Consider the following 136,205-nt stretch of genomic DNA (forward strand, 5'->3'; position numbering starts at 1 on the left):
GATAGTAAATAGTCAAGTTTAAGATAATTCTTTGACAATGATCATTTTATAAAGTTGCATTTTCTGTCTGTCCCTTTGAATGCTTTAGATCTTTAAAACTACGCAATGGATTTGGGTGCGATTTTTTTAATAGATAGAGTAGGTCAAGAGGAAGGTTTACACCAAGGTTTTACATTGCCACCGTGCGAAGACGGGGCGTGTGACTAGTTTTCATAAATGCTTAGAATTTTTATGAAAAACAACTACCTAAACGCTTTTGCTTTCAACGTTACGTTTCTTAATATATAGTGAATCCACTTTGGATTTGTGATAAAACGCATAAGTTTCCAAAATGGAAGAGTTCCATTCACCACAATTCATAAAATATCGATATTATTACGATGGAGAATGATTTATTTAAATGATTGATACTACTTTTATATTAGACAGTTACCTAGCTATCTACATGCCATAAGGCGGGAATCGAACCCGCGGTCTATTACCAAGAAGGCACAGACCATACTAAAAATGTCATTACCACACAAAATAATTTAACAGTTAAAGTAAGGTTTACCAATAACAATGAAAGAGGTTTTCGAGGATGTGCAATAAAAACAATATTTATATTCAATTAAAGGTTTTTAATCATCAATATTTCTCAATAATATATCTAAGAACTGAGCTTTGGTATCTCGCCCAGCTTAAATACCAGATAATAGTCATTATGTGGGCACAACAGCCCACTGTTCTACGCCCAACGATACAATTGCAACAGTATGCCTGATGGTAGGAGCTTCTTACAAAGTACACAATTGCGTCCAACAGTGCATTGCATCTTATTATGCTCGACTGCTTCAGACCAACACGTCGTACATATAAGGTCATGAGCTTCAACCTGTAATAATAAATACAAAAAATCATTAGTAAATATCAAGTAACTTGCAATTGTGGCAATTGATTTGAAAACCGAGAAATTGTGTGCTTATGAAAACATAAGTAGGTAGTAACATTCTTATCAAAATTAGAAAAACACTTTCGTAGACCACTTACCATACGGGGAACAGTCCATTGTTGTATGCAACGAAGTATATCTTCGTTTTCTAATACCAAAGAACCTCCAGCAGATCCACAATTTATACAATATACTATATTCTGCATCCATTGTTGTAATTATAATATAACTAAATTCGATCACAGACAGAGCAATATCCGAAAATGCTAGTAAAATCCAGTTCTTCACACAAAGCCGAGTCTACCAAGTACGCAATCTAATCGGAGTCCGTAATCAAGCCAAAGTTGTTAGAATAAAACCATGAAACGCATAGAAAATCACAAAAGAAACGATAGTCGCAAAGCAATCAAACCAATCAAACTGACTTCTAGCAAACTGACTGAAGTACACCAGTGTTGCCAATTACGAAAACTATAATCCTACTCGAATGCCAAGCTAGAAATTCGCGATTCGCTCAAAACCATCTTAAAACATTATACAGAATACTAGCTTTTTTCTAGCTAGTCAGTTTAGGTATTTAAATGAATAAAGTGTTACCAACTAATTTTAATAACCGACTTCGGAAAGTAGGTTCTCAATTCGATCCGTATTTACCGAAATCCCGAAAACTTCCGAAACTGGCAGCACTGGCTGACGGAAACATTTTATAAGGCATCAATAATTGTGACCCTACTTTTTATTTGGAATTTATTTATTTGAAGTGTCCGTGGAATACTAAAATATGTTTCAAACAATATAAAAATAAATAAAAATTATAGTATAATTTATATTCACATCGGTTCTTAGGCCAAAATTGAACAATGTCCTTTGACACTTGAGCCTACAATTTGCTGGTCTTGCTGTACTATAATTTTCTTCGAAGATAAACTTTTAAAATCTGCTATAAAAAAATATCCAAAATTTTTTGTTAGTGGTATATTTTTAATAGTTTACTTTTTGAAATATACGTAATGATGTTATATGGTATACCTTTGTAAATCTTATAATTTTGATAACCATTCCTCAGCCGAGTGCAAGATACCTACACACAGAAAATATAATATTCTCCACCAAGTATAACCTTGCAATCTGCAGCTATAAACGATACCATTTCATTATCCCATTACAACTTGAGACGCAAGTTTAATGCTTGAAAATTCGCAATTTCTCGGCAAATAGAAAATGCCGAGTATCGCCGAGTCGTTCCGAAGAGCCGACGACCGAACTTCGGCAATTTCACGCATTAGCACTTTGTTCTTGTACTAAATTGGATTTATTAAACGACGTAGTTCAGTTTTTGTACCGTTGCGAGGATTTTGAGATGCAGTTTGTAAGACGTGGTGTATCGTTCATGTTGGGATGGAGCATTTTTGCTTCATGCTTGAGTAATTGTTTAAGTAGCTCAGAAATATTCCTTCCTATCTACCTATCTTGGATAGCTGATTTGGCATTTATGCATCGGATAACATGATAAACTACCAGTTCTGTCATCGGTGATTTGTCACTAATCACAGTGTACAGTTCGACTTTATGCATGGGTTGTGGAAGTCAGGTAAAAAGGTTCTCATGGTCAATAATGATTATTAGGACCAGCGAAGAATGAAGTTGTGTAAGGACAGCTTTTATCATAAGCATATGGTTTACAATTTAGATGTCAAGATGATACCTTACCTTTATAATTAAACTTAACCCGCTCCGGTTTCGCCTGGGCAAACCTTATACACCAACTAAATCTTTCTCGAGAATACTCCTTTTTTATTTACCTATTGTAAAAATCTATGTTTACCACAACGACAGGACATTCTAACAGACAACCAAAAGAGACATAGAGCCATAGCTTTACGAGTGTCATTAGGATTATTTCATTAGACAAGTTGTATTTTAGTTTGAATATCTGTAGACTGGTAGAGATCGCCTGAGGCGTTAAGTCCGCCATTGTACTTTATGTGCAAGAAGTATTAAATAAATAAATAAATATCTGTCAGTAAATACAGCTTCTATTTCCAGCAGGTCACAAAGAGTCGTGCCCGGAGGACAGCAAGCCGCACGAGATCAAGCCTAGTCTGGACCGGTCGCACCATGCGCTCGGGCCGCGGCTGCACATCGCGCACAATATACGCACCGAACATTTACAAGGTAAAACATTTCTTTATCATCATCACCACCGCCATCGTTATTATCAACTTCGTTTGTGTTATTAATATTTTATAACGTACTTCCAAAAGTGGTTAAGTGAGATAGGAAAGCAGAACGCATCTTTAATGAGGAGATGGATTGGATAGCTGTAAACCTCTGTTCCAAAAACTTAAAATACTGTCTTTACCATGTCTTTATATATTTGAAACATGCATGTTTGTTAAAAACAATTATGATCTATTTGAAAAAAAACACTACAAAACAAATAGTAGAGTACGACACAAAGACTAATTGAAATTACCCCAAATAAAAGTGACCCCAATGACAGTTAAACAAAGATAATATCCGATATACAGCTTACACATTCACTATTCAATATAACTTCAACGATCAACCATACATAGTTATTTTATAAATAATACTTTAGTGGAAGACTTTTAATATACTAATGTACCTACTCCTATCCAGGTGGCATCCACCAGCAGCACAGTGGGGGTCACATGGCCACAGTGCCGGTCAGCATGTCGTCATCAGCCTCAGACAGCGACAAGCCTGCCAAGCAGAAGAGGCATCGGACGAGGTTAGTAAGATAAAATCAAATGCGGTTATAATCATCGGCAAAGATATTGAGCCCTGACCTTCACCTGCGCAGAAATGATTTATTGCTTTATTGCCATAAGTGTACAGTGCGCAAAGCGATCCCCACTCTTCCGCCAAGAGCTCATTATCCGTGCCGATAACTATATCAATATTCATGGCCAGTTTCACTGGTTACTGATAAAGTCCTATCAAGAACTTGCCTGAGAGATAAACTATAGCTTTCGGTTTCACAGGTCTTGGATAGCAATATCTGGCAGAAATTAAAAGCCGTCGGACAATTGACACTTTATCATAACCAATGAATCCGAAGGTATTTTAAACCTGTGTCGAACTTCGATTATAAAAGTTAGGGTTCCCGCGAGTAACATTTAGACTATTTTATATTTTTGTTTAGCTATTAATATTTGTTGTGCACTTTTAATCTACCCTACCACTATCGAATCTCTCTATAGCTTTAAGGTTAGCTGTAAGAGGACCCAATTCTGGGTTAAGCTCGCCGTTGTACGTAAACTGTCTTAATTCTTTATATATTTATTCTTAATAGTGCAATAAAGAATCCGTTTCCCTTAATAGGATGATGGACACTTACAATAAGATCAGTGCCAGTAATCAAGATGCTGACATCGATATCTTTTCGGATGCTCTAGCTCAATTTCGCTCTAAAATTATAAAAGCAGGATTGATTCGTAGTTCTCACTGATCTCCCATCAATGTTGTTAATTAAGTTTTTTTGTGTTTGGATTTCGTTAATTTTATTGATTTATTACTTGATTTAATTTTGTTTAATTTATCAAATTTTGTATTATTTCATTTTAATTTTAGTTACTTTTTATTTTATTTTATTGATTTAAGTTCTTTACAGCCGACCACGCTATTCTCTGTGAGCGTTGTGCACACCTGTAACTGATTTATTTACACAGAACTAACAATTCTATACTAATATCTGCTTAGCATTTGTAAATAAGTTGTTGGTGTGCCTTGAAATTAAAATGAACGATCGAACGAATTATGATCGATAAATTATAATTCTGTTGTTTTGGTAAAGGTTCACGCCGGCGCAACTGAACGAGTTAGAGAGATGTTTCTCTAAGACCCATTACCCCGACATCTTCATGCGAGAGGAGATCGCTATGAGGATCGGCCTCACCGAGAGCAGAGTTCAGGTCAGTGACAACACTAGATTAAGTTTTCTATGTTCTGGTTTAAGAATAAACCGTTCTTTAGCAGATGTTTGTGTTGAACTTGAAGACTTCCAGTTTTTAACTGCACACATTTATGACTGAGGAATATAACCGCTACATTTATATCCAGTTTTATTACTAAACGGTTTATTATATTGAAATAACTGTCAACAAATAAATTTAAGATAAAAATACCTTTACCAACATCCGCTGAAAACACACAAACATAAAAAGAATTGGTCCCAAGCGTTCACCTTGCGAGACTCCCTCTTCGCACGTCCAGTTCAAAAGTTGCACTATACTGACACATTTCACGGCACCTTCTACCTGATTCAACCTTCGCGGAGCACGAAATAAAAATTAAATTTCAAGTTATGCTGTTTTAAAAGACATGCAAATGGGTGGTCGAGGCAATCAAATGCTTTTGTAAAAACTTCATAGTCGAATAAGTCTATGTATTAAAGTTTTATAGTTGTTAAACTCCGTGTCTTGAGTTTTTATTGCCGCGATATCCTTCGGTAGCCGTGTTTTATAGACTCAGAATATATGACGGGGTAATAATGCAACTGGTTTTTTTTGTTATAGGATTAACATTTTTATTCAGTTTTCGATACCTGTTTAAGTTCAATTATTGAACAGGTTTTTGCAAACATTTTAGAAGAAGAAACAGGTGCTTTTTTACCGGACGACGGACTTGATAATAGTGTGATAGTTTTAGTAGTTTTAGTTCGCATAAACTTCTGTAAAGACTAATATTAAAGTCTAACTATCAGTAATCAGCCACTGTCACTTTGTTCAAGCACTTAGTTTCAAGTTAAACTATGCTTTACATTAGACATTAGTCTTAATTTGTGTCGTGTGTTGACTAATATTTGTATTTCGTTAACACCCGTGACATACGGTCCGTTGGGTTGGCGATCCCGAGTTTTGGTCGAAGTTTGTACCAGTTTTAACAAGTAGGTAGCATCGGTCAGTCGGCGTTTTGATTCAACTAAGTAGTTGTTCAATTATACTTCAGGTATCTAACAGTATAAGACTGTATGATGTTCTTTGTATTAAATGGATCAAACAGTAGGTACTCTATCAGTGTATTGAAATCCATGCTTACCCACAAGATATATGTATTTTGTCCACATGATATACGAGTTCGCGGATGAAAGTGTGATTGATATCTATACATAGATTGGAACTGAACTAATGGATAGAGAACAGGAAAGTTATGTTTTTGCAGTAGATTCGACCAATCAATTTCGTTTGCCAGTAGTTGTAACAGAATCACTAGTACAGACTTATCGTCTCAAGCGTTAATATCCAACGTGTTCGTCAATTTATGCATCAGTGTGTTCCACACCAGCCAGACAGTTGTAATCCGTGAAAATTGGCTGTTTATCGTCACAGTTACTAAGATTAGTGTTACGTTATTCATTGTAACTGTTATCGACTATGTGTTGGTTGCTACTGAATGAGTTGCTTCCATTGATTGGGTCTTCTCATAAATATTGATGACCATCCATAGTTTACGACGTTACGCTTTCATTCAAGTTTTAGTTTATTTCAGATGTATTGCATTAGTAAGTACAAGCGTATTCTTCTAAGTTTTTTTTATATTAATCTATCTATATGGTAGAAAACGACTTTAAATATATTAAATTAGGCTATTTATATCAACTTTTGGTTCAAATATTTGGCGTTATATAAATTTGAATATCGCTGTTAATGCGTGTAGTGAGTACTTTCAATAAAACGCCGAAGTAAATGACTCTGTTACTCAATTAAAGATATTTGCTGTTAAATCTAAGAACGTCTTCGACAACAATTTCTCAACAGAGTTTGTCAAAGTTTGATTTGTTTCGTAACATGACATTGGACGGCAATTGGAATCCACCTAAACCACACATTCGGCCCAAGCAAACGAATTTCGTCAAAGAATCGTGATGTATGAATATAGTCGACGAAAAAAACAAACAACACTAACCTTTACACCTCTGAGATTTAAAATTTTTTAAAAGTAGCGTCAAAAAAGTCGATGCTTTGCTACGCACAATAAATACATAATAAAACGCGTACGAAGAATGTCGCAGTGTGGCGTGAAGTGGTCCCGGAGAAACACACAAAACGAACACAAATGTGTTTGTTCGTCCGTCGGTCGCGGTGTGGCCGCCCGGGCCAGACAACCGGCTACTGTGCTGGCTTCGACTGCTATTGTTTCCCATTGCTTTGTCTAAGCTTCAGGCTTTTAGAGTCATCATTGTTTTGAGGTAGCTTTCCGTCTTCATCTTACCGCGTCATTGTAAGAATTACAGGGCATGGAGTATGATCGTTGTCACAATTTAATTTCATCGTCATCAGTATTGAATCTCTTAGAAGCTATGAAAAACTTACAAATGATTGTTGGAATATGACGGCAAACAAACAAACGCATCATTTAAACAATAAAAAGAAAACTAATTTGAATTGTTTCTGGAGATCGCTCACTCTCTCAACGGCTCCTCGTGTGACACATTTCTTTGTTTAATTTTCGTTGTAAGTAGGTATATCATTTTGTTAGTCGTTAAACCAGTTATTTTAAATATCTGAAAGCTTCATTTCATTACCACATTTATGTCAATACATAGACTTACTCTATAAAATCTTCTCAAATACTGACCAATAAGTAGTTTAAATAACCAACAATGTTTCTTTTACGATTGGCGCAAGTGAAATTGTGGGTGGGGTTGGCTGGTTTGCAGATGTCTTTGGCCAGCATACTTTAGCTACACAAATAATAACCAGTGTTTATATTTCCGATAACTTGTTCTTGAACCTGGTATATAGTTCCTGATCAACAACAAACTGAACAGATCAACAATCACTCTTAAATTGGTATACTTAGGTTCAGTATTTAAGTAATCATCATCATCACCCTAGGTTACATTGATTCAGTGCTGAATTATTATTTTTCTACGCGCCACATAGTGTGGAACTCTGATACAATCAACGATAGCACGATGTGCAGCAGTTTCAAAAATATCTTCGATTTAAATCGTGTCCTGTAGCATGTCAAATATTTATTTTGCGATTGATATTTTAGATTTTGTTACTGTTTTAATATTCATACATTTATTTGTTTTCCACAATATCTTGACAGATGCTACAGTGACTTACAGCTAGGAGTAATTAAGGAGATCCTTTTAGAGCACATCAAAATCAGGTATATCATGCTATGTCGCTCAGTCGGCTGCTTATAGTTTGCCTCCTATGGACACAGGCTAAGGCCGTACTCTGTAGGAACATACACTACTCTCAGACTATTTACAGTGCCGGTCAATTGCAAACAGCGGTTGAGTTCCGACTATTTGCCCGACTTCGGTCCGCACCGTATTATTTAAATATGCAGCCGGCCGAACAAACAGAACTGCTATAATGTAGGTATATGTATGGGAAAATACGAGCTTCAGTTGAAGGATGTGTAGCTAGAAAATACGTTATTTAAAATTTTGTATCTAAGTTTATTGATAGGTAGCTGTTTTCCTTCGGTTTCACCCGGGGAACTATTGCCTTTACGGGGGTAAAATATAGACTATGTTGCTCGTGGATACAGCAGCTTTTTAACAGTAAAATAATTCCTCAAATTGTTTCATACAAACAAAAATTCTTAAAGATTGTTTGTTTGCTTGAACGCGCTAATTTTAAGAACTACTATCACAGTGCTACAATCCCGGTTTGAAAAATTCTTTCAGTGTTAACGCGGGATGCGGGTGAAACCGATGGCGTACTAAATATATTAGTATAGCTAGGAAATCTTCTAAAAATCGAAAACTTCTAAAGACAATTCGTCAATTCGGTACCTAAACCTACAAAAAAATGATGTCTGACCAGTCTGACCTTTATTTGAACTGCGCGATACACTTCTTACACTATTAACATTACGATATCAGAACAAAGAGTGCTTGGAAACTACAGCCGAACATTTTAGCACTACCATAAAAATATTACACAGAATAACGTAACGGTAGGAACACCATATACACGCACATTTGGGAAACTTGTTGGTCTTTCTGATTTTGGAAACCTTTTAGGGTAATAAGTTTTTATGAAAGAACAATTAAAGTCTGTACCTATGAGAATTTCAGTTCTTTCTCTTACGTTTAATTTATCATGTTCCTACTTATTTATTTTATATAAATACATTTTTAAATATTTCTGTAAAAAATAACTAATGACTGGAGGCTAGCCAAATGAGTATCAATGAGTAGGTCTGGTTTTCTACATTACTTACCTATCTTTATTGAAATAAATTTACTTTATACTTCAACAAAATTATTGCAATATTATAAAATCACCGGTATAGAATTTTTACAATTTAATATCTTGGCCACCCTACTCGTTTGATCCGCCGTCGGCCAGTGATGCGATTGCTTTTGTTTGATTTTTCATTGTTCAAAGAATTCCTACTTATTCGCACTTTATCATTATTCATTACATCAAGGTTCGAGACTTCAGCGTTGTTTCATTACGATAAAACAGTTCACAAATAATTGTGACACATTTGTTGTATGGGCCCTCCAAAATATTTATTTTATTCTAGTTTTTAGTATTTGCTGTTATACCGGCAACAGAAATACATCATCTGTGAAATTTTCAACTCTCTAATTATCACGGTTCATGAGATACAGCCTGGTGACAGACGGACGGACGGATGGACGGACGGAAGGACAGAGGAGCGAAAACAATAGAGTCCCGTTTTACCCTTTGGGTACGGAACCCTAAAAATAGTTGAATTACTTCATAAATATTTATTATTGAAAACGTTTAGGTATCGTGTTTTTTTTTTTTGAAAAACATGTCTCTTAAGACAATAAACGATTACATTTTGACAAATTACAATATTTTTTTCAAACTGAGAAACAACTATAAACTAAATCTGTACACCCATTAAAATTTTACAACGCGCATCACTCCTCTAGCGAATCAAATAAAAATAAATAAAAAATACTCTACCCCGTCTGTGTCGCATTTTGTTTACAAAATCCCTTCATTATTAAAAAGATGCATGACCCTAGTGTTGTGACACTATACCGGGTACCGACATCGATAAAAATAAATGGCACGCGTTCCCCTCATTCGATATTCTCGACGATTAGACAGTTAAATGGTCGCCGGGTACGTTACATGGGAAATCTTTTTCTATCATCAATTATTCCGTACCTTTTTGTGTAAAAACTTTTTAGTTTTCCGATGTGATTTTCGTTAATTGTAAAATGGATGCATTCGACAGTTGCGACAATCAGTCTTTTTTGTTAAATATTTAGATGTAATGAATGCCTTTTAACGACATTTAAATTATTGAAAAAACCTTAACGCAAAGACATGTTATAAACATATCGTCGTCTAAATGAATGTTTAATTCGACACGAAAAGCCATTGTTTATTGCGAATATTTTCTTACATTAGAATCTAGCGAAAGATACACACTTATTACAGTATTTTTTTTCTAGAAATCACTAAACATTTTCTTATATTAAAAAAAGCAAAAATACAGAATCTACTGTACATCCCATAATGATCTGGTTATATGCACATTTTCACCCCTAACAAAAATATAATTATATTGAGCAAGTGTGGCCGCCCCTGCAACATTAGGAGGCATTAGCATGCCGACCGCGCCGCGGTATATTAAGATTTATTAACCCAATAACTTAGGGTCCAAGTCCCTGCGCTTAGCCCACCACGACGTGTTATTTTTGATCATAGAATCCTTTTTTCTAAAACAATTTATTTCGCACAAAACAGTGGCAAAATTACTTGGTTATTAGACCTCAGAGTTAAAGATGTTAAAAATAAACAGCTTTAGTTAATACCATAATAGCTTTCTAATATAGAATGAAATGAATCACAAATAAACGAAGGGTCGTTTGTAAACCACAATGTAATCATAATAAATATATTAACACCTGGAACACGTATCGATCGACAGGTGGTGCAGTTATCGACACATCGATAACTTGTGAATGGATTAAGTTAATCACTAAATTACATTTTATTGTTTGGTGTTCGAATTTAATGTTGTTAAACGATTCTTTATGTAAAAGACTCTATGGTTTAAAGAGTAAAGTACTTTTTGCAGTGTATATTTGAGATTTAAATTATAATAAACAAATCAGTATATTTTACACCATCACATTTTTCATAACGCATTAACAAAACCAAAAATTGCACCACATAAACACTTATCACAATAAAAGATAATGTTGCTAGCCAAAAAATAGACCCCGAAATCGAGCGTACCCCATATTATGGGGATTTGGCTGTGATTTAGCATTATTTGGGGCCATTTGCAATAAAATTGTATTGAGGATCAACGGGCGAGTTAATTTTGGTGGCAACACCGAGGTTTGTAAGGGTCAGTGTAGTCGGTTCAGTCCCAGGTGAGTTCAGAAGTAATAAGAAATGAGCGATCATTTGTTTCTTCGGCTAGTAATGGTTCGGGAAGGGACTGTCTGAAAATAATTGTCGAAACTGGGCAACAAATGATGATAAATAATAACCTTCCAATATGTTGAGGCATATTCTTCTTTTATTTGGAAAAAGGCCAAACAATAGACTAGTATCAAATCTTCATGCTATTGATGTGTTATTTCAAATACCTTTCTCATAAAAAGCCAGACACAGGTAAAAATCTTTTGAAATTACTTCCATTCCTATCATTTTTACTTTTAATTCAAGCTCTAAATTCTTCCAGAATAAATGACTATCGTCCCAATAATTTGTGAAACAAGTCTGATTATTCTCGCACTATGGGCTACCTAATTACACGTCCCCCTTTGTCCGTACCCTGGCATAATCCCGGCCCAGGATATTGACTTTTAAATCTGTAGTATCACACCAGGGGTTGCCAGCTGCTCTATTATTAATACGGATTACTGCGCTCAATTAAATACGTGTTTCTGGTTATGCAGTGCTAATATTAAGTTCTGTGTCCACATTTATATGTGGAAATTATTTATGTGTATATTTCGAGTGTTCTTTTGTTGTAGCCTTGTTGGCTGTTGATAATGTTATTAATTTGTAAATTCATTCCATATCGTTTAACATTCTCTTATTGGGTTACGGCATTGTGTGCTAAATAAAATTTCGAGCAATTCATAATTACTGCATTCTCTCATTTCTTTGTCACGCGCCCTTAGATCATTTAGATCCTTTTCTTTATCTTTTTAAGCAATTTCTAAGTAGGCAACTTTAGTTAAAGCTGACTAAAATCTAACTGGAACATTTCTTGTTTTATATCTTACACTTCTACATCAACTATTTTCTGCTTCTATCCTGCAAAGGATCCGTAAAGATACTCCGGCACAAAAATAAAAGCATTTTCTAACCAAACCAATTTTAATTTCATTCATACTGCACAGACGCCCTTTAGAACCAAAGAAAGTAGGTACATTGCAGACCATTAGTGTAGCTGTGTACCAGTTCCACGTTTTGACAGGCACACGCGAACTAAATTAAGTCTCCCGAGGGATCCTCCCTGTTATGAATCCCTGGTACTCCGCAGCTGGCTTTGTTTGGTTCGGGCAACTGCAGTTTTATTTAAGTCTATTTTGTTGTTTTGTTTAAATATTTTATTATTTTCTCGTCTATTTATTATCTACTTATTCATAGTGTCTTCTTGGTTGTGATTTTGAGTTAACTGGTAGCAGGCCGTTATTGCTTCGATAAAGTTTGCACGAAGAACAATAGCTCTGATTACCGACTCTTGCTTTTCCTGAGATTTCGTTCATGGTTTGTCTATGGGTTTCATTTTGTGTTAAGTACCTATCCTGTTTTGAAACATATTATGTTTAACGTCATCTAAGCCAGAATTGATATGCATATTTACATCATCCATTTAGCATTCCAAAAATTCACATTGCTCGTAGTCTTCTAATCTCTAATAATATAATTTAAGAATATATTGTTAACAGCGTTTTTATTTATCTGTTCCAAAATTGCTTGACTTGCACGGTAAGAGCGTGAGAAGGGCTAACATTAATATAAGCCGGGCGCGTTGTAATGAAACGCTTTGAGCGACTTCATTCAATTTACGCGCGCTCGGAAGCCGACGGATTACAGCCGTCGACTTTCATTTCCCAACGACTTATTAACTTTACATAAATATGACGGAAACGCGCAACTTTGCCTAACTCGTAATTATTTCTTAAGTTTTAAAGCGAAAGAGTTGTTTTGTCTTAATGAAACGGATGACTGAAGTGAATTAATTTTTGTAGTAATTCCTTTTCTGTGATTTTCTTTAGAACTTACTAAAGATTTTACTCGAAAACCGACTAAAATGTTATCTTATTCTATGTCTCTTAGATCTTATTTTTAATTCGCCTTACTTCTTTGTCTTTATGAGACGATCAACCCAGGTTACCCAGAAATTAAAGTTGTCTCCCTTCCACTGAGTAACGTAATTTTGTAATTTAGTAGAAAATAGCTGACGCGTTTTAGTAAGTATAAAAATAGGTGTTTGTATAATTATTCACGTAGGCACACAGACGTATATAGCCAACGGAAGCGGGTGGGGTCGTAGTGCGGGATTAGCGTTTCAAGTTCTGTTTATCGATAATTTGATTGAGACGATAAAAAGTGACCGAATATCGATATGTAATTAATTAAATTCAATAGGTTGATTGTAACACGTAAATAAATAATATGATATTAGTTAGCTGAGAAGTTTTTATTTTTGTTTGTTGTTATTTAGCCGCTAACATTAATAAAATGTAATTGTCAGTAAAACGTAACTAGATTTGTGAGACATAATTAAAAATGTTCGGTTTAGTTCTATTTGTACTAGCCATATGTACCTATGCAAACTCAAATATTTTTCAAAGTTTTGAATACCAGTAGACTTCAAAGGTTTTAGCAGGATTATAATTGACAGAGTTTTGAAGATCAGCGCATTTTTTGGACGTGACATTTGGCTATTTGGAGTACTGAAGTTAGTTTTAAACTGCATTCTTTATCTTCAACCACCATTCAATTACGAACTACAATTAGTGCTCACTTCATCAAAACTCACCATTACAAGTATCGATAACATTTTTTATCGACACTCACCCACCACTTGGCGACAGGGCGTGTACGCGCGGGCGCGTATGTATCGAGCGGTGGCTATGTACCGGCTATATACCGCTCACGTAGGACCGACGGAGCTACAATACTGTTATTAATTAAAACAAGAATTTCTGGTAATATTGCGCTGCAATTCCACTGAAATATGAACTATGTAGTTCTGTGTAGGTCGTGTTTTTCTTTGTGCCTTTGCAGAATAGATACAAAGGGATTTCAAACCTTCTTATTATAAAACGCGGTATCAAAAAAGTATGGAGTTTTAACCAGCCAGAGCTTTTAACCTTGAAAAAAACGTTATTATTAGACGAAGTTTATTGCAAGTCCTATTACTATCTATGGTACAAAAGATTGTGTTAGATAAAATCTAACAAGTTTTATGCAGGTTGTATGCATTTTCATGGAAATATTCAGTCTGTCAGTTAGAAAAGAATATATTTATATAATGTATGTCAGTGTTCGCAATAAAAACAAACCAGCAATTTCATGGAGGATTCCTCATGACATTCGGCTCGATGTTGAAAAAAATAATGTATAGGTACATTATTTTTTTCAACATCGAGCCGAATGTCAAAAAATATCATACATTGAAAATGTCTAGCCTAAGATAATTTTAATCGCTTGTATCAAAACTTATGTTCTCATCAAAACGCTATTGAATTTCTGTTTTCTTATTTGAAGCGACATCTTTAGATATTTTAAACGACTGCAATATAAAAGCGTTAACAATTTTCACAAAATTCAGGCCCACTTCAGAAGGTTATTGAATAACAAATATAAATGAAACTATGGAAGCAACTCAGTTTCATCTGTAATGATGCCCGTTTCGCGAAAATCATTTAAGGCTTAAGTAAACTGTAGGTCTCGGCTGTCATTGAACATCTTTGGTAGACGTTAGGGGAAGTCAAAACACAGTAAGTCTGACAACCAGTCTAACCAAAGGGGTATTGGGTTGCCCGGGTAGCTCCTTGTAAGGCACCGATACTCAGCTGCATCCGATGAGACTAATAGCCGACACCAACATAGTTGGGAAAAGGCTCGGAAGATGATTTTAGGCTTATGTTTTAAGACTACTTATTTAATCCGAACACATATATTTAAATAGTATACATTCATATACATATTTTAATAGTATTTTCTCATCTCAAATACAAAAAAAAATCTTCTATCAGCTACAATGTCTGGTAGCAACATCTCCGCTACCGTGACTCCATGTTTACTCGCCTCATTAGACCGACCGGCGCTGGCGCAATTGATAGGCGCCATAGCTCGTGATACACTCATTATAGCCTTGGTTGAATGACTCAGCATTTAACTGTGAAGTGTTGTTGATAAGAGTTTTAGATATCAATGTGGCTGTCAAAATTTTTGGCTTCGTAAGGACTCAGCAAGACTCTTTCGTAAGGATCAATGATTTACAAATAACAGCTGAGACGTATTTTATTTAGAAAGAACATAGAAGATGTCCAGAAAACTCCCTTTGTCTTTGTCCCTGAGACATTTGATAATTTCCAAAACCTGTAGGGAAGGGAGAATAACAACGATGTCAAAATAAAGTCAGCTATAACTGATGATAGGCTATAAGAAGTGTTGCTTAGTAATTTGGATGCTAGTGAATCACTTATAGATTTGAATTCTTTGTGACACTTTATTACTAGTCAAAACACCCATAACATACTTTGTCACATTATTATAAAGCATACCAGACTGCACATCCTTTAACATTACGTTGAAGCTACTAGTCGACCAGTTGAACTTAAAGAGTATACTCCGAACAATATTAATGCAAATGAGATGACTACTTTTACATTTGCATATTTTTTTCACACTCTCAGAGTCTATTGTGTATCTAGAACCTAAGTGCAGATGAATTGACAAACACCGCCACTGCTTTACAAACTTGAAATGTCAACATATTACAGATTTTTGGCGCCAACAGAAAATTCATTTTAACCGGAACAAACAAGAGTTTTGCCAAATTCTCTTGTATTGGTGTAGTGTAGTTTAATTAAATAGTTGAAAGCAGGGACCTGGACAGCAAAGTCATTGATATTTTTTTTTCCATCTGTATAAAGTCAACCAGTCTTGGAAGTAAAATTTTTTTTTTCCAATTGACCTATAAACAGCTCTTTCGAAACGTCAAGCTAGTTATACGGTTCCAAAGTGCAGGAAGTCTCATGCAGAAGAACCAATAAGAAACTCCAAAACACTGTTAAAAAATAACTGAGAAAGTTATTATATCCAAGTGAAGCTTATATTTATATATTAATTAATGAATGATACAAAGTTATCAAAAATAAAATTTAAGTGCAAATGTGGAAAGTATCGTTTACCTACGAAATTTTCCATACACACGGCAGATTTTCATACCCGCTACCTTCTACAACTTGTAACAAGCCTACTAGCTTCACTCACCCGCTAGCTGACCACGAAACACAAACATGAGCCTCTAACTGAGGAGTCACGAGTGCAACACCTCACGTTTTAGAAACTGTACCGTATGCCCAATTAGACGCCTCGCTTTATGAATCTCATTGTATTGCACAAACGTACAACGCACAGGGTCGAGGGAGATGTGGCCGCCATTTGCCGTTTGATTGGGCAATCGATAAACAAAAGTTTGGGACGTAAGTCCCACATTACACAATATTTTCAACATATTCTGAAATCGTGAAGGTATTTATTTCTACAAAGCCTTAGGTAGGCCTACCAAAAAATATGGTCTGATCGGATTTAGACCAAATGATTGTAATGGTATCCAAAATTCTCTGATGAAGGACGTAGGCGGGTAACTGGAAGCCTACCATCAAGACTGTCGCATTCAGAGGATTCAGTAGATAGATGCAAAGCTACAGATACATAGGCGAGAATTAAAATTACTTAAGCCTCAATAGTGTTTCTTCACAATTTTTATGCTGTTTCATTTTATTGGTTTTAAGGATCTTTTTAAACGTAGCTCAAAATTATCAACAAAAAAAAAACTGTTTTTTCAGTAGCCCCAGTACAGTGGGCTCATCGGCAAACTATACTTTAACTTTTATTATTATCCTTATCATTCATAACAGTAGTAGAACACATGCTGCGCCGACCCCAAACCAAATTGAGGTAAGGGCTAAATGATTATGATAATAATCATTCAAAAATATTTGCAAAAAATTAAATTGCAGAATTCCTATATATAATACTATTCAATTCTAAAGACCATAAGAATATAAGAAATATCGCAAGATTACTTACTGACCGATCGTCGGCCAGGGCTAGCTGTCAATATGTTCGATGACCGGGATCAGCCGTCCTATGGGAATCAGCCTGATACTCGGACTTATTGCAAGATGAATGGGTTTGGCTAAACCACAGTAATTTTGGGTGTATGAATTCTTTTTATTTGGACTAAGAGTTACAACTGACTATTTGGGCATGTAATTTATGGATACTTTAAGACATAACAAGATTGTTTGATCGTATTTGCATAATTTCAGGGTACAAAAGTAACTAAGAATATTTTATTTTTCAAGGAATGTCGGAATCTTAGGACTCACATTAGTTATGTTTCCAACTAATATTAACAGTATAGCCTATGCAATCATTAATAATCATAGCCCAATTAACAGTACAATTCTCCGCAATCACGTAGCCATTCAATACTAAACTGTTTTTAATTGCGTGTTGGTGTGAAGTCTTACCATGTTTACCTACAATTTAATTCAAACCAGAAAGGTCTTAAGCATGTGTCTTGAAAACAATATCAGTACAAACTTAACACTCTTCAGACTTTAATATATTTTCTTACAAAAGTACATTTGTTTACTGTGAAGTTAAAAAAATACAAACGAAAAGCTTGGAAAACCTGTATGTTTGCGAAGCTAGCATCCCAACCGCTGACACCATAAATAATAGAGTTCTGACGGTGACAGTTGCCAAATGAGTATATCTCTCTCGTTCACTCTATGTCCTCTCGCTTGCACACAGTGAGGGTGCACTATGGTACAAGCGGAGGCGGGAAAGTTGCTTTTTATTCTATACGGCTTGAAATTCTGCAAACATTTGTTAATAATGGGAATCTTATATATTTTGAATGGGTTATTAGAGTGTAAAAATGCTTATGAAAGGTTTATTTTAGTGGGACCACCAAATAAAAGTTGGCCCACTCATTAGACTAACTTAATAATTAAGCAAATTCTTTTATCACATTATAATTCTTCAGTAGCTTTGGGCTGTTGTTGTCTAAAGACTTAGGTGTACCACTTCAACCAAGAAAAAAAATTAAGTTACTACAGAGCTACTTCAGGGTAGGATTCAAAAAGTGCAAATTGTAAGCTCGTAAAAATTGCTTTTGAAAATCGACTTTCTTATGCGCGTTCAATGAGGACTACCGCGTATGAAATCGCCGCTAGAGGCGCTTGTGTAGCGAGAGGTCTTCGAAACGTCAAATGCCAGCGTTTGTTTACTCGCGAGGGTTTATATTTCTAATTAAATTAATATTGTGAATATTTAGCAATACTTTAGATTAATTATGGCAAATACAGATCAGGGTTCTATAAATGTCACTGCTTTGACAAACTTTAATCTTTCGGAAACTTATGTTCGCATTTCTTTTTCGAGCAAAACGGCACTGCGCAACACTGTGGCATCGCTAATACATTCACACTATAGTTCTATTGTATTACATATGATCTAATATAATCATCTAATGTAGATATAAGTTTTGGCGCTCATAATACGAACTTTGATTGTCATAGTTTTAGACCTCACGCTACAGCTGTGCCATCTGGTGAAACAAAAAACGGTAACCCCCATCGTCATCTAAATCGCTGTCGCTTATCACAAAGTGAGGAGCGTGATTTAAATTTTTAATGCATAAAGGTTTTCGCGCGGTAGGATAGTTTTGTTTCGTTTTACTGTTGTTCTGCTAGTTCTATGATGTTAATGTTACTGTTTGGTGATCATTATTTACCTACTATAGTCACTAAAATGTGCGTTGTAGCTGACATTTCTTCTTAACTCTTAAAAACTGTATTTTTTTCATTTCAGAAACTGTACCTATAATTCTATCACTTCGACGTTTTTGGTGTTTTATACCATAGTTTTTAATTTTCATATAATTAGCTATTTATTCATCGAAAAATATTTATCCCTTCGTCTGAGAAATTGTAGGTGCGTGCAGCACATAGTATCCTACCAAATTTTTATCGAAAATACGTTATAATTATGAACAGTTTAGACATAAAAATATACTTAAAAACTAAGTTATACGATGTAGGTACACAATACTGACTACACCCAACTAACCCTACAACATGCATTAACGGAGTCCTTAAAAATCAGAAAGTTGACTTATTCCAATCTTTTTCACAACTTGCGAAAACTTCACAAGCCTTAAACCGTTGGCAGAAGAATGACAAATGACGTGATCTTATCCCAGTATTATCAGAATCAATAAGACAGGATCCGTTGACAAATGACGCGCGATTTCGGATGATCCCCACGTGGTCGGTCTTAGGGCTTTTCGCTTGATCGATGATAATCGGAGAAGGGTGAACTAACTTATGGGATATCTTAGAGAGAACGATGGTCAGTTGTGCACGTTTAGCAAGGTGTGAATTTGAAAGGTACCTATATTTTTTATGGGATTTTATGATGATTGAAATTGCAAAATCTCTGAAACTACCGTTTTTTTTTTTACTTCTTTGTCATGGGTAGTATTCTTATTTAGTTAACCTAATTTTCCCAAATGCAAGACGAAACAGTACCTCTACTATAAGTTTAAAGTTTAAAGCATTTGTCGATCTTCGTAAAAATGTTGTATGGCAAATACAGTCCCTTCAGTCATCGAAATAGCGCGTTCGTACGCGCTATTTCGTACTACGATTACCTACTGTTTTAGCCCAACTGATATCAATGTCAAATGGTAACCAAATATCAAACAATGCAAATTAATCATTAATTCCGTTGTTCCCAGGTATGGTTCCAGAACCGTCGAGCCAAATGGAAGAAACGTAAGAAGAGCACCAATGTGTTCCGCTCCCCTGGCGCACTGCTGCCGTCTCACGGTCTACCACCCTTCGGCGCGGGAGACGTGTGCAGTCCCGGAGTGTTCGCTGACAGACCCTGGTCTATGCCGGCTGGTGAGTTCTGTTAAAGCAAGTTAGAAAAAGAATAGTTAGAGTCAATGTTAGTGGAGACTTTTATGTCTACAGCCCATCGGTATCAGGTTTTGCAAATTATCCTATGGAGCTGTTATGTTTGATTTCGATATGTAGGCCTAAAGTGATGATAATACATATAGGCTTAAGGTGAGCAAGTCTTTCACTTACTTCGAGGAATTTCAATTTCAATGTTGATGATACTGTCAAAATGAAAGGTTTAGGGAAACTAGTGAGCTGCAGGCTTATTTGAGTTACTGCAGACCTAGAATTTCAAAAGCAATTAAAAGGATAAATGTTGAGTTATGGAAATATAATACACTAGAAACTTTACCAAGTCAGCGGATGATTTACTGAACACCTTATAGGTGCTCTTCACACTGCCCCGCATCACGCTGCATCTTGCGTGTCGACGCACCTACGCGCGTTCCTGCGGGAGTGCAGATCTGCATCATCGTGCGGGTTTTTCACGCACTCACGCGCGTAGGTGCGTTTTGTAAATTCACGCACAGCGAGTTCCATTTTCAAATATACAAGTCATGCCCATTCAAAATCACGCGCGGCATTGCGGGATTCAGTGTGTCATACCTTGCGTCTCGCCCCGCACCTACGCATGTATGTGCGTGATCCGCATGAACGCGCGTGGATGCATTTTCAGTGTGTTGGACTATGCGTGTTTTCCATACAAATGGAGATATTTCCATACAACGAAAAAAAACGCATCCACGCACTACGCTGCATCATGCGGGGCAGTGTGATAATCGCCATATAGTCCAAAATGCTACTAAAATCCTTTTAAGTTCACATAAAGTTATGTTTTTTATGTAATAAATAATGTATCTTATGTTACAGGTCTAGGCCAGCTATCTCAAGGTGGCGTATCAATGGGAGGGTTCGGGGCGGGTGGTCTGCCGCAGCTGGCCGCAGACCTCAACCCTTCGCTGCCCATCAGTTCTGTCGCCTCAGGACAGCCCTACCAGGGACATTATCCGCTCAACTCACTCGGTAAGTCACAATACACGATAAATTCATTTATTCAAAGTCTGAAAATCAGCACTTTTTGAAGGTCAAGTTTACTAAAGAAGCCCCAAAAACGCTCGCCCTTCACCACTTTCTATGTATTTTAGCTAGAAAGAAGAAATGGTTGAAAAGACTCCCCAAGATGTGTTAGATTCAGACTAGTATTTACTCAAGTTCTATGGATAAAGTCTCTATGTATTCGTGTCCATGTTTTTTTTTCATTCTATTTGTTGGCTAAATGGCTACGGCAGCTGTTCTTATATTAAGAGATCAGCCAGCTACGTAGGACATATTATAGTGAACGAATATTTACACAGAAACAAGTGCACTTGCTATTCCTTCAACCGCATAGCCCGATGGGACGGAAAATCCGACACGACCGGAGAGAGAGCAAATCTGCCAGCATAATTGCTAATCTAGAGGTGTTGTTCCCAGGAGACACGATGATGTCGTACTGCAACAACATCAGCCAGCAGCAGCAGGGTGCACTGGAGGGCTCCCCCACGCCCCCCCACATGGCGCACTGCGGGAACAACAACGCCTCGCCCACTGCCTCCGGTAAGTTGTCTTACATTGTCGACACCACGGCCGAGACCACGACACTATGTGGCCTCTTTCTGTGGTTTGGTGGCAGCTCATTTTCCAAAACAAGCATACGACTGAAGAATGGAGACTTACTAATTTAAATGTAGATTTTGGCCGATTTTTCAATCTATCTGGCGGTTGAAAAATCGGCCGTTAAGCGAATATTTTATCTTTATTCACAGATTACTTAATAGTTACTACGTCTTTCTTGACCAGGTAACGGCGGAGAGCCTCCAGAAGAAGAGGTATGGCGCGGCCACAGCATCGCAGCGCTCCGGCGACGCGCCTCCGAGCTATCCGCCGCCATTCCCCCGTATCTGCAGCTCAACTACGACGCGCACAGCCCCGTCTACTGACCGCATAGCCCCGTCTATTGACTGCACAGCCCCGTCGACTATTGACCGCGCTTCTCTTTAGATTGACCGCGCTATCCTTTTATTGTCCGTGCTACCCCGCATGCGGACTGAGCTACCCCGTCTATTGACCGTACTACCCCGTCTATTGACCACACAGCCCCATCTACTGACCACACAGCCCCATCTACTGACCGCACAGACCCGTCTACTGACCGCATAGCCCCGTCTATTGACTGCGCTTATCTGGCTATCCTTTTATTGAAATTTCTGAAGCATCTACTGACTGAGCTACTCCGTCTATTGAATCAGAATTAGTCGCATCAGAATCAGAGTCAGTCAATATAAAATATTTTAATAAACGATGTGTGTGTAATCTATTTGAATCGAGTCAGGGGTAAGAAAAATGTAAATAATTCATGGCTTTGTCTTATTTGTTTAAACACCAAGTATACGAAAGTTCAGTGTCAAATATATTTTCGATATTTTAAGATTCTGACACCAAAAATACGTATGGAATCACCTTAAATGGGTGATCTTGTATAAAATAAAGATTTTCTTCATGAACTACATAAGTATACGTATTTACAAAATGTTCAGCGCTAGTGCGACATCAATTTATTGCGATTTTTCAGAGACATTATTACTTACGATAAAATTGTGAGCTGTATTCAAGAAAATACATGTATACGCATTCGTACAATAATAAATTATAGTTTAATATTAAGCTATTTATTGTTTAAGTGAGTATAAAGTATTAAATAGTGTTAAATAGCCGTAACATTAATGTATTTACGAAGTTTGACGTAATTGATATGAGGTTATAGATTTAGGAACAGATTCTCAACATTCCAAAATGTAAAGGTACGTTTTCAAAACTAGCTGCCGACGGCAACCGTTTTGGATCAAAGCGACTTCAGTATGTGCAGTCGCTCTCAGATATCGATCGAGTTGCAGTCACTGCAAGTGCGGTCGGCAGTTAGCATTCAAAACGCACCTTTAATGTAGAAATACCTGAACATCTTTTTGTTTATTCGGGCTTCGTCATATGTATGTAATATCTTGTGAATACAATTCAATGTAATCAGTATTAACAGCATTTGTTTCTAGAAACTAAGAGCAAGACTGAGCCCGAATGTAGCTGGATAGCCACATACCTAGTGCAGATAAATACAATATTTTATGCAATAGGGAATGTGATAGTAAGATTAATTAAGCCAAAGCTGTGACATTCTTAATGAAAACTCAGCTTAAAGCGGAAAAACACGTGTGCTCATTATTATGACAAAAATATTTTTGACATCTTGAACGTCAAAGTGACAAACGTCAAATTGAGAGATAGGACCTTGTCCTGATAATAATGAGTTCATGGTGCCCCTAAATCAAAAAGTTTATTCTATGGTAAATAAATAAATAGTTTTACGACAAAAGAGGGTAATTTAGAACAGTGTGTAACTTGAAACATTATTGTGGACATGTGACTCGCAGTGTTTTTCATAATTCAAGAGATATTATAAAATAAAACTTCAGACCTTATGCTGTATACGGAATTTTGATCCAAATTATGTTTTGTGTGTAAATGTATAGCTAGATATATTCAATATAGATAAAACAAAATTGGAAACTCACGGCCACTGTATTTTATTTTATTTCTATTAGTTGAAAGTGGTTGATAGTTCCTATTATGTTTTGGGCTCCGAAAACTCAAATCGTTTCGTTTTTTTTTATTTTTATTTTTTTAAATTGAGAGGTTATTTCCGTCCGTTGTTTTGTGTAAGTTTTTAATGCTTTTTACGTTTTTATTAACATACAATTTTCATTCGGAGCCTTCAATTTATTTAGAATCTCTTAGTTTTAAGTGTAACCTGTATCATACTATTATTTTTATGTATACCTAAACCAAAGGGACTTCTAACTCATTTTGGATTAATAAAACGCAAATTCTTCTACATCAATTTTTTTGAAAAATAAGTACGTTAAGTACATACATTTCTTTTCTATTTCGATTTTTCTATAAGTAAAGGACTGAGTGGTTTGATAATGTTTAGAACAAAAATAATATTTTAATTGATTACGATAATCGCTCGCTCCGTGTATGTATAGCCTACATTTTAGAATTACAGTACTAGCTATTAAGTATTATTATACATACATACAATAAAATAGACAATGTTCAAATTCTATGTTTCATTTTCAAAACAAAACATTTATAGCCAATTATTTCATTTAACTCATTGCTCTTTTTCATATATTTTTTTTAATTATTAGTTAGGTTTATTTAGGGAATAAATGTGGCAGTTTGATTTTCTACACAAAAGCTGTCAAAAAATCAAATAATATTTTGTTTGCGATAAAAGTTATCTGGCGATCGACGAATTATCGACCCTGACCCTGAAGTTGGTAATTAAAGCCTATCCCTAATATAAGCGTCCAAAATATACCTAAGGCCAAAAAGAGAATTGCACAAAAAATTAAAAAAGAAAATTATAGCGCAAACCTAAGCTATTCCATCAAATATTATAATGTACTTACTCATGTAGTACAGCTAGTATTACTAATCTATAGGAACTAAATACATAAATAAAACAACTGAAATTAAATAAAAAAAAACAAAAGCAAACTTCACAGAAAGCAACTAGTAGCGACATCTCTTGATTAAGTAAGGAAACAACGAGGGTTTAAATAAGGGTTAATTTACAAGCAATCTAGAAAACAACATTATACACATACATAATACCTAACTAAAATGCAGTTTACATGAAAATCAATTTTCATGTTGCCGTATTTTAGTGTTCCTTCGTCTTTACCAAATTCACAAACAGTGCAGCTAGATGGCGTGAACGCAAGTTGCGCTCATGTAACGCAAGATGGCGCTTCCATAAATCATAACGTTGCCGCCAATATATTGACCTAACAAAAGCAACTTAAACAAACAGGTGCCAAGTTACCTATTTAGTTTTCAAACAAAATGTCCATAAAATCAGAGAAATCATTGCTTGAAGAATGTTCAGAAATAATTGAAAAAAGTTATTCAGTGAGGAGCGCGTCCGATGAAAGCTTATCATGGTATGTAGTCTTTTGTTTTAATAGTAGTTTAATTGATTTTTAAATAAAAACAAAAACATGTTTTACTGAAGTCTTAAAAGGTGGTAAGAAGGGGTACCTACTTTGTTGCCCGAGTCTGGGTTGAGGAGGTCAGAAGGTCATTCGCTCCCTGTAAAACGCTGGTACTCAGCTGTATCCGGTGAGACTGGAAGTCGCTCCCAACATAGTTGGGAGGAGGCTTGGGAGATGAGATGGTAATAGCTTTAAAAAATTATAAATCTTTCCTTAGTGATGATGAAGATGAAAGTCTAGCGCGCGTGCTCATGAACAAGATGACTCCGGCGGTGCTCAGCAAATTAAGACGTTGCTTCAAAAAGAACAAAGAAAGGACCAAAGCGCAAGATATTGACAGGTAAATAATTATTTAAGAAATATTTACAGGTCAGGTAATTACAAAAATCCTCTCTTTTCTAGCTCTGTTGAGCTCTCGCTATCCGGATCCCTACAACTCTGCAGTACTTCAATAAGTTCCATAAACTACGATTTGAATTCGTATCTATCTGTTTTTCTAAAATGAGATTTGGTACACAACAGTTTTTTTTTTGTGTAAAGACCTTTTCTGTTTAGCATCAAAAGAAAATAGGTACTATACTAAAATAAAATACTATAATAAATAATAATGATATTTTTCTAAATACATAAACTAAAAATATGTTCTATTTTCAAACATACAAGGCGTGTAGAAGAAGTGATGCGGGCAGCTGCCGCGGAAGAGGGCATAGAGTTCGCGGAAGCCGCTCCACAGACTCAAGACACTCTATGGCTTGATGAGAACGGCTTTGTGACATCACTCGATAACATATTCGGTAAGTAAGTAGAAAAATACAACAAAAATTGTTCGGACGTCAGTGTCTGTAAAATATGTTTGCAATGGCCAGGCAACTTTCTGACAACGTGGCAGCCACAAAATGACTAGATTTTAGGGTGCGTCCTTTTGCTTTTGTTGCTGGAGCAAGTAAACATGCGCAAGTGACAAGCGCCAAGAGCACGAGGCTGGGCATTTTGCTTTGGTACATGCGGGAGTCGCTGGACCCGCACGTTTTTAAAATGCTTGTAACCTGCGCATTTGCCTCAACATGCGCAAGCTACATGCAAAGCGTAGATGCACCATTAAAGAAATAGGTAATTATACCTACAACGTGAAGTCTCAGGAAGGTCTTTTTTATTTAAAAGTCATTACATAATAAGTAAGAAAATCTGCTGCAGGTCACCACAAGTACACAACACATGCCCACAAGCTGTTCCAACTCCTGGACGGCTTCAGCAGCGGCAAGGTCTGGTGGAGGCAGCTCATCAACAGGCTGGTAGCCGTGGGGGCCAAGAAGACCAGCACTAGGGCTGAAGCCTGGACGCCGCTGACCGAACAAGATATACAGAGGTTGGAACATTGTAAGGTCAGAAATTATTACAAATCATCCACAGACTTTTTTCGTCCAACTGCTGGGTCCAGGCCTCCTCTCACGTAGAGAAGGATTGAGCATTAATAACTAGACATGGGAAAAACGTATCATTGAAAAGAAAAGATTGATATGAATCTTTTGATCACTGGGATATGTATCACTCTTTTGTATCTCTATATCCTTTCGTATCCGCGAGTGACATTGTACTGTTGCTCAGAGTGACTCGCTTCGTTCAATTCAATCCAATGTATCACTAAATCAGTACGAACTAAGAGTGATAGAGTCGTTTAGGATAGATAGATTCGTGTATCAGTTCATAATATGTTTAAGTGTTTTTTTTTATTTTTAAGTTTTTTTTTTAAATTTGAGTTTACGATATGTAATGTTTATGTAATTGGCTGTTAAAGCCGTGTAAATCGTATAAATAAATAAAAAGTAAAAATAAATAAAAAATAAAAATGGTCAAACACTTATACTCAGTATCGAGAAAGTGAGACAGAACATTCTAAGTAGGGAAGTGCGAAAGAGATGTCTGGACTTTCCGATGAGAAACCGTGACGCGAGCCGCTCAACGCTGTGTGTGCGAGTGCAACACAGATACAAACGGACGACGATTGAATGAGTTGTTAAAGATACACTGATACATTCGGATTTGAACTGATACAAAGAGTGAGTGATCAGAACGGAAAGATACATATCTTTTTTATCTATCACTCCTGAGTTACCCATCTCTATTAATAACCACGATTGCTGGATACGGGTCGGTGTACTGTTTTTCTTCGAGAAGTCTTCCTTTACATTTAATCAATCATTGGCGTCCGAAGTATACTTTTAAAGTACAATAATAAAAGTAAAATTAACGATGCAGACGCAATCATTTCAAATATATGTTTAATAAGTTCAAGTTGCTCAGAATGTTCATGTATTATACTATTATCCAAGTTATAGTTACCAGCACGGATATTGGGCTCTGCGCGGAAGAGTGGGGATCGCTTTGCGTACTGTATACATAAGGCAATAAACCTCATTTTCTAAATCACGGCCGATCAAACTAATAGCCGACATAAAGTTTGCCAGCTAACTTGCTAAAGTAATATTAATAAAACTACATGGTTTTAGAGGGAAACGCTGGTGAAATTGGTGTGTGTGGAACGCGAAGAGTCATTCTGCTACGTGGCGGTGTCGCGTGGCGGTCGTGTTGGCGTCTACAGTGGAGATATGAGGCTACTGCATTCTTATGAGGTAAATAAACAAAAGAAAACGTGCAATAAGCAACATTCTTTAAAAAAGTCGCTTGAAAACACAGTCAGTTACATCATTAACTTATAGCAATAACCAAGCCAGGCTTACCTATACTTGCACCCCACTGGTGATATCGGCGATATGGCAACTGATAATGGTTTGGTTATCTTTACAGTTAAATGGTGGAAGTCATCGTAAGCATTTTTCGATAAAGAAGCTAATGCTTCATCATCATCGTCATCATCATCATCTCAGCCATAGGATGTCCACTGCTGAACATAGGCCTCCCCCTTAGATCTCCACAGATACCTGTTGGAGGCGACCTGCATCCAACGTCTTCCGGCGACCTTTATAAGGTCGTCTGTCCACCTTGTTGGTGGACATAAGCTAATACTTGGATCTAATTAATTGTTTACTGGTTTACAGATGTTTTACCACAGATCAGGGTTTCACGGTCGAGTTAAGAATCGATGGATAACAGATGCAATATATCTACCGGTACGCAATCAACTTACCTACTAAATGAAAATCAAGCTTTTAAACAACAGCATAGTATTATGAAGAAAGTTTTATTTGAAAATGAGACAAAAATTCTCGAATGTGTTTAGACGAAAGGTCTCAAACCCAAACACTTTAAATATGAAAATTCAAAAACAACGTTCAAGAAGATGCTTGGGATGAAGCCTCTTGACGTCCATTGACTAAGCTTGTAACTCGCCCATTTTTGAGCTTATTACTCGACTACTTTTGGGCTTACAACTCGTCAACTTTTGAGCTTATAACTCGTCCACTTTTGAGCTTACAACTCGACCACTTTTGAGCTTACAACTCGTCAACTTTTGAGCTAACAAGTCGTCCACTTTTGGCTAATAACTCACCGCCTTTTGACCTATTAACTAAGTAATTCCAAAACATTTGTATTTCCAGGACGTGCAATTCCTGATGATGTCAGCATCAGACCGCAGTCTGACAGTGTACGACGCAGAAACTTTGACACACACGCCTCTCTATTGCATCACAGGTCTGCCCAATATACCTACGGTAAGATGCAATAATAAGTACCTAGTTCATGAGAAAATGCGACACTACAACAACTATTCTTACCTAATTGATCACATTTCTGCAAATAAGAATCTTTTACTATAAAGCTAAGAATATAAATATCGCAATTTTTTTCACGTAAACGAGAAATATAGGTACATTTTAGAAAATCTTTTATTTAATTAACCATGTAGTTAATTATAGTTACAATGCAAGTTAATATACATACATTGGTGAACATTAAAATTCTGGCGTAGTTTTAAAATTAGAGGGGAGATAGCTTGGACCCGGGAGAAGGACATAGGATAGTTTTTGGCATTATAACGTACGGTTACGGAAAGAAGTTTTTGAAGTGATTAGACAAAACCAACTTACATAACTCACGGGACTATATACCAATCACAGAATTACTACTCTTCATATACCAGGGAAGCATAAAATATATGAACAAATCCCTCGGGACGCGGGTGAGACTGCGCGGATCAGCCACTAGATAAATAAAATTAACTGTTTCTTTCCAGTGTCTAGCGTACACTCCATCATCACACAGCTGTGATACATCGGAACTGGCATTCGGTACGGAGCGTGGTGACGTCACACTGGTTCGCTTCCTACAGCCGAAGGTGCAGCTACTGCATACCAAGACCCCTGACGCTATCAACTATTACTTCTGGATGGTAAGCAAGAGTTTAGAGGAGGTCGTGGTGTGATGTGGTTAAAAGTCTTATATCTCCGCTAGCGACCCGCCCCGGCTTCGCACGGGATAACAGTATTTCCCCACTATTCAATGGATGCTATTATACATATTACCCTTCCACTCAATCTATTAAAAAAAACTGCTGTCAGTGTGCTCTATTTTTCTGCTACAAAAATCAGTTAACGGCCGCAGGCGGATAGTCTTATTGGTACAGATAACAGCACATCAACCTGCGTCAATCTGTCAAATTTCTTCAATAGATTTTTGATTGGTATGACAGATTAGGGTAGGTTGTCCTTCTAACAACTGTAGCTATACAACATATATGTAAGCGAACCACGCTTTGTATCAACTTCAAAGACAGATGCTATATCTTTGCTTACAGGAGCTACCATCACCTCCTCACTCATCCTACTGCGCCATAACGCACTGGCGTCGCGTACACTCGCGTTCAGTGAAGCGCGTGGCGTACAGTCGCGGAGGTGTCATCCTCGTCTCCTGCTCTCATGATGCCTCCGTCAGTCTCAGGATCCGACACGTGCCCGGCAAAATGGACGACTACACCTTCAAAGTTATCAGGGTAAATCAGATGACCGTTAAGTTTGAATAGATACTTCTAGCTGGATGATACTGGCAAAAGAAAGAACTCTCACAGACAAACCGGTTGATTTTTTGTAGAAGTATTTTTTTTTATATTTATTACACTTTTTGCACACATTTTACACAAAAAACAATATACAAAGGCGGACTTAACGCCTTTAGCTTTAAATAGAAGTATGTATTGAAACTTGCTCATAATCTCATAAATTATGAGCAAGTAACTACGTATACTTTATTATGCACACCTTATGTACTTCCTTATGTAGTCCCCTTATTTACTTCCTTATGTACTACCTTTAGTTACTCCCCTTGTATACTTACCTTTTCAACTTTCTTATATACTCAGCTTATGTACTTCCTTATGTACTCCCCTTCCGTGCTTCCCTTATGTACTTCGTTATGTACTCGTATATTGTAATCCCTTATCTTCTCTAATCTATAAACTTCCTTAGTCTTATTGGCGTCTTAACTTCCTTATGTATGTACTTTAACATTTCCACAGTGGTTCTAGTAATTGTTAGATGCCTCAGGCGGGTGGGAGAGCACGTAAATGTTGGTCCTGCACTTGATCTCTCTCCGGTCGTGTCGGATTGCCGTCTATCGGGCTATGAGAGTGAAGGAATAGTGAGTGCACCTGTGTCTGCGCAAACGCTTGTGCACTATAATACGTCCTGCGCAGTTGGCTAATCTCCTTACATGAGAACAGCCGCCGTAGCCTATAATCGGGAAGAAGAACGTTACAGGACATTATGTGTGTCAACAGGGTGTGAGTTGCTTCCACATAGTATCAGCTCTTCACCTGGTAGCGACGGGTGGTTGTGACGGCGCGGTACGGCTGTGGCAAGCCGGCGGCCGAGCACCCTACGCCACGCTCGCCGCGCCCACCGCGCCGCCCATGCGGGATGTCGCCGTCATCGCTGCGCATGAGTTGGTTCTCGCTTATTGTAATAACTGTGTAAGTTTCCAACTATGTAAAATGTAAATAACTGTGTAAGTCGTGGTGGCCTAGTGGGTAAAGGACCAACCTCTCAAGTATGAGGGCGCGGGTTCGATCCCAGGTCAGGCAAGTACCAATGCAACTTTTCTAAGTTTGTATGTACTTTCTAAGTATATCTTAGACACCACTGACTGTGTTTCGGATGGCACGTTAAACTGTAGGTCCCGGCTGTCATTGAACATCCTTGGCAGTCGTTACGGGTAGTCAGAAGCCAGTAAAGTCTGACACCAGTCTAATCAAGGGGTATCGGGTTGCCCGGGTAACTGGGTTGAGGAGGTCAGATAGGCAGTCGCTTCTTGTAAAGCACTGGTACTCAGCTGAATCCGGTTAGACTGGAAGCCGACCCCAACATGATTGGGAAAAAGGCTCGGAGGATGATGATGTGTAAGTTTCCAACTGTCTTCTTCTTCCTCCTGCCCTGTTCCCAATTTTATTTGGGGTCGGGGCAATATGTCTTTCCATTCTTCCCTGTCACTCGTCGTACTGGCACTCACTCCCTTCTTATTCATGTCATATGTTGAGGTCGGCTTATCTGATCTCCTCAACAAAGTTTGGGCCACATGGATCGAGTCCCTATCTGATCTGCGCAACCCAATACCCCTTTATAAAATACATGTTTATCAGACTTTCTGGCTTCTGACTACCAAAGAATCCAAGCTTCGATTTATTATCTCGAGGAATTAATACTAATATTTTTCCTAGCATTTAATATATCAAATATTACAGACGGTACATATTTGGGACTTGTACGAGGAGTGTCTCCTACAGACCATCAAAATCAAATTCCCATTTCTCGGTGTCCTGGGCAAGAAAGTCGAGTTCGGTCCCTATTGTATACATCCTGGTAAGAATCAGACTATGACTTTACTTTGTAGTATCTTATTTTATTACTTCTTCTGCCATGTGCCTTTACTATGTACATAAATGGTTAAACAAATATAAATAAGATAAAATATCAAATGTGCGAACGGCAGATTTAGCAACTAGAATTGAGAATTGTCTTCTAAATAGGTTAGTCCCTTCGGGAATACACACATCAGGATCTCAATGTCATACGTAAGAAAATATCCCATAATATTGAAGAACCGACCACAAAACAAACTAATGGTATCTGGTAGCAATTAGGTAGCAACTCTCCATATATTTCGAGGGGATCGGTGAGAAATGACAGTGATTCTGATGTTAACGACCAAGCAGAATTGAAAGCAATATGAACCTTTCCTAGGCCCAGCTCGCAAGGAGGACGATGAGGAAGAATTACCAGTAGACGAGCCAATAATACTGTCTCGTCGAGGGTCGAGCGTGTACCAGGGATCTACCGGTGGTCTCATGTTGCAACTCGACAGTCAGAACGATTGGGACAAGAAAGGACTTGAAGATGAACCGTCAGTATTGATCTTTATGTTATCTCATTACAATGTGGCACAATTCTATTTTGTATATAAAATAGTTCAATAAAAAATTTAAAAATAAAATTATGGCATCATTAGTCAATTCTAGAAAGAATGAATGGCAGTCCTCCAATCAACTCACTTTCAGAATAGGAGAAATCACTTTCAAAATAGGTTAACTCACTTTCAAAATAGGTTAACTCACTTTCAAAATTCCAGATCAATTGTTTAAGTTGGATCAATAATTATGGTTGTCAGTGAATACAAGCGGTACAACCGGAGCGAGGTGTTAGTGTCGTGCTGCGACAGCGTGTGCCGGCTGCAGCTCAGCGCGCCAGTAGGACGCGCGGTGGCGCCCCCCGCGCACGAGCTGCGCGCGCGCCGCCCCTCCGCCTGGGACCTGCCTGACGAGCCCGGCACTAGCAGTGAGTACACGCGGTACAGCCGGAGCGAGGTGTTAGGCCTTTGCCTCACTATACGAAAATTCCGTCGCCAAACTTCCCCGGCGGAACGCCAATTCACGCCGCGGAAGTTGAGCGACGGAAGTTCCGTTTAGTTTGGCAAAGGCCTTTGTGTCGTGCTGCGACAGCGTAACTAAATGTTCCATCAACCCACTTATTTGTACCAATCAGGTGCAATTTTTAGTTCTAATACATCTCTCATTACATCCATCTATCACCAACCCGCATTGGGCAAGTGTGGTGATTAATCAATCCTTCCCCGTGTGAGAGGAGGCCTGTGCCCATCAGTGGCACGAGATAAAAAGGTTGTAACTGAATGATACATGTTTAGGTGCTTTAGTGGGTAAAAACTCAAACATCTTTGCGGCCAAGTCCTTTCATAAACAAGAAAGTAATTTCTAGTTTCTACATGAACTTTCCTATTTACGACCTTCAAACTACTCTAAGTCAAAATCTTTCAACACATAGAGGGGGCAATGATTGCAACCGGGCGCTATATGAGCCAGGCAGGGAAGGCCCTGTTTTTAGTTTCACTTACATATCTGATACTGCTTGATTGCTTGCCTACCTAAGATCATCAATCTGATACATACATACCATCCAGTCATAAATAAATAATAGAACAAAATAAACGTTCCAGCACCATCAACGACGCCGCGATTGAGACCGTCGCTTGCGCCGACGCCGCAGCTGCTGTCGCCTTCTACGGCGGAATTCCCGCTCACAGACCTCGATACGTTGCTAGAAAATGCAGGTCAGTTAAACTTACTTTACTTTCAAAATTACAAAAAAGAAAAAACAAATTGCATTTTTCATACAAAGATAATTATTGGTTTTGGTTTGAAAACTTCTAGAACTCTGAAAACCTCTGAATCTGTAGACGTATCCCAATGTATCCTGTGCCTTACAAATCATACAGACAGAATTGTGTTGTTGGGGAGTGTTTAATTGGATTCGTCCTTTTCACCCTTTTCACTCTACTCTGTCAGTTAAATGACTTGATTTTTATCTTGCAAAATGATTGACGTAAATAAAATAAATAAACAAATATAAAATTGCCATCTCTCTACGCAGGACTGCAAGGTATTTTGGAAAAGGACTTCGTGCTCATGCAAGGACTAAAGAATGATCTGAATAGAAAGTTGGCAGAAATGGAAGCAAACAAACAAGTGGTAAGTGCAAAAGATATTTATTAAGATACTCTTAAAGTCTTAAACTCACTACTCAAAGTAATTGCAAGAAAATTCTCATCAGGTCGATAACTCTTCAGAAAAAATGACATTAACATAATTATTATAAAATATGGTAGGTACAAAGAAAACCTAACTTCATTTATACAAAGAAAACTTATCTGTGAAAATTAAGGAATTTGAAAAAGACCCACGCGATGGCAAATTGTGGGATGAATGCCTTTACTGTATTTTTTTCAGTTTAAGGTCAAACAAAGTTCAAGTATTTGTTTATTAAATCTAGGCTGATGATTATAGTGAGACGATGTAGCTCAAGACACTGTTCTTGAGTTATACAATTACAACGCAAAGTGGTATTTATTTTCATAAGTCGACTCTCGTTAATTCGAAACTCGAGGGACTCTTAAAATATTACGAATTATCAAGTTTTTGAAATATTAAATGGTTCGAAATTTGTGAGAGAAAATAAATAAAACTTCGAATTATTAAGTGTTGATCAATTATTATTTGTTAACTGCTATTTTATAACAATGTCAAAAGTTTAAAGACACATTTGTGTGCATACATGTATTCATAATATTAATTAATTAATCTTTCGAGACAGCTCCGTCATCCAGCTTCAAAACAGATTGCTGCTACTCAGACTGCTCTCTGACTTACAATCTTTCCGCCTCTTTCTCTCTGCAACTTTGAATTCTCGAGTGTTGGACGACTAAGAATTCGAATTAACGCGTCGTTTTGTTATATAGCAATGCTTTTTTCGTTCGAATTACCAAGTGCATAAAAATGTATTGATTTAGTTCGAAATACAAAGAGATTTTGTAGGGAACTCGTGATAACTTTGAATTAACGAGAGGTTCGAAATATCGCAGGTTTGAATTAACAAGAGTCGACTGTACTATACAGTGACTATTCGTGTACCTAACATATACAGAAATATACCAGCTTCTAATATTTTTTTCTTAATTATTAGATGAACAACGCAGTGTCAGCGGGAGCGCCATATTTAGCCCTGAGGACATTCGACCCTATGACAGTAGAACCCGTGGACGAAATGATGGATGAATACAAACGAGTCATGAGGTAACAATTACTATTCAAACTCAGAATTTAAACTTGTAGTAACACAAAGAAAGTCCATTAGAAATAAAATTAATCAAATTAGACTGTCAAAGATGGTCAAATGAAGCCCACCAATTTAATGTGGTGACCGACTGCGCTATGCGTTGCTTAGGGTGCATCTACACGCTGCAAGTAGCTTGCGCATGTTGAGGCACATGCGCAGGTTACATGCATTTTAAAAACGTGCAGGTCCAGCGATTCGCGCATGTACCAAAGCAAAGTACCCACCCGCGTGCTCTTGTCACTTGCGCATGTTAACTTGCTCCAGCCAAAAGCACCATGTAGACGCTTTGACTAGCTCTTCTATGACTATTGTACCTTATTTTTCGAACATTTAAATGTCTTCATATTTTTTCAGACTGTTCCCCGATGCCAGCATTACTGGTACACCGACTGGCAGCGAAATGACAACTCCAAGGCATAACAAAATTCACCGATTATGAAATTAAAACTTTTTTTTTCCAAGATTTAGGTAAAAACGATACAGTAAATTAAATAAAATTCAACCTTTGATGAGACTTTTGACCTTTGATAAAACTTTGACAATACTTTCGTCTTTTGACAAGACCTTTGATAAAACTCTGACCTTCGCAATCTGCGAATCAAAAATAATTTGAATTGAATAAGCCAAGTTGGGGAAGACCGATGAAAATGATATGAGATGACAACATTAAATAAGTTAGGTAAGAAGAAACTCGTGAAATAAATATTTTTAACCATATTTCTACTTCAAGTCAACCCTATAATTCTAGATCTATTTTGTAATTTGACTGTATTTATCGCTATTTTTTTATTACAATAAACGACTATTAAATATCCGGCTTTTCTTTAATTTACTCAATCCCATTCATTCTTTCATTCTGGAATTTCAAAATTTTTATTCTCAATCCTTTAGGGAAGAACTTAAGAAACTCACCAAATTGCAAGAATTCATCTCTACCTACTTCCTATCCCAAATCATACCCTGAACTGTTCATCTATTTATGTCCAACGATTTATACGTTTAGTTTGTACCTATTTTTTTTAATTAGGTACATAATTATTTACAAAACTATAAATTATTCACAATAAAACTGAAAACTAACCTACAGCCAGTTTCTTCATCAAAAGTTAAAGCCAAAGTAAAAGTCAAAGTAATGTCTAAAGTAAAAGTAACGGTCAAATTCAATTTTCTATTAGTTTTGCTGTCACTTTAACCTTGAAAAAACGTATTTGACCGTTACTTTTACTTTAGACATTACTTTAACTTTAACTTTTGATGAAGAAACTGGCCGTTAGTAAAAAGTTTAAACTAAAAAGCATCAAAGAATTCCTCCCCATCGATGTCGACCGAGTACGTGCCCTAGAGGCTGACAGCATTGCACTAGGTATAATACAGTATAATATTATTTTCTTGAACTCGTAATGATAAAAAAAAAAACATGCAAAGTCGTGGCGCAAGACTTTTCTAAAAAAAAAATGTCACATTCACGTCATAGTTTTTATCATGCCAGTATTTTTTCATGCCACCTTTTCTCTCTAAAACGAAAGGAGGCAAAAGTGTTTTTAGAAAGGGATTCATACCAATGCTACATGTTCACACATTTATCTTACTTATATTTAGTTAAAAAATATTTTAAAAGCATGATGATGATATTGGTCCTCCCACCTAGCCCATTATTGGCCAAGGCGGCTGTTCTCATATGAGGAGATTAGCTAATCCTAAAACCCACAAAGCGATGTCGGCCCGACCCGGGAATCAAAGACTTCATGCACAGTAGCCGCGCTTTGTCGCAAGCGCGGCTACTGTGCTTGATCAACGAGGCAGTTAAGAAAAGATCTAATTAAAGTTTAAAATAACGTTTTGGTTGCCTACGGTTGTTACAAGACATTCGGAATTTTTGCACCATATTTTCTATTTTAAAGAAAGCACAGTCATTGAGTTGGTAAAGCAAATAAAAAACATAAGATTATCATAACATAAGGTTCAAAGGCCATTAAGATTAACATAATATTTTCACTTATGTTATTGTTTTTTAAATACAATGCAGAGAAATCAAATGTCATGTCAATATTGTTTTGATAGCAGGTCAATGTTTGAAGGCGTTGTTTATAATATATCACATAAGGTATGCCCGTGGCTTCGTCTACATATGAGGGTCATAAAAAATGGAATCATAAAATAACCTTTTTATTTTTATTAACACGTTTATTATCTTCACTTATAAATACGTATGTAAGAAAATCTTGGCATCTTATTCTGACCCACTTCCCGGTTTTCGAATGCGATGAAATTTTCCACACGCTCTAAGGTCTGATAACAATACATGACTAGCGTGTTTTTTAGTTCTTTAAACCATATTTTTTTTTATTGTGACCCTTTATATTTTCTCACAACGGCAAGAGAAACAATGGCAAACGTTTAACGGATTTCAGAAAGCATAAAATATACTATTGCCATGCTATGCATTGCTATGTAAGAAGAAGAAGCTTACTAAAGATAGAAGTTTAACATTAGCCCATACAAGGAATACTAAGTAGCTGTCTCTAGTAGGAAAAAAAAGGACTTCATCAATTTAAAAGCAGATAAATTCTGCGAAGACAAGCAGACTTTTTTCAACAATATGTTTTATTCGACTCTCAATCTTGCATCACACTTCTCGACCCAACACACAAAACAGAATTCGGTACACTTATACCTCAAAACTCGGTAGTCGTATCGGCTTGGTAGTCCAAACAACACCGTCAAATTAAACAACCTTGCTATTCATTATCACGTTATCGCATAATCACTCTATCACTAATTTGACGTAATCTTAAGCATATTTTAATTAAGGAACTACAATTCGGTTACATTTCGTACGCAACGTCTTGACAAACGAACCTGTTGTGAAACTTAAAAAAAATAAAATAAGAGAAATAAAATTCTATGAAATGTTCGTGACATCAAAATTTGGAAAGGTGAATGGAGATTTGGCGAAACGATTATTTGAAGCACGCTCAGTGACATTGCTGCAGAAAAAACAGTTTTCACAGAAGGATGTGAACGTGGATGATTTTTTCAAGTTTTATAATGAGAGTGGGCAATTTGAAGACCGGTATAAGCCACTGAAAGACCGAGATTATGACCGGTTTTTAAGCACGAGGGCTTCCCGAAGAGAACCATCGTTGACGAGACAAATGAGTAAGTTGTAGCATTTAATATTATAATTATTTAAATAGTGATGTAGTTTAAGTACTTAAAAGTGTTGGGTTTTATCATCAAGCCCTTAGTGTGCTTTAATTGTGATCAGTGAAATTTGAGAAACCTAAACTCACAAATTTTCTGGAACTCGTTTTTGTCTCCCATCCATAGAACGACCGAAGTGCTTATTCGAACAATTATAGGATTACTTTTTACCCGAAATATGTATATTACTTATGATACTAAAAAAACTTGGTTTTTTATTGGTAAAATAATTGTCAAAATCGATATCTTTAGATCCAGTAATACACACAACAATCTCTCAAACTTTGCCTGTTCATAATACTAGTATTAGTTCCCAAAGATGACTTTATTAAAATGACACATTATGAGTGCAGTAAAATCTTGGCAGTCATTACGCGTAGTCTTAAGTCATAAAGTCTGAAAACCAGCTCCGCCAAATTGTATCGGGTTGCCCGGGTAACTGAGTTGAGGAGATCAGACAGGCAGTCGCTCCACGTAAAACACTGGTACTCAGCTGTATCAGGTTAGACTGGAAGCCGACTCCAACATAGTTGAGAAAATGATGATGATCATGAGCTCAGTAAAATAAACTAAGATCCTTTGCCAAAATTACTTTGTCATGATTGTGCAAAATTTACAATGTATGCATATGTTTATTCATTTACGTAAACGACTAGCCAGAATGTTGATTCTTTTCAACTGTCAACAATTCATAGATTATATTTTTATCAGGTGTTTGTAAAATTATAAGAATCACTTTGAAAAATGCCGGAATGCGTTTAGGTAGGTGTGTAGGGTGCAGTTTCTTATCGTCTGCACAATAACAATTTACACTGATTTGATTTGATTTAATGGTTAGTCAGGGTGATAAGAAAATACATTTTTGTGACAGACATCTGTTCATTATAGTTGTAGTAATATTGTGAGTTTTTTTCAAAATTTGATAAGGCACTGATTTCGATCGAAAAATATATTTTTACTTTTCATACATAGGTTCATACTCACGTTCATACTCTATTATTATATACTTAGAACCGACCTAGCGGAATTGCTATTTTAAGGAACATAAATGTGAAAAATTGGATGTTACAGGCATTCATAATTTAGGTACGGATTAATTCCCTAATTTTAATATAAAAATATTTCCTAAATACCTATATTTCCAATTTCTAGAAACGGCTAACGGCTATAAATGCTGAAAATCATATGACGCGAATAACCTAAGGCTAATCACACATTACCTATCAAAAGTTTAATGACCAATTAATTGCAAAATTGAATGCATTTATTTAAATTAGGGTCACCTACTTGTGTTGGTACCAAAACATGTGTTCTTTTAGAATTTCAGTATAAAAACCATTGGAAACAGAATTCTTAGTTAATTGTCTTAAAAAAAAAACTTATCAAAGAAAAATATAATTGACCCCAAAAACTGAAAAATAAAATAATGTAAATATTTTTCAGAATTTGATCGGAACCGAGAGCGATAATTGGCTCTAAAATTCAGTTTAAATTACTATTGTTTATGCAGTAGAAGATATCATTTTTATCATAACTAATAGTGTTCCTGCGGTTTCACTCGCGTCCCGTGGGAATTACTGCCCGTACTGTAATAAAATATAGCCCATGTTACTCGGAAAGAGTATAGCTTTCCAACAGTGATCGGTTCAGTAGTTTCGGAGCCTTAGGTCGATCTCGAACTAGACTTACGTCATATATTATCGCTATTGGGTGTGAACTTGCAAAGTCATTGGCAATTAATATGCACTATCTGAAACGATCATCTGTCTCAGTTATCTTTAAATATTGTAGAATTTAACAATATGAACCGACTGAATTAAAAAAAACCATAAGTACCTACATAATATCATATTTGTTTCTTCTTATCTATACTAATATTATAAAGCTGAAGAGTTTGTTTGTTTGTTTGTTTGAACGCGCTAATCTCAGGAACTACTGGTCCGATTTGAACAATTCTTTCGGTGTTAGATAGCCCATTTATCGAGGAAGGCTATAGGCTACTTTTTATCCGGGTTCGTGCAGAGGTTCCCACGGGATGCGGGTGAAACCGCTGGCAGAAGCTAGTATAGCATACAGGTGGTTTTCCCGCGGATTCATCGGCGTCCCGTGGGAACTATCGCCCATACCCGCATAAAATATACAGGCTATATTACTCGAGAATAGTCTAAATTTCCAAGTGTGACAGAATTTTTATAATAGTTCCAGGGCCTGCAGTCTCGACAAAGATAGCGATCGCTTAACGACAAAATTCGGTCGATAAGTCCTAACGATCCGATCGTAACGATTTTTGGTAGTCTCTACTGCCAAAACTATCGAGTGTCATCGCAAAGTTACCGAATATTTTCGGTAAGATAACGATTTATCGTTATGTCATAGAATTTCCTTGCGACAGTTTTTGACAGCCCGCTAAGTGATAGCTACTATCGATATCGTTCCTATATTTGTTTATTTTACGTCAGAAAATATTAAATAAATAGTAATTTAATAAATAATGGCTTCTGAATATTTAGCATGGGACTTAGTTGTGCTCGAGCACAGACGCGATGTGCTTATGGGTCGACAAATAGCACGAAACAAGCGAAACGATGAAAATCCCTTGGATTTGGAGGATGGCCAATTTCTTCAAATGTATAGAATTTCAAAGGAAATGTTTCACAGGCTACTAAGTGAACTGCGTCCATCTCTCCAAAGACGACGGCCTTACGGACTTTCTGTGGAGTCCCAAGTAAGTGTCTTTGCGACCTACCGTGCATAAATAATATTTCTATAATATATTTTTTCTTATAACTAAGGTTGAACTTTTTTTAAATTTTCTTCTTATTAGATACTGACGGCACTCCGATTTTACGCATGTGGGTGCTACCAACAACCTGTTGGCTTGCAGTGGGGTTGTAGCATGAGCCAAAAATCTGTTAGCCGAGTCATCCGGGCTGTAACTTCGGCAATAAATGAAAAACTTTTAAGAAAATATATTAAATTTCCAATGACTCAAGGAGAACGCCATGCGGCAAAACAGAAATTTAGAAATGCCCCACAGCCATTCCCAGGGGTAATTGGAGCCATTGATTGCACCCATATAAAAATTTTAGCTCCTAAGACCAATGAGGAGTCTTATGTGAGTGGTCACCATGAGGGCCATTCATTAAATGTGCAAGCTGTAAGTTGACCTTCAGTTCTATAATATCTAAAAATATTGTTTGAAAAATATGTACTTACATATTTAATATATTACAGGTGTGTGACCCTGATCTTATTATTTTAAATATTAATGCTCGATGGCCAGGAGCGAGACATGATGCTCACATATGGGCAAATTCACCGGTGCGCTCAACAATGAAGCGACATTTTGAAAATGGGGACCGCCGTGCTTGGCTGCTTGGTAAATAAATGAACATTATAAATCTGCCTCGAAGAGGTTGCCCATTCGACTTCTGAAATTACTTTGTATTTTTAATCTTTTAGGTGATGATGGATATCCTCTGGAACCGTGGTTAATGACTCCCATAAAACATCAACAGCCTGGCACACCGGAATATAAATATACCGAAGCACACTGCTCAGCTAGGAACATCATAGAAAGATGCTTCGGTGTGCTAAAATCTGTGTTTAGATGTCTATCACACCAACGCCAGTTAATGTACGAACCCTATATGGCTGGCCTAATAATTAACGCATGTGCAGTGCTCCACAATATGCGGATAACATATAAATTACCGGAACCAGAGTCCACCACATCCATGCAGCTGGTGGATAATAGTAGATTCCATGATGATATGTTAGAAGTTACAGGTAACTTATGAACTGATTTTTTATTTTACTATGTATGTATACCTAACACCAATACATTTTATTTTTGTTATGCAGGTTCTGGGCGAGCTGTTGCAGAGCGCATAAGAAGAAGGCTAATTAACACTAGTTTCACATAATTATTATACTTTTTTTCATTTATGTACTGTTTCAAATAAAAAACATTTTATATCATTTATTATTTTTATTTATGTAATTATTTATTGCGTCAGCTATTTTGTTTCCGACTTTTACCAATTGCAGCGTCGCCTCGGCTTGTACCTTGGCTGCCTCAGCCTGCATCTTGGCAGCATCTGCTTGCGCTTGAGCAGCAGTTGCCAGCATCTAAAAAACGTTGGATTTACTGAATGTGTCTTAATGTTCTCTAGCATGCTAGTGTGTATAATAATTAAGAGGAAATTTACACTATAACACACCTTCATTGTAGCAGCATTTGCTTCTGCAACTGCTAGAAATTCTCGTCGAGCTGCACTATATTGCTCAGAAACACTTTGGCGAGGATTCAGATCTGAAAATACCCAAAATTATTGGTATTGTAGGAATTATTGGCTGACCCACCTGCAGAACTAATGTTTTTATTATAAATAAAATTTAAGCTTACTCCTCTTTCTTCTGGGTCTCTGTCGCAGTGGTGGTGTTGATGATGCAACAGTTTCTGTCCTTCTGCCACGTACTGCTGGAATTATCAATTATAACACATTAAATAAAAATCAATGAAAATAAACATAGGTGAGCAAAATAACTGCAACTTACTCATTTGTAGTACTGGCGACTGAGGGGCATCTTGCACTTGTTCTTGGATGGGTGGTGGTGAAGAACCAGCCGTTGCTCTGCTGTCATTGATTGCTAAAATATTTTGTTAATTAATATTTTGGTAACATTAGTGTACAGATGTATACACATAATAAAATATATTATAGCAGTAACCAACTAGTTACTAAAAACTCCAACTTACTTGTTTCAGTCGGTAACAATTCCACAAAATCTCTAGCTGTAATAAAATAAATAGTAACATTAAAATTAAAATAATTATATTTTGAATTGAGTACCTATTAATTTAAAAACTTACCCTGAGAATGAGGTAAGGTGAGAACCTCAGAGATTACCACCCCAGCCTCCATCTCATGTTGTAATAACTGTAAATAACAATAAAAGTATTTTTAGTGTTATCAACATTCAAAGATTGAGAATATTAAATTGTATTGAATACAATAATCACAACTTACATCTTCCTCTGGCATAGCGTCCGGGCAGTCTGTCCCAAAGGAATAATCTGCCCCAACTATTGAAATTATCCGGCTCTCGGCCTCGGTCAGGGGAGCAGTGCTGACGCCTCGGTTGCCGGTACGTTTTTGTTCTTTTTTTAATTTTGCCGCCTTACTGCAAGCGCGGCTTTTTAAGTCTCTCCAAACCTACAATTAGAATAATTAACTCAAGTAAATAATAAAAAAAAACTGACGTGGCATGTACATGCTTATAATTAAAACCAATTCAATCTTTGAAAAAGACTTACCGTCATCCACTGCTCTGGTGTCTTTCTAGACCCGTTAGGGAGATTATTGAGCTCCTCGGCAACCTCCCTCCAGCCCGTTTCGAAATTTTCCCGGCCCTGCAAGCCGGTAAATTTCCGCGTGTGCAAATATGGACGCGCTTCTAATATTGATAGTAGTGCATCAATTTGAGCGGGTGTAACACGAGGGCTACGCAGACGCTTACGCCTGAAACATTAAAGTAGTCATTATGTAAACACAGAATACTTCGGATGTATACAAAGTATTCAATTTAGTAAGTACCAAGAATAGGAATAAAAAATTCTCGTTGTAGATGTACTTACCTGACGCTCAAGCTGCTGGCACCCGGCAGGCCTGCGCCTGTTTCAATGACTTCACCGTCCATGAATAGTAATGAATACACCGTTCTCCTTTATTATTATTATAAATCAAACCAATGTTCAAGTGCACAAACAAACTTGACATTGACAGTTTGTTTATGTTCTATGTCTGTATTGCAAGTACGCAAACTATTAAGATCTTTAATATGTGTTTTCTTAAAAAACGGTATGTTTTACTTACACGGTTCGATGCAAAAAGTTTTAATATGATAAGGTTCATCTATTTTCTTTATAATTGTCAAAGGAAACAAAATTGGTTGTGCAAATCTTGTCTACCATTTCTCCCTATAATACAAGGATTTTTTTTACATGCAACATTTTAATACAAATTCACCGCACTATGAATACGGTTTTCGCTATCGTACCGACACGAATATGTCATGATAATTAGCGATGTTGCCCGCTATCTCGGCTGTCGAGACTTGCGTTTATCGTTACTGTCGTTATGGCAAGCGAATATTTTCGTTAATATTTAGCGACTGTCAGTTTGCGATCGAATCGCTATCTTATGTCGAGACTGCAGGCCCAGTACCTAGTTTCAGAGCCTGGCCTAGCTTCTGATAGCGGTTTCACCCGCATCCCGTGGGAACTACTTCCCGTACCGGGATAAAAAGTAGCCTATAGCCTTCCTCGATAAATGGGCTATATAACACTGAAAGAAATTTTCAATTCGGACCAGTAGTGCCTGAGATTAGCGCGTTCAAACAAACAAACAAACTCTTCAGCTTTATAATATTAGTATAGATTAATTTTACGAACCTTCTGGAAAAAAAGAAAAAAAGTCATAAAATTTTATGAAAATGGAAATTTCGGGTCATTGTTTGAATAACCTGATTCATTTCTCACAATAATTAAAATATTTGGTTGCTGAAATAAAGTACATTACTAAACGAATCCATTGACTCTTTAAACATAAAATATAAACATGTTAACAATGTAAATTAATTCTCAGAGCTTATCGAAATAAAACATTTAAATAATTAAATACGGGGCCATACGATACAATAATTGTATTCAGTAAAAATAATACGGTCAATTGCCAGACGGAATGGACTAGAATTGAAAAAAAAAACTACGTAAAAAGACTCTAGAAAAAAAGACTATTGTTGTTTATTATAATTACTAGCTTCCGCCCGCGGCTTCGCCCGCGTTAAGTTCGGTTATTACGCGTTTCCAAGAGAACTCTTCCAAAGTCTGGGATAAAAATTATCCTATATTCTTTATCAAGGTCAACTTTATCTCTGTACCAAATTTTATTAAAATCATTTCAGTGGTTTAGACGTGAAAGCGTAACAGACAGACAGAGTTACTATCGCATTTATAATATTAGTAGGGATTGCTCGCCTCGCTCATACTTAGGTAACTCAGAGACTGGAAGTAGCTCTAGAAGGATTTTTTCAAATAGGTCCAATAGTTTCTGAAATTCACGCCACAAAATTAGCACTTTCAGGCAACTTTACAATATTTTTACCAACTTACAGATTAATATCGGTGCAATATTTTAACCTGAAAAGATTAAAACCAGACAACACAACTTCTACATTATAAGTATGGAAAATCAAAAACACAAAATACATATTTAATATCAAAATCACGGAATCTATAAAAAACCTTGTCTCGTAGATAAGAACTTAGATTAAAACTAAAATTGTTTGTTTCCTATTTCCTAGGGTATATTTTCAATGTCAGCGCGTATTTTCCCTTTTCGATTAGAGTACATAAAGTATGCACCATTTATCAGATCTGCGTTAATTAATTGATTTAATGATATAAAAGGCGCTGACAGATAAGAAGTTCAGTTTGTATGTCTGTGATTTGAAAATTATCTGCTCGGCTATCGAAAATGCATACTTTTTGAGCACGGGAAATGATAACGATTGCCGTGTCTCGTCGGAATAATATTTTTTAATTGATTTACTAAGAAAATAGATTAAAGCAAAAAAAAAAACATTTAACAAATTAATACAAGTTTTCCGATAAAGTAAATCGAAATTAGATTAACTTAGTCATACATACCCTAAGGTCAAAGGCTCTTAGGGCCAAAGCCTGCTGGGTTTGTTACCGCGGCTCTGGTACACAATGGTTTCCCGAAGGAACATACTTAGTCGATTTGAGTCAGTAACACACTGACACCGAATCAGCAAGCTGAAGTGGCAGTGGGCTGGCCATATTAGCCGAAGAACCGATAACCGTTGGGGTAAACGAGTTCTAGAGTGGAGACCACGCCTCGGCAAACGTAGTGTAGGACGTCCTCAGGCACGGTGGAGTGATGACTTGCGCAAGACGGCTGGCAGGAGCTGGATGCGAGCAGCCGAAAATCGATCTCAGTGGCGTGCACTTAGGGCACGCCACCATCGTGGCGGTAAGTCCCCTCTTTGAGGAGTGGCTCGGGAGGAGTCACGGCGCCCTCACGTACCGCATGACGCAGGTCCTCACCGGACACGGTTGTTTCGGGAGGTACCTGCACCGCATCGGTCGTGAGGAGGCGCCCGGGTGTCACCATTGTGCGGACAGCCCCGAGGACACGGTGGACCACACAGTCCAGGTGTGCCCCGCATGGGAGGGGCACCGCCGGGTCCTCGTCGAGGCTTTGGGCGGCGGCGACCTCTCGCGTCCGGCCCTGGTTCAGGCCATGGTCCGGGGCGAGAGGGAATGGGATGCCGTCGCCTCCTTCTGCGAAGCGGTCATGCTCGAGAAGGAGGAGGCGGAACGCCAGAGAGTTCGCACCTCTCATCCCGGCCGCCGCGCTGGACCAGGTAGACACCATGGGCGCCGGGTGTCGCGAGATGACTCCCGGCCACCGTAGGCGTGGGTCTGTGGGCGGTGAGTTCGGGTGGCTCATCGTCCCTCTGTCTTTCTAGACGACAGACCCGTGTCGACGGCGCGCGTTGTTCCACGCGCTCCTCAAAGAGATGTCAGCAACCCCAGCGGGGCCCAGCAGGGCCAAGGCCTGCCGGGGCTGCGGGTTGTTCGAAAGAGATACCGCGGCCCTGGTACATAAAAGGCTTATGACGGAACACGACGATTTTAGTCAGTAAGAGTCTGACACTCCCTCACCGCTGCTAACCCACAGCGGGAGGGGTCATTTGATGATTTTACGTCGATTAAAAAAAAAAAAAAAGTGGCGTGCACTTGGAGAGGCCTATGTCCAGCAGTGGACTGCCATAGGCTGATGATGATGATGACACTGACACTCCCTCATGCTGCACCCATCTGATATTTTCCCACCTTATGGTTACCTATATTTCCGCCAAAAATAGGGTCACAATTACCTTTTATCTTGTATTAAGGAACCAAATACTTACTTCCAATGCCGCGTTACAGATAACCCGGTACCCAGTAAATGACACTTACAATTAAATCAGTAAGCCACGTAATTACTACCTAAACAAATAGCAATAACAATAAATATTCATGACTAGATAAGACAATAGGGGGCGTGGAAAACACAAATATTTCGTACAAACATTTAGCACTGTTTTCTAATTTCTAAATTCTGTGGAAAGTGTCGATGGCCAAATAATAAAAGGAGGTTTATGATTTATGTCCTTACTAGCTTCCGCCCGTAGCTTCGCCCGCGTAGAGTTCGGTTATATCGCGTTTCCAAGAGAATTCTTCAAAAGTCCTTGATAAAAACTATCCTATGTTCTTTCTCAAGGTTAACCCTGTCTCTGTACCAAATTTTATTAATATCAGTTCATTGGTTTAGACGTGAAAGCGTAACAGACAGACAGACAGATAGATTTACTTTCGCATTTATAACATTAGTAGGGATTTAATTTACTTTTACTTCAGTTTCTTTATGAGTCTACCTTATAGAAGACGTATTTTTCGGGATGATAATCAACTACCTTTAAGATCATATATAACTACAGGCGTTAGGATATTTAAAAAGTCTCAAAATTGCTGTATTGGTATTTTTTCCGAAAACAGAATAAAAAAAAGGATCCAAAACGAAAACACTGATGAATTTCCTTGTTATTTTTTTAATGCGCAGTTTGTGACGTATGTTAGATAATGTTGATAAAGTAGCATCTCAGTTTGCTTTGAGATTTGTTTGTTTGTTTGCGTGAAGCACACACATCCGTCAACGAAAAGATGATAAGAGTATTAATTACTTGGTCAACATTTCAGAGAGAGGGTGTGTCTTGTTTACTATACTGCTGGTATAAACAATTTTCGTTTTTTATTATTGAGCTGAGGTTTTCACTTTACATAATAATGGTGGGTAGCACCAAGTAAATAGGTAACAATGATAGTACCAAAATCTTACCAGCCTAATTGGTCAAATCGCCAATTTGATTTTTCTGAGTATCATTATAGTTTCACGGTGCTTGCTAACCACTCTAATTCCAAGCATGTAAGTAGCCAGTATCTGGCAGCTGTATCCGGTTAGACTGGTAGCCGACAGAAAAGGCTGGGAAGATGTATTAGGTTACACAACCGTACACCACAACATCCCAGCACTTATTAAAAGCAAATAGGCAAAACACATGAACGAATGAATATCGCTAACATCTAAATATTTATTCCAGCATCACTAGCCTACAAAGTGGGCAAGGACATGATCTCGTTGGCGGAAGGTATGCCGAATGAGCAGGTGTTCCCTTACAAGAGGCTGGCTCTAGACACGCGGTTCTCAAGCCTGGTGCTGGAAGGGAAGGAACTTGCTGCCGCATTGCAGTATTTGCCGTCACAGGGGTTAGTAAAAGCTGGTATTCTTTAGCCTATGAGTACTCTGCAAACTAAACAGTCGGTAGACCGTTGGCCTGGTGGCTGAAAAAAAAGAAACTCCAAAGAAACCTCTGCTCAGTTTGATTCCTAAAAGCAAGAGTTCGAGTATCACGAAATAGTTTGTCACGATGTTCGTGAGAAGTGGATGATGGAGGATGATTATTTTTTAAAGATCTCTTCACTTCTTCCTACATACGTACATATACGTAGGTGTATAACGTCGACGACGTCATAATGCCGAGCTGCAGTGCTGACGGTCCCGGGTTCGGTTCCCGGCACGGTCAACATTTGTGTGATGAACATACTTGTTGGCTTTGGTCTATGTGTTATACTATGTATTTATATGTAAAAGTGTAAAGTATATGTTTCTATTTATCAGTTGTGTTAGCATCCAAAACACAAGCTAATAAATACCATGGGGCTAACCGACCGTATGTGAGGGTATCGCAATATTAAAAAATAATAACTGTGTAGGTATACACTATTCTATATACTTTCAGGCTACCAGCATTACTGTCAGAACTCCGCAAGTTCCAATCAGAGGCTCATCGTCCACCAGAGTTGCCGCGAGACATCCTCGTGACGAACGGGTCGCAGCATGGCATCTACCAATGCGTGGAACTACTGCTGGAGCCGGGAGATCCTGTCCTTACCAGCGAGTTCGCTTATACTGGCTTTCATGGCGCTGTGAGTATTTTTGAGCAATTTTTACAGTGGAAAGCGGGGGTTATCGTTCCTACAGTTTTAGAATAAGTAATTATGTATAGGTTGCCGGCATAGTCTTATTACTACTTATAACTTCCTCGTTGGTCTAGCTGTTGAGCTCTATTCCCGGGTCGGATCCAAATCGTTTTGTGGATATTAGAAACTCTCTCAAGTCTCAAAGTAGCCCGTGGCTCGGAAGTTAGTGATGGATTCACCCATGCATAGGAGAGCACGTTAATGTCAGTCCCGCTTGTGATTTCTTTATGTCTAATTAATGTCATATAAAATACACAAAAACAATTAAATAAATAAATAATAAATCTTTATTAGGCAGTCCAAAGTTTACAGTGTATTTCTTATCTAACTTGACTTGTTCAACTTTCCTTCCAGCTCAGGCCGTACCAGCCCGAAATTTTGGGGATCCCAGAAGATAAAGATGGTATGCTACCAGAGACTTTAGACTCAGTCCTTGCTGACCGGCTCCGACGAGGTCTGAAGATGCCGAAGATGCTATACATCACACCTACGGGAAGTAATCCCACTGGGACAGTTCTTCCTGAGGATAGAAGGAGACGGATCTATGAGCTGGCCTGCAAATATGACTTCTTGATCGTGGAAGACGATCCTTATATATTTTTGAATTATTCTGACGTGAGTATTTTGAGCATTTATGAAGATTTAAGCAAGATATACCACTACAAGAAGGAGTTTAATGTAAACAAATAGTAAAAGTATGGTAGACAAACGATTGTTTTAAAAATATGTTTTAGTTACATATAACATATCAGAAAATCAAACACTAGGTAATTAGTTGAAGTTTTCATGCGAATATTAATAATAAGATATTACTGACTGGCTGTTTTTCCGCAGTTTTACCCGCGTTCCGTGAGAACTACTGACCGTATCCGGATAAAATATAGCCCAATATCCTCGAGCTTTACGAAAGTGAATGAATTTTTCAAATCAGTATAGTTTTAGTCTCCGATCAAATAATTCTTTGATCTGAGGTTTTAGTTAAGTAATTACTAGCGACCCGCTCCGGTTTCGCACGGGATAACCGTATTTCCCGTACGTACCAACGTTGCGTAGTTTTAAAGAGTTAAGGATACGTAGGGATATATTGATAGAGAAAGCGACTTTGTTTTATACTACTAGTATGTAGTGATGCTACTTTGGAAGAATGTAGTTATTCAACAGTGAATGAATTTTTTAAATCGGTTTTGTAGTTTAGTAGTGCGAGACCGTTAGTTAATCAAACCCTTTGCCCCATTTCAGCATAACGTTCCATCATTCCTATCCATGGACACGTGCGGTCGCGTGCTACGTCTAGACTCCGTGTCGAAGGTGGTCAGCGCTGGTCTGCGAGGAGCCTGGATAACTGCCCCCAAGCCACTGCTGGAGAGGTTGGAACTGCACTCCCAGGTTGAACTGTTGCACTCCTGTACTTTGAGTCAGGTGAGGTGAATTGTCAAGTTTCATTAGACGTTCCAAAACTACTGATTTGGTTAAACTAAAAATAGTAAATATAGCTTATATACCATGCTTAAGGCGACGAATTGGTCAACAATAATTCCATAACCGGCACGCGCATCTAAGGCGCCAAAAGGGGTCGGAGCGTCTGAGCGGGGCGAGGATTACAATAGGCGCGCTAGCTTATAACTAAAAGTCGTAAGCGACAAAATGGTTTTGTAATTTTATTATTTAGAAATGATAATTTAATAAAAATTCTTTCTACAATTTTAAAGAGTATGTATATACTCAACTACTAAAAAAGTTAAGAGGCTTAAATCGGTCCCGTTTGCCCATAATATGTGAATCTCTTTTTAAAAAGAGGTATGTTTGATATATTTTTCTCTGTTATAAAAGTTACCTAATCATGTTTCTACGTCTAACAAAATAAGGTTTATATCATGAACTTTCAGGTAACCAAGTTGTATTTTGATCCGTTTTGTATTTACTGAGAAAAATTGAGATCCTTGGCGCCAAAAATTCCAATTCGTCCTCTTAAACATATAACTTGAACTTCAGAACAACACATCGTTTAAGATTTATTTGGGAAAAGGCAAGCAGATGATGAGAACTAGCATGTTCTGAAAATGTATAGTTTGACCAGTAGTCACGTGTTCTTACTACTTAGTTGTCATTTCTCAAGTTCAAAATACGGAGATCCTTAAGCTATCGTTGTTTATACTTATATTTAGTACTAACTTAATTATCTTGGACAAAGTATAAGCATTGCCATCCAGGGTGGCAATGCTGCCAGCCTTTTGGGCACGTACTAGGTAGACAGAGAATAGGAGTATTTTGATGCTTTTTAGTTTAGTGCAAATTTCTCTTTTATTATATACTTTTTTGTAAATAACTCTGTGCTTATTGTTCTAATTTAAAAAAAAAATCTTTCCAGGCGATACTCTTAGAACTGGTAAAAAACCGCAAATCCTTCGCGTCCCACCTGACATTCGCTCGTGACTTTTACAAGCAACGCCGGGACGCGCTACATAGTGCACTGAAGCCTCTTCAACGTCTAGCGCCCTTCGAGTATCCTACCGCTGGCCTGTACTTCTGGCTGAGAGTCAATGGCGTTGATGATGTTTATAATATGGTAAGAATATTTATATCTCTACTTGTGACCCGCCGCGGCTTCGCACGGGTGCTGGACGTTATTACAATATTTAACCTACCTTCCTTTTCAATCACTTTATGGTCTATCTAATAAAAAAACCGCATCTAAATACGTTGCGTAGTTTAAAAGATTTAAGCATACGATAAGGGATAGGTATAGGGACAGACCACAGGACAGACAAAGACTTTGTTTTGTTCTATGCAGTGATATATCGGGTGTGTCGTTCATAATCACATTAAATTAAATGCGTTAATATACTGGTTAATATATGTCGATTAACACAAAGATAAAAGAAAAATACGTACAAATAAAAAAATGTTTTTTTCAAACAAAGTAAATGGAATAAATATGTGCAAAAATTAGAACACCATATAAATGTCAGTCATTACAAACAACTGAAATTGTCCCTTGAAAACTGACAGCTGTCAACTGATCAAAACATACGATACTCCTAACTTTATCTCTGCTTTACACATGATGTTGTAAATTATAAAAACGGAAAATGACTCCTGTGGTTAAACCACTGAATGGATTAGGTTATTTTTTTTACAATTCGCCATAGAATATCATAAAGTATATGCGATAGGATTTAATGTGATTGTGAACGACACACCCGATATATCAAATTAAGTCACATTTCGTTGTAATTTACAATACAAGAACAGGCTCACCTATCCAAACCAGATTTGTTCGGACTATTTAGTGGATGGTTAAATGTGAAGTTTGCATAAAATCGGTTTTTGAGCAAAACATCAAATTCTAGTTCTTTAATTTATAATTTCATTTTTCATCTAAGAATCTTGCTGCTTCAGTAATTCAGGTTTATTTAATTAAATTTTCCCTTTATTTCCAGGTATTCCACACAGCTTTCGAGCGTGGGCTCATGTTGGTACCTGGTCAAGCATTTTTATACGATACTAGCGCCCCCTGTCCATATCTGCGGTTAACGTTTAGCAAGATTCGAGTCGAAGATATGGACGCGGCCGTGAGCACGCTAGCTGACGTAATCCGCTATGAACAACAGCGAGCCGAACAGAAACCAAAAAGAGTCGCTACTGAAGGATAGATGGCGCTGTTTTAAGTTTATATTCACTCAGAATATTAGTCGTTGTTTTTAGTTATTAAATTAAGGTGATCTTCACACTGCCCCGCATCACGCTGCATCTTGCGTGTCGACGCACCTACGCGCGTCCCTGCGGGAGTGCAGATCTGCATCATCGTGCGGGTTTTTCACGCACTCACGCGAGTAGGTGCGTTTTGTAAATTCACGCACAGCGAGTTCCATTTTCAAATATACACGTCACGCCCATTCAAAATCACGCGCGGCATTGCGGGATTCAGTGTGCCATACCTTGCGTCTCGCCCCGCACCTACGCGCGGGGGTGCGTGTTTCTCCGCATGTATGTGCGTGATCCGCATGAACGCGCGTGGATGCATTTTCAGTGTGTTGGACTATGCGTGTTTTCCATACAAACGGAGATATTTCCATACAACGGAAAAAAAACGCATCCACGCACTACGCTGCATCATGCGGGGCAGTGTGATAATCGCCTAAGATTTTTAATAGTAAAAATACCAAAAAAAATCAACGTATTTTACGTCACAAATCTAGAGGAGAATAAGGTGATCTTCACACTGCCCCGCATCACGCTGCATCTTGCGTGTCGACGCACCTACGCGCGTTCCTGCGGGAGTGCAGATCTGCATCATCGTGCGGGTTTTTCACGCACTCACGCGCGTAGGTGCGTTTTGTAAATTCACGCACAGCGAGTTCCATTTTCAAATATACACGTCACGCCCATTCAAAATCACGCGCGGCATTGCGGGATTCAGTGTGCCATACCTTGCGTCTCGCCCCGCACCTACGCGCGGGGGTGCGTGTTTCTCCGCATGTATGTGCGTGATCCGCATGAACGCGCGTGGATGCATTTTCAGTGTGTTGGACTATGCGTGTTTTCCATACAAACGGAGATATTTCCATACAACGGAAAAAAACGCATCCACGCACTACGCTGCATCATGCGGGGCAGTGTGATAATCGCCTTATTTGTATTGGCATTTACTAAACTGTCATCAACTCAATTAAATGTCTTATAGTTAATTTAAAATATCAAATTAATGTAGGTAAGTAATATTAATATAAAACGATGTGAGTTTAGATAAAATAATGTATTTATTGTGATGAGCAAAGTGTAATATTTATCTCGTAACTACTACTACTTAATTAATTCTTAAGATAAAAAAAGTGTTTTATAATTTATTTTAAGTCTCTTTATAGTAAACGATTTACTAAGTACGTAATATAATTAAATAATGTAAAAATACTTAAACTATATTTTCTTAAAATGTACTTACGTAATTAATTAAACATGGTGCAGCTACTGGTCGCTAGATGTCGCAGCGTGCGACGTTTTATTTAAAATATCATGAATAGGAGCCGATGCTGTAAATAAGATAAACAGAACTTTTGTTAATAAAAGGAATTAAAATTATCATTCGTATCATTTCTTCAAAGGATTATTTTTAGAAGGATTTTATACTTTAGGATTCGATATAAACTTTACCTTAGTCTCGGACAAAGTTAATGCTCTAACTAAACCCTTTTTGATAAGATTTTTACTTCTATAAGAAGATGGTTTGATTTTAACTACTATACTAAATAGAATACTAACTAGTATACCTAAAAACGTAGATATAAATAAAAATTCAAAATCAATAACTATCTGGCTTGAGCTTTGACGGCAAAATGTTTGCATAGGTCTTAAGAGTCAGAAATTAAGGTACGTTGTGCCTAACATTACTTCTTCTAGGCAGGTACATTCTTAGTCCTAAGTACCTATTTAATTATCATGTCCTTGACAATGCTAGTGACCATACTTTAAGGAAAACCTGCAAAATACCAAGACCAATGTGCATTTATCTTCGGCACAGAGCATTCCGTGAGAATATTATTGTACTTTAACCCAACTATATTTTTTTACGTGCACGCTCACCCTGGTCTTGAAAATACTTAATACGGACTGATTTCAGGACAATAAATGCAAATGCAAAAATCGTCGTATTGTTATTATTTTACATCTATACCTACTCAAAAAACTCAAAAAACTCAATTTTTTTTATTTCAAATAGGCCTATAAAAGCTCTTTCGACACGTCAAAGTTATGTGCACGGTTTCAAAGAGTTGGTCTCATGGAGAAGAACCGGCAAGAAACTCCATGGACACTCTTTTTAAAGAAAATAAAATTAATTACATATTTCATACAGTTTTCTATCTAGTCCTGAGAATGTTGTACAATACAAATTGAGCTAAAAATGTATTAATAAATTATACAAAATAATTTTAGTGCAATTTTTACTAGAAAAATAATTTATACAATTCAAAGAAAAGATATGTATACTGGGTAATCAAGTTTTCAAACAGATACTTCAATAAGTGGTCTTCTTGGCTGGTCTGGGCGGCGGCAGTCCCGTGCCCGTGGTCGCCGGGGAAGCCACATGTGCAGAGAAAAATAAAAAACAAATTAATTTAACGCCAGGCATCACTGTCATTAATGTAATCCTGGATTAACAACTACTAATAACTCCTTCTCAACCTATAAATATCCTAGCTGTATTTTGAAGTCTTTCAGTGTTAGTTAAGTAGCTTATTTATTGAGATTGAGTGCCTCGTTGGTCTAGTGGTCGCAAGCGCGGCTGCTGTGCTCGAGGTCTCGGGTTCGATTCCCAGGACGGGCCGAAATCGCTTTGTGGGTTTTCTTAAAAACTTTCACAAAGCAGCCCGTAGTCTGGAAGTTGGTGATTGATTCAACCGTGCATCGGAGAGCACGTAAATGTCGGTCCTGCGCCTGATCTCTTTCCGGTCGTGTCGGATTGCCGTCCCATCGGTTTATGAGAGTGAAGGAATAGGGAGTGCACCTGTGTCTGCGCAGCTGATATACCCGCGTAGAAATATATAGGGGAGTACATAGAGCGTACATAAGGAAATACCTAGGGGAGTACATAGAGCGTATATAAGGAAATAATTAGTGAAGTACATAAGGAAATATATAGGGGAGTACATAGAGTGTACATAAAGAAATACATAGGGGAGTACATAGAGCGTACATAAGGAAATACATAGTGAAGTACATAAGGAAATATTTAGGGGATTACATAGAGTGTACATAAGGAAATACATAGGGGAGTACATAAGGAAATACATAGGGGAGTACATAGAGCGTCCATAAGGAAATACATAGGGGAGTACATAGAGTGTGCATAAGGAAATAAATAGGGGAGTACATAGAGTTTACATAAGGAAATACATAGTGGAGTACATAAGGAAATATATAGGGGGGTACATAAGGAAATATATAGGGGAGTACATAGAGTATACATAAGGAAATATATAGGGAGTACATAGAGTGTACATAAGTAAATACATAGTGAAGTACATAAGGAAATATTTAGGGGAGTACATAGAGTATACATAAGGAAATATATAGGGAGTACATAGAGTGTACATAAGTAAATACATAGGGGAGTACATAAGGAAATATACAGGGGAGTACATAAGGAAATATATAGGGGAGTACATAGAGTGTATATAAGGAAATAATTAGTGAAGTACATAAGGAAATATATAGGGGAGTACATAGAGTGTACATAAGGAAATATATAGGGGAGTACATAGAGCGTACTTAAGGAAATACATAGGGGAGTACATAGAGCGTACATAAGGAAATACATAGTGGAGTACATAAGGAAATATATAGTGGAGTACATAGAGCGTATATAAGGAAATACATAGGGGAGTACACAGAGTGTATACAAGGTGTTGATTTGCATTTGTGCCATACTTCAGGAGGAGGACATAAAAAACGTAAATAATCGATTGGAATTACAGTAGATGGGAAATAACTAATATGCACTGCTTTTTTTGTCATTGTAATGTCGTGGTATTTCCGAAGTAATCCAATTTTATGAATGAAATTTATGAGTGATCGTTGCGTATGCTTTGTGTTTGCGTTTGTATGAGGGTGCAGCACGGTTTTAACGCCAGTAACATACGCGCCAAGTTTAAATAAGGCTAGATGACATTAACGGAATGCCGAAAAAAAATTAGAGAAAAAAAATTACGTACCAATTTTTTTATTGATTTGGGTCGAGAATCATTAGCATAATTACCTCCTTGAATATGGCACGGATGCAAATCAACAGCTTGTATAAAGAAATACATAGGGGAGTACATAGAGGGTACATAAGGAAATAAATAGGGGAGTACATAGAGCGTACATAAGGAAATACATAGGGGAGTACATAGAGTGTACAGAAGGAAATACATAGGGGAGTACACAGAGTGTATATAAAGAAATACATAGGGGAGTACATAGAGGGTACATAAGGAAATATATAGGGGAGTACATAGAGTGTACATAAGGAAATATATAGGGGTGTACATAGAGTGTACATAAGGAAATATATAGGGGAGTACATAGAGTGTGCATAAGGAAATAAATAGGGGAGTACATAGAGTGTACATAAGGAAATACATAGAGTGTACATAAGGAAATACATAGTGGAGTACATAAGGAAATATATAGGGGAGTACATAGAGCGTATATAAGGAAATACATAGGGGAGTACACAGAGTGTATTAAAGAAATACATAGGGGAGTACATAGAGGGTACATAAGGAAATATATAGGGGAGTACATAGAGTGTACATAAGGAAATATATAGGGGAGTACATAGAGCGTACTTAAGGAAATACATAGGGGAGTACATAGAGTGTACATAAGGAAATACATAGGGGAGTACACAGAGTGTATATAAAGAAATACATAGGGGAGTACATAGAGCGTACATAAGGAAATATATAGGGGAGTACATAGAGTGTACATAAGGAAATACATAGTGGAGTACATAAGGAAATATATAGGGGAGTACATAGAGAGTACTTAAGGAAATACATAGGGGAGTACATAGAGCGTACATAAGGAAATACATAGTGGAGTACATAAGGAAATATATAGTGGAGTACATAGAGCGTATATAAGGAAATACATAGGGGAGTACACAGAGTGTATATAAAGAAATACATAGGGGAGTACATAGAGGGTACATAAGGAAATATATAGGGGAGTACATAGAGTGTACATAAGGAAATATATAGGGGTGTACATAGAGTGTACATAAGGAAATATATAGGGGAGTACATAGAGTGTGCATAAGGAAATAAATAGGGGAGTACATAGAGTGTACATAAGGAAATACATAGAGTGTACATAAGGAAATACATAGTGGAGTACATAAGGAAATATATAGGGGAGTACATAGAGCGTATATAAGGAAATACATAGGGGAGTACACAGAGTGTATATAAAGAAATACATAGGGGAGTACATAGAGGGTACATAAGGAAATATATAGGGGAGTACACAGAGTGTATATAAAGAAATACATAGGGGAGTACATAGAGGGTACATAAGGAAATATATAGGGGAGTACATAGAGTGTACATAAGGAAATATATAGGGGAGTACATAGAGCGTACTTAAGGAAATACATAGGGGAGTACATAGAGTGTACATAAGGAAATACATAGGGGAGTACACAGAGTGTATATAAAGAAATACATAGGGGAGTACATAGAGCGTACATAAGGAAATATATAGGGGAGTACATAGAGTGTACATAAGGAAATACATAGGGGAGTACATAGAGCGTATATAAGGAAATACATAGGGGAGTACACAGAGTGTATTAAAGAAATACATAGGGGAGTACATAGAGGGTACATAAGGAAATATATAGGGGAGTACACAGAGTGTATATAAAGAAATACATAGGGGAGTACATAGAGGGTACATAAGGAAATATATAGGGGAGTACATAGAGTGTACATAAGGAAATATATAGGGGAGTACATAGAGCGTACTTAAGGAAATACATAGGGGAGTACATAGAGTGTACATAAGGAAATACATAGGGGAGTACACAGAGTGTATATAAAGAAATACATAGGGGAGTACATAGAGCGTACATAAGGAAATATATAGGGGAGTACATAGAGCGTATATAAGGAAATACATAGGGGAGTACACAGAGTGTACATAAGGAAATACAAAGGGGAGTACATAGAGAGTACTTAAGGAAATACATAGGGGAGTACATAGAGCGTACATAAGGAAATACATAGAGTGTACATAAGGAAATACATAGTGGAGTACATAAGGAAATATATAGGGGAGTACATAGAGCGTATATAAGGAAATACATAGGGGAGTACATAGAGGGTACACAAGGAAATATATAGGGGAGTACACAGAGTGTATATAAAGAAATACATAGGGGAGTACATAGAGGGTACATAAGGAAATATAAAGGGGAGTACATAGAGTGTACATAAGGAAATACATAGTGGAGTACATAAGGAAATATATAGGGGAGTACATAGAGCGTACATAAGGAAATACATAGGGGAGTTCACAGAGTGTACATAAAGAAATACATAGTGGAGTACATAGAGCGTACATAAGGAAATACATAGGGGAGTACATAGAGCGTACATAAGGAAATATATAGGGGAGTACATAGAGTGTACATAAGGAAATACATAGTGGAGTACATAGAGCGTACATAAGGAAATACATAGGGGAGTACATAGAGCGTACATAAGGAAATATATAGTGGAGTACATAGAGCGTATATAAAGAAATACATAGGGGAGTACACAGAGTGTATATAAAGAAATACATAGGGGAGTACATAGAGGGTACATAAGGAAATATATAGGGGAGTACATAGAGCGTACATAAGGAAATACATAGGGGAGTACATAGAGTGTACATAAGGAAATACATAGGGGAGTACACAGAGTGTATATAAAGAAATACATAGGGGAGTACATAGAGCGTACATAAGGAAATATATAGGGGAGTACATAGAGTGTACATAAGGAAATACATAGGGGAGTACACAGAGTGTATATAAAGAAATACATAGGGGAGTACATAGAGCGTACATAAGGAAATACATAGTGGAGTACATAAGGAAATATATCGTGGAGTACATAGAGCGTATATAAGGAAATACATAGGGGAGTACACAGAGTGTATATAAAGAAATACATAGGGGAGTACATAGAGGGTACATAAGGAAATATATAGGGGAGTACATAGAGCGTACTTAAGGAAATACATAGGGGAGTACATAGAGTGTACATAAGGAAATACATAGGGGAGTACACAGAGTGTATATAAAGAAATACATAGGGGAGTACATAGAGGGTACATAAGGAAATATATAGGGGAGTACATAGAGTGTACATAAGGAAATACATAGGGGAGTACATAGAGCGTCCATAAGGAAATACATAGGGGAGTACATAGAGTGTGCATAAGGAAATAAATAGGGGAGTACATAGAGTTTACATAAGGAAATACATAGGGGAGTACATAGAGCGTACATAAGGAAATACATAGGGGAGTACATAGAGTGTACATAATAAATACATAGAGCGTACATAAGGAAATATATAGGGGAGTACATAGAGCGTACATAAGGAAATATATAGGGGTGTACATAGAGTGTACATAAGGAAATACATAGGGAAGTACATAGAGTGTACATAAGGAAATACATAGGGAGTACATAGAGTGTACCTAAGGAAATACATAAGGAAATATATAGGGGAGTACATAGAGTGTCATAAGGAAATATATAGGGAGTATATAGAGTGTACATAAGGAAATACATAGTGGAGTACATAAGGAAATACATAGGGAGTACATAGAGTGTACATAAGGAAATACAAAGGGGAGTACATAGAGAGTACTTAAGGAAATACATAGGGGAGTACATAGAGCGTACATAAGGAAATACATAGTGGAGTACATAAGGAAATATATAGTGGAGTACATAGAGAGTACTTATGGAAATACATAGGGGAGTACATAGAGCGTACATAAGGAAATACATAGTGGAGTACATAAGGAAATATATAGTGGAGTACATAGAGTGTACATAAGGAAATTTATAGGGGTGTACATAGAGTGTACATAAGGAAATATATAGGGGAGTACATAGAGTGTGCATAAGGAAATAAATAGGGGAGTACATCGAGTGTACATAAGGAAATACATAGAGTGTACATAAGGAAATACATAGTGGAGTACATAAGGAAATATATAGGGGAGTACATAGAGCGTATATAAGGAAATACATAGGGGAGTACACAGAGTGTACATAAGGAAATACAAAGGGGAGTACATAGAGAGTACTTAAGGAAATACATAGGGGAGTACATAGAGCGTACATAAGGAAATACATAGTGGAGTACATAAGGAAATATATAGTGGAGTACATAGAGCGTATATAAGGAAATACATAGGGGAGTACACAGAGTGTATATAAAGAAATACATAGGGGAGTACATAGAGGGTACATAAGGAAATATATAGGGGAGTACATAGAGTGTGCATAAGGAAATAAATAGGGGAGTACATAGAGTGTACATAAGGAAATACATAGAGTGTACATAAGGAAATACATAGTGGAGTACATAAGGAAATATATAGGGGAGTACATAGAGCGTATATAAGAAAATACATAGGGGAGTACACAGAGTGTATATAAAGAAATACATAGGGGAGTACATAGAGCGTATATAAGGAAATACATAGGGGAGTACACAGAGTGTATATAAAGAAATACATAGGGGAGTACATAGAGGGTACATAAGGAAATATATAGGGGAGTACACAGAGTGTATACAGGGTGTTTGGCGCATGGACCGACACAATTTTTTGGGGGATTCGTGAGGCCATGTACTAGTTTTCACTCATAGACCCAATGTCCTATATGTCACTGTATTCGAGATACGATTTTTTTTGTTTGTTTTTAAAAATTACCGGAACTATCACCTTTAAAACGCTATAACTTTTCAGTCTGTTGTCGAATTTACACCAAATCACTTTCATTGCGTTCTCTGATGTATTATTATTCCAAATAAAACATAAATTCATAGCACTAGATGGAAAAAAAATACTTGTTGAGCTTCCAAAGTCTTAAAAATGAAAAAAACGTATGAAAAATGTCAAATTCAAAATTAATTATAAAAAAAAGTAAAAGCTTTTATGAACTTCATTTAATAAAAAAAAAATGCCTACTTAATACCCTTTCCAACGATATGCCACATGGGTGTGAAATCATTAATAATGTCGTCACAAACCTAAAGGTACACATTAACCAGTGCCAGGGTAATGAAAACACAAAAATGTTTTAAAATGTTTTAATTAAATTTAAGTTATAAATTATGTTCAAAATGACTGCCTCTGTTGCGAATGCATGCACGGCATCTTTTTCTAATTTCTACAGTCGTCGTCCTCAGTCGCATTTCTGCTTTCATAATTTCAAAGGCGCAATTTATTCTTTCGATTAAAATTTCTCTTGTGGGTACTTCAGTCGCATACACAATTTCTTTTGCACGGCCCCAGACATAAAAATCCAAGGGCGTCAGGTCTGGTGAACGTGCAGGCCAAGGAATTGGGCCGCCTCTTCCGATCCATGAATTTGGAAAACAGTTGTCCAAATGTTCTCGCACGTCTCGCTGGTAATGTGCTGGACAGCCATCATTTTGGAAAATAATTGGTTCTCCATCTAATACTGGTAATACCAATTCAGGTAAATCTTCGAGTAAAAAATTCAAATAATTTTCTCCGGTCAGGCGCTCTGGTAAGAAATGTGGACCGATCAGGTGTCTTCCAATAACCCCCGCCCAAACGTTTACACTAAACTTAGTTTGAAAGGAACTTTGTCTTTTCTTGCGGGGATTTTGTCTTTTTTGCGCCCAATGGTGAAGGTTGTGGAGATTCACAATTCCCTCGTGATTAAAATTGGATTCATCAGTCCACAAAATTCTTTTTAAAAAATTTGTATCATCTACGTCCGTATGCATCATAAATCGGCAAAAATCGAGCCGTCTCCTGTGATCATCATCTATGAGACCTAGAACAATCCATTAAAGACTGGTAAAAATTCACTTTTTGAATGGCAAAAACTAACATAAATTTAAAAGATAAAATTAGAAAAAATAAAAGTTACTAGGTATTTATTTGAAAAACGAACCAGTAAAGCTACAAGGATATTTGTAAACGTTTAAAATAAGTGTATGGTTAAAACCATTTTAAAATACAAGTTTTTTGGGTGCAAAATTTCAGCACAATAAGGTCGAAGATAACTGGTTCAAAATTTAGTTTTACGATTTCGCCTGATAAAATAAATAAAGTACTTAACGTACCTTGAACAGAAGTGTAGTGATACGCATGCTTTCCATTTTCCCGAAGAACTGACCAAACTTTCCAAACCGACAAGTGAAGTCTTTCAGCTACAACTCGAATACTTGTCGTTGGATCCTCATCAAAAGCTTGCAAAATGCTTTCATCAATTACAACATTATGTTGCCTCACATTAACGCGAGGCTCTTGGAAATTTATGTTTCCAGTCTCCCTCAGACGTCGATAGGTTGTAGCAAACGTCTCGTGGTGTGGTATACGCCGGTTAGGATAACGCTGCTGGTAAATTCTACGCGCTTCACGAGCGTTACAATTAGCGCTGCCATATGCCAACAACATGTCAGCATACTCTTCGTTGCTGAAGTTAGGCATTGTAACAAGCACGGTGAATACACCAACAGTTTAACAGAAAAGTTCAACAAACAAAACTTAACAAAAACAAACTTTAACAAAAAACAACGAAATAGGAAAACGTGAAATACACGGACACTTCCGATAGCAGAGATAGTCAAATCTCGACTAAACAAGGATCACATAACAAACTCCAACCCAATGATAGACAAAGACAAGAGATATTTTTCATGCGTAAGAAAGAGACAGGCAGTTTACCTGCCAATTACCTGCTTACCATTGTTCTATCAAACGGGTTCGTTGTTAGAGACGTTAGAGTGCGTGTTCGTTCCTGCTCTGATTTTGACGACATTATTAATGATTTCACACCCATGTGGCATATCGTTGGAAAGGGTATTAAGTAGGCAATTTTTTTTTATTAAACGAAGTTCATAAAAGCTTTTACTTTTTTTTATAATTAATTTTGAATTTGACATTTTTCATACGTTTTTTCATTTTTAAGAGTTTGGAAGCTCAACAAGTATTTTTTTTCCATCTAGTGCTATGAATTTATGTTTTATTTGGAATAATAATACATCAGAGAACGCAATGAAAGTGATTTGGTGTAAATTCGACAACAGACTGAAAAGTTATAGCGTTTTAAAGGTGATAGTTCCGGTAATTTTTAAAAACAAACAAAAAAAATCGTATCTCGAATACAGTGACATATAGGACATTGGGTCTATGAGTGAAAACTAGTACATGGCCTCACGAATCCCCCAAAAATTTTTGTCGGTCCATGCGCCAAACACCCTGTATAAAGAAATACATAGGGGAGTACATAGAGGGTACATAAGGAAATATATAGGGGAGTACATAGAGTGTACATAAGGAAATATATAGGGGAGTACATAGAGCGTACTTAAGGAAATACATAGGGGAGTACATAGAGTGTACATAAGGAAATACATAGGGGAGTACACAGAGTGTATATAAAGAAATACATAGGGGAGTACATAGAGCGTACATAAGGAAATACATAGTGGAGTACATAAGGAAATATATAGTGGAGTACATAGAGCGTATATAAGGAAATACATAGGGGAGTACACAGAGTGTATATAAAGAAATACATAGGGGAGTACATAGAGGGTACATAAGGAAATAAATAGGGGAGTACATAGAGCGTACATAAGGAAATACATAGGGGAGTACACAGAGTGTATTAAAGAAATACATAGGGGAGTACATAGAGGGTACATAAGGAAATATATAGGGGAGTACACAGAGTGTATATAAAGAAATACATAGGGGAGTACATAGAGGGTACATAAGGAAATATATAGGGGAGTACATAGAGTGTACATAAGGAAATATATAGGGGAGTACATAGAGCGTACTTAAGGAAATACATAGGGGAGTACATAGAGTGTACATAAGGAAATACATAGGGGAGTACACAGAGTGTATATAAAGAAATACATAGGGGAGTACATAGAGCGTACATAAGGAAATATATAGGGGAGTACATAGAGTGTACATAAGGAAATACATAGTGGAGTACATAAGGAAATATATAGGGGAGTACATAGAGAGTACTTATGGAAATACATAGGGGAGTACATAGAGCGTACATAAGGAAATACATAGTGGAGTACATAAGGAAATATATAGTGGAGTACATAGAGCGTATATAAGGAAATACATAGGGGAGTACACAGAGTGTATATAAAGAAATACATAGGGGAGTACATAGAGGGTACATAAGGAAATATATAGGGGAGTACATAGAGTGTACATAAGGAAATATATAGGGGTGTACATAGAGTGTACATAAGGAAATATATAGGGGAGTACATAGAGTGTGCATAAGGAAATAAATAGGGGAGTACATAGAGTGTACATAAGGAAATACATAGAGTGTACATAAGGAAATACATAGTGGAGTACATAAGGAAATATATAGGGGAGTACATAGAGCGTATATAAGGAAATACATAGGGGAGTACACAGAGTGTATATAAAGAAATACATAGGGGAGTACATAGAGGGTACATAAGGAAATATATAGGGGAGTACACAGAGTGTATATAAAGAAATACATAGGGGAGTACATAGAGGGTACATAAGGAAATATATAGGGGAGTACATAGAGTGTACATAAGGAAATATATAGGGGAGTACATAGAGCGTACTTAAGGAAATACATAGGGGAGTACATAGAGTGTACATAAGGAAATACATAGGGGAGTACACAGAGTGTATATAAAGAAATACATAGGGGAGTACATAGAGCGTACATAAGGAAATATATAGGGGAGTACATAGAGTGTACATAAGGAAATACATAGGGGAGTACATAGAGCGTATATAAGGAAATACATAGGGGAGTACACAGAGTGTATTAAAGAAATACATAGGGGAGTACATAGAGGGTACATAAGGAAATATATAGGGGAGTACACAGAGTGTATATAAAGAAATACATAGGGGAGTACATAGAGGGTACATAAGGAAATATATAGGGGAGTACATAGAGTGTACATAAGGAAATATATAGGGGAGTACATAGAGCGTACTTAAGGAAATACATAGGGGAGTACATAGAGCGTACATAAGGAAATACATAGAGTGTACATAAGGAAATACATAGTGGAGTACATAAGGAAATATATAGGGGAGTACATAGAGCGTATATAAGGAAATACATAGGGGAGTACACAGAGTGTATATAAAGAAATACATAGGGGAGTACATAGAGGGTACATAAGGAAATATATAGGGGAGTACACAGAGTGTATATAAAGAAATACATAGGGGAGTACATAGAGGGTACATAAGGAAATATATAGGGGAGTACACAGAGTGTATATAAAGAAATACATAGGGGAGTACATAGAGGGTACATAAGGAAATATATAGGGGAGTACATAGAGTGTACATAAGGAAATATATAGGGGAGTACATAGAGCGTACTTAAGGAAATACATAGGGGAGTACATAGAGTGTACATAAGGAAATACATAGGGGAGTACACAGAGTGTATATAAAGAAATACATAGGGGAGTACATAGAGCGTACATAAGGAAATACATAGTGGAGTACATAAGGAAATATATAGTGGAGTACATAGAGCGTATATAAGGAAATACATAGGGGAGTACACAGAGTGTATATAAAGAAATACATAGGGGAGTACATAGAGGGTACATAAGGAAATAAATAGGGGAGTACATAGAGCGTACATAAGGAAATACATAGGGGAGTACACAGAGTGTATTAAAGAAATACATAGGGGAGTACATAGAGGGTACATAAGGAAATATATAGGGGAGTACACAGAGTGTATATAAAGAAATACATAGGGGAGTACATAGAGGGTACATAAGGAAATATATAGGGGAGTACATAGAGTGTACATAAGGAAATATATAGGGGAGTACATAGAGCGTACTTAAGGAAATACATAGGGGAGTACATAGAGTGTACATAAGGAAATACATAGGGGAGTACACAGAGTGTATATAAAGAAATACATAGGGGAGTACATAGAGCGTACATAAGGAAATATATAGGGGAGTACATAGAGTGTACATAAGGAAATACATAGTGGAGTACATAAGGAAATATATAGGGGAGTACATAGAGAGTACTTATGGAAATACATAGGGGAGTACATAGAGCGTACATAAGGAAATACATAGTGGAGTACATAAGGAAATATATAGTGGAGTACATAGAGCGTATATAAGGAAATACATAGGGGAGTACACAGAGTGTATATAAAGAAATACATAGGGGAGTACATAGAGGGTACATAAGGAAATATATAGGGGAGTACATAGAGTGTACATAAGGAAATATATAGGGGTGTACATAGAGTGTACATAAGGAAATATATAGGGGAGTACATAGAGTGTGCATAAGGAAATAAATAGGGGAGTACATAGAGTGTACATAAGGAAATACATAGAGTGTACATAAGGAAATACATAGTGGAGTACATAAGGAAATATATAGGGGAGTACATAGAGCGTATATAAGGAAATACATAGGGGAGTACACAGAGTGTATATAAAGAAATACATAGGGGAGTACATAGAGGGTACATAAGGAAATATATAGGGGAGTACACAGAGTGTATATAAAGAAATACATAGGGGAGTACATAGAGGGTACATAAGGAAATATATAGGGGAGTACATAGAGTGTACATAAGGAAATATATAGGGGAGTACATAGAGCGTACTTAAGGAAATACATAGGGGAGTACATAGAGTGTACATAAGGAAATACATAGGGGAGTACACAGAGTGTATATAAAGAAATACATAGGGGAGTACATAGAGCGTACATAAGGAAATATATAGGGGAGTACATAGAGTGTACATAAGGAAATACATAGGGGAGTACATAGAGCGTATATAAGGAAATACATAGGGGAGTACACAGAGTGTATTAAAGAAATACATAGGGGAGTACATAGAGGGTACATAAGGAAATATATAGGGGAGTACACAGAGTGTATATAAAGAAATACATAGGGGAGTACATAGAGGGTACATAAGGAAATATATAGGGGAGTACATAGAGTGTACATAAGGAAATATATAGGGGAGTACATAGAGCGTACTTAAGGAAATACATAGGGGAGTACATAGAGCGTACATAAGGAAATACATAGAGTGTACATAAGGAAATACATAGTGGAGTACATAAGGAAATATATAGGGGAGTACATAGAGCGTATATAAGGAAATACATAGGGGAGTACACAGAGTGTATATAAAGAAATACATAGGGGAGTACATAGAGGGTACATAAGGAAATATATAGGGGAGTACACAGAGTGTATATAAAGAAATACATAGGGGAGTACATAGAGGGTACATAAGGAAATATATAGGGGAGTACATAGAGTGTACATAAGGAAATACATAGTGGAGTACATAAGGAAATATATAGGGGAGTACATAGAGCGTACATAAGGAAATACATAGGGGAGTTCACAGAGTGTACATAAAGAAATACATAGTGGAGTACATAGAGCGTACATAAGGAAATACATAGGGGAGTACATAGAGCGTACATAAGGAAATATATAGGGGAGTACATAGAGTGTACATAAGGAAATATATAGTGGAGTACATAGAGCGTATATAAAGAAATACATAGGGGAGTACACAGAGTGTATATAAAGAAATACATAGGGGAGTACATAGAGGGTACATAAGGAAATATATAGGGGAGTACATAGAGCGTACATAAGGAAATACATAGGGGAGTACATAGAGTGTACATAAGGAAATACATAGGGGAGTACACAGAGTGTATATAAAGAAATACATAGGGGAGTACATAGAGCGTACATAAGGAAATATATAGGGGAGTACATAGAGTCTACATAAGGAAATACATAGGGGAGTACACAGAGTGTATATAAAGAAATACATAGGGGAGTACATAGAGCGTACATAAGGAAATACATAGTGGAGTACATAAGGAAATATATAGTGGAGTACATAGAGCGTATATAAGGAAATACATAGGGGAGTACACAGAGTGTATATAAAGAAATACATAGGGGAGTACATAGAGGGTACATAAGGAAATATATAGGGGAGTACATAGAGCGTACATAAGGAAATACATAGGGGAGTACATAGAGTGTACATAAGGAAATACATAGGGGAGTACACAGAGTGTATATAAAGAAATACATAGGGGAGTACATAGAGGGTACATAAGGAAATATATAGGGGAGTACATAGAGTGTACATAAGGAAATACATAGGGGAGTACATAGAGCGTACATAAGGAAATACATAGGGGAGTACATAGAGTGTACATAATAAATACATAGAGCGTACATAAGGAAATATATAGGGGAGTACATAGAGCGTACATAAGGAAATATATAGGGGTGTACATAGAGTGTACATAAGGAAATACATAGGGAAGTACATAGAGTGTACATAAGGAAATACATAGGGAGTACATAGAGTGTACCTAAGGAAATACATAAGGAAATATATAGGGGAGTACATAGTGTCATAAGGAAATATATAGGGAGTATATAGAGTGTACATAAGGAAATACATAGTGGAGTACATAAGGAAATACATAGGGAGTACATAGAGTGTACATAAGGAAATACAAAGGGGAGTACATAGAGAGTACTTAAGGAAATACATAGGGGAGTACATAGAGCGTACATAAGGAAATACATAGTGGAGTACATAAGGAAATATATAGTGGAGTACATAGAGAGTACTTATGGAAATACATAGGGGAGTACATAGAGCGTACATAAGGAAATACATAGTGGAGTACATAAGGAAATATATAGTGGAGTACATAGAGTGTACATAAGGAAATTTATAGGGGTGTACATAGAGTGTACATAAGGAAATATATAGGGGAGTACATAGAGTGTGCATAAGGAAATAAATAGGGGAGTACATAGAGTGTACATAAGGAAATACATAGAGTGTACATAAGGAAATACATAGTGGAGTACATAAGAAAATATATAGGGGAGTACATAGAGCGTATATAAGGAAATACATAGGGGAGTACACAGAGTGTACATAAGGAAATACAAAGGGGAGTACATAGAGAGTACTTAAGGAAATACATAGGGGAGTACATAGAGCGTACATAAGGAAATACATAGTGGAGTACATAAGGAAATATATAGTGGAGTACATAGAGCGTATATAAGGAAATACATAGGGGAGTACACAGAGTGTATATAAAGAAATACATAGGGGAGTACATAGAGGGTACATAAGGAAATATATAGGGGAGTACATAGAGTGTACATAAGGAAATTTATAGGGGTGTACATAGAGTGTACATAAGGAAATATATAGGGGAGTACATAGAGTGTGCATAAGGAAATAAATAGGGGAGTACATAGAGTGTACATAAGGAAATACATAGAGTGTACATAAGGAAATACATAGTGGAGTACATAAGGAAATATATAGGGGAGTACATAGAGCGTATATAAGAAAATACATAGGGGAGTACACAGAGTGTATATAAAGAAATACATAGGGGAGTACATAGAGCGTATATAAGGAAATACATAGGGGAGTACACAGAGTGTATATAAAGAAATACATAGGGGAGTACATAGAGGGTACATAAGGAAATATATAGGGGAGTACATAGAGCGTACATAAGGAAATACATAGGGGAGTACATAGAGTGTACATAAGGAAATACATAGGGGAGTACACAGAGTGTATATAAAGAAATACATAGGGGAGTACATAGAGGGTACATAAGGAAATATATAGGGGAGTACATAGAGTGTACATAAGGAAATACATAGGGGAGTACATAGAGCGTACATAAGGAAATACATAGGGGAGTACATAGTGTACATAATAAATACATAGAGCGTACATAAGGAAATATATAGGGGAGTACATAGAGCGTACATAAGGAAATATATAGGGGTGTACATAGAGTGTACATAAGGAAATACATAGGGAAGTACATAGAGTGTACATAAGGAAATACATAGTGGAGTACATAAGGAAATATATAGTGGAGTACATAGAGCGTATATAAGGAAATACATAGGGGAGTACACAGAGTGTATATAAAGAAATACATAGGGGAGTACATAGAGGGTACATAAGGAAATATATAGGGGAGTACATAGAGCGTACATAAGGAAATACATAGGGGAGTACATAGAGTGTACATAAGGAAATACATAGGGGAGTACACAGAGTGTATATAAAGAAATACATAGGGGAGTACATAGAGGGTACATAAGGAAATATATAGGGGAGTACATAGAGTGTACATAAGGAAATACATAGGGGAGTACATAGAGCGTACATAAGGAAATACATAGGGGAGTACATAGAGTGTACATAATAAATACATAGAGCGTACATAAGGAAATATATAGGGGAGTACATAGAGCGTACATAAGGAAATATATAGGGGTGTACATAGAGTGTACATAAGGAAATACATAGGGAAGTACATAGAGTGTACATAAGGAAATACATAGGGAGTACATAGAGTGTACCTAAGGAAATACATAAGGAAATATATAGGGCAGTACATAGAGTGTCATAAGGAAATATATAGGGAGTATATAGAGTGTACATAAGGAAATACATAGTGGAGTACATAAGGAAATACATAGGGAGTACATAGAGTGTACATAAGGAAATACAAAGGGGAGTACATAGAGAGTACTTAAGGAAATACATAGGGGAGTACATAGAGCGTACATAAGGAAATACATAGTGTAGTAAAACAACAAGATAGCTTGACACAGACTGATTTATTTCGAGACACCCTCAACTTCACTAATATTAAATATGCCACATCTCCCTCCTTAAACAATAACATTTTAATGTAGGTTGAGCTTAGCATACTTAAATAGTAACCATACAAGTTGCAACAAAATAAAAACATAAGTAAGTACAGTAACAATGATGTGACCCAAGGAATAGGAGCTATATTTAGTTGCAATACAATTTTAATTTAAACTTAATACTGCAAGTTATTTATACATATATACCTAATTACCTACCTTATCGCTTTTACACTCAAAATGGGAATCAGTAATACACGTTACATATAATTATCATATCCCTCATATTGTTTACAACCATCTTAAAACAAAATAAGAGTGTAACAATATCTACATAATAATTAATTACACACATTCTAAAATATTAATAGAATAATAGAAGTACGATACAACAATAATAGATATATTTTTCTTTCCACAAAGTAAATTGGTTTCAATTATAAGCAAACATGCAAATGAACATATTAATACCTACTCATCAACCTGATCAAGACATTATTCAATGAATTAATATTATAATAATAAGTAGGTAAATATGGGGGTTTAGGTAATTAATTCATAAATTTTAACTTTTCTTTAGCTACCCTTGCAGCTGCCCTTTCAGTTCGCTTATTTTGTATTTGGCCAACTGATGATTTTGGAGATACATTATCATATAGTTCAGGACAGGAATCGTAACATTCCGACTCGCTAGAAGAATGGTTTAATCCAGTATCTTCCTGGGTGACATCGTCCTCACAAGTCGTCTGTTGCGACGATGTCGCGGGAGACGGCTCAGGATCAGGAGAACTAACCCTCACTAGGTGCCTACGATTCCTACGCAGCACCCTGCCCGCACCATCGAGCACGAAGTACGAGCGAGGCTGGGCCGCGCGCCGCAGCACTCGCGCATACTCCCGGCGCGGCCCCTCCAGCGCCACAACGTTGTCGCCTACTTTTAATTCAGGAAGCGGCCGGGCACGAGAGTCGTACCACGATTTGCTTCTAATTTGATTTCGTATCAAGTTGTTATAATCAGCTGTATTGTCCCTTTCTGGCAACAGTTTATTATGGTGACACGGAAGACGAGTATTTAACCTTCGGCCCATCAGCAATTGGGCAGGGCTCGCTATGCCATCTCGTGGCGTTGCTCTGTAATTAAGCAAGCTTAAATAGAAATCTTCATTCGAATGTACTGACTTGGATATCAAGCCTTTTATTGTTCGCACTGCACGCTCACTACGTCCGTTTGACTGCGGATAATTAGGTGACGATGTCGAGTGCTTAAATCCCCAGTTCTCAACAAAATTTCTAAACTCCTTAGAGGAATAGGCAGGTCCATTGTCAGATATCAATTCCTGGGGTATGCCATGCCTGGCAAATTGATCCCTCATGGCTAATATCACCTGCTTTGAAGAAATACTTGTTAACGGCGAAACTTCCACGAAATTTGAAAAATAATCGACTAGTATCAAGAAATATTTCTTATTGACTTCAAAAATATCCGAGCCTATCTTTGCCCATGGTAACCCAGGTATGTGGTGTGCTATGATCGGCTCGCGCTGCGGCAGGGGTGCATGCAGCGAGCACACTCGACACGCACGCACAGCGCGCTCCACGTCGCGTGACATCCCTGGCCAAAACATGACGTCACGCGCACGCCTCTTGCACCTGTCTATACCGAGATGTCCCTCGTGCACGCGTTCTATCATCTCCGACCTGAGTGTTTTAGGAATAAATACCAAGTTATTCATTAACAACGTTCCATCAACATATTCCAAACACTCTCTGTAGCTCCAATGCGGGCGAGCTATTTCTTTCACATTGTACTTGTTAATGGGCCAGCCGTTCAATACATAATTAATTAAAGTTTGACATTCCTCATCTCGTTCAGTATGCACCCTTACAGTTTCAAGCCGACCACCACTAAATCTTAGGTTTTGTATTAAGAAACATGTCTGTTCTTCGAGTTCCTCCGATACCTTATTATTTAATAAATCAGGAAGCGGGGCCCTAGATAAAGTGTCGGCAACAAACATATATTTTCCCGGCGTATACTTTACCTGAAAGTCATAACGCTGCACGCGAAGCATCATTCGCTGAAGTCTAGCCGGCACAGAGTCAAGTGACTTTTTGAACAAAGCCTCCAAAGGTTTGTGATCGGTTTCAACGATTACATCATTTTTTCCAAAGATGTATTGATGAAACCTTTCCAAAGCGAAAACTATTGCCAGCATCTCCTTTTCAATTTGAGCGTATCTTTGCTGTGTGTCCGTGAGCGTCATTGAAGCGAATTCGACAGGTCGGCCGGCCTGCAGCAGCACCGCGCCGAGAGCGCGCGCGCTCGCGTCCACCGACAGCACGGCGGGTTCGCGCGGCTCGAACAGCGCCAGCACGGGCGCCGCACACAACGCACGCTTCAACTCGCTTACCACGACCTCCTCGCACTCACCCCAACACCACTCACTATCTTTTTTCAACAAATTACGCAACGGTGCAACCTTTTCCGAATAATGAGGAATAAATTTACTAACATAATTAACCATACCGAGGAAGCGTTCGAGTGATGAACGATCTGTTGGACTCGGCATATTAGTAATCGCCTTTAATTTAGTTTGGTCTATTTTCATACCATCAATACTAAATCTATGGCCCAAATAAGTAACCTCATTCACACCGAACTCACACTTTTCTGGATTGAATTTTATACCTACCTAATTGGCTCTCTCCAGAAGGCTTCGAAGGCGCTCATCATGCTCCTCCTTAGTAGAACCCCAGACGATGACGTCATCAACGAATGAGTCGACGCCTTCCAGGTCTTCTAACAACTGCCTAACTCGAGCATGAAACACCTCAGAAGCCGAATTTATGCCGTATGGCAAACGTAAATATTGGTACCGGCCGAATGGCGTCCCAAATGTACACAAGTCAGCACTCTTGTCATCCAGCTGTATCATCCAAAAGCCAGATTTTGCATCTAGTTTACTAAAATACCGCGCACCTTTCAACTTGGTCGCTATTTCAGTCAATGTAGGCAAAGGATAATGTTGACGTCGTATTACTCGATTTAGTGGCCGCGGATCTAGACATATTCGAAAGCTACCATCTTTTTTTCCTGCCATAACAATACCATTAACCCAGGATGTAGGATGATGAACCTTTCGTATCACCCCTAACCTTTCCATGCGAGTCAATTCCTCTTTAAGTTGGTCTCTCACACCCAATGGGATTTTTCTGACCGGACATATGCAAGGGCTCGCATTACTCTCAATAGGAATAGTGTAAGTACCGGGTAATTTCCCTAGACCCCGAAATAAATTTTTATAATTGTCCAAGTTCAATGAAAACACTCTTTTTACAAGGCCTATTTGTTCAAGGGCATCTTTACCTAATATGCTCTGACAGTTTTGTTCCGATATAATAAACTTCAAATTATAAGTAACATTCTTATACATCCATTTGATTATACAAGACCCAATAATTGACAAGAAATTGCCGCAAAAAGATTTTGCACGAGTATGGTCTTTAATAACATTCGACATAGATAAACCTAATTTTATATAATCATTTTTTGATAAAACATTAAGATCCGAACCTGTGTCTAATTTGAAACGATGTTCGATGCCTGTATAGGATAAATAAAGAGTTTCATACCACTTCGAGGCTTCTGCTTGCACAATCGTATCCACATATTCCAATGATGATATGTAGTACAAGTCTTTCTTATCATCTTCATCGTAATCTTCGTACAGTTCATAAACCTTTCTTGACTTACGCACTGGACACATTACCTTGAAATGGCCCTTGCCACCACAATTAAAACACTTCACTTTACGCGCCGCACAACGTTCACCGCTATCACAGTGTACCGAAGCGCAGGCCGCACAGGCGCGCGCGCTGGGCCCGGCCGCCTCGCCTGGCCCGCTTGCAGCGCTGCGCATGTCAGCAAACGCGCCGCCACCGTCGCCGCCGCCACGCAAGCCGGCGCCCGCGCTGCCGCTGCCCCGGCCGCCGCCGACAGCTCCGCGCCCACGCCGTGATTCCACACTCAAACTTGCGCCTCTGACACTACGGCGGCCGTCTCGCCGTCCACCTTTCCAAATAGTGTCCACCGATGCACTTTTTAAGGCCTCCGTTTTAATACCTTCAATCTGCTTTTCACCGTCGTTGGATATTTCATTTGCTTGACATATTTTTACCGCCTTCTCTAAAGTCAATTCGTCTGTCCGCAGCAATCTATCGCGTACACTCGTGTCCTTGACCCCACACACAATCCGATCGCGCAATAAGCTATCCTCCAGTTGTTCAAATTCACAACGCTGACTTAACAGCTTCAAAGCAGTGACATATTCATCTATGCTCTCACCAATTTCTTGACATCTTGTGAAGAATTTAAATCTCACCATGGTAGTATTAGATTTTGTACCGAAATGGGCATTAAATTGTTCAACAATTTTTTCTAGTTTGTCTTTGTCTTCGTCCGCTGCAAATTTAAACGTTGTAAAGATGTCGTATCCCTCCGGTCCGATCAAATTTATCAATAAACTGGCTTGAACATCCGACGGCTCCTTATGAACACCTGACGCTTTCAAAAACACTTGAAATTGACGTAACCATTTACGCCATGCGTCGGCCCGGTTGGCGGGCCCTCCTTCCAGGCTCAATTCCGCTGGTGGTCGCGCATGTTCCATTGTACTCGATGATTAATATGTTTATACAGCAAATACAATCAATATTAACAACTTTTAACCACCAATTACACGATTATTTAATTTATTTCACGCACCGCTGTCACCATGTGGTAAAACAACAAGATAGCTTGACACAGACTGATTTATTTCGAGACACCCTCAACTTCACTAATATTAAATATGCCACACATAGTGGAGTACATAAGGAAATATATAGTGGAGTACATAGAGCGTATATAAGGAAATACATAGTGGAGTACATAAGGAAATATATAGTGGAGTACATAGAGCGTATATAAGGAAATACATAGGGGAGTACACAGAGTGTATATAAAGAAATACATAGGGGAGTACATAGAGGGTACATAAGGAAATATATAGGGGAGTACATAGAGTGTACATAAGGAAATATATAGGGGTGTACATAGAGTGTACATAAGGAAATATATAGGGGAGTACATAGAGTGTGCATAAGGAAATAAATAGGGGAGTACATAGAGTGTACATAAGGAAATACATAGAGTGTACATAAGGAAATACATAGTGGAGTACATAAGGAAATATATAGGGGAGTACATAGAGCGTATATAAGGAAATACATAGGGGAGTACACAGAGTGTACATAAGGAAATACAAAGGGGAGTACATAGAGAGTACTTAAGGAAATACATAGGGGAGTACATAGAGCGTACATAAGGAAATACATAGTGGAGTACATAAGGAAATATATAGTGGAGTACATAGAGCGTATATAAGGAAATACATAGGGGAGTACACAGAGTGTATATAAAGAAATACATAGGGGAGTACATAGAGGGTACATAAGGAAATATATAGGGGAGTACATAGAGTGTACATAAGGAAATAAATAGGGGAGTACATAGAGTGTACATAAGGAAATACATAGAGTGTACATAAGGAAATACATTGTGGAGTACATAAGGAAATATATAGGGGAGTACATAGAGCGTATATAAGAAAATACATAGGGGAGTACACAGAATGTATATAAAGAAATACATAGGGGAGTACATAGAGCGTATATAAGGAAATACATAGGGGAGTACACAGAGTGTATATAAAGAAATACATAGGGGAGTACATAGAGGGTACATAAGGAAATATATAGGGGAGTACACAGAGTGTATATAAAGAAATACATAGGGGAGTACATAGAGGGTACATAAGGAAATATATAGGGGAGTACATAGAGTGTACATAAGGAAATATATAGGGGAGTACATAGAGCGTACTTAAGGAAATACATAGGGGAGTACATAGAGTGTACATAAGGAAATACATAGGGGAGTACACAGAGTGTATATAAAGAAATACATAGGGGAGTACATAGAGCGTACATAAGGAAATACATAGTGGAGTACATAAGGAAATATATAGTGGAGTACATAGAGCGTATATAAGGAAATACATAGGGGAGTACACAGAGTGTATATAAAGAAATACATAGGGGAGTACATAGAGGGTACATAAGGAAATAAATAGGGGAGTACATAGAGCGTACATAAGGAAATACATAGGGGAGTACATAGAGTGTACAGAAGGAAATATATAGGGGAGTACATAGAGTGTACATAAGGAAATATATAGGGGAGTACATAGAGCGTACTTAAGGAAATACATAGGGGAGTACATAGAGTGTACATAAGGAAATACATAGGGGAGTACACAGAGTGTATATAAAGAAATACATAGGGGAGTACATAGAGCGTACATAAGGAAATACATAGGGGAGTACACAGAGTGTATATAAAGAAATACATAGGGGAGTACATAGAGCGTACATAAGGAAATACATAGTGGAGTACATAAGGAAATATATAGGGGAGTACATAGAGCGTATATAAGGAAATACATAGGGGAGTACACAGAGTGTATTAAAGAAATACATAGGGGAGTACATAGAGGGTACATAAGGAAATATATAGGGGAGTACACAGAGTGTATATAAAGAAATACATAGGGGAGTACATAGAGGGTACATAAGGAAATATATAGGGGAGTACATAGAGTGTACATAAGGAAATATATAGGGGAGTACATAGAGCGTACTTAAGGAAATACATAGGGGAGTACATAGAGTGTACATAAGGAAATACATAGGGGAGTACACAGAGTGTATATAAAGAAATACATAGGGGAGTACATAGAGCGTACATAAGGAAATATATAGGGGAGTACATAGAGTGTACATAAGGAAATACATAGGGGAGTACATAGAGTGTACATAAGGAAATACATAGGGGAGTACACAGAGTGTATATAAAGAAATACATAGGGGAGTACATAGAGCGTATATAAGGAAATACATAGGGGAGTACACAGAGTGTATATAAAGAAATACATAGGGGAGTACATAGAGGGTACATAAGGAAATATATAGGGGAGTACATAGAGCGTACATAAGGAAATACATAGGGGAGTACATAGAGTGTACATAAGGAAATACATAGGGGAGTACACAGAGTGTATATAAAGAAATACATAGGGGAGTACATAGAGGGTACATAAGGAAATATATAGGGGAGTACATAGAGTGTACATAAGGAAATACATAGGGGAGTACATAGAGCGTACATAAGGAAATACATAGGGGAGTACATAGAGTGTACATAATAAATACATAGAGCGTACATAAGGAAATATATAGGGGAGTACATAGAGCGTACATAAGGAAATATATAGGGGTGTACATAGAGTGTACATAAGGAAATACATAGGGAAGTACATAGAGTGTACATAAGGAAATACATAGTGGAGTACATAAGGAAATATATAGTGGAGTACATAGAGCGTATATAAGGAAATACATAGGGGAGTACACAGAGTGTATATAAAGAAATACATAGGGGAGTACATAGAGGGTACATAAGGAAATATATAGGGGAGTACATAGAGCGTACATAAGGAAATACATAGGGGAGTACATAGAGTGTATATAAAGAAATACATAGGGGAGTACATAGAGGGTACATAAGGAAATATATAGGGGAGTACATAGAGTGTACATAAGGAAATACATAGGGGAGTACATAGAGCGTACATAAGGAAATACATAGGGGAGTACATAGAGTGTACATAATAAATACATAGAGCGTACATAAGGAAATATATAGGGGAGTACATAGAGCGTACATAAGGAAATATATAGGGGTGTACATAGAGTGTACATAAGGAAATACATAGGGAAGTACATAGAGTGTACATAAGGAAATACATAGGGAGTACATAGAGTGTACCTAAGGAAATACATAAGGAAATATATAGGGCAGTACATAGAGTGTCATAAGGAAATATATAGGGAGTATATAGAGTGTACATAAGGAAATACATAGTGGAGTACATAAGGAAATACATAGGGAGTACATAGAGTGTACATAAGGAAATACAAAGGGGAGTACATAGAGAGTACTTAAGGAAATACATAGGGGAGTACATAGAGCGTACATAAGGAAATACATAGTGGAGTACATAAGGAAATATATAGTGGAGTACATAGAGCGTATATAAGGAAATACATAGGGGAGTACACAGAGTGTATATAAAGAAATACATAGGGGAGTACATAGAGGGTACATAAGGAAATATATAGGGGAGTACATAGAGTGTACATAAGGAAATATATAGGGGTGTACATAGAGTGTACATAAGGAAATATATAGGGGAGTACATAGAGTGTGCATAAGGAAATAAATAGGGGAGTACATAGAGTGTACATAAGGAAATACATAGAGTGTACATAAGGAAATACATAGTGGAGTACATAAGGAAATATATAGGGGAGTACATAGAGCGTATATAAGGAAATACATAGGGGAGTACACAGAGTGTACATAAGGAAATACAAAGGGGAGTACATAGAGAGTACTTAAGGAAATACATAGGGGAGTACATAGAGCGTACATAAGGAAATACATAGTGGAGTACATAAGGAAATATATAGTGGAGTACATAGAGCGTATATAAGGAAATACATAGGGGAGTACACAGAGTGTATATAAAGAAATACATAGGGGAGTACATAGAGGGTACATAAGGAAATATATAGGGGAGTACATAGAGTGTACATAAGGAAATTTATAGGGGTGTACATAGAGTGTACATAAGGAAATATATAGGGGAGTACATAGAGTGTGCATAAGGAAATAAATAGGGGAGTACATAGAGTGTACATAAGGAAATACATAGAGTGTACATAAGGAAATACATAGTGGAGTACATAAGGAAATATATAGGGGAGTACATAGAGCGTATATAAGAAAATACATAGGGGAGTACACAGAATGTATATAAAGAAATACATAGGGGAGTACATAGAGCGTATATAAGGAAATACATAGGGGAGTACACAGAGTGTTTATAAAGAAATACATAGGGGAGTACATAGAGGGTACATAAGGAAATATATAGGGGAGTACACAGAGTGTATATAAAGAAATACATAGGGGAGTACATAGAGGGTACATAAGGAAATATATAGGGGAGTACATAGAGTGTACATAAGGAAATATATAGGGGAGTACATAGAGCGTACTTAAGGAAATACATAGGGGAGTACATAGAGTGTACATAAGGAAATACATAGGGGAGTACACAGAGTGTATATACAGAAATACATAGGGGAGTACATAGAGCGTACATAAGGAAATACATAGTGGAGTACATAAGGAAATATATAGTGGAGTACATAGAGCGTATATAAGGAAATACATAGGGGAGTACACAGAGTGTATATAAAGAAATACATAGGGGAGTACATAGAGGGTACATAAGGAAATAAATAGGGGAGTACATAGAGAGTACATAAGGAAATACATAGGGGAGTACATAGAGTGTACAGAAGGAAATATATAGGGGAGTACATAGAGTGTACATAAGGAAATATATAGGGGAGTACATAGAGCGTACTTAAGGAAATACATAGGGGAGTACATAGAGTGTACATAAGGAAATACATAGGGGAGTACACAGAGTGTATATAAAGAAATACATAGGGGAGTACATAGAGCGTACATAAGGAAATACATAGGGGAGTACACAGAGTGTATATAAAGAAATACATAGGGGAGTACATAGAGCGTACATAAGGAAATACATAGTGGAGTACATAAGGAAATATATAGGGGAGTACATAGAGCGTATATAAGGAAATACATAGGGGAGTACACAGAGTGTATTAAAGAAATACATAGGGGAGTACATAGAGGGTACATAAGGAAATATATAGGGGAGTACACAGAGTGTATATAAAGAAATACATAGGGGAGTACATAGAGGGTACATAAGGAAATATATAGGGGAGTACATAGAGTGTACATAAGGAAATATATAGGGGAGTACATAGAGCGTACTTAAGGAAATACATAGGGGAGTACATAGAGTGTACATAAGGAAATACATAGGGGAGTACACAGAGTGTATATAAAGAAATACATAGGGGAGTACATAGAGCGTACATAAGGAAATATATAGGGGAGTACATAGAGTGTACATAAGGAAATACATAGGGGAGTACATAGAGTGTACATAAGGAAATACATAGGGGAGTACACAGAGTGTATATAAAGAAATACATAGGGGAGTACATAGAGTGTACATAAGGAAATACATAGGGGAGTACACAGAGTGTATATAAAGAAATACATAGGGGAGTACATAGAGCGTACATAAGGAAATACATAGTGGAGTACATAAGGAAATATATAGTGGAGTACATAGAGCGTATATAAGGAAATACATAGGGGAGTACACAGAGTGTATATAAAGAAATACATAGGGGAGTACATAGAGGGTACATAAGGAAATAAATAGGGGAGTACATAGAGCGTACATAAGGAAATACATAGGGGAGTACATAGAGTGTACATAAGGAAATACATAGGGGAGTACACAGTGTATATAAAGAAATACATAGGGGAGTACATAGAGTGTACATAAGGAAATACATAGGGGAGTACACAGAGTGTATATAAAGAAATACATAGGGGAGTACATAGAGCGTACATAAGGAAATACATAGGGGAGTACACAGAGTGTATTAAAGAAATACATAGGGGAGTACATAGAGGGTACATAAGGAAATATATAGGGGAGTACACAGAGTGTATATAAAGAAATACATAGGGGAGTACATAGAGGGTACATAAGGAAATATATAGGGGAGTACATAGAGTGTACATAAGGAAATATATAGGGGAGTACATAGAGCGTACTTAAGGAAATACATAGGGGAGTACATAGAGTGTACATAAGGAAATACATAGGGGAGTACACAGAGTGTATACAAGCTGTTGATTTGCATCCGTGCCATAGTCAAGGAGGTTAAAATTAAATACGTAAATAATCGATTTGAATTACGGTAGGTGGGAAAAAGCTAATATGCGCTGCTTTTTTTGATGTTGTAATTTCATGGTATTTCAGAATTTAGCCCACGGTTAAACACAAATCATAACAGAATTGCCCCGCGGCCACAGTGTGTGCGTGATGGCAGCTATGTGTGCGTAGACAGAGAAAACTAATGTCTACGTGTGTGCGTGAGTGTCGATGTGTGAGTATCTTATCTACGACATGACAGCGCGAGCGCGCGAGCGAGCGAGACCGAGTGATACGCGATAGCAATCATTTTACCTAAAGTTTCGAAAATCACCTTCATTATTGTCATTAACTTCGTTTTACTTTACTTACTAATTTTTGAGCATTTTAACACAGATATCTTATTAACTACAGTAATAAGCAATACTAGTGCGCGAAAGAAAGTTCACTAACATGTTAACAGCTGATTGATAAAATGTTCGTTTTGCTTTATCTTTCAGCATAAAGTTTTCGCAGTGATTTAGTTTTTATTTTTGAATTAAATTGGTTAATAATTAGAAATTTTGCTTCCTTCTTAACGGTCTTAGGACCTTGGAACACGGAAATCTTATTAATGACGTAATACTAGTGCGCTAAAGGAAAGTTCACTGACCTGTTAACAGCTGATTGATAACATTTTCGGTTTGCTTTAACATTCAGCGTAAAGATTTCGTAGTAATTTTGTTTTTACTTTTCGATTAAATTGGTGAAAGATGTGTTAGTTAAGTGTAGGCACGAGGTGATTCTTTCGGCTCGTAGGTATTATTGGCGTGGTTAAGAAATCAACTTATTTACACTAATAAAATTGATTAAGCTGACTACGTATTTACAAAATGTACAAATAAATAAATTACCTAGTTTAGTTACCCGGAGGTACTGTTCAAAGCTGTCACCTTCACACTCTTGGCACAATCGAGCACGACGAAGTAGCTGGTTGTCCTTCAGCTAACATAACACTATCACATTCGTTTTTAATGTGTCGAAAGCACTAAGTTAACGGTCCTAGCACATAAGTCTGTCACATGACCAGCATGACCCTCCGTGATGAGGGTTCCCGGTCGGTAAACATTTCCCGGAACATAGGTAGGTATGTACGGCTGTCATTGCACATCCTTGGCAGTCGTAACGGGTAGTCAGAAGCCAGTAAGTCTGACACCAGTCTAACCAAGGGGTATCGGGTTGCCCGGGTAACTGGGTTGAGGAGGTCAGATAGGCAGTCGCTTCTTGTAAAGCACTGGTACTCAGCTGAATCCGGTTAGACTGGAAGCCGACCCCAACATGATTGGGAAAAGGCTCGGAGGATGGATGGCTGTTAGTACACTGTTGTCACTGATCGCATACAGGCGGACCATCGCCACCAACTCGTGTTCGTGTAGTTTTCCGTCATCTCGCACTTTGTACCTACACGTCGCGGAATTCAAAGCGCACGTACGCAGCAGCGGCGGCGACATCAAACACACTGCTTGCCGTCGGCGCTTGTTTGTTCCGGCTTCAAGGGCACGCGGGGAGCGGCGAGGCGAGTGTGTGGGAGTACTCGCACTGTGATTGGGTGAATTTGGGTAGGCTGGATGATCTACGATTTTTATTGAACGATCGTTGCGTATGCTTTGTGCATGTATCGTTTGCGTTTGTGTGAGTGCGCAGCGCGGTAGTAAGGCTAGTAACACACGCGCCGAATTAAAGTACGGCTGGGTTACACTGACGGATATACGTAAATAAGAAAAAAACATGAAAAAATTACCTACCCATTTTTTCGTTGATTTGGGTCGAGAATCATTAGCATATTTACGTCCTTGACTATGGCACGGATGCAAATCAACAGCTTGTATAAAGAAATACATAGGGGAGTACATAGAGCGTACATAAGGAAATATATAGGGGAGTACATAGAGTGTACATAAGGAAATACATAGTGGAGTACATAAGGAAATATATAGGGGAGTACATAGAGAGTACTTAAGGAAATACATAGGGGAGTACATAGAGCGTACATAAGGAAATACATAGTGGAGTACATAAGGAAATATATAGTGGAGTACATAGAGCGTATATAAGGAAATACATAGGGGAGTACACAGAGTGTATATAAAGAAATACATAGGGGAGTACATAGAGGGTACATAAGGAAATATATAGGGGAGTACATAGAGTGTACATAAGGAAATATATAGGGGTGTACATAGAGTGTACATAAGGAAATATATAGGGGAGTACATAGAGTGTGCATAAGGAAATAAATAGGGGAGTACATAGAGTGTACATAAGGAAATACATAGAGTGTACATAAGGAAATACATAGTGGAGTACATAAGGAAATATATAGGGGAGTACATAGAGCGTATATAAGGAAATACATAGGGGAGTACACAGAGTGTATATAAAGAAATACATAGGGGAGTACATAGAGGGTACATAAGGAAATATATAGGGGAGTACACAGAGTGTATATAAAGAAATACATAGGGGAGTACATAGAGGGTACATAAGGAAATATATAGGGGAGTACATAGAGCGTACTTAAGGAAATACATAGGGGAGTACATAGAGTGTACATAAGGAAATACATAGGGGAGTACACAGAGTGTATATAAAGAAATACATAGGGGAGTACATAGAGCGTACATAAGGAAATATATAGGGGAGTACATAGAGTGTACATAAGGAAATACATAGGGGAGTACATAGAGCGTACATAAGGAAATACATAGTGGAGTACATAAGGAAATATATAGTGGAGTACATAGAGCGTATATAAGGAAATACATAGGGGAGTACACAGAGTGTATATAAAGAAATACATAGGGGAGTACATAGAGGGTACATAAGGAAATATATAGGGGAGTACATAGAGCGTACATAAGGAAATTCATAGGGGAGTACATAGAGTGTACATAAGGAAATACATAGGGGAGTACACAGAGTGTATATAAAGAAATACATAGGGGAGTACATAGAGCGTACATAAGGAAATATATAGGGGAGTACATAGAGTGTACATAAGGAAATACATAGGGGAGTACACAGAGTGTATATAAAGAAATACATAGGGGAGTACATAGAGCGTACATAAGGAAATATATAGGGGAGTACATAGAGTGTACATAAGGAAATACATAGGGGAGTACATAGAGTGTACATAAGGAAATACATAGTGGAGTACATAAGGAAATATATAGTGGAGTACATAGAGCGTATATAAGGAAATACATAGGGGAGTACACAGAGTGTATATAAAGAAATACATAGGGGAGTACATAGAGGGTACATAAGGAAATATATAGGGGAGTACATAGAGCGTACATAAGGAAATACATAGAGTGTACATAAGGAAATACATAGTGGAGTACATAAGGAAATATATAGGGGAGTACATAGAGCGTATATAAGGAAATACATAGGGGAGTACACAGAGTGTATATAAAGAAATACATAGGGGAGTACATAGAGGGTACATAAGGAAATATATAGGGGAGTACACAGAGTGTATATAAAGAAATACATAGGGGAGTACATAGAGGGTACATAAGGAAATATATAGGGGAGTACATAGAGTGTACATAAGGAAATACATAGTGGAGTACATAAGGAAATATATAGGGGAGTACATAGAGCGTACATAAGGAAATACATAGGGGAGTTCACAGAGTGTACATAAAGAAATACATAGTGGAGTACATAGAGCGTACATAAGGAAATACATAGGGGAGTACATAGAGCGTACATAAGGAAATATATAGGGGAGTACATAGAGTGTACATAAGGAAATACATAGTGGAGTACATAGAGCGTACATAAGGAAATACATAGGGGAGTACATAGAGCGTACATAAGGAAATATATAGGGGAGTACATAGAGTGTACATAAGGAAATACATAGGGGAGTACATAGAGCGTACATAAGGAAATACATAGGGGAGTACATAGAGTGTACATAATAAATACATAGAGCGTACATAAGGAAATATATAGGGGAGTACATAGAGCGTACATAAGGAAATATATAGGGGTGTACATAGAGTGTACATAAGGAAATACATAGGGAAGTACATAGAGTGTACATAAGGAAATACATAGGGAGTACATAGAGTGTACCTAAGGAAATACATAAGGAAATATATAGGGCAGTACATAGAGTGTCATAAGGAAATATATAGGGAGTATATAGAGTGTACATAAGGAAATACATAGTGGAGTACATAAGGAAATACATAGGGAGTACATAGAGTGTACATAAGGAAATACAAAGGGGAGTACATAGAGAGTACTTAAGGAAATACATAGGGGAGTACATAGAGCGTACATAAGGAAATACATAGTGGAGTACATAAGGAAATATATAGTGGAGTACATAGAGCGTATATAAGGAAATACATAGGGGAGTACACAGAGTGTATATAAAGAAATACATAGGGGAGTACATAGAGGGTACATAAGGAAATATATAGGGGAGTACATAGAGTGTACATAAGGAAATATATAGGGGTGTACATAGAGTGTACATAAGGAAATATATAGGGGAGTACATAGAGTGTGCATAAGGAAATAAATAGGGGAGTACATAGAGTGTACATAAGGAAATACATAGAGTGTACATAAGGAAATACATAGTGGAGTACATAAGGAAATATATAGGGGAGTACATAGAGCGTATATAAGGAAATACATAGGGGAGTACACAGAGTGTACATAAGGAAATACAAAGGGGAGTACATAGAGAGTACTTAAGGAAATACATAGGGGAGTACATAGAGCGTACATAAGGAAATACATAGTGGAGTACATAAGGAAATATATAGTGGAGTACATAGAGCGTATATAAGGAAATACATAGTGGAGTACATAAGGAAATATATAGGGGAGTACATAAGGAAATATATAGGGGAGTACATAGAGTATACATAAGGAAATATATAGGGAGTACATAGAGTGTACATAAGGAAATACATAGGGGAGTACATAAGGAAATATATAGGGGAGTACATACAGCGTACATAAGGAAATAAATAGGGGAGTACATAGAGTTTACATAAGGAAATACATAGGGGAGTACATAGAGCGTACATAAGGAAATACATAGGGGAGTACATAGAGTGTACATAAGGAAATACATAGTGGAGTACATAAGGAAATATATAGGGGAGTACATAGAGCGTACATAAGGAAATACATAGTGAAGTACATAAGGAAATATATAGTGGAGTACATAGAGCGTACATAAGGAAATACATAGGGGTGTAGCGCAGATAGGTGTAAGATAAATCAAACTCCACCGTCGAGGTAAGAATGAATTAATGAATATATTTTACTAAAATGCCTGGCTACTTAAATGCTATTACAATGATTCCGTAGTGTAGGGCGCGAATCTATCACAATCCGCGCTGGCCAATGAGAACGCTCGAAACGCACCGTATAAATATGGGTAGCTTGGCGCGCGAGACTTCAGTGGGGCGCCCGCCGTTGCGGCGCGCGCACGTTTAATGTATTGCAGCTACAGTACTCCCCCCCCTAGCGAAGCGTACCGGCAACTTCACAGCTCGGCCCGATCTCGTGCGACGTGTAGCAGTGGTGTCGTTGCTCGGAGAAGGACTCGGGGATCGGCTGGTGGCGACGTCTGATGCCGGTGGAGCTGGAGCGGGTGCAGGCGGGTTATCTTCATCGATGTTGAGCGTGTACGCCGGTTTTAGTCGGTCGATCGAGATGGTGTTGGATCTTCCCGGTAGCTGGATGGTGAAGTACTTGTCATTGCGTTCAATGACCTTGTACGGACCTCTGTACGGCTGTTGCAGCGGTTTGCGGACGGCGTCGTCGCGTATTAACACGTGACTACATGTTGTCAAGTCGTTGTGCACGAACATACAACGATTGCTTGAATGTGGTTTGTATGTCGGTGTAAACTTCGTGATGACGTCATGTAGGTGATCGACGAAGTTATAATCCATTGCCTTCTCTGCCGGTGATGGTGATATGAAATCGCCGGGTAAGCGCAATGCTTGGCCGAAAGTGAGCTGCGCGGCGCTGGTGCCGGTATCAGTGCGCACGGCGGCTCGTAAACCCATTAGCACAGTAGGTAGCTCGGCAATCCAGTTGTTAGCACTTTCTAAGCGAGCCATAAGTGCAGTCTTCAGGGTTCGGTGCCAGCGTTCGACGATGCCGTTACTTTGCGGGTGGTAGGCAGTGGTACGGGTACGTTCGGCGCCCAAGAGATGTGCGAGGTCACGGAACAGCTGACTTTCAAACTGTCGTCCTTGGTCAGTCGTTATTCTAGCTGGGCACCCGTAGCGTGTTATCCACGTCGCATACAACTTGTTGGCGATGACGTCAGCGGTGATTTCACGCAAGGGTACTGCTTCGGGCCATCGTGTGCAGCGATCGATCATCGTCAGTAGGTAGCGATGTCCAGCCGATGAAGTAGGTAGCGGACCAACGATGTCGATGTGTACGTGTTGAAAACGTTCGCTTGGCGGGAACGCTGCGAGTTCGGCTCGGCTGTGACGTAGTACTTTCGAGCGTTGACACGATGTACACACTTTCGCCCACTCGCCGATATCGGTATTCATTGCGGGCCAGAAGAAGCGTTGCTGCATGAGTTTACGTGAAGCTCGTACCCCGGGATGACTTGTATTGTGCACGGCGTTGAATGCGATGCGACGAAAATCGGTTGGTAGGTACGGTCGAACGTGTGACGTAGATGTTTCGCAGAATATTGAGTTGTTTGTACCGGGCATGACGATTTTCTTGAGTTGAATATTCGTTTGCTTCAATAAATCGGGTATATCGCTGTTCGCCATGCTGAAGGATGTCTTCTTCGTTATGGAGTAGTTAGACAACACTGGTTAGGCAGGCGGAATCACGTCGGGGTCACCACTGTAGCGCAGATAGGTGTAAGATAAATCAAACTCCACAGTCGAGGTAAGAATGAATGAATGAATATATTTTACTTTTTTTTTTTTTTTTTTTTTGGTATGGCATCTCGCAGTTCAGCCTAGGAGGCCGTGTACTGCTTAACCGGACTTTTCCCTGTGGATGCCTAGATTTTAAGGCCTCCAGCCAGGGGCGTAAAACAACTTATAAACTAAGCGACTGCGCTAAGGGTACCCCCTGTGGGGTCGGACCTCGGCTTAGGGCGTCGCTGGGGAGGCAGCAAAGGGACAGGCTGGATCATATGATCATTATTATTAAATGGGGAATTTAAAGCTACTGGCTCAGCTCGCGGGCTGGCTCGATGAGCAAGGGTCGGGAGGACAGAGATCGGGACGTCGCGGCGGACCTCGGCGGCGAGGTTTGTACGAACGCGGTTTGTATTTGTGTAGGGTGCTAGTGAGTTTACTACTCTCTTGGAGGACAGTTATCTCATCGTCAGGTTCTAGAAGGGCATGCCTAGGGCGGCGAATCCTACTGATGCGGGAGGGAGTGTAATTACTGGCTGACACGATAAGTGAGTTATCGTGTTTCTCAGCGCGTTCGAAGTACCGTATGGCGGCACGCTTCATATACTGGCGGATGGTGGGGATTTTTAAGTCGAGATGAAGAATCTCATTTCGAACATAATAGGGAGCTCCTGTGATTTTCCGTAAAGCACGGTTTTGAAGGGCCTGCATTCTGTGAAGGCGGCGATGGCTTGCCTGTGCGAACACAGGGCAAGCATACGTCATGACGGGGCGTATGCACGATACGTAGAGGCGTAACTTGCATTTAAGAGATAATTTGCTCTTTGAATTGAGCAAGAAGTGCAATCTGCCGTACACAAAGGCTGCTCTAGAGCGCACCTTACGTATGTGCTCGGCGAATGAGAGGCGCTGGTCTAAGATTACACCTAGATATTTGGCATGCTCCTTCCAAGGAATCGGCCTACCAAACATGGTGACTGACGGGGGCGCGGGAGGGAGCCTACGGCGAGGGCTCGAAAAGAGTATGGCCTGGCTTTTGTCGGGGTGGAGTTCGATTCTCCATAGCCTAGTCCAGACACCTAGGGTGTTGCAATAGGCTTGGAGATGTCTCACTATGGCGGCTGGGCTGCGGCCTGAGCAGTAGATTGCCGTGTCGTCGGCGAATAGGGCTAATTGAACATGCTTGTTCTTAGGAATATCGCTAGTGTATAGCGTGAAGAGGATGGGGGAGAGTACCGAGCCTTGTGGGACGCCAGCTTTTATAGGGTGGGCCGAAGAAAGAGTGCCGTCAATGCGATAGCGAAAGGTGCGATTCGACAAAAAGTCTCGTAAGATGACGACGAGACGGTCTGGGACACCGAGTTGGTAAAGCTTGTAAATCAAGCCTTTGTGCCAGACTTTGTCGAATGCCTTTGCTATATCGAAGAGAATCGTACCGGTGAGTTGGCCACGTTGGAATCCGTGGCTCACACCTTCCACGATGCGGTGGACTTGTTGGACACAAGAGTGATGGGTTCGAAAACCAAACTGTTCTAATGGAATAAGACTCTTTGCTTCGACGTAATCTTTGAGACGCTTATAGATAAGTATCTCGTAGATCTTGCCGAACACATTGAGTAAACTGATAGGGCGATAGCTGGACGGGTCTGATTTTGGTTTACCGGGTTTGGGAATACCGATTACGGTTGCCTCTTTCCATGCCTGTGGGAACAGGTTATGGGTCATGGCGCAATTGAAGATCGCGGTCATGAGCATTACGAGGGAAGCGGGTAGGATTTTGAAAACTTTATTGGTTATTCTATCTGGGCCCGGAGCTTTACGGGGTTTGAGACGTTTGATGATCTCTGCCACTTCGTCTGGAGTGACGGGAGGCAAGGGATCGTCGGGGTCTTCTTGCGGTGGTAGGGAGGATCTGCGCTCGACCTCGGCTTCGACCTTTAGTAGGTGAGCCGGGTCGACCGGTTGGGTACTAGGCGAGCATTGAGCCTCGAGGCTGTCGGCCAGACATTCCGCTTTTTCATCGTCCTCGAAGGCGAGGGAATTGTCGGGGCGTTTGATCGGCGGGGTGGAAGCTACTTCATCGGATTTGAGTTTCCTTTGAAGCTGCCAGAAGGCTTGATGAGTCGGCTCGAGTTCGCTCAGCGTCTTGTCCCAGCGCGTTTGACGCATCTCAGCAAGGCGTTCCTTTACAGCACGCTGTAAGTTACGCATGTGAGACTTGTTAGCGTCGCAGGGAAAAGTACTGTAGGCACGGACAGCCGCGTTCTTCTCGGTTACCAGAGCACGCACGTCATCCGGGAGCTTGAAGCGATGAAAGCTCGTCGCTTCAACTCTACGTGAACACTTGTCCACGGTGGATTGTACGTGCTCGGTGAACGAGCCGATCGCGCCCGTCATGTCAGCGACTGAGTTGATTTCATCGGGAATTGATTCTAACTGGGCGGAGGAGGATTTTAAGCTTTCGCTTAGCATTCTCCAGTCCGTGACAATCTGGGTGGGAGGAGGGCGATCCGGGTCGAGTGGGCCTGAGCGCGAGGCTAGTTCCACAAGAACCGGTCTGTGGTCGGAGGTGAGCTCGTGTAGTACCTCGATCGAATGTAAACGTAAGTTTACGTTCTTGAGGAGCGCTACATCGAGAACGTCGGGAAGGTGGTCGACTATATTAGGAAAGTGAGTGGGATGCATCGGAGCGATGACATCGAAGTTGAGGGATTCACACTGATTGAATAGCAACCTGCCTCTTGGAGAAGTAGTGTTGCTATTCCAGGCGGGATGTTTGGCGTTTAGATCGCCTGCTATTATTACAGAGTCGCTCAGGCCTAGTAAGGCTCTGAGATCGTTCGTGAAAAGGATCGGGTCGTAGGACTGAAAGGATGAGGACGTGGGAGGGCAGTAGGCCGATACGAGAGTGATCGACTGGTGCTGGGACATGGCTAGTCGACAGATTGAGGCTTCAATGCAGCTTAAGTCGGGGGGAGTGATCTCTACACAATGTAGCGATCTTTTATAATAGATAAGCGTGCCGCCTTTGTGGCGTGTGATCCTGTCATTTCTAATTAACTTATAGTTAGCTATATTAGGGCCGCGTACACGCGGCTTTAGGAAGGTCTCTTGTACGAGAAGAATGTCTATCTTATGGGATTGTAGGAAGGCGGAAATCTCGTCGCGTTGGCCGAGAATACCGTTGGCATTATAATAGCCAAGCCTAAGGGAATGGGGTTTAATTTTGGATGTATTATCCATTTCTATTTCCTAAAGTGAGGCAGGTTTTGAACTGCCTGGGCGACGTCTGAATACTCCTGCATAACGGAGTAGAGTTTGATAAGGTCGCCATTGCTGGCGACTATCTCCCTCGAAAGTTGTTGAGCTCTGTCGCTCGTGAATACACTGAACGTGCTCAGTATAACGTTCATAGAACTGAGCGCTGATACTGGGCTAGAAGAGGGCGCGATCGCTTGCGCTTGCGCGGGCTTGGCGGCTATAGGAGCCGCGGAGGGCGCGGAGGGCGCGGAGGGAAGGACGGGAGGGACGCGAGGTAAGCTCGCGGGCGCCGCGGTGGGATTATTCACCGGGGCGGGAGTTGGCTGGTGCTGAGTTGGCCTCGGGGTTGGAAAGGCTCTCTGATGGTTGAGAGGGTTCCATGGGGAGGGCCGTTGTGGGCTGAGACGCTCGGGAAGTTGAGCGGTAGGTAGCCTCGCTGATGGGCTTTCCCTTAGCTGGCGGGCGTTTGCACGCTTGGCCAGCTTGGGAGACGTTTTTGGGGCCTTTGGGCAGCCGCGGTAGTTGGCGGGATGACCTGAGGCGCCGCAGAGTACACAGCTCGGAGGCTCGGTGCACAGAGTGCGGTCCTTGGGTCGCGGGCAGTCGGAGGTGCCGTGTTGGCCTAGGCATTTCACGCACCTAGGCTGGGCGAAACAGTTGCGCTGTGAGTGACCCCACAGTTGGCAACGGTGGCATTGGGATACAATGCCAGATCTATTTGGCTTCTCGATTGAGATGCCGGTTAAATTACATACCGATTTGATGTTAAAAATCGGGTGGATTTTAGAAGGACACGGCTCGCATACTACGAGCACCATGTCGAAGGCGTGGCCGCTGCGGGCGCGGTGCATCCTATGGACTTGCGTCGCAGGGATGTTTTGTGACTTAAGGTCACTTAAAATGTCATCCGAAGGGATTTCCTTCGGAATACGGGTAATGACGACCCGGAGAGGTTTTTCCTCGGGGAGGGAGTATGTGTGGAACGAAATGTTCCTCGCTCTTAGCGCTTTAGTTATCTCCCTATAGTCGTCTGACGTAGGGAGGACGATTTTTATACCGTTGCCGGTATTGGAGGCCGATCTGTAGTTGATCTTACGATCAACACACAGCTTGGACACTTCGGTCCATTTTGCCTTGTCCTGTAAGTATACAGGCGGCGGAGGTTTGTTTTTTGGTGCGCTTTTGGGCTTAGCGGCACCTTGGGAGGAAGCGACCTGCGAGGTCGAGGGTGACGGGGCGGGGGATGCTGTAGACACAGCGGGCGGGCTAGGGAGAGGAGATGCGACAAGGGCGATGGTCTTGCGCGCCTTGTCGTTGTTTTTGTTCTTTTTCCTCTTACCTCCCTGAACGACGGTGAAGTCGTCGTCGGAGGAAGAGGAGTCAGAGGGCTCGGAGGGTTGAGCATCCTCTGGGACGGGTGAGGCAGAGCGGGAGGACGAGGTGTCCATGCATTCGGCGTCGACGTTTGACGCAGGTGCACTCGCCTGAGTTATTTCCATTGTCTGTGAGACAATGGGATTAGGAACAATGGTCGAGTGCAGCTGGGCATCGACCATTGTATTGGGGATTACCGTTTCCGCTAATGCGGTGGTTTTCCCCGAAGAGACGATTATAGGCTCAACAATGGGGCGCGACACAGCTGCGCCGGCCTCCTTTGTTGAGCCGTTATCGGTGATAATACAATAGCGCGCTAGGCGCGGGTCCTTGATATCAAGGTTGTTGATCATGTCGCCATATTTGGCGACAATGTCTTGGTCCTTGAGGAGGACCTCGAAGAAGAATTTATAGACTTCGGTAGTCATTTTCCCGTGAGGGAAGAGGGCTACCGAGCTAAAAGAGATGGGGGCCTAATTATAAAAACCTAAGACCTATTTCCTATCTCCCCGGGTGGATGGGCCCGGGGATGTGTAACCCTCCCTGCCGGGTATAGGCAGGGAGGTGAGTACCTATTGGTGAGCCCTAAGCTTGTAAACCGTTCGCCAGTCTTATTGTGCGAACGGGCCCTAGCCAGTCTAGTGCGAAGGGTATAGAGATACCCAACCGACACCAGGTGTGTAGCTGTGAAAGCAAACCAGATGCAAGGCACGACTAGGAGATCCCCCAAGGCCGAAATCCGAGCTCCCGTCCAATTGACTGCCTTGCCCTGAAGGGGTTCGGCGGGTGTGATTGGGTCAACACCCTCTCGGCTTCGTTGGCACCGTATGGTTTCAACCGAGAACCACGAAACTGTGGCTTTTACCCAGAAGGGGTCAACTGAATTTACTTGACACAAACGTTTTAGAAACAGGATAATCGTCCGCCGCTTTGAAAAAAGCAGCTTTAGATTGATATATTTGTAGTCGGCAGAGCGACTACGGTGAGCGTTACGTCGGGCGTAACAAAGACAAAAGTCGTAAACGGGCGAGCGCAGAGCGACACGTCCGTACACGACGAGAGTCAGAAGTGGAATCCATATATTTTACTAAAATGCCTGGCTACTTAAATGCTATTACAATGATTTCGTAGTGTAGGGCGCGAATCTATCACAATCCGCGCTGGCCAATGAGAACGCTCGAAACGCACCGTATAAATATGGGTAGCTTGGCGCGCGAGACTTCAGTGGGGCGCCCGCCGTTGCGGCGCGCGCACGTTTAATGTATTGCAGCTACAGGGGAGTACACAGAGTGTACATAAAGAAATACATAGGGGAGTACATAGAGCGTACATAAGGAAATATATAGGGGAGTACATAGAGCGTACATAAGGAAATACATAGGGGAGTACATAGAGCGTACATAAGGAAATACATAGGGGAGTACATAGAGCGTACATAATAAATACATAGGGGAGTACATAGAGCGTACATAAGGAAATATATAGGGGAGTACATAGAGTGTACATAAGGAAATAGATAGGGAAGTACATAGAGTGTACATAAGGAAATACATAGGGAGTACATAGAGTGTACATAAGGAAATACATAGTGGAGTACATAAGGAAATATATAGGGGAGTACATAGAGTGTACATAAGGAAATATATAGGGGTGTACATAGAGTGTACATAAGGAAATACATAGTGGAACACATAAGGAAATATATACGGGAGTACATAGAGTGTACATAAGGAAATATACAGAGTTATAGGAAAAACACTAACAACCTCTCAGGACCATATTACTAATATCAAAAACTAAAACTTTTGTTCTACGACTTTTAATAATTCTCAGATTTTATTTCATCAAATTTTCACACAAAAATTAAAATATTTCAATTGTACGCTCTAAAATTTACAAAGTCTATGCGAAGCCAAAGAAAGCGCTAGTTAGATAAACAGTAGTACAAAAGACAGCGGAGGGGAGCGGGGCTCGGGCGGCGGGTGAGCGTTTGAACTTGACCTGTTTACGAGCGGCCGTCAGTCGTTTTTATGCGCCCGCGTCGCGTCATACGCAAAAAATGCAAACCCTCCACCAAACGAATTTATTGTAATGATAATCTCGACTCGTCCGCACACTCTAAGGTCGACTAATCGCTCGACTGGTCTCGGTCGGGCCTTTAGTTGATAAAGAAATGGTAGGGGCGTGCAAATTTTATCTCTACAGCAAAATAGAGTTGAAATGTGTTAGATAGAACAATGAAATCTTGTAGGTTTGTTTTTGGCAAATGTATTATGTTTTATAAAAAGTCATAGAACAAAAGTTGTAGTTTATGATGTTAGTAATACAGTCCTGCAAGGTTGTTAGTGTGTTACCAATAACCCTGTATAGGGGAGTACATAGAGCGTACATAAGGAAATACATGGGGGAGTACATAGAGTGTACATAAGGAAATATATAGGGGAGTACATAGAGCGTACATAAGGAAATACATAGGGGAGTACATAGAGCGTACATAAGGAAATACATAGGGGAGTACATAGAGTGTACATAAGGAAATACATAGTGGAGTACATAAGGAAATACATAGGGGAGTACATAAGGAAATACATAGGGGAGTACATAAGGAAATATATAGGGGAGTACATAGAGCGTACATAAGGAAATACATAGGGGAGTACATAAGGAAATATATAGTCTAGTACATAGAGCGTACATAAGGAAATATATAGTCTAGTACATAGAGCGTACATACGGAAATATACAAGGTGTTGATTTGCATTTGTGCCATAGTTCAGGAGGAGGACATACAATACGTAAATAATCGATTGGAATTACAGTAGATGGGAAATAACTAATATGCACTGCTTTTTTTGCCATTGTAATGTAGTGGTATTTCTGAAGTAATCCAATTTTATGAGTGATCGTTGTGTATGCTTTGTGTTTGCGTTTGTGTGAGGGTGCAGCATGGTTTTAACGCCAGTAACATACGCGCCAAGTTTAAATAAGGCTAGATGACATTTACGGAATTCCGAAAAAAAATTAAAGAAAAAAAGTTACGTGCCAATTTTTTTATTGATTTGGGTCGAGAATCATTAGCAGAATTACCTCCTTGAATATGGCACGGATGCAAATCAACAGCTTGTATAGGGGAGTACATAGAGTGTACATAAGGAAATACATAGTGGAGTACATAGGAGATTTCATAGAGTGTACATAAGGAACACACATATTACAGTATAAATACAAACGTCACAAGTATGGATGTCATGTGCATGGAAGTCCTGTTTAGAAGTGAGGGTCTTAAAATTTGTAGTTAGCCCGCTTACGATATAAACGTATGTACACGGACGAAGTCGCGGGCGACCGCTAGTAATACTTTAAATTTGTATAAATATATTTTGTACTAGCTGAACCCGCGAACTTCGTATCGTTTAAACCTTCCCTGGACCTCTACAAACATTTTAAAACTAAAAAAAGCCAAATCGACCCAGCCGTTCTCGAGTTTTAGTCAGACTAACGAACAGCAATTAATTTTTATATATATTTTGTATACAAGCTGTTGATTTGCATCCGTGCCATATTCAAGGAGGTAATTATGCTAATGATTCTCGACCCAAATCAATAAAAAAATTGGTACGTAATTTTTTTTCTTTAATTTTTTTTCGGAATTCCGTAAATGTCATCTAGCCTTATTTAAACTTGGCGCGTATGTTACTGGCATTAAACCCGTGCTGCACCCTCACACAAACGCAAACACAAAGCATACGCAACGATCACTCATAAATTTCATTCATAAAATGGGATTACTTCGGAAATGTCACGACATTACAATGACAAAAAAAGCAGTGCATATTAGCTATTTCCCATCTACTGTAATTCCAATCGATTATTTACGTATTGTATGTCCTCCTCCTGAACTATGGCACAAATGCAAATCAACACCTTGTATTTGATTTACAGAAATATAACTAACAGCCTCCATATATCTACCTTCTGGCTGCTAATCGTCTGGTGGTGGGCAGGGAAGACGGGTCTATTGTCATAGTGAACGCGACACATGCGGTGCAGCTGCAATTATTGCATGGCAATCATCAGCAGCTCGATGGTAAGTTTATTTTATTGATTATATTGCTTAGAAGTCAAACAAAGTCGTGGTGCCCTAGCGGGTAAAGAACCAACCTTTCAAGTACGAGTGAGTTTGATTCCAGATCAGACAAGTATCAATGCAACTTTTCTAAGGTGGTATGTACTTTCTAAGCATATCTTGGACACCAATGACGGTGTTTCGGAGGGCACGTTAAACTGTAGGTCCCGGCTGTCAGTGAACATCATAGGTGTTGAGGAGGCCTGATGCTCCTTGTAAAACTGCACAGCTGCAGCTGGTTTGATTGAAGCGATCTCAACATAGTTGGGTTAGGCAGATGATGATGTTATTGTAGATCTAGGGACTGCTTTAAACTATCTGTAATGTTGACTTTCATTCAATTGTGCATAAAGTGTTCAATCCCAAATATAAAAAGTGCAAATTCTTTGAGCGACTCATGTAGTATCTTCTCTCTATGAGAAGAGGTCTTACAGATACAATTTGTTTTTGCTGCTGATATCTGATGCTGATATTCCCTCTATTAGCAGAAGCCAACAAATGGTTTGAGTTTATATATATGTAAACACTATACTTATATAAAAACTTAAACTACTTATCTTTATACAATACTAAAAATAAAATACTATATACAAAACACATATATAAAATGAAAGAACATCGATTAAGCGTCGAAGTATTCCTCCGCATCACTGTCCTCCGGAAACGTGCCCAGAAGACTGGCTGCATTGCCACGTTGAATGGCAATGCTAATTCCTTGTCCAAAGAATAAGCCAGCCTGGTCACGCGAAGCGTCGAAAAGTTTGAGTTTAATATCAGGGTTTCTAAAATGATGCTCATCTATTGAAATAACAGCACAGCATCGGTAAACAAGAAATATGTACAAACTGCCAGCAAACGAAGTAATCAAGCAAGAAAGCAATTCTTGCGCCAAGTGCACATCCCTAATGATTAATGTTCGACGTTTATAAGTCGGGCTAATTAACTAAAATTATCTTGTAATGTATTTAACTATGGATCTTTATAAAAATAATATTCCCTTTTTTAACAGATGCCAACAAATAGTTTGACCTCCGCACTCAGGGAAATTTAATGGTTACTTACGCCATTCCTTAGTCACTCTTTAGTGACTTAAGTAATCATTAAAATGTCTCCGAGTGCGGGGTGAGTTTAATATCAGGGCTTCTAAAACAAAGAATGATGTTACCTATTGAGATAACAGCACAGCATCAGTAAACAAGAAACATGCACAAACTGCCAGCAAACGAAGTAATCAAGCAAGAAAGCAATTCTTGCGCCAAGTGCACATCTCTAATGGTTAATGTTCGACGTTTGATTCGGAACGATCTGGTGCACAGAGTAGACTTGGAAATCAGAGGTTGCTGATTAAATACGGTATTTTAATTAGGTACATTATTCTTTCTTTGTATGGTAAGTACTGTATCAAGGCATGAAGGGCATTGCAGAAGAAAGAAACTACAGATATACAAGTTGGAAGTCTTGAGCGTTTTTTTATAATTTTAGTAGGATTTATTTATTTATCGATAGTGAATAATTAAAATTGTATCAATCATTGCGTAGGTGTGACAGGTTTCAAGTGTGCATAAAGTTGTCAAGCTTTTAATTATCAGAGTACCTACTTACCTACCTATAATTGATGTCAAAAAATAGTAGAAAAATTAAGGAATTGCTAAATTAATTATTAAAAAGCAACTCTCAAAAGTGGACAAAAGAAAAAGAGTCCTTAAGTATTATTATTTTCGCAAAATTCTGAACATAATTTGGAGACTTACATTTTCTATAGAGGCAATTGCAATCTCTGTCTACAAAACTACTCTGTACATTCTTTCTCATTATTAGCGCAAAGAGTTGTTTTATTCCGACGGCGGCGAGTTAGCGCACAATTTCCCATTTACGTCGCCTCATCATCGCTTGCTACACAAAATTAAACCTTAATCCCACGAGCATAAAGTTTACATTCTCATACAAAATATTGATAGGAAAATCATCCCTTTAGTGTAACCTAATATGCATTTTAGGACGTTGATATAAGGTTGGAATTTGTTTGGGAGTTCAGAGAAGGCTCTTTAAACGTCCGATTGCTCTGAATTAAGGAAATAAGCAGTTTTAATTGCTGAACGATTATTTGAGAGCGATTTTGCGTTTGTCGTACTGTCGTGTCGTGGAAGACCTAAGCTGTGTTCGTAAATAGCTATACGGTACATTTTGACTTTGAATTCCTCTTCTTAATTAAATACTCGGAAAATGCCTAATTTGTTTCTATTGGATAGGAATATCATTTAGGAATTATAGTTTGTACGAAAAAAAACCGGCAAATTAGCCATTAGTTTTATCAATGAATCTTTTTTTTATTATTTTCAAGTTAAATAAAAAAAAAATAGAGCAAGAAATTGAGATGCTGAAAACTTATATACCAACTTAAATAACTACCTACTGTGTAATTTAACTTACATAATAAGCTGTGTAAAAAAAATGGTCTGATTTGATGTTAAAACTCATTGTTATTTAGGCCTGTCTATTTTATGTAAAATAAACATTTGGATCCGAATAAGCTATATATACAACATGTAACTTAATTAACGCACATCCTGAAATTAGTTTGTTCAGAATCGTTTACTGAATCGATTTATATCATTTTTAATATAGGTAATTTTTTATCCCAAAAATAATTAAAACTACGGAAATTATTGTCATATTAACCCTGTACAGTCAAAACAAATTCAAATAGACCGTAACTCAAAGTAATAAGACTTCGTGTATTGTCGGCTTTTTCCGTAGTTTCGTTATGTCGTGTCGAGTCGAGCGGCGCGCGGCGCGATATTTGCGTGCGTAGTAGTATGACCAAAAAGTTCTCCAAGAATTGGTATAACTAATTTAGTAAATAACAATGCATATTCATGTTAAATTAAAAATTCAGTGTATGTATTTTGATTATAACATAATATTCTAATTGGGGTGTTTGAGGGTGTGCGTTAATTACGTTACATGTTGTATACAGGGGATGGGATATACAGGGAACAAAAAACGAGTGAATGTCGACTAGAGTTGTTTGAAGCTACTCGGTACTTCATTTGAACATAAGTGACTACTTTTTGCATTTGTTATATTTTCGACAGTATCTTTGCTACATTGTCACACCGATGTGTTAGATTTCTTCTCACTTGAAGATTACAAACAAACAGATAATATCCCAACATGCGCCGAAAGCATTATTTTGACACAAAAAAAATATAATCTTACATCCTTAACAGCCGACACACGCCTAAGAAACATCAGATTATACACACTCGAGATTTGTGCAAAATACTTACAAAATAATAGAAAAAAAAAACTATTTTGTGTCAAAACTAACGCCTTCATATAATAGTACCGACAAGAATTCAATTCTTGCATCACTATGCAGTTGCAAGAATTCGATTCTAAAGATTTTTCTTCAGAAAATCTAAAAATTAAACGCAAAATATAAGTTTGTAATGCACAGCGGGTTGCGCAAATGGATCACATTTTTTTTGCGGATTAGATATACTTACAAAGTTACATTTGCAGTCAATAGTACTTTAAACCATTGTGATAAGGTTGAAAATGCAGTAGCTTATGTTGTGAATTGCGCAGGAGTGTGGTTCGTACAATGGTGTGAAGTGTTATACAACTTGTTTAGGAGATCATACGCCTCTATGAAATACAAGGAAACGGATATATTTCACAAAGAAGTTTTGATCAAACCGCAGTATTAGCGATTAACAACGCGTTTCTTATTTTTTATTTTAGAAGATGTTTGTAACCACAGTTTATTCTTTTTTACTCCAAAAAAATATTAAAAAACTTTTCTAGATATAATTTCTACTTATTACACGACACACACATTTTATATGTATTCCTAGAAGTATTAAATATTGAAAAAATAAAACTTAATGCTTATATTGTTTTCAAAGAGTTAGATGTCCTGAAGAAAATGATGTATATTTAAGCTGCTTAGCCATACTAAATCGCAATGTATTTTCTTAATCATAAGTAGGGCCATTTAACTTAAGTAATTTTATGATGCACCTAACTTTTTTAATCATTATGAAAATAGCATTCCCTCTTTTCTCAGAAGAAACTCACAAAGGGGGGTAAACTACTGATACTTCGATTTTCACTCAAAATTAGCCTAAATTAGTGGCAATTTCCTATAAAAGCTAGTTCCTAATACATTTAAGTTAAAGTATGATTTGCGGGCGGTAAATAGCTGCAGCTAATTGTGAATGAAATTGGAAGGAACTGCCTCAGAAGCCGACTGGAAATGGAAAATATAACGCGATTAACGATACTCATTCATTGTAGCGATGTGTGGTGCAATATAAAGGTCTATAGCGAATTAGAAGCAACAACAAACTGAGTATTTAAGATTGTCTGTTCTCATCTGCATAGACCTGTCCCCCAAGCACATGGAGTGTCTGCCTATCTGACTTCGTCAACACAGTTGGACAACCCGATATCCCTAAAGGCATGATTCCGAACGACGCAGCAAGCAGCAGTGTTGCCGCAGCAGTGCTGCCGCGACACTACTGGTCCCCGTACAATTTCTATTGGCTTATATGAGATTACATTCCGAGCTAGGCAGCAATGTCGCGGCAGCAATGTAGCGGCAGCACTGCTGCGCGTCAGTGTCGCCCTGCCGCCGCGACAGACCAGTAGTGACGCGTCTGCCGCCGCAGCAAGAGTACCTACTTGAATGTTGACACGTAAATTGACAACAAAAGGATGAATTTCTCTGACTCAGACTTCTTCCTCTTGCAACAGTATAAATAAAAGTTGGTCATCAATCGACATCTTGTCAACTCAACAACGCATCACGGCAGGCAGCACTGCTGCGCAGCACTGCTGCGGCAACACTGCTGCGTGCAGCGTCGATCGGAATCATACCTTTAGTAAGATTGGTTCTAAAACTTTCTGCCCCGTTATGATTGTCGAAGATTTTCAAATGACAGCTGGGACCCACGAGTTTAACGTGTCTTCTGAAACACGGACGAACTCGCCATAAGATGGTCAGCCCTCCACGGGCCGATTGCCTGAAGCTAAGCTTAATTATGCCTTTAGATCCATATTGATGATTAAGCCTTAGGATCCATATTGTGATAAAAAAATGTAACATTTCTTTATTGAATCTTTTCGTCATAACCAGGAAAATGATAAGAGAAAGCCATCCTTCCTCATAATATTTACCCGCTTTAGTATTGTCACTTACACCACCACTCAATTGCATAGGAGTGAATGCATTTTCTTTACAATTTCCTCTTAAATTAACGCGTCCTATTTTACTTATGTTTAATATTCCTACGGAAGCCATCTTACCTGTGTCGATGAGTAACTAACGAGAGTTAACTTCCAGTATTTATTAAAAATAAATAATAATATACTTATTGACATGTTAATTAGATTATATGGCAATTAACGTGTAATGAAATTATAAAAGATAATTGTAGGTCAATATTAATTAAAGAATTGTTAATTTATTTTTAAATATGGCTATCTTAGTGAGTTAATTTACTTTTAATCTATATGTGGGAAATAGATTGCAACCAAATGTAATACAATATACACTGTTGTATGTTTAGTTTAGCGATCCTTGGAAGATGGGTAAATTAGTTACCTTAGATACATAGTTACATACAGGTCGACCTACCTAATAAAAGCATGTTAAAAAACTCCCAAATACGTGATCTCCCGCTGTTCATTCGCCATTAAACCGTTAAATATGTTCACTGAATGAATGAAATGAGTGAATATGTTCCGTGAATGAACGATTATGATCCGTGAATGAGCGGATTATATCTGAGGTACATTATTGTGGTTATTATGAGAATGTTCACGGAATTATGTGCTAATGGTTTTGATATTATTGGATGTAAATAATCGTAAGGCGATTTTATTGAATACAGGATGCTTTGTTAAGAAAAAAATGCCTGTAAAACCTGGAACTGTAGCCAAAGCAGGGGTGGGTTTCAGTTATGTTTGCGAGCTTATGTAATATATTTTAAAAAATCTAGTGATTTTTGTGATGAAAACATCACAAAAAGGAGTATAGTCGTTTTTGAGTTGATTGCTACTTTACTGGAAAACTTTGCTTCATACTTACCTACTATGTCAACTTCAGGTCAGTGGTAACAGTTTTATAGAAAAATCGCACTTATTACTATTGAGTTAAGATGCATGACAGTTACCACTGATGTATATACATACTGAGGTACATAGTGGAAAGGAACGCGACTTTTATTTTTTATACTACACAAGATACTCAAACAAAAAATATATTTACAAACTTGTATGAAAAACCTTGCATAATGAAGTATGTAATTATCTATTTTCACACTCTTATTTTTACCAAAACTCAACACCATGTATAATTCTCAGTACCAATGAATAGGGCCCATTACGCGCGCTCATCGCAGCGTGTAATAGGCGAAACGCTGCGGTCCGCCGCCTCGTGTGAAAGGGCTTAAGGATTAGCCAACATTAACACCTTTTTGTTAAGTAGGGTAATTTTCTATTGCTAAGCGTGTCAAGAGTAACAACTACTTTTAGAAGAGTGTTTATAGTAAAACATAACTTTGTAAATATTTTAGTTTAGTAGATTTTTGTGTTCAGACAGCAATTTGAGATTTTATTTAATAGGTATAGGTATGCCTAAAGTAATATTCTAGTGAATTAGATATCGATTGACTAACTAGATTATTAAAAATAAAATTCCTAGGTTTTTATAAAAAGGCTCTACAGTGGAAAGGTCTTATTTTTTTTTCTTTTTTAGGGATATCATCAAATGATGCCTCCCGCTGTGGGGTAGCAGCGTGAGGGAGTGTCAGACTCTTACTTACTAAAATCCACTATTTTCCATTAATTCCTTTTAAATGTACCAGGGCCGCGGTAAATACAGTGGAAAGGTCTAGGCTGGAAATAATAAATAACATAGCATTTATAATACCAAAATAAAGTAATTAACTAAAGCGAACCAATTTAAAAGGAAATCATGGATTTTCTTTGCGAAACGAAAAATGCTATATTTTTCTAACGAAACTAAATTATTTTAGGAGTCCAATAAATAAGAGGGGACTTAGTAAATTGCTCTTTAAACGGTTCCCAACAAAACAAATTATAAGAACGAAAAGAGTTTTTGAATTAAATTATATTTTATTTTGTACCTGTGAAATAGAATAAGGCTTCGTGTAAAATTTAAATTAATATTTGTAAGACTAGCTTTTCCTGCTGTTTTACCCGCTTTCGTAGTTGAACTAACGTTATTTTCTATATACGTATGTACCCTGTTCTGTAAGACCAATCTCAACTTTGTATTCTTAATAACCGTTTATGGTCTATACCTATGTATTTGCCAACTTTTCACTGAGGAGAGTGAAAATGGTGGAAATGTCTCTTTCTATTGTAACAGCTGAATTTCAATTACTGAAATCTTGAAACTTAAAATAAATAATAGTTAAGTAAAGTAAATCGGCTGGTTATTTATTTATTTATTCATTACATTTAGTACTATTTAGTTAGATACTATAAAACTGCAAAGAGGTAAATTGAATGCAGCAACTGGTTTTAGCAATAGTCATTATTAAATTGATCTTGTAGTTCTAATGAGGAAATCCTATCAAATAAGGTAGGTCAGTTAATAAGCGAGTGTCGTTGTAAACGCTACTCAATTGAATTCGGTCGCGTAATAACACAGAAATGATCGCTTGATACGTCCGCGTCTCCCGAGAAATACTTTAATGTTTAAACTGTAGTGATGTGCTTGTCTAACTTATCGATACTTTCAGCTTAAGACGCTGTTGAGTTTGTCGATATGTTGCTTATAATAATTGCTAAGTACAATACATACATACAACACACTAAAATTATTTTGTGTGGTTAAGATAAACACATACATTTCGGTAATATTATACGCATACCTGATTGTCAGGAACACAACCAAATTATGCTTAAACTTTTCCAAAAAAATTAACTGACTTTAATAATATAACTAACTAATCTCCAATCTAAATCTGATAAATAGGAAACCGAAAACCGCGTCGCAACCAGTTCAGCCAATCATACACACGCACCTACATGGAGGTACATACAGATCAAACAGAGAACCTCCTTTATTTCAGTAAATGAATGAGCCTAACATTTAAGTAATTAAGTAGTTGCAATGATTGCCTATAGCGAACCTGGTTACCTTATTTATCGATAACAATAAAACAGCTATGTAGTCCCAACACTAAAAGGGCGGGGGCGAGAGCGCGAAATTGGAGGAAAACTTTCGTAAGGGGAAATGAAATGGGATTGATAAAAATTGGAACCAAGCCGCCTGTGCAGGCACGTATTTTATGTATCAAAGTAATTGTTTTAAGCATTTATAAGATATTTTTACTTACCTTTAATCAATTCAAATCGTTCCAGTAGCTCCTGACATGGCGTTCAAGCCAACAAACAAAACTCTCCATCTATATGAGTAAGTACCTACGAGTAATATCCTACATCCTTTCCTCGATAATGAAATATCTATAACTTGTTTTTCGTAGACTCGATAGTTCTGTAAATTCCTACTTGTTTCAGTTTCTTTACTTCAGAGATACACGAGACAATAACTAAATCGTTATTTAGTTTTTTTTTTATCGGTTTTGTCTAGGTTTTGACATATTTAAGTGAACATAGTGTATCGTTCAATCAAATGTTACACTAACTTTGTTTTCCAGTACCAAACACACTCTGTTATCCGAATTCAGACATCCCAAATCCGGTCCTGTCTTTTCCGAGGGCTCGAAATTCACTTAGCTTCGTTTGTCGAAGCTTTTCGCCTCTTGAAACTTTTCAATAGCCCGGAATCGAATTCAGGCACCCCCCTCCCCCCGCCTCTGACTCTTACCTTTGAACACCTGGCTCCGGATTCCATGTATGTACACAATATATCTAAAATGGAGTGCCCGTAAATATGCGTCGAGTTATTTGAATTTTTACGAAAGATTGTTTAATGAAATGTTGTGTTTTTAATGTTTTTGGGCTTCGGATTTCATCAACTGCCAGTCTCTTTAACAATAATTGTTACATACTTAATACAATTATTATATTTTGGTCTTGAAAAGGGTTATTGGGTTTTTTCAGTGACTAGGCTGGCTAGATTAAGTAACTATTTAGTAATCTGTGGCTCGAGTCTGCATATATGCCTATTGATTTAAAAAAGACTTGTTCTAGATCATCATCATCATCATCAGCCTCGTCATCGACATAGGCCTCTCCAAGTGCACGCCACTGAGATCGATACATTAAACGTAATAAACTTAGTATCTTAAATCTCTTTGGAAAAATGTGCATGTGGAAGAAACCAACGCTACTACGCTGTCCCGTCAATATCATTCCCCATAGAAAGCCCAGCTTATTTACCTCACAAACAAAATATTATCACAGCCAAACAAAACTCAACAATGTGCTACTTCAAACGCATAATCCGACCAATGGTCATTTCACCACATTTTTTTTCCTTCATTCGACCCATTGTGCATCACACTTACACAGTAACACGAGCCTCTTGAGATCGAACAGAAGACCGAACTTTCATTGTGCTACTTGTAACATTCAGCCGCACAGTGGTCAATACTCGCATGTATCTGGACAAAAAAAAGGTTCTTCGAAATTTTGCGGCTTTATTAGCAGTATTAGGTTTTTGGCCGTATAAAAGGATTTTGCTCACATTATTACATCGGGTGCGGTTCAAAGGTTTATTTGAAGGCGTTTGAGGTAAAGTTTTTTTTACTTTATTTACGAGTGCGTTTTGGATTAGAAAATTGGTTGCCTTATTGAATGTAGATTTGGGAATAAGTTGATTTTATTTTTATTTAGTGTTAAGTTGTAATTTGTTTGGTTACCTATTCTATCTTATATGTAAAGGTTAGTGCATTAGAAATATAATTGAATGTCTATACCGATATATGAAGTATTTTTGTGAAACCAAATGTAGGTATTGAAACTATTAAAATAATTTTGTGTGTGTCTTAATATTGTAATAAACTAACAAACATTATCATTATAATTTCTCTTCTAATTTCCACTTATATCTTAAAAAAGCTTATTTCAATCGTTATTATATTCTAATTGCGGTAAGATTTAGTCGCATAATTACTAGTTACACATCCGTTTCTATAGACACAATGGCGCTTAGTACCACAAGTATCAATGTTTAGATCTTAAACAGATTGGGTTTCACAAAGATGGCCGATCTGTGGCCTGCTATAGTTTCTGTTTGGTTTGAATCCGTCGGTGGTTTGATTGAAACACTATATTTTTGAATGAAAAGTTTTTGCTAACAAATACAAGCTTGAAACCGCAGTGTATTTAAGTATAATGAAAATTACAACACTAGCGGCTATTATAGAAATTCTGTCCTTACATTAATTGAATTTAAAAGAAACATGAAGAAATGATTATGAAAAAGAAAGATTTCTCCAATTTAATTTAATTAGGTGTTATTAATGTAATCTAGGTAACACTTGTTTAAAATAAATTAATATTACTGGTAAAGAATGAATCTCATTCCATAGCTTATTATGCAACAAAATGAAGACTAACTCAAATATCCAAAACGGTTTATCACAAAAAAGCAAGGCCCCAAATAACAACCTCAAAGTATCAAGTAAAAAAATAATTTGCTTTCATATTCATCCCCTTTCATAACAGAAAATTTGCACCAATTAAAAATAGAAAAATACAATTTTATTTCTCTCTAGCACCATATTGGGTGAACGCCTCAAACAAATGTCACTCTTAGCATATATTACCACTTTAATTTAACACTAAATTAAGCGAAAATCACCTCTAAGGTACGTACAAATAGGGGTTTGTGAAGCAGTATGGTTAAGTATGCAACAAGTATTTTTTACACTATTTTCTGTTTTATTGTATTACAAGGTTTATTCGTCGCTAACGAGTCAGCGGGGAGTCTGAGTGAGAGAGACAGAATGCGAGAGGGACAAGGATATGTAATATGATTTGTTTTGTTGCATTGTGGTTTGTTCGAACACGATTGTCAAAGTTTTTGCCGCTTCTCTTTTCGTGTTGAACCACTGTGCTTGGGTATTGAGTTTATGGAAAGATTTGGAGGAGGCCTACGTCCGAAGACGGACAACCTAGGGGCTGTGATGGATGGATGGATATTGAGTTTATAGAAATAAAGATTTTTGAAAATAAAATTAGGTAGGTAGTAGGCCAAAAGCTAGCCAAAAGAGACATTTTAGTAATTCAATGGTTTTACGGTGGGAAGCGATGAGGAGTTTTTCGATGCTATATTTAATGGTTTATTGGTTTCTGCCTACGATTTCAAATCTCAGTCTCATAAAAACCCACCAAAGTCAATATTGTTTCTGTTTCAAATATGTAAAAGTTCTAGTTTTTACTCCAAAAACAAACAAACAAGAACCTATAGGATATGGCTAACGAAAAACAAATTCAATATATCGACTTCTGAAATACCTAAATGGTTTTTCAGAGTACCTACAACCATAGTATCTCTGTAACTTTGATTTCACTTTTTCAATATCTATGCTGTAGGTATTTTTATTTATTTTATACAGGAAATGTCACAATCAAAAACTGTAGCTTATTTTAAAAAATACGTACTTAGTCGCTTTAAAGCAGAAAATAAGTGTGTACGGTGTGTAGCTATTATGTTTATAAGAATATCATCAGCTCGCGCTATAAAAAAGTTGAACGTCCGCCGAAAAATAAGAAATCGGCCATTTATACAACTCGACTTATTAAAGTATTAGTAATCTGTTGTATTGAGTATGGTCCATCTTCAACGTGAGATTAAAAAAATAGAGATGGTTAAAAAAAGAATAGGAACACGGATCAACACTGCACCAAGAAATAAGAAAAGAATAAGCATACATTTTCATCGGCTTAAAACTAGGATACTATTTTATTCTGTTAATTTTATTTTTCTTTTAGTAATTTGGACAATTTATTTTTATATTTTACCAAAAAAAAACAATTATTAATAAAAAAGTTTTAGAACCTCTGATGTCATTACCCGGGATAAATGCCACAATTGTTGCGAGAAGTGATTAGAACTAATAGCTATTGTGTATATTGTTATGTTCGTTTGTCCACAACTACTTAATTGTTATGATGTTTGCAATAGTAATGCATGTTTTTATTATAAAGAGTCTGTGTTTTTTTTTTCAGTAATTTTACTGGAAAAATCGAATGAGTTCACACGTTACGCTGGAAAATTGTAAAACTGTCAGTGGGTGAATTAAGCAATAAATTAAGTGTTTTTTTTTGTAGCAGTTTTTAAATTAATCTATTGAAAAAGCATTAATATGCGATATGTAAATCTTCATAAATAAAAAATAAATCTTCATAAATAAAAACATATTTTCATAAAAGGGTATTCTATCCACGAAATGATTGTGGGCTTAGATTCAGAATTGTTCTAAGTTATAAGTAGATCATTTACATAAGCATATATTTTAAGACTCACATCACTTTAACTAAAAATAGGCCAAATTAAAAAACTTTTACAAAAAATGACGTTGCACAATCTTACATTTGGCAACAAAATAGTTACAGCTGTCGTCCTCGCAAAAAAAATATAACAATATCGTCTAAACAGGCTCTTATTAGGACGTTATCACACGATCGGATAGATTCGAGCAATTTAACGCGAACAATATAAAAATGCATAGAGATGCAGTCGAGAGTTAATAGTGATAACATCTCGAGGCTTAGCTTTGTGTGTGTAAGTATAACGAACATATCATCATAGAACTTCATTTTGACAGAGAAATACATAGGTTATATCAAAATTCTTTCGTGTTTCGGAAGGTATGGTAAACTGATGGTCCTGGCTGTCATTTAAACATTTTTGGCAGTCATTTCGGGTAGTCAGAACACAGAAAGTTTGACAAAATATCTTACCAAGGAGTATTGGGTTGTCCGGGTAACTGGGTTGACGAGGTCAGATAGGCAATCGCACCACGCCAAACATTGATTCTTCTGATTAACCGTAACGACTGTTAAAGGTCTAGAGGACAAGAGAGATTTTTAATATCCATAAGTCTGCTGTGGTTTATTTTTATAATCTATTTCTACAATGTACACACTATACATATATACAAACTTAAACTTATCTTTAAACAAAACTAAAAATAAAATACTATATACAAAATATATATAAACATAAAATATAAAAGAGCATCGATCAGGCGTCGAAGTATTCCTCCGCATCACTGTCCTCCGGAAACGTGCCCAGAAGACTGGCTGCATTGCCACGTTGAATGGCAATGCTAATTCTTTGTCCGAAGAATAAGCCAGCCCTCTGGTCACGCGAAGCGTCGACAAGCCTTTTTGCGATGTCCTTATAAAGTAACCGCGTACTCGGGCCCCATGGTCCGAGCGTTTCGACCCCAAATGGCTCAAAAGTATAGTTCCCAATAAGGTTACTATACTTGCGCCGCTTGGTGGTCTCTGCAGAAGCAGCAGCCGCACCAGCATGACCTGCCGTGCAGGGAAGATGCGATGGCGCCAGGGTGTCGACGCACGTTGCATCCCACACCAAGGGCCTACCCAACTTCCATGGCAACAACGTCATACCATCTGGCCTCTTTCCATCGTCACGTACCAGTCCATTAGGCTCTAACACGGCTGGCACGCCGGCGGTGGAAAGAGCACGACGGATAATGTCGTTAATGCTGGCATGCCGTGCAATACGACCAGCACTTCTGCAGCACGACAGACCATGGTGCCCGAGGCTGTCGACGGCTTCACCGCAATGGCAGCGATGCGGAGCAACACAGGGAGCGCCTAACCGTAAGCATGTAGCGATGCGGAACGTTGTGTCATCCAGCATAGTGCCTATGCTAGATGACGGGATCGCCTGTAACCAGAGGCCCGACTCCCACTCTCCCACAGCCAACAAACGGGCACGCTCAGCAGCACTATTACACGTATTTAATAGATTATTCCGTATAGTGCTACAGAGCGGCCCGTCCCATTGTCTCTGAGAGCAGCGGTTGCCGGGCAAATCCGTATTGGGAGTAGCCATTTTCCAGGCATCCAGCGCGTCGGTCAAACACGGTACTTCAACATCAACCAGTGCAGAAGACGACAATATCTTTCTGGTTAATGTATCAGTACTGTGAACCGAGGAGAGGAATGCCGGTAAACTAACACTTGAAATTTTGCGGACGCCGAGACCTCCCATGCGTATTGGGAGTGCAGCTTGCTGCCAGGCTCGATCGTCCAAGGCCACATTGAGGATGGAGGTGAGGGTGCTTCTGATAATTTGGTCAACTTTGTCCAAAACTTGTGGGTACTTCCATATATGTGAGGAGCGAAGAATATAAGTAAATTTTGGTCCAAAACAACAGTACCGAATCAAAGTGAAGGCCGAATGTATACTGATTTTGTATAATCTCTCTGAAACATCATTAAAATTTTGAATTTTCTCGTTAATATAACTGGTGAAGGACTCATCGAGAATAGGTGATCCCAGGAGGCGAAGGGAACTTTTTTCTAGTACTGTCAAATTTGGAGCTATGGATTGGAATTTCGAAAAGACTTGTTGGTTGTTTTCAGGGATGAAGATTTCACATTTTGATAAATTTAGTTGTAAGCCAATCGAGTCGAATTTTTGTATTAATAATCTAAAGTCGTCAGCTACAGTATCTGCGTCGCCTCCTAGGATCCCATCATCGAGGTACCACACATTAAATTTAGAATTTAGCTGTCGAATGATAGGGTTAATAGCCAAGCTGAAAATGGCAGGCCCCAGAGGATCACCTTGTTGACATCCGACGGCCGAATCTAGAACTTGGTCTTTATAGAGTAATTTAGTTGAATGTTTATTATATCCATAATATATTGTTTGGTCTATTTGTCTCCAACTATGTAGATAAACATCTCCTAAACGAATTTAATAGTCCATTGCTTGAACTCACGCAGTTTTCATTAACATAACCCTCTGATCATAACGGGGATATGTAGATACGATACTTTAGTTAATTTAAATTTAAAATCTAATTCCCCTTCAAAGTTTCGTATTATAGAGTTGATTTGAACAGTTTACTAGCCCCGGGATATGATCCCGGTAACAGCGTCAAAGCTGACTCCGCCCCGGGATCGAACTTGGGACTGAACGCTCGCCACCCGCTGGCTACATCCCGTCTCTAATATTGTTACTTTAAAATTGATAACTTTTGTTTGATTTGGTTCTGTATATTGTAATTATTGCACTATTGAGATCAAATATGGAGGAATTACGAATTCTTCATTTTTTCGATAGAAATTTTGCCTAATGTTTCTCTCTAGAACACATACTTAAGTACCTAATTAGAAATCTCGCCTCATATGGTAAAGGGTGCCAAATCAGTGCCCTACCAATAAAAAGAGAGTGGAAATGGAAGCAAATTAAACAAACGAAATGAAGATGAGGAAGATATATAAATGAAAACTATAATTTTACTAACTGGAGAACAAAAATATATCACCAAGAATAGTTCCTTCCCAGCACTTTGAGAGTTTACCACCTAGAATGAAGGTCGATGAACAAATGACAATGGAAAGAAGACTGAATTATCAAAATAATTTTACGGTATTTAGTTACATTACTTATTCTTAAACAATCTTCCTTTTTAACTGACTTTCCAAAAAGGAGGTGGTTCTCAATTTATCTCCAACTTTTTTCAACTTATAACTCTAAAAACGTCTACACCACATTACCAGTATAGTAAGGAACCCTAATAAAGTCGTGTACACACAAAAGAATCCACGGAGATTGTCACGCGGCGCCCCGCGGCGAAAACTACACGTTTGGCAAATAATCACATGTTTAATGTACTATTGAGTGCAATGTGTCGCGAAACTAAACTGCAGTTATCACAAAACAACTGTATAGAGAACTGTTAGTTAAGCAATCATTGATATGCTGGCTGTTTCATGCAATTGCTTGGGTTTCACAAATATTCCCATTTCATTTGTGGTTCAAACATCATCATCCTCCTGCATCCTGCCTTTATTCCTATTCCTTATTTTGGGTCAGTGCAGCATGTTCTTCTTCCATGCCTGTGTATCGGACCTCGCAGTTCTTTTTAGCTACACATCTCGTCTTATACTATATCTTTTTATCGTTTCATGTTTTTTGACGCAGCAGTTTCAGCTGTGCAAACGTTTTAAAATAAAAAGTAGCTTATTTTCACTTCTAAGTGATCAGCCACGAAATATAATACAGCAAGAAAGTACCATAGTAAAACATAGAGTTCGCCAAGTGCTTTGCTGGGTTGAGGAGATCAGATAGGCAGTCGCTGCTTGTAAAACACTGGTATTCAGCTGCATCTGGTTAGACTCAAAGCCGACCCCAACATAGTTGGGAAAAGGTTACGCAAATGATGATAAGTTGTAGGTAATTGGCTCATATTTTAACGAATTTTATTTTAAATGAGGTTTATCCCTTAAAGCTATAGTATCGATATATTAACAAATAATATAATTTCGCCTTCACTCAAAGGTTATTGTTTTCGCGGCGCTAGCGGGTAGGGCACCCGTTGTCGGCTCGCACGCACGATCATTCGATTACTGAGACGAAAAAACACAACGCTCAGTATATGGACAGTGGTTGGCGAAGAGTGTTGTAGAAAAAAGATTTTAGGCATATTTTTCTAAAAATAATTTCTGATAATACTAACTTAAGAAATGTACACTGCCACTTCGTCTTTTGTGCAGTTGACTGCTGTAAGTTTTTAAGGGATAGCTACCGTTGTTTGTACTGGCTGACAGCCCCGAAAAACTGTTATTTCAAACTGTAAAATGAATAATGCCATTAATTAAAATTTTTTGTAAAGAAGACGGTCCTTTACATACTCTACTTTTTATCAGTCGCCTACTTTCAATATTAATCAGCCAAAAAACCAGTAAGAAGTCAATAAGTCTGACAACCAGTCTTACCTAAGGGTATCGAGTAACCCGTGTTACTGTTGAGGAAGTCGGATAGGCAGTCGGTCCTTGTTAAACACAGGTACTCAGCTACATTCTATTAGACTGGGAGCCGACTCCAACATCGTTGAGATGATGATGACGTTTAATATCAATAATTTTCAGAAGCTTTTTATAATTTATAAAGAAACTACTAACATAGTTGGGAAAAGTCTCGCTAGATGATAGATAAAAAAAGAAACTATGTTAAAACTAAAGCTCATTTTAACACCAATATTCTCTACAAAAACAGGCCATCTCCACAGATTTTCCTGGGCACCGTTAAGTGATGTAAAATGGCAAAAATTGCTCGCCAAATCACTGGCGTTTTTTAATAATTGTTTTATGCTCTAACAAATGAGTTTGAAATTGGATCGGGCTCCAAGCGCTTACAAAAATGGCGGCTTAATACGATTAGAGGGAATGGGACACCGATATAGGGACAGAAAAGGATGCAAGATGCCCGTAGTGTTTGAGAGGTTTTTGTTCTCGTTGATATAATATTTTGTTATTTAGAGATGCATTTTGGTTTTGTTAGTTGTTACGATTCAATTTAGAGTAGGCAGACAGCAAACTTTTAGTCAGCCGACAGTGGGCCCGATAGTGGGATTTTTTAAGAAAAACTTGATTTCAGAAAGTTTTCAGTCGGTCTGAAACCGGCTAAACACCTGATCGTTGTGATTTGCGCACTCTCGTACATTTCTGTACTTATTTCTTTAACTAAAGCATCTAAGGTCCATAGTAAATAATAATATACCTAAATATTATAACATTAAATCATATAGGTATTTATCAAGTGCCTCATGAACCGCTCGGCCGACTAAAAGTCTGCAGTGTAGAGTACTCTTAGTATTCAATTTAAATCCCCCAAATCATTTTGAAACAAATTGTCGTATTATTTTGTTATTCGAACATTTTCGTTATTTAAATATCTTTGCGATTAGAATTTTAGATTTAACTGAAGTTCTTTTCTGCACTTACCTAAATGCGGCGTTGGAACATTGTGTGGTAGATATTGGTAGAAACAATTATTTATGTATTAATTTTATATAAAAATATGTAAGAATTTGTAGACACTAGTCTCTACTAAAATACAATGGCATAACTGTGTGTTTTACGCTATTAAAACATTATTTTTCATATCCATTTTCCGTTTTTACCACCTTGATTAAATAGTTGAATAACAATGAACCACGATAACGCACAAGAAATTCAACACTACACCAATCAAAGCTTACAACAATACCGAAAAACAAAAAAACAAGACAAAATAAAAGTGATTTCTCTGAAACAAATTGCTAAGGTGCTAAATAACGCTATTGGCGTACTCTCAAGGCGTTGGTAATTACCGTCCACTGGACGCCAGAGTGCTCCAGGAGGGGATGGGAAGCCTGAGGGGAGGGAGAGGGGGGTAGGGCCAAGGAAGATTATATTGTTCCAACTTAATAGGCTTTTTATTGTTTTATATTGTGCTGGAACAAGCCGGCGGGTTTCTGTGTGGGTAAGGTTTTGTTTGGGAATTGTTGAAGTTTAGTTTTTAGTACCTAATGAAAATTGTATAATAAAAACTTTTATGTAACAAGTAGTTTTTTTAAGTAACAATTTGTAGTTTTATGCTAATCGCTGATTTATCTACTTCTATTAGCCGAAGATGTTCACTACGTACATTGAACGAATAAAATTGTGTAAATAAACAGGCATTTTTTCCGTTGAATTAGACTTGATATGTAGTGTAAAAATCTGTTATTGATTTTAATCTGCAATTTTAATTGATTAGCATAGTTGATGTCGACGTAAGCCAGCTTATTAAGCGTGGTATGAAAAGGTGCCGGCTTTAGTGCTAGGTTTATAACTTTCGGGACGATGATTTAAGCCTGGTACTAAACCTGGTCCTTTTCTAAAACACCAATTTATAATAAGGTGAAACGAAAAGCCTCTCTATCTTTCTTTCCAGCTATGTATCCCATATAGTGGTGGGGTCAGGTTTCCTAATTTGTCTTCTCCACTTCGGCCACTTCGCTCTATCTGTGACATCTTATCTTCAGAATTGCACCGTTGCGTGGCAAAAACTTTGAAACTATTCTATACTGCAACAAAAAATTGTACCCAATAAAACAAGCCTTACTGGAAAGAAACCCCAAGCTCCTTAACTCTGCAATTGTCTACAAATTAGTCTGTGCTTTTATAAGATTACACCGAGATGTTCGTTCTTCGTTATAAACAGGATTATTTCACGTTTCGCTTGCTCTGTTTACACTCAATTTATCTCCGTGAAATCATTTTGATTGAACGTCAACTGCTTAATGAAGGAGCCTTTTAATCATGTTTCAATTACATCAGTCACTATTATTTTTTGTGAATTTACTCATTTTTAAAGAGTAGGTATTTAGTTTTATATTTCAACAGTATTTTGTTTTTAAAGAGTAGTACTTAGTTAGATAACTACTCTTTTTAAATTGTAATCTCTAATCTAAAGAGTTACTTTTGATAGTTAATTACGAAGGTATATTAAAACAGATTTTTATATGTTACCTGGTTTTGCCCCCACCCTAAAATACTACATCTTGCACATAAATTAAAATTTATGACTGATATATTATGTTACTGGCAGGTTTCCTTAAAATCCATCAAGTACCTAGCTTTTGCCAGAAAGAGGACCAAGCATCCACACTTCAATAAGTACCTACACACAAACATTCGCATTTATAATAGTACCAAAGTACTTTCTCGTTTATATTATAGAACGATTATTAATCTCCATTTGATAGTTTCGAGTCGTCTGCTACCGTATTGTATTTTACAAATACCGCAAATACTTTGACCACAATAGTCCTTCATACTCACAAGCCAAAAGGTTCATTCTTAATCCTTTCTGCTTTGCTACAAATGTACAAAATATTTATCAAACATTATCCACAATGCAGTTTAACGCCTTATTACCATTCATGCAAGATTATACTGAATGGCCTAGTAATACTTATGAATGAATGACCATTGCAATGCTTAATAATATGTAAGTACCTTTTACACCAATTTCGTCGAATTTTGATCAACTGCTCACTTATTATTAGAATGAGTAACATTGATATTCTGTAGAAAGGCAATGAGTAAGATTCATATTCAAAGAATACTAACACTGTAGATTATTATCGTCAAGTAACCTTCTATGTATATGTCGGAGATAGATCAATTACCACTGTGGATATCCGAACAAAAATGTGACAGATAGATGTCAATGTCAATCACCATTGTCTGTATCCAAACAAAAAAAAAACAACAATGTATGACCATAGATTTAAAATGGGTTCGCGCCCTGTTTCGTGAACAAAAGTAATATCCAAATGAATGTTTTGATTCTTTTATTATCGATTATTATTAAGCAATCTTTGTCTAATAAATCAAAACTAGATTTATAAAGTACTCTGTAAACATATGAATTGAATTTTGGAATACTTATTACAATAACAGAAATTAATTAGATTTTGTCAATATCCACTATAACATGTTATTTTGATTATTTTAACGTTTAAATGCGATTGTCTAATTACAATAATCATTCTTGGATAATTTAACAACTTTGCAATGTAAAAGTCTTGTAATAATCTAGTTAGACTAAGCTAAATTTTAATTATTTTGTATCAAGTAAACGCTTGGCGCGCTTTCGCGCGATTTGGACAGAGTTGTTGCGGAGAGGGGTCATTGTTCGAACGTCCTATAAAAGGCCATGCATTTGATGACGAAATCAGTCTATCTTCGGATTAGACTCATTATAGAGCTCCTGCTCCCGACAAAACTGTCGGTTTCCTTGGTACAGCCTCGCTGTATATTCACATAGCTGTATTGGCATACGATACACTTTGTACTTGGGTGGCTTACGCCGCTGTACGGACTGTGACCCTAGTCTAGGGTCTGTTCGTTTCGCCATATTATTTACAAACATACTTTGTATGTGGGTGGCTTACGCCGCTGTACGAACTGTGACTGTAAAGTCTGTTCGTGTCGCCATATTATTTACTAACATACTGTGTATGTGGGTGGCTTACGCCGCTGTACGAACTGTGACTGTAAAGTCTGTTCGTGTCGCCATATTATTTACTAACATACTGTGTATGTGGGTGGCCTATGCCACTGTACGAACTGTGACCGTAAGGTCTGTTCGTGGTCTACCTAATTTATTGTTTTAAAGTGTGTATACTGTGTGGATTATTATTTTGTGTAATTAAACATTGTTATTTTGTTATAAAGTCTTGTCTATCCCAATAAAATGGGGACTCCAAACCCTGATGGTGTTGATCCTACATCAGAAGTGGGATTAGGTGAAGCCCGGGAATCGGAAGGGGTTGGTGATCCATGGCGAGCAATGTTAGAACTTCAGGGCCGTAATATGGCTCAGCTAATTGATGCAATGAAGACCCCCACCACACCGTCTAATGCAATTCGCTTGCCCGATTTTGATCCCGATTCACCCGATTCCAATGCTCGATCTTGGAGTACAACTGTTGATGTTTGCCTATCTGAAAAACCCCTTCAGGGCGGTCCACTTATTATTGCCCTTAGTAAAGCTTTGAAAGGCAGTGCTTCCGTATGGCTTTCCCAAGTATCGTATGCCGGCATGTCCTGGCCAGACTTTAAAAGTATATTTCTTTCCCGTTACGATGTGTCAGAAACTATCGCTGCTACTCTCATTAACCTTCATAACAGTCAACCAAAAGAAGGTGAATCTTTAGCCTCATATGCCAGTAGACACGTCACTTCGCTGACGTCAAAATGGAATAGCCTGAGTGTCGAACAAATTGCCGTATCCACTATTCTGGCCCATGTTTCTAAATTTGATGTTCGTGCTCATCGGTTAGCTTTTACTACCGAAATACCTACCAGGCATAAACTTCAACAGGAACTAAGTGTCTTGTCACATCTTAAGAGGAAACCTCAGTTCTCCACTGACCATGTCTCTACTGAACCTAAAAGGTTTAAGCCAAGTACAATAGTTTGTCACTACTGTGGCATAGCAGGGCATAGAGCCATCAACTGTCGGAAGAAGGCCGACAAAACCAAACATCCTGGACCAGCTAAGTCATCGCTCGCAAAGAATGTCGTCTGCTATCGCTGTGGCGAGGCGGGTCACGTCGCGCCACGCTGCCCAAAGACAACCGGAAAGCGGCCGGGAGGTTCAAGCGAAGGCGCCGGGAGTTGGGCTTCAAGCGGTCATTCATCCACGAAGCGAGTTGAAGCCTGCGAAGTACGACCTACCACTGGTGTTCTACGTCACTCTGGTGAGACGTATTCATTTTGTTATGACTCTGGGGCTGAATGTTCTCTCATTGCTGAAAATTTTGCTAAACAATTCTCTGGCCAGCGTATTGGTTGTGTTGTCAATATAATGGGAATAGGAAATTCTAGTACATTATGTACCGAACAAATTCTGAGTGAAATAGAAATTGACGGTTACAATTTAAAGATACTCTTTCATGTAATTCCGGATGCCTATATAAGTCATAATATCATGATAGGTCGTGAGATATTAAAATTGGGTTTTGCCGTTAACATGACCGAAAATAGTCTTACCATCACAAAGGTTAAGAATGTTGATCAATGCTCTATTCCTGAGACTCCAAATTTTAATGAGATTGACACTGATATTCCACCTGAATATAAGAGTCAGTTGATTGAACTCCTTCAAAAATACTCTCATGCCTTTGTAGAAGGTTTACCACGTACTCGAGTCACGACAGGTGAACTTAAATTACGTCTTATTGATCCACATAAGACGGTTAATCGCAGACCATATAGACTTACCCCTTACCAAAGACAATTAGTTCGTTCTAAAATTAAGGATTTAATAGATGCTAAAATAGTGAGACCTAGTTGTTCTCCATTTGCAAGTCCTATTTTGTTGATAAAAAAACGTGATGGATCTGATCGAATGTGTGTAGACTATCGTGAGCTCAATAGTAACACTGTGCCAGATAGGTTTCCGCTACCGCTCATAGCTGACCAAATTGCAAGACTATGCGGTGCTAACTTCTACACCTGCCTTGATTGTAGTTCAGGGTTTCATCAGATACCTGTTCATCCGGATAGTATTGAGGCTACTGCTTTTGTAACACCCGATGGTCAATTTGAATATTTGGCCATGCCATTTGGTTTACGAAATGCTCCTAGCGTTTTCCAACGTGCAGTAACTAATGCGTTAGGTCCTTTAGTCCATTCATATGTCATCATTTACATTGATGACGTCATGGTGCCCAGTAAAGACCCCAGCGAGGGCTTACATCGGTTACAAGAAGTCCTTGAATCGTTGTCTAGTGCCGGATTTTCGTTAAACCTCAGTAAATGTTCTTTCTTAAAGCGTAGAGTAGAATATCTTGGATACGAAATCACTTCTGGGGAACTTCGTCCAAACCCTCGTAAAATAGTAGCATTATGTAACTTAAAATCTCCCAAAACAATTCACCAGTTGAGGCAGTTCATTGGACTAGCATCGTATTTCAGGAAATTTATTAGTAACTTTTCGCAAATTATGAAGCCTTTATTCTTCTTAACTACCGGTAAACAGACTTTTAAGTGGACAGATGAACACGAGAGAATTAGGCAGAAAGTAATTGCAATTCTTACTAATGAGCCAGTTTTGATGATTTACAACCCTGAATATCCTATTGAATTACATACTGACGCTAGTGCAGATGGTTACGGTGCCATTCTTTTTCAAAAAGTCGATAACAAGTTGCGCGTAGTGGAGTATTATAGTAAGAGAACAACTGCAACTGAAAGTAAATATCATTCCTATGAATTAGAAACTTTGGCCGTAGTTAATGCAGTAAAACATTTTCATCATTACTTGCAAGGACATAAATTCACTGTTGTAACAGATTGTAATTCCCTCAAAGCGTCACGCAGTAAGGTTGATTTATCTCCTCGAGTACATAGGTGGTGGGCTTTTCTACAGGCTTATGATTTTGATATTATCTATAGGGAAGGTAGATATATGAACCACGTAGACTGCCTTTCAAGAAATCCACTTCCACAAATAATTGACAAAGTGGAGCAAAAACGTGTTGATATTACAACTCTGTCTGATAATTGGCTTTTAGCTGAACAACAGCGCGATACTGAGATCATGGCAATCGTTTCTAAACTCAAAAATAATTCTCTAACCCCTGATCTTGCCCAAAGCTATGAATTGCGATCGGGAACTTTATATCGTAAGATTCAACGCAATGGGCAAACTCGTTGTTTACCGATAGTCCCGAGAGCTTTTAGATGGTCTGTTATAAATCACATTCATGAATCAATCATGCATTTAGGTTGGGACAAAACGCTTGAAAAGGTTTATGAGCATTATTGGTTTGATAACTTGTCCAGATATGTTAGAAAATTCGTAGATAACTGTATTACATGCAAAATTTCAAAATCGAACTCGGGTAAAATTCAAGCTGAGTTACACCCTATTCCTAAAGTTAGTATACCTTGGCAAACGGTGCATATAGATGTAACAGGAAAACTTAGTGGAAAGAGTGATCTCAAGGAATACATCATTGTTTTAATTGATTCTTTTACAAAATTTGTCTTACTATACCATACGACTCAGATTGACGCATCCAATTGCATTAAAGCCCATAAATCTAGTACCTCTTTATTTGGAGCACCTTCTAGGGTTATTGCTGACCAAGGTCGATGTTTTGCTAGCAAAAGCTTTAAAGATTTCTGTGATTCCCATAATATTGCCTTACATTTAGTAGCTACCGGTTCTTGTAGAGCTAATGGTCAGGTAGAACGTATAATGAGAACATTAAAAAGTATGCTTACTGCCGTTGAGACCAGCGATCGATCATGGCAAGATGCCATTGAAGACGTTCAATTGGCTCTTAATTGCACCATGAATCGTGTTACAAAATCTAGTCCTTTGGAATTAATGATTGGTCGAGTTGCTAGACCGCTAGGTTTATTAATCACAAACAGTGAAGAGATAGAAGTTAATCTATCTCATGTGAGAGAACAAGCAGCCCTGGGTATAACTAAAAATGCTGAATATGATAAAGACAGATTTGATAAAACTAAAGCTAAATTGATAAGGTTTGAAGTTGGAGAGTTTGTACTTATTGCTAATGAGGAACGAAATCAAACTAAATTAGATCCTAAGTTTAAAGGTCCTTATAAGATTTTAGAATTGTTAGATGGTGATCGATATTTGTTAAAATCTTTGAGTTCCAATAGAACTTACAAATATGCCCACGATCGTGTGCGAAAAATGCCTGAATGTCCAGTTATTATTAATGACGATATTGAAGATAATTCTTCTGCTACTGACATACAATAGCCGAGTTTGCAAGATGTCTATGTTGACTCTTGTTTTGGTTGTCTATGTTGACGCCTGGTTGGATGTCTATGTTGACTCCTGTGTTTGGGTTGTCTATGTTGACGCCTGGTTGGATGTCTATGTTGACTCCTGGATTTGGATATCGAACTTGACGCATGCGGGCTGTCTATGTTGACGCCTGTGCGTGTTGTCTATTTGATTCCAAATTACTTGTCGAATGTGTGATTTCGGCTGGGGGACTATGTCCCTACTTTTGTTGAGCTTTTGTATGGTCAGTAACAGAATAGATATTACGAATGATTATGAATCAATCACTTTTGACTTTTATGACTAATTCAGGATTTTTCTTAATTTACCCCGTAGGCCTTTGTTTGTCAGAAAGGCCGATCGATATACTCCTAGAACTTTGTATTGTTACAGAATCACACGAGGTCGTGTAGAATGTCAGTTCTGGCCGTGTCGGAGATAGATCAATTACCACTGTGGATATCCGAACAAAAATGTGACAGATAGATGTCAATGTCAATCACCATTGTCTGTATCCAAACAAAAAAAAAACAACAATGTATGACCATAGATTTAAAATGGGTTCGCGCCCTGTTTCGTGAACAAAAGTAATATCCAAATGAATGTTTTGATTCTTTTATTATCGATTATTATTAAGCAATCTTGCTAATTTATTGTCTAATAAATCAAAACTAGATTTATAAAGTACTCTGTAAACATATGAATTGAATTTTGGAATACTTATTACAATAACAGAAATTAATTAGATTTTGTCAATATCCACAATAACATGTTATTTTGATTATTTTAACGTTTAAATGCGATTGTCTAATTACAATAATCATTCTTGGATAATTTAACAACTTTGCAATGTAAAAGTCTTGTAATAATCTAGTTAGACTAAGCTAAATTTTAATTATTTTGTATCAAGTAAACGCTTGGCGCGCTTTCGCGCGCTTTGGACAGAGTTGTTGCGGAGAGGGGTCATTGTTCGAACGTCCTATAAAAGGCCATGCATTTGATGACGAAATCAGTCTATCTTCGGATTAGACTCATTATAGAGCTCCTGCTCCCGACAAAACTGTCGGTTTCCTTGGTACAGCCTCGCTGTATATTCACATAGCTGTATTGGCATACGATACACTTTGTACTTGGGTGGCTTACGCCGCTGTACGGACTGTGACCCTAGTCTAGGGTCTGTTCGTTTCGCCATATTATTTACAAACATACTTTGTATGTGGGTGGCTTACGCCGCTGTACGAACTGTGACTGTAAAGTCTGTTCGTGTCGCCATATTATTTACTAACATACTGTGTATGTGGGTGGCTTACGCCGCTGTACGAACTGTGACTGTAAAGTCTGTTCGTGTCGCCATATTATTTACTAACATACTGTGTATGTGGGTGGCTTACGCCGCTGTACGAACTGTGACTGTAAAGTCTGTTCGTGTCGCCATATTATTTACTAACATACTGTGTATGTGGGTGGCCTATGCCACTGTACGAACTGTGACCGTAAGGTCTGTTCGTGGTCTACCTAATTTATTGTTTTAAAGTGTGTATACTGTGTGGATTATTATTTTGTGTAATTAAACATTGTTATTTTGTTATAAAGTCTTGTCTATCCCAATAAAATGGGGACTCCAAACCCTGATGGTGTACCGCTCGGCTCTCCTGATCCTACATATATTACAAATTGCCTGAAGAAAAAACACCATTTACTTACTTACATTTAAGTAGCCTGAAAAAGTTTTAGCATGTGTCATGTATGTACACGGGCCACGTCACAAACCACCAACTTACAAACAGTATTCAAGACGATAATTTAAACCCAGTACTAAAATTAGTTCTTTTTTACTACCCCGGTTTTTAATAAGGTGGTTACACTTAGAAACACTTCTAAATAAAGGCAAACTCAAATAATAATCATTTATATATTTAAAACAAAAAGCAGTAACTACTGTCCATTAAAAGCGTCTATAAAACACAAGTAAGTAGGCAATATAGTATTTTTTGTAGCAATAATTGAATGCCAGTTGCCGACAACTGGGCGCTTCGCTCTGAGTGCTAGTTAATTCGTTTGTCTAACTACTATTATTTTATCGAATTAACGTGACTTTTTTCTGTTGATAAAATAACAAGCTTCCTTTGTTTTCTGTAATACTTACTAGATTTTAAGTTTTAAGGCTTTAAAAAACTTAGTAGGTACCTACCTTAGGTTCCTTCTGTGTTACAGATTCAAATTTGAAATGAGTATAAATTAAATACCCCTGACAATTTTTACATTGCGGTCTTAAAGATTTAGCTACAATATTCTACTATCCTTCAGTTGACATTAATAGAAAATAAATAAAATTAAGGAAGAAAGAAATAAATAAATAAATAGATGAGCTCATTTTATTCACTATTAGAATTCGATGAAAAACTTACAGTATCACTATTCAACACTAGAAACTTAGGCGACATGGTACTTCTCTGCGAGGTATGAAAGCACTATTTTTTAGTCTAACACGTATCCAAGAAATGTCCATTGTATGTAGCACAACTAACGTTATGTTCAGACTTTGTAATATCTAACGACACAAAAAAAATTTATGTTCTTTTATGCAGACACCAATTACAACAACACAAATGCTAGCAACTTATCAACTCCCAAACTATTAATTTAAACGTCAGAACTACGCATAAAGTAGCCAAATGATAATAATTTGTAAAATAAAACTAAAACCAGTTTGTACGTAAATATATCGATGGCGATTCTAAAAGCACTCTAAATACCATTGGAAACTTTTTTCTACCGAAATACCCAAAAATTAACATCGGTAATAAGCTCGTATTAAGATGTGACCAGTTTGACAGGACCCGTCACCCTTCTTCTGCCTTTAAATTGTAGGAACATAAAAAGAATGGTGGTACGTTCGCATGGGTCAAGATAAGTTGGACATCAATTTTTCAATTCTATTTTTGAGTGGGCAGGTATTAATTTGAGTGAGTGTTATTACGATCCATGGTGATGGATTGGATGAGTAAGCGAATATTTGATTTTGGAACGTTTTAGGCTAATATTAGTCCAACTGTTGGACGGAGCCAAAAGGGAGTAGACGGTTTTGGATTACTGCACGAGACTTATTTTGGTAACTACGTAGTAGTATATTTGAATATGCAGTTCAATTTTGATTATGTAGATAGTAAATAAAGGAGAACAAAAATTCTTTCATATCCTGAAATGTGATGAGATTAGAAGTAGATATTTGGTCCTTTATTATAAAATCGCAGGCTATTATTGCAGATTGCAGATCACACACAACTGATCAGTACAAAAATTGGTAGCTTCAAAACCGAGAATTGATGCAAAACGGCAAACCCTAAAGAAAGGTTGTATGTCTAGACATCATACAATAGGATGATGATGATGATAATTTAGCCAATTTGACCACGTTACGTAAAATTTTAGCCAATATTTACATCTTTAACAGAAATTACAAAAAAACTGCTGAGCCATCACTGACCACCAATTAGTTCTGTTTATAAGTGAGAGTGTTCATTATCGCTAATCTTGAAGATTACGTGCAGATTTTTTCATCACTTTTGCTGAATGCAAAAAGTTTTAAGAGGTAGCACGAGCCCAATGGTTCTTTTGTAATAAAGGTCAGTCTTTTTTTCCATAAGGTACTCTTTAAATGGAATGGAATGCATCATATGTTTTGCGTAAAGAAGTAGTGTCGATTTTGTTCTGGTATTCGGGATGTCATATCATATATTATATCTCTTTGATTAGAGATTTGGTAAATAAATAAATAAAAAAAAAATACAATATTTTATGTTGTTCTCAAGTTTTAAGGTTACTGGATTTTGTCACCGATTTCGGTGTATATTCAGACAGGAAGCAAGGGAAGAACAAAGTGCACCTCGCCTCGGAATCAGCAGTATTACCATAACCAAACACCTAACGAAACATTGGTTTAAAAATGTCATACATATGTCATTCCACATAAGATTGACAGACAACTTGCGAAATCTAATACCTACCAAAGTAAAGGTTCCTTTCCTACCCAACCCAGGGGTATAACTACCTTATTCCTCTCTTGTAACTATTTTGCTGTGCCCATCAGGGTCCATAATTGTGCCTATCATTTTATATTTTACACCTTATGTACATTATGGAATGCAATAAACGGTATGATATGATATAAAATACATTTCACACAGGATTTATATCTTGCAAAATCTACTAACATAGTAGATGCACCTTTCCTACCCAACCCAGGGGCATAACCACCTCATACCAGGTGTGTAATGACCAGATCTATTCACATACATGCGACAGCCCGACAAACTCACTTAGCGACTTGATGCAGCCGACTATTGCAGCGGTCAGTTAGTTAGCTGTTCCCGTCTTGTGATTGCATGGTGGCACAGAGTAGGGTGGGACAGAGAATACGTTCAAGGAGGGAAAATATGGTGAGAAGTAGCTTCCGTGGTTTCATCCGTGTCCCGTGGGAACTACTACCTACTTGTGTGTTTGTATAATAGGAGCCTATGTGTTATTCTACAACCCTGATTAGTGGGAGGTATCAAAATATCGACAGGTATGGAGACGAAGTGGGGAGGCCTTTGCTCAGCAGTGGGACAGTTCAGGCTAAAAATAAATAAATAATAAATGTGTTATTCTGATATATAACTGCCAAGTTTCATCTAAATCCATCGAGTAGATTTTGCGTGAAAGAGGAACAAGCATTACTAGATCCATCCATACATATATAGGTACATGCATGAGAATCAAAGCCTAAAGGTTATGTAAGTAAAATTGAACGCCGGGCGGTAACAGAGGATGTCAGTATCAAATGAATATTTTTTTTTGCAAATAGGACCCTGCCACTGGCTTATTTATGAAGCATCTCACTAGTTTCAAAGTCCCAAAAAGTTGTTCTCATGGAGAAGAACTGCCAAGAAATTCTCCTGATGGCTTTGTATCCCCAGGAGGTTCATCAAGAGTAATTGGCAAAAAATCTCCTACAAGTCTGCTGTCTCTGTATCCGCAGCTACTGTATAGCTATGTCCAGGCAAGCACGCAGCGCGTAACATCGCGCTAACTCGATTGCGCTGAGATGAGCCGCCATGTCTTGTGTCCAGCGCCTGATTGGACCATTGTTTGCTACATTCCATTACCAAGTTCCTGACAGGTTTCTATTGAAATGTAGGAGTAATTATGCTTTGTTGATTTTGATTTGAGTTCTATTTGTGATATTTGTCATTAGGCTGTTTCAATAAAGTGATAGATATGAGATTAAATAAAACTACTTTTACGGATTTTATCGCGTTATATTAATATTATTTAATCCCGACGTTTCGTAACGCGATAAAATCCGTAAAAGTAGTTTTATTTAAATGTCTAATATTCGCGTAAGTGTCAGAAATCAATAGATATGAGATTAATTTTTGATCAGAAAGACTTGTGTTTTACTGTGGATTGTATCAACACGTATTATTTTCACTTATCAACATGTATTATTTTTCCGACTAAGTGTCAATAGGTGATTCTTTTATTCCTTTGAGACAGTCCTGTACAGTAGTGCTGGAAAAACCTTGAGACAATAATTTTAGTATATTATCTTGCTCTACCATTCAGAGTAATCTTCGAAACTATTTCATCTGTACTAAGTAAATCTACAATATTAAATCTTACACACATGGTTAAACCAACCTCAAGAAGACAAACATTCAATTTACCATCCTGAATATCAAAAACTTCTCACAAACTGTATGTAAGTACCAACCCTTTCAAATCATCAGAATATTTTAATACATCCTTGTACCCCTTTGAGCTATAAGTGGTAATTAGTGCTCGGTAATGAGAACCCCAACAATCAAGCGAAACAAGGTGGTTGGTAATGAAATGGATTTGTTCACGGACAGCGACTAGATAAAGGATAATTCTGTAGATCAAAGCGTGACAAACGCAGGTGATGTAGGGTGACTATGAGTTGGGGTTGAAAGGAAACTTTCTACTTTTGGGTGTTATATGTCACAGTGTTCGTCAATTATAATACTATAAGGCCCAACTACACCGACAGCATAAAGTAATTTTTTGTAAGCAACTGTTTACTTTAAAAATTGAACATTTTAATTAATTGTACGTTAACAGTTAAGAAAGCTTACGTTTATTTTGTCAGTGAACTTAAATCTGATACTTGAATAACAGGTTATTCGATTACCAGAAGCCAAATTAAATGGCTGACATAATTAACAGTGTAAATGTGTAATTGTCAATGTCATTAACATGTTAGTTTTTTGGGGCCTGGTGAAGACTTTCTTTAACAAGAAATCTTGTCTCTTCATATTACTAAATCTGCCACTAACCCTTTACCACTCACCTATTAGTACCCGGACTGTCCTCATCATCAGAACCGTGTGGTCACCCCACCGCCCGCTGCGTCCACCATTAATAGATCACGAGCAGCTCGCTATTAATTAACTCAAGGGTACCTGTGTCCCTTTGCTGGACACTTTTGTGGTCACCACACTGGTCTGATGTTGTTTCGGGGTAAGCAATTTTTGATTGATTCAAAATTGGATAGGTTTTGATTAATATTTTGGGGAGTACTATGCTTTGCTAGATCCCTGTGTATGTCATGTTATTATCACAGGTAAGTACTATTTCTAGATCTGCATCACAATTATTATTATGATTCGTTGACATTGCACTTGAAGTCGTGTGTGATATTTATGAGCGGGTCATTAAGGGGGGTATATGGGTATGTTATGGTATTTATATTGTGTTATCGTATGACGCTTTCTGCCAAGTAATGGTCCAAGTTGACAGCTTTCTCTGTTACTATAGTTATGACGCTGACAGTGAAAGGATAATATAAACCAGTAACTTTAATAAGTCTTAATCCCAAAGGCAAGATCAGATCTTCTACGTTGAGAAATCGACTACTAACTTGTCATGTCTTAAATAACAGTCAATAAAAAAATGACTTCTACCATTTCCACAACTTGGTAGATTAAGTAATACTTACGTGAAACATATCCAGGCTAGCCCTTTAATCCAGAATCACCCAGGACCGCATCGAGGCACAAGAGGGGAGCGGAGACGCAGGGAGGGGGAGGGGTTGTTCAAAACCAATCAATGTTGGTTAATTGGCGCTTTAATGCTGGCTCATTCAACAATTACAGAGGTCGCTGTCAGCCGCCAGGTGGGTAGGGATGCGCTGAGTGTGTCGATAAAGATGGTCGATAGAAATGCTTATGCAATTTGGATAATATTTTCAAATTAAAACAAATATATTCAGGAGATGATAGCTATAGTTTAATTAATTTTATTTATAACATTGTTTTGTTCGGCGATGGAAAAAATAAGAAAGCAATTTGCGACTGATAGAGCGACAGTTGGCAAATAAAACGCGGTAACCAGATTTAAATATTGCGCTTTATTTATTGATTTGTGTTAATATTAATAATCAATAAATAAACCTAAAACGATACAAAGATCATCTTGTAGCATGACTTTATGTTAATGCAGGCAAAAACGCTTCAGCCACGAGCCACTCTATAAAGGTAAATGTTCTACTAACTTCAATAATAAAACTAAACTCAAACATTTCATCCCTACCCCTTTTTTTTTTTTTATCGACGTAAAATCATCAAATGACCCCTCCCGCTGTGGGTTAGCAGCGGTGAGGGAGTGTCAGACTCTTACTGACTAAAATCGTCGTGTTCCGTCATAGGCCTTTTATGTACCAGGGCCGCGGTATCTCTTTCGAACAACCCGCAGCCCCGGCAGGCCTTGGCCCTGCTGGGCCCCGCTGGGGTTGCTGACATCTCTTTGAGGAGCGCGTGGAACAACGCGCGCCGTCGACACGGGTCTGTCGTCTAGAAAGACAGAGGGACGATGAGCCACCCGAACTCACCGCCCACAGACCCACGCCTACGGTGGCCGGGAGTCATCTCGCGACACCCGGCGCCCATGGTGTCTACCTGGTCCAGCGCGGCGGCCGGGATGAGAGGTGCGAACTCTCTGGCGTTCCGCCTCCTCCTTCTCGAGCATGACCGCTTCGCAGATCATCCCTACCCCTATGATCTAATTACTCACATCGACATTACCCATCAGTGTCAACAAATTGTTATATGGTCGTACTAGATTAGCGGGTCCCGGACTGTTACCCCCACCTCTTACCCCTTGCCCAATCAATCTCCAGCGCAAAGTCGCTTAATTTAACCATCAAACAAAAAAAAAATCCGATTCATTTTATTGATTTGTTTTAACTGAACTCATGTCACAATAATGCAGGTATGTGTAGGTAAAACCTTGGCTTTTGACTCAGCCGCGAGCCCCTCTATATAAGACAAAAGGTTCTATATTATCTACAATATTAAAACCTTTCAACCCTACCCCTATGATCTAATTACTCACATCGACATTACCCATCACTGTCAACAAATTGTTATATGGTCGTACTAGATTAGCGGGCCCCGGACTGTTACCCCTTCCCCCCACTCTTACCCCTTACCCAATCAATCTCCAGCGCAAAGTCGCTTAATTTAACCATCAATCCCCCATTAGCGATCGTTATTATATTTGGTCTCGTTATTAAGCTTTGAATGAGTAAATTCATGTCTGTTCTAGAGGTGAGTTTTAATTAGTTTTTCGGAGGTGTGTTGAAGGTAAAGGCTGTGTTGTCTTTGTAGAATTTTATTATTCTTCTTCTAGTTTTGTGTTTATAACTGTGTTGGTCTGAAGTGGGCTACTGGTGACTTTACAATAGTCAATACGTATGCACTTAACACTTCTGGTCTAAACAAATTCTTTTGCTTCGAAGTCAGCCGCTTGACGCCTCGCAGTTTTGTTCATTTTGCTATTTCGCGTTGATTAAAAGCCAACTTCAGAATGGCACACTTATATGAAAAGCGCTGTAAGTACAAGTTCTATGTAAATACTGCTGTGATAGTTTGTGTTGTAAAGTCGCTTAATTTAACCATCAATCCCCCATTAGCGATCGTTATTATATTTGGTCTCGTTATTAAGCTTTGAATGAGTAAATTCATGTCTGTTCTAGAGGTGAGTTTTAATTAGTTTTTCGGAGGTGTGTATTGAAGGTAAAGGCTGTGTTGTCTTTGTAGAATTGTATTATTCTTCTACTAGTTTTGTGTTTATAACTGTGTTGGTCTGAAGTGGGCTACTGGTGACTTTACAATAGTCAATACGTATGCACTTAACACTTCTGGTCTAAACAAATTCTTTTGCTTCGAAGTCAGCCGCTTGACGCCTCGCAGTTTTGTTCATTTTGCTATTTCGCGTTGATTAAAAGCCAACTTCAGAATGGCACACTTATATGAAAAGCGCTGTAAGTACAAGTTCTGTGTAAATACTGCTGTGATAGTTTTTGCCTGCTCATTTTGTTATTGGGGTGTTTAGATGGTATATAAATAAACTGCTGATTGTGTTGTAAAGTCGCTTAATTTAACCATCAATCCCCCATTAGCGATCGTTATTATATTTGGTCTCGTTATTAAGCTTTGAATGAGTAAATTCATGTCTGTTCTAGAGGTGAGTTTTAATTAGTTTTTCGGAGGTGTGTATTGAAGGTAAAGGCTGTGTTGTCTTTGTAGAATTTTGCTGTTTTTCGGCTCGTTTTGTTTTAATAACTCCGTTGAACTGAAGTTAGCTACTTCTACCTTACTTCTAACTTGGCACTTCAGGTCTTATCAAATATTTTGCTGCGAAGTCAGCAGCTTGATACCTCTTTTATGTGCTCGAATGTTCATTTTGCTGTCGCTCGATGATTAGGAGTTAACTTCAGAGTGGTAAAGTCATTTGACTGGCTGTTAGTAGTGTGTTCTATTTATAAAATGCTGAGATTGTTTTTGCTTATTCAGTCTGCTGTTTGGGTGTTAAGCTAGATATAAATTATTTGCTGAAAGTGTTTTTAATAAAAATGTACCTAAGCTGGTACATACTGTCATGTGCTGAAAAATAAATACTTATTTACTGTACAGTGAAGATACAAAAGTTTTGCACAACAAGCTTTGCCTAGGAATATTAACTTTCAGCCGTCTTATTCCATTCATATCATATGTGATTGAAGTCCACAAAGGGTGGTGTCGGTTTCTAGTCTCAACTGATGCAGCTGAGTACCAGTGTTTTACAAGGAGCGAATCTCACCTCCTCGGTCCAGTTACCCGGGTAACTGGGCCGACTTATGTAGATAGGTAACTGTTTTTCGAGAGGTGATAGGTGAATTGAGAACGGTGACAACGATACACAACGGTCGATGCAATTCGTCTGAAACGTCGGGTAAAATAAAATACGTATCTGATTTGTATAACAAATCTAAAATTATGTCAGACAAACATTAATCTATTCATTATACACTAATTATATAGACGACATACGATTAGCAACAATGTGCATACCTATTATTGTTCACAACTCTATCTAGATCAATACAAAATCATTAAACAAATTAATTGATACCAGAAACTTGATTAGGACAATCCATTAGCCGATATTGCCAGCGTAAAAATTGAAAGTCTACAATATAATGGTCAGTTTGAGTGTGGCAACATTATGGTTTTTAAAGGACAAAAGCGGGGTGCAATTAAAACTCATTCAATAGGAATCGCGTGCAATCAATCAAGTGAAGAGTTTCGTACTAATTGTGGGTGCATTAAATATTCAGCTGCAATCACTATAATGTATTGGTGCACTGTGTTGCAATATGCATCGTTGTCATAAAGCAAAACATAGTTTTTATAATGAAATTGTAGATAGGAAAAAAATATTAAGGACTTGTATTTACAATTAGAATACTTTGATTCTGAAAGGCGGTCAATTATTATTATTTTTTCAATTATATCTGTTTACCCATACAGAATAGGTAGGTATCTATAAATATAATGTAAACTCTATTATTTCTTAAAATTATTTCTAGGTTTTTCTCCAACCTAACATACCCGTTTTATTTTTCATATAGGTACTAGGTTTTTACAGTAACCAGACAAGAGAAAAAAAATACAAATATAAACTCAAACTAAAATTACAAAATCTAAAACAAAAATAAACACAGTCATAATAGAGTTATCTGTATCATAAAGCCGGTAGCTTGTTTTTCCCAAAGTTAACCCTACAACTGCCGCCCGCGAACAATCACTGAAAGCTGGACAAAAGAAACGCATCGACAATACAAGACGCGCCAAGAAAAAAACAAAATCCGACACACGATTGGTCGATCGACGTGTGACGTCACAACACGCCCCGCCCCCTAACAACCGTCGCTACACCTGAGATGAGAGCGAGCGAGATCTTTGTAAGTGTGAACAAGACAAAATTATATTGACGGTTCTCGATCCAAAGCTGCAACGTCACATCTGCCAAAATTTGCACAATCAATTTTAAGCCTTAGCTGGTTGATTTAAGGTTGAAATTGCTGATGGTTAGTTGAGATGATAGGTCTCAAGGTGCTCACAGCTCTGGTCAGTTGGAAAAGCTGTTATTGTTTGGTTACGGGTTAACCGATTTGGTTAAATTTGTGTGTTAACAGGCAGATGTCCGGCGGTGCTCTCGCTCCCTCGGCCCGGGCTCCGTGAGACAGGTAGCGTCTGATTGGCCCAGTATTGATTAGCGTGTTTAATTAGAATTGAGTTCATTAACATTTGCGTAATTGGAAGTTTGGACTCACTACCATACGGAGCGCTTAGGAAGTTTTTTGCTGCTTTGTTTGATCGCGGATAATGTATGCAAAAACGTCCGCGTTGAATGGTTATTTAGCTTAATTTGATTGGTTAAAGTCGTACGTATTTTATAGCAGCGGTAAACTATATTTATCAGCTTTATTTAATTGTTTTCTACCACACGACTACACACCACTACCAAGATTAAGTTATATGCAAGAAGCAAATTACTTCTTTATGACCAACTTTTAACTTCTTCGAAAACATGCAAAGAGCAACAAGCTAGTACCTAAAAACTTAGGAGCGTAGAGAC

General features: G+C 38.0%; 4 protein-coding genes across 4 annotated transcripts; 3 read left to right on the top strand and 1 right to left on the bottom strand.

Moving 5' to 3' along the window:
- Nucleotides 1–3,591: 3,591 nt before the first annotated feature.
- Nucleotides 3,592–24,680, top strand: LOC124642332 (homeobox protein orthopedia-like). The gene is made up of 6 exons (XM_047180719.1): nucleotides 3,592–3,686; nucleotides 4,752–4,869; nucleotides 19,934–20,099; nucleotides 20,970–21,122; nucleotides 21,573–21,695; nucleotides 21,939–24,680. The coding sequence occupies exons 1-6, from the start codon at nucleotides 3,607–3,609 to the stop codon at nucleotides 22,076–22,078; spliced, it is 780 nt and encodes a 259-aa protein (XP_047036675.1). The 5' UTR covers nucleotides 3,592–3,606; the 3' UTR covers nucleotides 22,079–24,680.
- A 13,462-nt stretch (nucleotides 24,681–38,142) lies between these two features.
- LOC124642315 (kynurenine/alpha-aminoadipate aminotransferase, mitochondrial) lies at nucleotides 38,143–54,781 on the top strand. Its single transcript, XM_047180694.1, has 9 exons — nucleotides 38,143–38,484; nucleotides 48,763–48,928; nucleotides 49,462–49,648; nucleotides 50,057–50,317; nucleotides 50,942–51,121; nucleotides 52,071–52,268; nucleotides 53,143–53,420; nucleotides 53,846–53,910; nucleotides 54,335–54,781. The coding sequence occupies exons 1-7, from the start codon at nucleotides 38,235–38,237 to the stop codon at nucleotides 53,353–53,355; spliced, it is 1,455 nt and encodes a 484-aa protein (XP_047036650.1). The 5' UTR covers nucleotides 38,143–38,234; the 3' UTR covers nucleotides 53,356–53,420; nucleotides 53,846–53,910; nucleotides 54,335–54,781.
- On the top strand, nucleotides 40,726–42,510 carry LOC124642316 (putative nuclease HARBI1). Its single transcript, XM_047180695.1, has 5 exons — nucleotides 40,726–41,254; nucleotides 41,354–41,686; nucleotides 41,764–41,908; nucleotides 41,992–42,318; nucleotides 42,394–42,510. The coding sequence occupies exons 1-5, from the start codon at nucleotides 41,021–41,023 to the stop codon at nucleotides 42,453–42,455; spliced, it is 1,101 nt and encodes a 366-aa protein (XP_047036651.1). The 5' UTR covers nucleotides 40,726–41,020; the 3' UTR covers nucleotides 42,456–42,510.
- Nucleotides 42,506–44,750, bottom strand: LOC124642317. The gene is made up of 9 exons (XM_047180696.1): nucleotides 44,171–44,750; nucleotides 43,850–44,054; nucleotides 43,563–43,748; nucleotides 43,406–43,472; nucleotides 43,292–43,327; nucleotides 43,090–43,182; nucleotides 42,938–43,012; nucleotides 42,753–42,844; nucleotides 42,506–42,660 (listed from the first exon to the last, which is right to left on the bottom strand). Exons 1-9 carry the CDS (start codon nucleotides 44,230–44,232, stop codon nucleotides 42,508–42,510), a joined length of 969 nt encoding a protein of 322 aa, XP_047036652.1. The 5' UTR covers nucleotides 44,233–44,750; the 3' UTR covers nucleotides 42,506–42,507.
- Nucleotides 54,782–136,205: the final 81,424 nt, after the last annotated feature.

The sequence above is a fragment of the Helicoverpa zea genome, chromosome 24, assembly GCF_022581195.2.
Source record: "Helicoverpa zea isolate HzStark_Cry1AcR chromosome 24, ilHelZeax1.1, whole genome shotgun sequence".
Lineage (NCBI taxonomy): Eukaryota > Metazoa > Arthropoda > Insecta > Lepidoptera > Noctuidae > Helicoverpa > Helicoverpa zea.

Coding starts and splice junctions, on each gene's coding strand:
- LOC124642317 (XM_047180696.1), bottom strand. CDS start 44,232: ATGGACGGTGAAGTCATTGAAACAGGCGCAGGCCTGCCGGGTGCCAGC. Junction 43,183..43,291: donor ATTGTTACCGACTGAAACAA/GTAAGTTGGAGT, acceptor AAAATATTTTAG/CAATCAATGACAGCAGAGCA. Junction 42,661..42,752: donor CAAATGCTGCTACAATGAAG/GTGTGTTATAGT, acceptor AACGTTTTTTAG/ATGCTGGCAACTGCTGCTCA.
- LOC124642315 (XM_047180694.1), top strand. CDS start 38,235: ATGTTCGTGACATCAAAATTTGGAAAGGTGAATGGAGATTTGGCGAAA. Junction 38,485..48,762: donor ATCGTTGACGAGACAAATGA/GTAAGTTGTAGC, acceptor TATTTATTCCAG/CATCACTAGCCTACAAAGTG. Junction 51,122..52,070: donor ACTCCTGTACTTTGAGTCAG/GTGAGGTGAATT, acceptor AAATCTTTCCAG/GCGATACTCTTAGAACTGGT.
- LOC124642332 (XM_047180719.1), top strand. CDS start 3,607: ATGGCCACAGTGCCGGTCAGCATGTCGTCATCAGCCTCAGACAGCGAC. Junction 3,687..4,751: donor CAGAAGAGGCATCGGACGAG/GTTAGTAAGATA, acceptor GTTTTGGTAAAG/GTTCACGCCGGCGCAACTGA. Junction 21,696..21,938: donor CGCCTCGCCCACTGCCTCCG/GTAAGTTGTCTT, acceptor TTTCTTGACCAG/GTAACGGCGGAGAGCCTCCA.
- LOC124642316 (XM_047180695.1), top strand. CDS start 41,021: ATGGCTTCTGAATATTTAGCATGGGACTTAGTTGTGCTCGAGCACAGA. Junction 41,255..41,353: donor GACTTTCTGTGGAGTCCCAA/GTAAGTGTCTTT, acceptor TCTTCTTATTAG/ATACTGACGGCACTCCGATT. Junction 41,909..41,991: donor CCGCCGTGCTTGGCTGCTTG/GTAAATAAATGA, acceptor TTAATCTTTTAG/GTGATGATGGATATCCTCTG.